This window comes from Lissotriton vulgaris, chromosome 12, assembly GCF_964263255.1.
Source record: "Lissotriton vulgaris chromosome 12, aLisVul1.2, whole genome shotgun sequence".
Taxonomy (NCBI): Eukaryota; Metazoa; Chordata; class Amphibia; order Caudata; family Salamandridae; genus Lissotriton; species Lissotriton vulgaris.
The window spans coordinates 445,371,907-445,483,531 of record NC_141700.1 but is presented as its reverse complement, the minus strand read 5'-3'; the positions used below and the strand labels follow the sequence as shown (position 1 = coordinate 445,483,531).

The following is a 111,625-nucleotide window of genomic DNA, read 5'->3' as shown; positions in this document are numbered from 1 at the left end:
CATCTCTTTTGTATTGTAATTATTTTAAAGTCATATTAGTTTCTTCATGTTGATATTATATATTTATAACTTCATGGTAAACCTCTGAAATTAAGCTTTCCAAATCTCCCGGGTTAACTATCATTAGCACTTCTTCATATGCTGGACCTCCAGGAATTTGGGCAAAATGGCCTGTTAGCTCAGATGGTTAGAGCGTGGTGTTAATAACACCAAGGTCACAGGTTCTATCCCTGTACAGGCCAAGTTTATTTGTTTGTAAAAATTTTAATTTTTCTTTTGTCTCATTTTTGACTGTTTATCACCTTGGATGAAACGCTGCTTGAAGGATTGGATGAATACATTTGATATAGTTGTAGAATTAATTATTATTCTGAAAGCTCCTGGAATATCTATTAATGGTTTTAAGTTCTAACGCCAAGTAACTTAAACTCTTATTTATTGCAATTTATTGAGGTCATTTTTGTTTTGTCTTGTTGATGAAATATAAAGATAGTATGAATGTAAACAGCTGAATATAAGCTTTCCAACTATCCCGGGTTAACAATCGATAGCACTTCATCATCTGCTATTTCTTCAATGGTATGCTATATATTTATTGAGCCTATTAGTTTAGTCTTTAGAGCAAAAAGTTAAAAATGCCAAAAACATATTTTCAATCAGTCTCCAAGCCAATACTTGATGCTCCTTTAATGTTGAAAATAGATGTATTTTCTTCTGTATCATGTGTATCTCTATATTTCCTTTGAGGGGAAGCTGATAGAATGATTAAATGAATCAATTGCATATAGGTGATGAATTGTTATTTATTGCTAAAACACATGGAAAAAACATTAATGGTTCTAAGTTCTAACACTAAGTATGAACATCTCTTTTGTATTGTAATTTTTTTAAAGTCATATTAGTTTCTTCATGTTGATATTATATATTTATAACTTCATGGTAAACCTCTGAAATTAAGCTTTCCAAATCTCCCAGGTTAACTATCATTAGCACTTCTTCATATGCTGGACTTCCAGGAAATTGTGCAAAACGGCCTGTTAGCTCAGATGGTTAGAGCGTGGTGCTAATAACGCCAAGATCACAGGTTCGATCCCCGTACAGGCCAAGTTTAATTGTTTGAAAAAAGATGAATTTTTCTTGTGTCTCATTTTTGACTGTTTATCACCTAGGATCAAACACTGCTTGAAGGATTGGATAAATACATTTGATATAGTTGTAGAATTAATTATTATTCTGAAAGCTCCTGGAATATCTATTAATGGTTCTAAGTTCTAACGCCAAGTAACTTAAACTCTTATTTATTGCAATTTATTGAGGTCATTTTTGTTTTGTCTTGTAGATGAAATATAAAGATAGTATGAATGTAAACAGCTGAATATAAGCTTTCCAACTATCCCGGGTTAACAATCGATAGAACTTCATCATCTGCTATTTCTTCAATGGTATGCTATATATTTATTGAGCCTATTAGTTTAGTCTTTAGAGCATAAAGTTAAAAATAGCAAGGACATATTTTCAATCAGTCTCCAAGCCAATACTTGATGCTCCTTTAATGTTGAAAATAGATGTATTTTCTTCTGTATCATGTGTATCTCTATATTTCCTTTGAGGGGAAGCTGATAGAATGATTAAATGAATCAATTGCATATAGGTGATGAATTGTTATTTATTGCTAAAACACATGGAAAAAACATTAATGGTTCTAAGTTCTAACACTAAGTATGAACATCTCTTTTGTATTGTAATTTTTTTAAAGTCATATTAGTTTCTTCATGTTGATATTATATATTTATAACTTCATGGTAAACCTCTGAAATTAAGCTTTCCAAATCTCCCGGGTTAACTATCATTAGCACTTGTTCATATGCTGGACTTCCAGGAAATTGTGCAAAATGGCCTGTTAGCTCAGATGGTTAGAGCGTGGTGCTAATAACGCCAAGGTCACAGGTTCGATCCCTGTACAGGCCAAGTTTAATTGTTTGAAAAAAGATTAATTTTTCTTGTGTCTCATTTTTGACTGTTTGTCACCTTGGATCAAACACTGCTTGAAGGATTGGATAAATACATTTGATATAGTTGTAGAATTAATTATTATTCTGAAAGCTCCTGGAATATCTATTAATGGTTCTAAGTTCTAACGCCAAGTAACTTAATCTCTTATTTATTGCAATTTATTGAGGTCATTTTTGTTTTGTCTTGTTGATGAAATATAAAGATAGTATGAATGTAAACAGCTGAATATAAGCTTTCCAATTATCCCGGGTTAACAATCAGTAGCACTTCATCATCTGCTATTTCTTCAATAGTATGCTATATATTTAGTGAGCCTATTAGTTTAGTCTTTAGAGCATAAAGGTAAAAATGCCAAGGACATACTTTCAATCAGTCTCCAAGCCAATACTTGATGCTCCTTTAATGTTGAAAATAGATGTATTTTCTTCTGTATCATGTGTATCTCTATATTTCCTTTGAGGGGAAGCTGATAGAATGATTAAATGAATCAATTGCATATAGGTGATGAATTGTTATTTATTGCTAAAACACATGGAAAAAACATTAATGGTTCTAAGTTCTAACACTAAGTATGAAAATCTCTTTTGTATTGTAATTTTTTTAAAGTCATATTAGTTTCTTCATGTTGATAATATATATTTATAAGTTCATGGTAAACCTCTGAAATTAAGCTTTCCAAATCTCCCGGGTTAACTATCATTAGCACTTCTTCATATGCTGGACTTCCAGGAGTTTATGCAAAATGGCCTGTTAGCTCAGATGGTTAGAGCATGGTGCTAATAACGCCAAGGTCACAGGTTCGATCCCTGTACAGGCCAAGTTTAATTGTTTGAAAAAAGATTAATTTTTCTTTTGTCTCATTTTTGACTGTTTATCACCTTGGATCAAACGCTGCTTGGAGGATTGGATGAATACATTTGATATAGTTGTAGAATTAATTATTATTCTGAAAGCTCCTGAAATATCTATTAATGGTTCTAAGTTCTAACGCCAAGTAACTAAATCTCTTATTTATTGCAATTTATTGAGGTCATTTTTGTTTTGTCTTGTTGATGAAATATAAAGATAGTATGAATGTAAACAGCTGAATATAAGCTTTCCAACTATCCCGGATTAACAATCGGTAGCACTTCATCATCTGCTATTTCTTCAATAGTATGCTATATATTTAGTGAGCCTATTAGTTTAGTCTTTAGAGCATAAAGTTAAAAATGCCAAGGACATACTTTCAATCAATCTCCTAGCCAATACTTGATGCTCCTTTAATGTTGAAAATAGATGTATTTTCTTCTGTATCATGTGTATCTCTATATTTTCTTTGAGGGGAAGCTGATAGAATGATTAAATGAATCAATTGCATATAGGTGATGAATTGTTATTTATTGCTAAAACACATGGAAAAAACATTAATGGTTTTAAGTTCTAACACTAAGTATGAAAATCTCTTTTGTATTGTAATTTTTTTAAAGTCATATTAGTTTCTTCATGTTGATATTATATATTTATAATTTTATGGTAAACCTCTGAAATTAAGCTTTCCAAATCTCCCGGGTTAACTATCATTAGCACTTCTTCACATGCTGGACTTCCAGGAATTTGTGCAAAATGGCCTGTTAGCTCAGATGGTTAGAGCGTGGTGCTAATAACGCCAAGGTCACAGGTTCGATCCCTGTACAGGCCAAGTTTAATTGTTTGAAAATAGATTAATTTTTCTTGCGTCTCATTTTTGACTGTTTATCACCTTGGATCCAACACTGCTTGAAGGATTGGATAAAAACATTTGATATAGTTGTAGAATTAATTATTATTCTGAAAGCTCCTGGAATATCTATTAATGGTTCTAAGTTCTAACGCCAAGTAACTTAATCTCTTATTCATTGCAATTTATTGAGGTCATTTTTGTTTTGTCTTGTTGATGAAATATAAAGATAGTATGAATGTAAACAGCTGAATATAAGCTTTCCAACTATCCCGGGTTAACAATCGATAGCACTTCATCATCTGCTATTTCTTCAATGGTATGCTATATATTTATTGAGCCTATTAGTTTAGTCTTTAGAGCATAAAGTTAAAAATGCCAAGGACATACCTCCAATCAGTCTCCAAGCCAATACTTGATGCTCTTTTAATGTTGAAAATAGATGTATTTTCTTCTGTATCATGTGTATGTCTATATTTCCTTTGAGGGGAAGCTGATAGAAGGATTAGATGAATCAATTGCATATAGGTGATGAATTGTTATTTATTGCTAAAACACATGGAAAAAACATTAATGGTTCTAAGTTCTAACACTAAGTATGAAAATCTCTTTTGTATTGTAATTTTTTTAAAGTCATATTAGTTTCTTCATGTTGAAAATATATATTTATAAGTTCATGGTAAACCTCTGAAATTAAGCTTTCCAAATCTCCCGGGTTAACTATCATTAGGACTTCTTCATATGCTGGACTTCCAGGGGTGTATGCAAAATGGCCTGTTAGCTCAGATGGATAGAGCGTGGTGCTAATAACGCCAAGGTCACAGGTTCGATCCCTGTACAGGCCAAGTTTAATTGTTTGAAAAAAGATTAATTTTTCTTGTGTCTCATTTTTGACTGTTTATCACCTTGGATCAAACGCTGCTTGGCGGATTGGATGAATACATTTGATATAGTTGTAGAATTAATTATTATTCTGAAAGCTCCTGAAATATCTATTAATGGTTCTAAGTTCTAACGCCAAGTAACTAAATCTCTTATTTATTGCAATTTATTGAGGTCATTTTTGTTTTGTCTTGTTGATGAAATATAAAGATAGTATGAATGTAAACAGCTGAATATAAGCTTTCCAACTATCCCGGGTTAACAATCGGTAGCACTTCATCATCTGCTATTTCTTCAATAGTATGCTATATATTTAGTGAGCCTATTAGTTTAGTCTTTAGAGCATAAAGTTAAAAATCCAAGGACATACTTTCAATCAATCTCCTAGCCAATACTTGATGCTCCTTTAATGTTGAAAATAGATGTATTTTCTTCTGTATCATGTGTATCTCTATATTTTCTTTTAGGGGAAGCTGATAGAATGATTAAGTGAATCAATTGCATATAGGTGATGAATTGTTATTTATTGCTAAAACACATGGAAAAAACATTAATGGTTCTAAGTTCTAACACTAAGTATGAACATCTCTTTTGTATTGTAATTTTTTTGAAGCCATATTAGTTTCTTCATGTTGATATTATATATTTATAACTTCATGGTAAACCTCTGAAATTAAGCTTTCCAAATCTCCCAGGTTAACTATCATTAGCACTTCTTCATATGCTGGACTTCCAGGAAATTGTGCAAAATGGCCTGTTAGCTCAGATGGTTAGAGCGTGGTGCTAATAACGCCAAGGTCACAGGTTCGATCCCTGTACAGGCCAAGTTTAATTGTTTGAAAAAGATTAATTTTTCTTGTGTCTCATTTTTGACTGTTTATCACCTTGGATCAAACACTGCTTGAAGGATTGGATAAATACATTTGATATAGTTGTAGAATTAATTATTATTCTGAAAGCTCCTGGAATATCTATTAATGGTTTTAAGTTCTAACGCCAAGTAACTTAAACTCTTATTTATTGCAATTTATTGAGGTCATTTTTGTTTTGTCTTGTTGATGAAATATAAAGATAGTATGAATGTAAACAGCTGAATATAAGCTTTCCAACTATCCCGGGTTAACAATCGATAGCACTTCATCATCTGCTATTTCTTCAATGGTATGCTATATATTTATTGAGCCTATTAGTTTAGTCTTTAGAGCATAAAGTTAAAAATGCCAAGGACATACCTTCAATCAGTCTCCAAGCCAATACTTGATGCTCCTTTAATGTTGAAAATAGATGTATTTTCTTCTGTATCATGTGTATCTCTATATTTCCTTTGAGGGGAAGCTGATAGAATGATTAAATGAATCAATTGCATATAGGTGATGAATTGTTATTTATTGCTAAAACATATGGAAAAAACATTAATGGTTCTAAGTTCTAACACTAAGTATGAACATCTCTTTTGTATTGTAATTTTTTTAAAGTCATATTAGTTTCTTCATGTTGATATTATATATTTATAACTTCATGGTAAACCTCTGAAATTAAGCTTTCCAAATCTCCCAGGTTAACTATCATTAGCACTTCTTCATATGCTGGACTTCCAGGAAATTGTGCAAAACGGCCTGTTAGCTCAGATGGTTAGAGCGTGGTGCTAATAACGCCAAGGTCACAGGTTCGATCCCTGTACAGGCCAAGTTTAATTGTTTGAAAAAAGATTAATTTTTCTTGTGTTGCATTTTTGACTGTTTATCACCTTGGATCAAACACTGCTTGAAGGATTGGATAAATACATTTGATATAGTTGTAGAATTAATTATTATTCTGAAAGCTCCTGGAATATCTATTAATGGTTCTAAGTTCTAACGCCAAGTAACTTAAACTCTTATTTATTGCAATTTATTGAGGTCATTTTTGTTTTGTCTTGTTGATGAAATATAAAGATAGTATGAATGTAAACAGCTGAATATAAGCTTTCCAACTATCCCGGGTTAACAATCGGTAGCACTTCATCATCTGCTATTTCTTCAATAGTATGCTATATATTTAGTGAGCCTATTAGTTTAGTCTTTAGAGCATAAAGTTAAAAATGCCAAGGACATACTTTCAATCAATCTCCAAGCCAATACTTGATGCTCCTTTAATGTTGAAAATAGATGTATTTTCTTCTGTATCATGTGTATCTCTATATTTTCTTTGAGGGGAAGCTGATAGAATGATTAAATGAATCAATTGCATATAGGTGATGAATTGTTATTTATTGCTAAAACACATGGAAAAAACATTAATGGTTCTAAGTTCTAACACTAAGTATGAAAATCTCTTTTGTATTGTAATTTTTTTAAAGTCATATTAGTTTCTTCATGTTGATATTATATATTTATAATTTTATGGTAAACCTCTGAAATTAAGCTTTCCAAATCTCCCGGGTTAACTATCATTAGCACTTCTTCACATGCTGGACTTCCAGGAATTTGTGCAAAATGGCCTGTTAGCTCAGATGGTTAGAGCGTGGTGCTAATAACGCCAAGGTCACAGGTTCGATCCCTGTACATGCCAAGTTTAATTGTTTGAAAAAAGATTAATTTTTCTTGCGTCTCATTTTTGACTGTTTATCACCTTGGATCAAACACTGCTTGAAGGATTGGATAAAAACATTTGATATAGTTGTAGAATTAATTATTATTCTGAAAGCTCCTGGAATATCTATTAATGGTTCTAAGTTCTAACGCCAAGTAACTTAATCTCTTATTCATTGCAATTTATTGAGGTCATTTTTGTTTTGTCTTGTTGATGAAATATAAAGATAGTCGGAATGTAAACATCTGAATATAAGCTTTCCAACTATCCTGGGTTAACAATCCGTAGCACTTCATCATCTGCTATTTCTTCAATAGTATGCTATATATTTAGTGAGCCTATTAGTTTAGTCTTTAGAGCAAAAAGTTAAAAAAGCCAAGGACATATTTTCAATCAGTCTCCAAGCCAATACTTGATGCTCCTTTAATGTTGAAAATAGATGTATTTTCTTCTGTATCATGTGTATCTCTATATTTCCTTTGAGGGGAAGCTGATAGAATGATTAAATGAATCTATTGCATATAGGTGATGAATTGTTATTTATTGCTAAAACACATGGAAAAAACATTAATGGTTCTAAGTTCTAACACTAAGTATGAACATCTCTTTTGTATTGTAATTTTTTTAAAGTCATATTAGTTTCTTCATGTTGATATTATATATTTATAACTTCATGGTAAACCTCTGAAATTAAGCTTTCCAAATATCATGGGTTAACTATCATTAGCACTTCTTCATATGCTGGACTTCCAGGAAATTGTGCAAAATGGCCTGTTAGCTCAGATGGTTAGAGCGTGGTGCTAATAACGCCAAGGTCACAGGTTCGATCCCTGTACAGGCCAAGTTTAATTGTTTGAAAAAAGATTAATTTTTCTTGTGTCGCATTTTTGACTGTTTATCACCTTGGATCAAACACTGCTTGAAGGATTGGATAAATACATTTGATATAGTTGTAGAATTAATTATTATTCTGAAAGCTCCTGGAATATCTATTAATGGTTCTAAGTTCTAACGCCAAGTAACTTAAACTCTTATTTATTGCAATTTATTGAGGTCATTTTTGTTTTGTCTTGTTGATGAAATATAAAGATAGTATGAATGTAAACAGCTGAATATAAGCTTTCCAACTATCCCGGGTTAACAATCGATAGCACTTCATCATCTGCTATTTCTTCAATGGTATGCTATATATTTATTGAGCCTATTAGTTTAGTCTTTAGAGCATAAAGTTAAAAATAAAGTTAAAAATGCCAAGGACATACCTCCAATTAGTCTCCAAGCCAATACTTGATGCTCTTTTAATGTTGAAAATAGATGTATTTTCTTCTGTATCATGTGTATGTCTATATTTCCTTTGAGGGGAAGCTGATAGAATGATTAGATGAATCAATTGCATATAGGTGATGAATTGTTATTTATTGCTAAAACACATGGAAAAAACATTAATGGTTCTAAGTTCTAACACTAAGTATGAAAATCTCTTTTGTATTGTAATTTTTTTAAAGTCATATTAGTTTCTTCATGTTGAAAATATATATTTATAAGTTCATGGTAAACCTCTGAAATTAAGCTTTCCAAATCTCCCGGGTTAACTATCATTAGGACTTCTTCATATGCTGGACTTCCAGGAGTGTATGCAAAATGGCCTGTTAGCTCAGATGGATAGAGCGTGGTGCTAATAACGCCAAGGTCACAGGTTCGATCCCTGTACAGGCCAAGTTTAATTGTTTGAAAAAAGATTAATTTTTCTTGTGTCTCATTTTTGACTGTTTATCACCTTGGATCAAACGCTGCTTGGAGGATTGGATGAATACATTTGATATAGTTGTAGAATTAATTATTATTCTGAAAGCTCCTGAAATATCTATTAATGGTTCTAAGTTCTAACGCCAAGTAACTAAATCTCTTATTTATTGCAATTTATTGAGGTCATTTTTGTTTTGTCTTGTTGATGAAATATAAAGATAGTATGAATGTAAACAGCTGAATATAAGCTTTCCAACTATCCCGGGTTAACAATCGGTAGCACTTCATCATCTGCTATTTCTTCAATAGTATGCTATATATTTAGTGAGCCTATTAGTTTAGTCTTTAGAGCATAAAGTTAAAAATCCAAGGACATACTTTCAATCAATCTCCTAGCCAATACTTGATGCTCCTTTAATGTTGAAAATAGATGTATTTTCTTCTGTATCATGTGTATCTCTATATTTCCTTTGAGGGGAAGCTGATAGAATGATTAGATGAATCAATTGCATATAGGTGATGAATTGTTATTTATTGCTAAAATACATGGAAAAAACATTAATGGTTCTAAGTTCTAACACTAAGTATGAACATCTCTTTTGTATTGTAATTTTTTAAAGTCATATTAGTTTCTTCATGTTGATATTATATATTTATAACTTCATGGTAAACCTCTGAAATTAAGCTTTCCAAATCTCCCAGGTTAACTATCATTAGCACTTCTTCATATGCTGGACTTCCAGGAAATTGTGCAAAATGGCCTGTTAGCTCAGATGGTTAGAGCGTGGTGCTAATAACGCCAAGGTCACAGGTTCGATCCCTGTACAGGCCAAGTTTAATTGTTTGAAAAAAGATTAATTTTTCTTGTGTCTCATTTTTGACTGTTTATCACCTTGGATGAAACACTGCTTGAAGGATTGGATAAATACATTTGATATAGTTGTAGAATTAATTATTATTCTGAAAGCTCCTGGAATATCTATTAATGGTTTTAAGTTCTAACGCCAAGTAACTTAAACTCTTATTTATTGCAATTTATTGAGGTCATCTTTGTTTTGTCTTGTTGATGAAATATAAAGATAGTATGAATGTAAACAGCTGAATATAAGCTTTCCAACTATCCCGGGTTAACAATCGATAGCACTTCATCATCTGCTATTTCTTCAATGGTATGCTATATATTTATTGAGCCTATTAGTTTAGTCTTTAGAGCATAAAGTTAAAAATGCCAAGGACATACCTTCAATCAGTCTCCAAGCCAATACTTGATGCTCCTTTAATGTTGAAAATAGATGTATTTTCTTCTGTATCATGTGTATGTCTATATTTCCTTTGAGGGGAAGCTGATAGAATGATTAGATGAATCAATTGCATATAGGTGATGAATTGTTATTTATTGCTAAAACACATGGAAAAAAACATTAATGGTTCTAAGTTCTAACACTGAGTATGAAAATCTCTTTTGTATTGTAATTTTTTTAAAGTCATATTAGTTTCTTCATGTTGATATTATATATTTATAATTTCATGGTAAACCTCTGAAATTAAGCTTTCCAAATCTCCCGGGTTAACTATCATTAGCACTTCTTCATATGCTGGACTTCCAGGAGTTTATGCAAAATGGCCTGTTAGCTCAGATGTTCAGAGCGTGGTTCTAATAACGACAAGGTCACAGGTTCGATCCCTGTACAGGCCAAGTTTAATTGTTTGAAAAAAGATTAATTTTTTCTTGCGTCTCATTCTTGACTGTTTATTACCTTGGATCAAACGCTGCTTGAAGGATTGGATAAATACATTTGATATAGTTGTAGAATTAATTATTATTCTAAAAGCTCCTGGAATATCTATTAATGGTTCTAAGTTCTAACGCCAAGTAACTAAATCTCTTATTTATTGCAATTCATTGAGGTCATTTTTGTTTTGTCTTGTTGATGAAATATAAAGATAGTATGAATGTAAACAGCTGAATATAAGCTTTCCAACTATCCCGGGTTAACAATCGGTAGCACTTCATTATCTGCTATTTCTTCAATAGTATGCTATATATTTAGTGAGCCTATTAGTTTAGTCTTTAGAGCAAAAAGTTAAAAATGCCAAGGACATATTTTCAATCAGTCTCCAAGCCAATACTTGATGCTCCTTTAATGTTGAAAATAGATGTATTTTCTTCTGTATCATGTGTATCTATATATTTCCTTTGAGGGGAAGCTGATAGAATGATTAAATGAATCAATTGCATATAGGTGATGAATTGTTATTTATTGCTAAAACACATGGAAAAAACATTAATGGTTCTAAGTTCTAACACTAAGTATGAACATCTCTTTTGTATTGTAATTTTTTTAAAGTCATATTAGTTTCTTCATGTTGATATTATATATTTATAACTTCATGGTAAACCTCTGAAATTAAGCTTTCCAAATCTCCCAGGTTAACTATCATTAGCACTTCTTCATATGCTGGACTTCCAGGAAATTGTGCAAGACGGCCTGATAGCTCAGATGGTTAGAGCATGGTGCTAATAACGCCAAGGTCACAGGTTCGATCCCTGTACAGGCCAAGTTTAATTGTTTGAAAAAAGATTAATTTTTCTTGTGTTGCATTTTTGACTGTTTATCACCTTGGATCAAACACTGCTTGAAGGATTGGATAAATACATTTGATATAGTTGTAGAATTAATTATTATTCTGAAAGCTCCTGGAATATCTATTAATGGTTCTAAGTTCTAACGCCAAGTAACTTAAACTCTTATTTATTGCAATTTATTGAGGTCATTTTTGTTTTGTCTTGTTGATGAAATATAAAGATAGTATGAATGTAAACAGCTGAATATAAGCTTTCCAACTATCCCGGGTTAACAATCGATAGCACTTCATCATCTGCTATTTCTTCAATGGTATGCTATATATTTATTGAGCCTATTAGTTTAGTCTTTAGAGCATAAAGTTAAAAATGCCAAGGACATACCTCCAATCAGTCTCCAAGCCAATACTTGATGCTCTTTTAATGTTGAAAATAGATGTATTTTCTTCTGTATCATGTGTATGTCTATATTTCCTTTGAGGGGAAGCTGATAGAACGATTAGTTGAATCAATTGCATATAGGTGATGAATTGTTATTTATTGCTAAAACACATAGAAAAAACATTAATGGTTCTAAGTTCTAACAATAAGTATGAAAATCTCTTTTGTATTGTAATTTTTTTAAAGTCATATTAGTTTCTTCATGTTGAAAATATATATTTATAAGTTCATGGTAAACCTCTGAAATTAAGCTTTCCAAATCTCCCGGGTTAACTATCATTAGCACTTCTTCATATGCTGGACTTCCAGGAGTTTATGCAAAATGGCCTGTTAGCTCAGATGGATAGAGCGTGGTGCTAATAACGCCAAGGTCACAGGTTCGATCCCTGTACAGGCCAAGTTTAATTGTTTGAAAAAAGATTAATTTTTCTTGTGTCTCATTTTTGACTGTTTATCACCTTGGATCAAACGCTGCTTGGAGGATTGGATGAATACATTTGATATAGTTGTAGAATTAATTATTATTCTGAAAGCTCCTGAAATATCTATTAATGGTTCTAAGTTCTAACGCCAAGTAACTAAATCTCTTATTTATTGCAATTTATTGAGGTCATTTTTGTTTTGTCTTGTTGATGAAATATAAAGATAGTATGAATGTAAACAGCTGAATATAAGCTTTCCAACTATCCCGGGTTAACAATCGGTAGCACTTCATCATCTGCTATTTCTTCAATAGTATGCTATATATTTAGTGAGCCTATTAGTTTAGTCTTTAGAGCATAAAGTTAAAAATGGCAAGGACATACTTTCAATCAATCTCCTAGCCAATACTTGATGCTCCTTTAATGTTGAAAATAGATGTATTTTCTTCTGTATCATGTGTATCTCTATATTTTCTTTGAGGGGAAGCTGATAGAATGATTAAATGAATCAATTGCATATAGGTGATGAATTGTTATTTATTGCTAAAACACATGGAAAAAAAAAACATTAATGGTTCTAAGTTCTAACACTAAGTATGAGCATCTCTTTTGTATTGTAATTATTTTAAAGTCATATTAGTTTCTTCATGTTGATATTATATATTTATAACTTCATGGTAAACCTCTGAAATTAAGCTTTCCAAATCTCCCGGGTTAACTATCATTAGCACTTCTTCATATGCTGGACCTCCAGGAATTTGTGCAAAACAGCCTGTTAGCTCAGATGGTTAGAGCGTGGTGCTAATAACACCAAGGTCACAGGTTCTATCCCTGTACAGGCCAAGTTTAATTGTTTGTAAAAAGATTAATTTTTCTTTTGTCTCATTTTTGACTGTTTATCACCCTGGATGAAATGCTGCTTGAAGGATTGGATGAATACATTTGATATAGTTGTAGAATTAATTATTATTCTGAAAGCTCCTGGAATATCTATTAATGGTTCTAAGTTCTAACGCCAAGTAACTAAATCTCTTATTTATTGCAATTCATTGAGGTCATTTTTGTTTTGTCTTGTTGATGAAATATAAAGATAGTATGAATGTAAACAGCTGAATATAAGCTTTCCAACTATCCCGGGCTAACAATCGGTAGCACTTCATCATCTGCTATTTCTTCAATAGTATGCTATATATTTAGTGAGCCTATTAGTGTAGTCTTTATAGCAAAAAGTTAAAAATGCCAAGGACATATTTTCAATCAGTCTCCAAGCCAATACTTGATGCTCCTTTAATGTTGAAAATAGATGTATTTTCTTCTGTATCATGTGTATCTCTATATTTCCTTTGAGGGGAAGCTGATAGAATGATAAATGAATCAATTGCATATAGGTGATGAATTGTTATTTATTGCTAAAACACATGGAAAAACATTAATGGTTCTAAGTTCTAACACTAAGTATGAACATCTCTTTTGTATTGTAATTTTTTTAAAGTCATATTAGTTTCTTCATGTTGATATTATATATTTATAACTTCATGGTAAACCTCTGAAATTAAGCTTTCCAAATCTCCCGGGTTAACTATCATTAGCACTTCTTCATATGCTGGACTTCCAGGAAATTGTGCAAAACGGCCTGTTAGCTCAGATGGTTAGAGCGTGGTGCTAATAATGCCAAGGTCACAGGTTCGATCCCTTACAGGCCAAGTTTAATTGTTTGAAAAAAGATTCATTTTTCTTGTGTCTCATTTTTGACTGTTTATCACCTTGGATCAAACACTGCTTGAAGGATTGGATAAATACATTTGATATAGTTGTAGAATTAATTATTATTCTGAAAGCTCCTGGAATATCTATTAATGGTTCTAAGTTCTAACGCCAAGTAACTTAAACTCTTATTTATTGCAATTTATTGAGGTCATTTTTGTTTTGTCTTGTTGATGAAATATAAAGATAGTATGAATGTAAACAGCTGAATATAAGCTTTCCAACTATCCCGGGTTAACAATCGATAGCACTTCATCATCTGCTATTTCTTCAATGGTATGCTATATATTTATTGAGCCTATTAGTTTAGTCTTTAGAGCATAAAGTTAAAAATGCCAAGGACATACCTCCAATCAGTCTCCAAGCCAATACTTGATGCTCTTTTAATGTTGAAAATAGATGTATTTTCTTCTGTATCATGTGTATGTCTATATTTCCTTTGAGGGGAAGCTGATAGAACGATTAGTTGAATCAATTGCATATAGGTGATGAATTGTTATTTATTGCTAAAACACATGGAAAAACATTAATGGTTCTAAGTTCTAACACTAAGTATGAACATCTCTTTTGTATTGTAATTTTTTTAAAGTCATATTAGTTTCTTCATGTTGATATTATATATTTATAACTTCATGGTAAACCTCTGAAATTAAGCTTTCCAAATCTCCCGGGTTAACTATCATTAGCACTTCTTCATATGCTGGACTTCCAGGAAATTGTGCAAAACGGCCTGTTAGCTCAGATGGTTAGAGCGTGGTGCTAATAATGCCAAGGTCACAGGTTCGATCCCTGTACAGGCCAAGTTTAATTGTTTGAAAAAAGATTCATTTTTCTTGTGTCTCATTTTTGACTGTTTATCACCTTGGATCAAACACTGCTTGAAGGATTGGATGAATACATTTGATATAGTTGTAGAATTAATTATTATTCTGAAAGCTCCTGGAATGTCTATTAATGGTTCTAAGTTCTAACTCCAAGTAACTAAATCTCTTCTTTATTGCAATTCATTGAGGTCATTTTTGTTTTGTCTTGTTGATGAAATATAAAGATAGTATGAATGTAAACAGCTGAATATAAGCTTTCCAACTATCCCGGGTTAACAATCAGTAGCACTTCATCATCTGCTATTTCTTCAATAGTATGCTATATATTTAGTGAGTCTATTAGTTTAGTCTTTAGAGCAAAAAGTTAAAAATAGCAAGGACATATTTTCAATCAGTCTCCAAGCCAATACTTGATGCTCCTTTAATGTTGAAAATAGATGTATTTTCTTCTGTATCATGTGTATCTCTATATTTCCTTTGAGGGGAAGCTGATAGAATGATTAAATGAATCAATTGCATATAGGTGATGAATTGTTATTTATTGCTAAAACACATGGAAAAAACATTAATGGTTCTAAGTTCTAACACTAAGTATGAACATCTCTTTTGTATTGTAATTTTTTTAAAGTCATATTAGTTTCTTCATGTTGATATTATATATTTATAACTTCATGGTAAACCTCTGAAATTAAGCTTTCCAAATCTCCCGGGTTAACTATCATTAGCACTTCTTCATATGCTGGACTTCCAGGAAATTGTGCAAAACGGCCTGTTAGCTCAGATGGTTAGAGCGTGGTGCTAATAATGCCAAGGTCACAGGTTCGATCCCTGTACAGGCCAAGTTTAATTGTTTGAAAAAAGATTCATTTTTCTTGTGTCTCATTTTTGACTGTTTATCACCTTGGATCAAACACTGCTTGAAGGATTGGATGAATACATTTGATATAGTTGTAGAATTAATTATTATTCTGAAAGCTCCTGGAATGTCTATTAATGGTTCTAAGTTCTAACTCCAAGTAACTAAATCTCTTCTTTATTGCAATTCATTGAGGTCATTTTTGTTTTGTCTTGTTGATGAAATATAAAGATAGTATGAATGTAAACAGCTGAATATAAGCTTTCCAACTATCCCGGGTTAACAATCAGTAGCACTTCATCATCTGCTATTTCTTCAATAGTATGCTATATATTTAGTGAGTCTATTAGTTTAGTCTTTAGAGCAAAAAGTTAAAAATAGCAAGGACATATTTTCAATCAGTCTCCAAGCCAATACTTGATGCTCCTTTAATGTTGAAAATAGATGTATTTTCTTCTGTATCATGTGTATCTCTATATTTCCTTTGAGGGGAAGCTGATAGAATGATTAAATGAATCAATTGCATATAGGTGATGAATTGTTATTTATTGCTAAAACACATGGAAAAAACATTAATGGTTCTAAGTTCTAACACTAAGTATGAACATCTCTTTTGTATTGTAATTTTTTTAAAGTCATATTAGTTTCTTCATGTTGATATTATATATTTATAACTTCATGGTAAACCTCTGAAATTAAGCTTTCCAAATCTCCCGGGTTAACTATCATTAGCACTTCTTCATATGCTGGACTTCCAGGAAATTGTGCAAAATGGCCTGTTAGCTCAGATGGTTAGAGCGTGGTGCTAATAACGCCAAGGTCACAGGTTCGATCCCTGTACAGGCCAAGTTTAATTGTTTGAAAAAAGATTAATTTTTCTTGTGTCTCACTTTTGACTGTTTATCACCTTGGATCAAACACTGCTTGAAGGATTGGATAAATACATTTGATATAGTTGTAGAATTAATTATTATTCTGAAAGCTTCTGGAATATCTATTAATGGTTCTAAGTTCTAACGCCAAGTAACTTAATCTCTTATTTATTGCAATTTATTGAGGTCATTTTTGTTTTGTCTTGTTGATTAAATATAAAGATAGTATGAATGTAAACAGCTGAATATAAGCTTTCCAACTATTCCGGGTTAACAATCGGTAGCACTTCATCATCTGCTATTTCTTCAATAGTATGCTATATATTTATTGAGCCTATTAGTTTAGTCTTTAGAGCATAAAGTTAAAAATGCCAAGGACATACTTTCAATCAGTCTCCAAGCCAATACTTGATGCTCCTTTAATGTTGAAAATAGATGTATTTTCTTCTGTATCATGTGTATCTCTATATTTCCTTTGAGGGGAAGCTGATAGAATGATTAAATGAATCAATTGCATATAGGTGATGAATTGTTATTTATTGCTAAAACACATGGAAAAAACATTAATGGCTCTAAGATCTAACACTAAGTATGAACATCTCTTTTGTATTGTAATTATTTTAAAGTCATATTAGTTTCTTCATGTTGATATTATATATTTATAACTTCATGGTAAACCTCTGAAATTAAGCTTTCCAAATCTCCCGGGTTCACTATCATTAGCACTTCTTCATATGCTGGACCTCCAGGAATTTGGGCAAAATGGCCTGTTAGCTCAGATGGTTAGAGCGTGGTGTTAATAACACCAAGGTCACAGGTTCTATCCCTGTACAGGCCAAGTTTATTTGTTTGTAAAAAGATTAATTTTTCTTTTGTCTCATTTTTGACTGTTTATCACCTTGGATGAAACGCTGCTTGAAGGATTGGATGAATACATTTGATATAGTTGTAGAATTAATTATTATTCTGAAAGCTCCTGGAATATCTATTAATGGTTCTAAGTTCTAACGCCAAGTAACTAAATCTTTTCTTTATTGCAATTCATTGAGGTCATTTTTGTTTTGTCTTGTTGATGAAATATAAAGATAGTATGAATGTAAACAGCTGAATATAAGCTTTCCAACTATCCTGGTTTAACAATCCGTAGCACTTCATCATCTGCTATTTCTTCAATAGTATGCTATATATTTAGTGAGCCTATTAGTTTAGTCTTTAGAGCAAAAAGTTAAAAATGCCAAGGACATATTTTCAATCAGTCTCCAAGCCAATACTTGATGCTCCTTTAATGTTGAAAATAGATGTATTTTCTTCTGTATCATGTGTATCTCTATATTTCCTTTGAGGGGAAGCTGATAGAATGATTAAATGAATCTATTGCATATAGGTGATGAATTGTTATTTATTGCTAAAACACATGGAAAAAACATTAATGGTTCTAAGTTCTAACACTAAGTATGAACATCTCTTTTGTATTGTAATTTTTTTAAAGTCATATTAGTTTCTTCATGTTGATATTATATATTTATAACTTCATGGTAAACCTCTGAAATTAAGCTTTCCAAATCTCATGGGTTAACTATCATTAGCACTTCTTCATATGCTGGACTTCCAGGAAATTGTGCAAAATGGCCTGTTAGCTCAGATGGTTAGAGCGTGGTGCTAATAACGCCAAGGTCACAGGATCGATCCCTGTACAGGCCAAGTTTAATTGTTTGAAAAAAGATTAATTTTTCTTGTGTCGCATTTTTGACTGTTTATCACCTTGGATCAAACACTGCTTGAAGGATTGGATAAATACATTTGATATAGTTGTAGAATTAATTATTATTCTGAAAGCTCCCGGAATATCTATTAATGGTTCTAAGTTCTAACGCCAAGTAACTTAAACTCTTATTTATTGCAATTTATTGAGGTCATTTTTGTTTTGTCTTGTTGATGAAATATAAAGATAGTATGAATGTAAACAGCTGAATATAAGCTTTCCAACTATCCCGGGTTAACAATCGATAGCACTTCATCATCTGCTATTTCTTCAATGGTATGCTATATATTTATTGAGCCTATTAGTTTAGTCTTTAGAGCATAAAGTTAAAAATGCCAAGGACATACCTCCAATCAGTCTCCAAGCCAATACTTGATGCTCTTTTAATGTTGAAAATAGATGTATTTTCTTCTGTATCATGTGTATGTCTATATTTCCTTTGAGGGGAAGCTGATAGAATGATTAGATGAATCAATTGCATATAGGTGATGAATTGTTATTTATTGCTAAAACACATGGAAAAAACATTAATGGTTCTAAGTTCTAACACTAAGTATGAAAATCTCTTTTGTATTGTAATTTTTTTAAAGTCATATTAGTTTCTTCATGTTGAAAATATATATTTATAAGTTCATGGTAAACCTCTGAAATTAAGCTTTCCAAATCTCCCGGGTTAACTATCATTAGCACTTCTTCATATGCTGGACTTCCAGGAAATTGTGCAAAACCGCCTGTTAGCTCAGATGGATAGAGCGTGGTGCTAATAACGCCAAGGTCACAGGTTCGATCCCTGTACAGGCCAAGTTTAATTGTTTGAAAAAAGATTAATTTTTCTTGCGTCTCATTTTTGACTGTTTATCACCTTGGATCAAACACTGCTTGAAGGATTGGATAAAAACATTTGATATAGTTGTAGAATTAATTATTATTCTGAAAGCTCCTGGAATATCTATTAATGGTTCTAAGTTCTAACGCCAAGTAACTTAATCTCTTATTCATTGCAATTTATCGAGGTCATTTTTGTTTTGTCTTGTTGATGAAATATAAAGATAGTCGGAATATAAACAGCTGAATATAAGCTTTCCAACTATCCTGGGTTAACAATCCGTAGCACTTCATCATCTGCTATTTCTTCAATAGTATGCTATATATTTAGTGAGCCTATTAGTTTAGTCTTTAGAGCAAAAAGTTAAAAATGCCAAGGACATATTTTCAATCAGTCTCCAAGCCAATACTTGATGCTCCTTTAATGTTGAAAATAGATGTATTTTCTTCTGTATCATGTGTATCTCTATATTTCCTTTGAGGGGAAGCTGATAGAATGATTAAATGAATCTATTGCATATAGGTGATGAATTGTTATTTATTGCTAAAACACATGGAAAAAACATTAATGGTTCTAAGTTCTAACACTAAGTATGAACATCTCTTTTGTATTGTAATTTTTTTAAAGTCATATTAGTTTCTTCATGTTGATATTATATATTTATAACTTCATGGTAAACCTCTGAAATTAAGCTTTCCAAATCTCATGGGTTAACTATCATTAGCACTTCTTCATATGCTGGACTTCCAGGAAATTGTGCAAAATGGCCTGTTAGCTCAGATGGTTAGAGCGTGGTGCTAATAACACCAAGGTCACAGGTTCGATCCCTGTACAGGCCAAGTTTAGTTGTTTGAAAAAAGATTAATTTTTCTTGTGTCGCATTTTTGACTGTTTATCACCTTGGATCAAACACTGCTTGAAGGATTGGATAAATACATTTGATATAGTTGTAGAATTAATTATTATTCTGAAAGCTCCTGGAATATCTATTAATGGTTCTAAGTTCTAACGCCAAGTAACTTAAACTCTTATTTATTGCAATTTATTGAGGTCATTTTTGTTTTGTCTTGTTGATGAAATATAAAGATAGTATGAATGTAAACAGCTGAATATAAGCTTTCCAACTATCCCGGGTTAACAATCGATAGCACTTCATCATCTGCTATTTCTTCAATGGTATGCTATATATTTATTGAGCCTATTAGTTTAGTCTTTAGAGCATAAAGTTAAAAATGCCAAGGACATACCTCCAATCAGTCTCCAAGCCAATACTTGATGCTCTTTTAATGTTGAAAATAGATGTATTTTCTTCTGTATCATGTGTATGTCTATATTTCCTTTGAGGGGAAGCTGATAGAATGATTAGATGAATCAATTGCATATAGGTGATGAATTGTTATTTATTGCTAAAACACATGGAAAAAACATTAATGGTTCTAAGTTCTAACACTAAGTATGAAAATCTCTTTTGTATTGTAATTTTTTTAAAGTCATATTAGTTTCTTCATGTTGAAAATATATAATTATAAGTTCATGGTAAACCTCTGAAATTAAGCTTTCCAAATCTCCCGGGTTAACTATCATTAGGACTTCTTCATATGCTGGACTTCCAGGAGTGTATGCAAAATGGCCTGTTAGCTCAGATGGATAGAGCGTGGTGCTAATAACGCCAAGGTCACAGGTTCGATCCCTGTACAGGCCAAGTGTAATTGTTTGAAAAAAGATAAATTTTTCTTGTGTCTCATTTTTGACTGTTTATCACCTTGGATCAAACGCTGCTTGGAGGATTGGATGAATACATTTGATATAGTTGTAGAATTAATTATTATTCTGAAAGCTCCTGAAATATCTATTAATGGTTCTAAGTTCTAACGCCAAGTAACTAAATCTCTTATTTATTGCAATTTATTGAGGTCATTTTTGTTTTGTCTTGTTGATGAAATATAAAGATAGTATGAATGTAAACAGCTGAATATAAGCTTTCCAACTATCCCGGGTTAACAATCGGTAGCACTTCATCATCTGCTATTTCTTCAATAGTATGCTATATATTTAGTGAGCCTATTAGTTTGGTCTTTAGAGCATAAAGTTAAAAATCCAAGGACATACTTTCAATCAATCTCCTAGCCAATACTTGATGCTCCTTTAATGTTGAAAATAGATGTATTTTCTTCTGTATCTTGTGTATCTCTATATTTTCTTTGAGGGGAAGCTGATAGAATGATTAAATGAATCAATTGCATATAGGTGATGAATTGTTATTTATTGCTAAAACACATGGAAAAAACATTAATGGTTCTAAGTTCTAACACTAAGTATGAACATCTCTTTTGTATTGTAATTTTTTTAAAGTCATATTAGTTTCTTCATGTTGATATTATATATTTATAACTTCATGGTAAACCTCTGAAATTAAGCTTTCCAAATCTCCCGGGTTAACTATCATTAGCACTTCTTCATATGCTGGACTTCCAGGAAATTGTGCAAAACGGCCAGTTAGCTCAGATGGTTAGAGCGTGGTGCTAATAACGCCAAGGTCACAGGTTCGATCCCTGTACAGGCCAAGTTTAATTGTTTGAAAAAAGATTAATTTTTCTTGTGTCTCATTTTTGACTGTTTATCACCTTGGATCAAACACTGCTTGAAGGATTGGATAAATACATTTGATATAGTTGTAGAATTAATTATTATTCTAAAAGCTCCTGGAATATCTATTAATGGTTCTAAGTTCTAACGCCAAGTAACTAAATCTCTTATTTATTGCAATTCATTGAGGTCATTTTTGTTTTGTCTTGTTGATGAAATATAAAGATAGTATGAATGTAAACAGCTGAATATAAGCTTTCCAACTATCCCGGGTTAACAATCGGTAGCACTTCATCATCTGCTATTTCTTCAATAGTATGCTATATATTTAGTGAGCCTATTAGTTTAGTCTTTAGAGCAAAAAGTTAAAAATGCCAAGGACATATTTTCAATCAGTCTCCAAGCCAATACTTGATGCTCCTTTAATGTTGAAAATAGATGTATTTTCTTCTGTATCATGTGTATCTCTATATTTCCTTTGAGGGGAAGCTGATAGAATGATTAAATGAATCAATTGTATATAGGTGATGAATTGTTATTTATTGCTAAAACACATGGAAAAAACATTAATGGTTCTAAGTTCTAACACTAAGTATGAACATCTCTTTTGTATTGTAATTTTTTTAAAGTCATATTAGTTTCTTCATGTTGATATTATATATTTATAACTTCATGGTAAACCTCTGAAATTAAGCTTTCCAAATCTCCCAGGTTAACTATCATTAGCACTTCTTCATATGCTGGACTTCCAGGAAATTGTGCAAAACGGCCTGTTAGCTCAGATGGTTAGAGCGTGGTGCTAATAACGCCAAGGTCACAGGTTCGATCCCTGTACAGGCCAAGTTTAATTGTTTGAAAAAAGATTAATTTTTCTTGTGTTGCATTTTTGACTGTTTATCACCTTGGATCAAACACTGCTTGAAGGATTGGATAAATACATTTGATATAGTTGTAGAATTAATTATTATTCTGAAAGCTCCTGGAATATCTATTAATGGTTCTAAGTTCTAACGCCAAGTAACTTAAACTCTTATTTATTGCAATTTATTGAGGTCATTTTTGTTTTGTCTTGTTGATGAAATATAAAGATAGTATGAATGTAAACAGCTGAATATAAGCTTTCCAACTATCCCGGGTTAACAATCGATAGCACTTCATCATCTGCTATTTCTTCAATGGTATGCTATATATTTATTGAGCCTATTAGTTTAGTCTTTAGAGCATAAAGTTAAAAATGCCAAGGACATACCTCCAATCAGTCTCCAAGCCAATACTTGATGCTCTTTTAATGTTGAAAATAGATGTATTTTCTTCTGTATCATGTGTATCTCTATATTTTCTTTGAGGGGAAGCTGATAGAATGATTAGTTGAATCAATTGCATATAGGTGATGAATTGTTATTTATTGCTAAAACACATGGAAAAAACATTAATGGTTCTAAGTTCTAACAATAAGTATGAAAATCTCTTTTGTATTGTAATTTTTTTAAAGTCATATTAGTTTCTTCATGTTGAAAATATATATTTATAAGTTCATGGTAAACCTCTGAAATTAAGCTTTCCAAATCTCCCGGGTTAACTATCATTAGCACTTCTTCATATGCTGGACTTCCAGGAGTTTATGCAAAATGGCCTGTTAGCTCAGATGGATAGAGCGTGGTGCTAATAACGCCAAGGTCACAGGTTCGATCCCTGTACAGGCCAAGTTTAATTGTTTGAAAAAAGATTAATTTTTCTTGTGTCTCATTTTTGACTGTTTATCACCTTGGATCAAACGCTGCTTGGAGGATTGGATAAATACATTTGATATAGTTGTAGAATTAATTATTATTCTGAAAGCTCCTGAAATATCTATTAATGGTTCTAAGTTCTAACGCCAAGTAACTAAATCTCTTATTTATTGCAATTTATTGAGGTCATTTTTGTTTTGTCTTGTTGATGAAATATAAAGATAGTATGAATGTAAACAGCTGAATATAAGCTTTCCAACTATCCCGGGTTAACAATCGGTAGCACTTCATCATCTGCTATTTCTTCAATAGTATGTTATATATTTAGTGAGCCTATTAGTTTAGTCTTTAGAGCATAAAGTTAAAAATGGCAAGGACATACTTTCAGTCAATCTCCTAGCCAATACTTGATGCTCCTTTATTGTTGAAAATAGATGTATTTTCTTCTGTATCATGTGTATCTCTATATTTTCTTTGAGGGGAAGCTGATAGAATGATTAAATGAATCAATTGCATATAGGTGATGAATTGTTATTTATTGCTAAAACACATGGAAAAAACATTAATGGTTCTAAGTTCTAACACTAAGTATGAACATCTCTTTTGTATTGTAATTATTTTAAAGTCATATTAGTTTCTTCATGTTGATATTATATATTTATAACTTCATGGTAAACCTCTGAAATTAAGCTTTCCAAATCTCCCGGGTTAACTATCATTAGCACTTCTTCATATGCTGGACCTCCAGGAATTTGTGCAAAACAGCCTGTTAGCTCAGATGGTTAGAGCGTGGTGCTAATAACACCAAGGTCACAGGTTCTATCCCTGTACAGGCCAAGTTTAATTGTTTGTAAAAAGATTAATTTTTCTTTTGTCTCATTTTTGACTGTTTATCACCCTGGATGAAATGCTGCTTGAAGGATTGGATGAATACATTTGATATAGTTGTAGAATTAATTATTATTCTGAAAGCTCCTGGAATATCTATTAATGGTTCTAAGTTCTAACGACAAGTAACTAAATCTCTTATTTATTGCAATTCATTGAGGTCATTTTTGTTTTGTCTTGTTGATGAAATATAAAGATAGTATGAATGTAAACAGCTGAATATAAGCTTTCCAACTATCCCGGGCTAACAATCGGTAGCACTTCATCATCTTCTATTTCTTCAATAGTATGCTATATATTTAGTGAGCCTATTAGTGTAGTCTTTAGAGCAAAAAGTTAAAAATGCCAAGGACATATTTTCAATCAGTCTCCAAGCCAATACTTGATGCTCCTTTAATGTTGAAAATAGATGTATTTTCTTCTGTATCATGTGTATCTCTATATTTCCTTTGAGGGGAAGCTGATAGAATGATAAATGAATCAATTGCATATAGGTGATGAATTGTTATTTATTGCTAAAACACATGGAAAAACATTAATGGTTCTAAGTTCTAACACTAAGTATGAACATCTCTTTTGTATTGTAATTTTTTTAAAGTCATATTAGTTTCTTCATGTTGATATTATATATTTATAACTTCATGGTAAACCTCTGAAATTAAGCTTTCCAAATCTCCCGGGTTAACTATCATTAGCACTTCTTCATATGCTGGACTTCCAGGAAATTGTGCAAAACGGCCTGTTAGCTCAGATGGTTAGAGCGTGGTGCTAATAATGCCAAGGTCACAGGTTCGATCCCTGTACAGGCCAAGTTTAATTGTTTGAAAAAAGATTAATTTTTCTTGTGTCTCATTTTTGACTGTTTATCACCTTGGATCAAACACTGCTTGAAGGATTGGATGAATACATTTGATATAGTTGTAGAATTAATTATTATTCTGAAAGCTCCTGGAATATCTATTAATGGTTCTAAGTTCTAACTCCAAGTAACTAAATCTCTTCTTTATTGCAATTCATTGAGGTCATTTTTGTTTTGTCTTGTTGATGAAATATAAAGATAGTATGAATGTAAACAGCTGAATATAAGCTTTCCAACTATCCCGGGTTAACAATCAGTAGCACTTCATCATCTGCTATTTCTTCAATAGTATGCTATATATTTAGTGAGTCTATTAGTTTAGTCTTTAGAGCAAAAAGTTAAAAATAGCAAGGACATATTTTCAATCAGTCTCCAAGCCAATACTTGATGCTCCTTTAATGTTGAAAATAGATGTATTTTCTTCTGTATCATGTGTATCTCTATATTTCCTTTGAGGGGAAGCTGATAGAATGATTAAATGAATCAATTGCATATAGGTGATGAATTGTTATTTATTGCTAAAACACATGGAAAAAACATTAATGGTTCTAAGTTCTAACACTAAGTATGAACATCTCTTTTGTTTTGTAATTTTTTTAAAGTCATATTAGTTTCTTCATGTTGATATTATATATTTATAACTTCATGGTAAACCTCTGAAATTAAGCTTTCCAAATCTCCCGGGTTAACTATCATTAGCACTTCTTCATATGCTGGACTTCCAGGAAATTGTGCAAAATGGCCTGTTAGCTCAGATGGTTAGAGCGTGGTGCTAATAACGCCAAGGTCACAGGTTCGATCCCTGTACAGGCCAAGTTTAATTGTTTGAAAAAAGATTAATTTTTCTTGTGTCTCACTTTTGACTGTTTATCACCTTGGATCAAACACTGCTTGAAGGATTGGATAAATACATTTGATATAGTTGTAGAATTAATTATTATTCTGAAAGCTTCTGGAATATCTATTAATGGTTCTAAGTTCTAACGCCAAGTAACTTAATCTCTTATTTATTGCAATTTATTGAGGTCATTTTTGTTTTGTCTTGTTGATTAAATATAAAGATAGTATGAATGTAAACAGCTGAATATAAGCTTTCCAACTATTCCGGGTTAACAATCGGTAGCACTTCATCATCTGCTATTTCTTCAATAGTATGCTATATATTTATTGAGCCTATTAGTTTAGTCTTTAGAGCATAAAGTTAAAAATGCCAAGGACATACTTTCAATCAGTCTCCAAGCCAATACTTGATGCTCCTTTAATGTTGAAAATAGATGTATTTTCTTCTGTATCATGTGTATCTCTATATTTCCTTTGAGGGGAAGCTGATAGAATGATTAAATGAATCAATTGCATATAGGTGATGAATTGTTATTTATTGCTAAAACACATGGAAAAAACATTAATGGTTCTAAGTTCTAACACTAAGTATGAACATCTCTTTTGTATTGTAATTATTTTAAAGTCATATTAGTTTCTTCATGTTGATATTATATATTTATAACTTCATGGTAAACCTCTGAAATTAAGCTTTCCAAATCTCCCGGGTTAACTATCATTAGCACTTCTTCATATGCTGGACCTCCAGGTATTTGGGCAAAATGGCCTGTTAGCTCAGATGGTTAGAGCGTGGTGATAATAACACCAAGGTCACAGGTTCTATCCCTGTACAGGCCAAGTTTATTTGTTTGTAAAAAGATTAATTTTTCTTTTGTCTCATTTTTGACTGTTTATCACCTTGGATGAAACGCTGCTTGAAGGATTGGATGAATACATTTGATATAGTTGTAGAATTAATTATTATTCTGAAAGCTCCTGGAATATCTATTAATGGTTCTAAGTTCTAACGCCAAGTAACTAAATCTTTTATTTATTGCAATTCATTGAGGTCATTTTTGTTTTGTCTTGTTGATGAAATATAAAGATAGTATGAATGTAAACAGCTGAATATAAGCTTTCCAACTATCCCGGGTTAACAATCGGTAGCACTTCATCATCTGCTATTTCTTCAATAGTATGCTATATATTTAGTGAGCCTATTAGTGTAGTCTTTAGAGCAAAAAGTTAAAAATGCCAAGGACATATTTTCAATCAGTCTCCAAGCCAATACTTGATGCTCCTTTAATGTTGAAAATAGATGTATTTTCTTCTGTATCATGTGTATCTCTATATTTCCTTTGAGGGGAAGCTGATAGAATGATTAAATGAATCAATTGCATATAGGTGATGAATTGTTATTTATTGCTAAAACACATGGAAAAAACATTAATGGTTCTAAGTTCTAACACTAAGTATGAACATCTCTTTTGTATTGTAATTTTTTTAAAGTCATATTAGTTTCTTCATGTTGATATTATATATTTATAACTTCATGGTAAACCTCTGAAATTAAGCTTTCCAAATCTCCCAGGTTAACTATCATTAGCACTTCTTCATATGCTGGACTTCCAGGAAATTGTGCAAAATGGCCTGTTAGCTCAGATGGTTAGAGCGTGGTGCTAATAACGCCAAGGTCACAGGTTCGATCCCTGTACAGGCCAAGTTTAATTGTTTGAAAAAAGATTAATTTTTCTTGTGTCTCATTTTTGACTGTTTATCACCTTGGATCAAACACTGTTTGAAGGATTGGATAAATACATTTGATATAGTTGTAGAATTAATTATTATTCTGAAAGCTCCTGGAATATCTATTAATGGTTTTAAGTTCTAACGCCAAGTAACTTAAACTCTTATTTATTGCAATTTATTGAGGTCATCTTTGTTTTGTCTTGTTGATGAAATATAAAGATAGTATGAATGTAAACAGCTGAATATAAGCTTTCCAACTATCCCGGGTTAACAATCGATAGCACTTCATCATCTGCTATTTCTTCAATGGTATGCTATATATTTATTGAGCCTATTAGTTTAGTCTTTAGAGCATAAAGTTAAAAATGCCAAGGACATACCTTCAATCAGTCTCCAAGCCAATACTTGATGCTCCTTTAATGTTGAAAATAGATGTATTTTCTTCTGTATCATGTGTATCTCTATATTTCCTTTGAGGGGAAGCTGATAGAATGATTAAATGAATCAATTGCATATAGGTGATGAATTGGTATTTATTGCTAAAACACATGGAAAAAACATTAATGGTTCTAAGTTCTAACACTAAGTATGAACATCTCTTTTGTATTGTAATTTTTTTAAAGTCATATTAGTTTCTTCATGTTGATATTATATATTTATACCTTCATGGTAAACCTCTGAAATTAAGCTTTCCAAATCTCCCGGGTTAACTATCATTAGCACTTGTTCATATGCTGGACTTCCAGGAAATTGTGCAAAATGGCCTGTTAGCTCAGATGGTTAGAGCGTGGTGCTAATAACGCCAAGGTCACAGGTTCGATCCCTGTACAGGCCAAGTTTAATTGTTTGAAAAAAGATTAATTTTTCTTGTGTCTCATTTTTGACTGTTTGTCACCTTGGATCAAACACAGCTTGAAGGATTGGATAAATACATTTGATATAGTTGTAGAATTAATTATTATTCTGAAAGCTCCTGGAATATCTATTAATGGTTCTAAGTTCTAACGCCAAGTAACTTAATCTCTTATTTATTGCAATTTATTGAGGTCATTTTTGTTTTGTCTTGTTGATGAAATATAAAGATAGTATGAATGTAAACAGCTGAATATAAGCTTTCCAACTATCCCGGGTTAACAATCGATAGCACTTCATCATCTGCTATTTCTTCAATGGTATGCTATATATTTATTGAGCCTATTAGTTTAGTCTTTAGAGCATAAAGTTAAAAATGCCAAGGACATACCTTCAATCAGTCTCCAAGCCAATACTTGATGCTCCTTTAATGTTGAAAATAGATGTATTTTCTTCTGTATCATGTGTATGTCTATATTTCCTTTGAGGGGGAGCTGATAGAATGATTAGATGAATCAATTGCATATAGGTGATGAATTGTTATTTATTGCTAAAACACATGGAAAAAAACATTAATGGTTCTAAGTTCTAACACTGAGTATGAAAATCTCTTTTGTATTGTAATTTTTTTAAAGTCATATTAGTTTCTTCATGTTGATATTATATATTTATAATTTCATGGTAAACCTCTGAAATTAAGCTTTCCAAATCTCCCGGGTTAACTATCATTAGCACTTCTTCATATGCTGGACTTCCAGGAGTTTATGCAAAATGGCCTGTTAGCTCAGATGTTCAGAGCGTGGTTCTAATAACGACAAGGTCACAGGTTCGATCCCTGTACAGGCCAAGTTTAATTGTTTGAAAAAAGATTAATTTTTTCTTGCGTCTCATTCTTGACTGTTTATTACCTTGGATCAAACGCTGCTTGAAGGATTGGATAAATACATTTGATATAGTTGTAGAATTAATTATTATTCTAAAAGCTCCTGGAATATCTATTAATGGTTCTAAGTTCTAACGCCAAGTAACTTAATCTCTTATTTATTGCAATTTATTGAGGTCATTTTTGTTTTGTCTTGTTGATGAAATATAAAGATAGTATGAATGTAAACAGCTGAATATAATCTTTCCAACTATCCCGGGTTAACAATCGATAGAACTTCATCATCTGCTATTTCTTCAATGGTATGCTATATATTTATTGAGCCTATTAGTTTAGTCTTTAGAGCATAAAGTTAAAAATGGCAAGGACATACTTTCAATCAATCTCCTAGCCAATACTTGATGCTCCTTTAATGTTGAAAATAGATGTATTTTCTTCTGTATCATGTGTATGTCTATATTTCCTTTGAGGGGAAGCTGATAGAACGATTAGTTGAATCAATTGCATATAGGTGATGAATTGTTATTTATTGCTAAAACACATGGAAAAACATTAATGGTTCTAAGTTCTAACACTAAGTATGAACATCTCTTTTGTATTGTAATTATTTTAAAGTCATATTAGTTTCTTCATGTTGATATTATATATTTATAACTTCATGGTAAACCTCTGAAATTAAGCTTTCCAAATCTCCCGGGTTAACTATCATTAGCACTTCTTCATATGCTGGACCTCCAGGAATTTGTGCAAAACAGCCTGTTAGCTCAGATGGTTAGAGCGTGGTGCTAATAACACCAAGGTCACAGGTTCTATCCCTGTACAGGCCAAGTTTAATTGTTTGTAAAAAGATTAGTTTTTCTTTTGTCTCATTTTTGACTGTTTATCACCCTGGATGAAATGCTGCTTGAAGGATTGGATGAATACATTTGATATAGTTGTAGAATTAATTATTATTCTGAAAGCTCCTGGAATATCTATTAATGGTTCTAAGTTCTAACGCCAAGTAACTAAATCTCTTATTTATTGCAATTCATTGAGGTCATTTTTGTTTTGTCTTGTTGATGAAATATAAAGATAGTATGAATGTAAACAGCTGAATATAAGCTTTCCAACTATCCCGGGCTAACAATCGGTAGCACTTCATCATCTGCTATTTCTTCAATAGTATGCTATATATTTAGTGAGCCTATTAGTGTAGTCTTTAGAGCAAAAAGTTAAAAATGCCAAGGACATATTTTCAATCAGTCTCCAAGCCAATACTTGATGCTCCTTTAATGTTGAAAATAGATGTATTTTCTTCTGTATCATGTGTATCTCTATATTTCCTTTGAGGGGAAGCTGATAGAATGATTAAATGAATCAATTGCATATAGGTGATGAATTGTTATTTATTGCTAAAACACATGGAAAAAACATTAATGGTTCTAAGTTCTAACACTAAGTATGAACATCTCTTTTGTATTGTAATTTTTTTAAAGTCATATTAGTTTCTTCATGTTGATATTATATATTTATAACTTCATGGTAAACCTCTGAAATTAAGCTTTCCAAATCTCCCTGGTTAACTATCATTAGCACTTCTTCATATGCTGGACTTCCAGGAAATTGTGCAAAACGGCCTGTTAGCTCAGATGGTTAGAGCGTGGTGCTAATAACGCCAAGGTCACAGGTTCGATCCCTGTACAGGCCGAGTTTAATTGTTTGAAAAAAGATTAATTTTTCTTGTGTTTCATTCTTGACTGTTTTTCACCTTGGATCAAACGCTGCTTGAAGGATTGGATGAATACATTTGATATAGTTGTAGAATTAATTATTATTCTGAAAGCTCCTGGAATATCTATTAATGGTTCTAAGTTCAAACGCCAAGTAACTAAATCTTCTATTTATTGCAATTTATTGAGGTCATTTTTGTTTTGTCTTGTTGATGAAATATAAAGATAGTATGAATGTAAACAGCTGAATATAAGCTTTCCAACTATCCCGGGTTAACAATCGATAGCACTTCATCATCTGCTATTTCTTCAACGGTATGCTATATATTTATTGAGCCTATTAGTTTAGTCTTTAGAGCATAAAGTTAAAAATGCCAAGGACATACCTTCAATCAGTCTCCAAGCCAATACTTGATGCTCCTTTAATGTTGAAAATAGATGTATTTTCTTCTGTATCATGTGTATCTCTATATTTCCTTTGAGGGGAAGCTGATAGAATGATTAAATGAATCAATTGCATATAGGTGATGAATTGTTATTTATTGCTAAAACACATGGAAAAAACATTAATGGTTCTAAGTTTTAACACTAAGTATGAACATCTCTTTTGTATTGTAATTTTTTTAAAGTCATATTAGTTTCTTCATGTTGATATTATATATTTATAACTTCATGGTAAACCTCTGAAATTAAGCTTTCCAAATCTCCCGGGTTAACTATCATTAGCACTTCTTCATATGCTGGACTTCCAGGAAATTGTGCAAAACGGCCTGTTAGCTCAGATGGTTAGAGCGTGGTGCTAATAACGCCAAGGTCACAGGTTCGATCCCTGTACAGGCCAAGTTTAATTGCTTGAAAAAAGATTAATTTTTCTTGTGTCTCATTTTTGACTGTTTATCACCTTGGATCAAACACTGCTTGAAGGATTGGATAAATACATTTGATATAGTTGTAGAATTAATTATTATTCTGAAAGCTCCTGGAATATCTATTAATGGTTCTAAGTTCTAACGCTAAGTAACTTAATCTCTTATTTATTGCAATTTATTGAGGTAAATTTTGTTTTGTCTTGTTGATGAAATATAAAGATAGTATGAATGTAAACAGCTGAATATAAGCTTTCCAACTATCCTGGGTTAACAATCGGTAGCACTTCATCATCTGCTATTTCTTCAATAGTATGCTATATATTTAGTGAGCCTATTAGTTTAGTCTTTAGAGCAAAAAGTTAAAAATGCCAAGGACATATTTTCAATCAGTCTCCAAGCCAATACTTGATGCTCCTTTAATGTTGAAAATAGATGTATTTTCTTCTGTATCATGTGTATCTCTATATTTCCTTTGAAGGGAAGCTGATAGAATGATTAAATGAATCAATTGCATATAGGTGATGAATTGTTATTTATTGCTAAAACACATGGAAAAAACATTAATGGTTCTAAGTTCTAACACTAAGTATGAACATCTCTTTTGTATTGTAATTTTTTTAAAGTCATATTAGTTTCTTCATGTTGATATTATATATTTATAACTTCATGGTAAACCTCTGAAATTAAGCTTTCCAAATCTCCCGGGTTAACTATCATTAGCACTCCTTCATATGCTGGACTTCCAGGAAATTGTGCAAAACGGCCTGTTAGCTCAGATGGTTAGAGCTTGGTGCTAATAACGCCAAGGTCACAGGTTCGATCCCTGTACAGGCCAAGTTTAATTGTTTGAAAAAAGATTAATTTTTCTTGTGTCTCATTTTTGACTGTTTATCACCTTGGATCAAACGCTGCTTGGAGGATTGGATGAATACATTTGATATAGTTGTAGAAATAATTATTATTCTGAAAGCTCCTGAAGTATCTATTAATGGTTCTAAGTTTTAACGCCAAGTAACTAAATCTCTTATTTATTGCAATATATTGAGGTCATTTTTGTTTTGTCTTGTTGATGAAATATAAAGATAGTATGAATGTAAACAGCTGAATATAAGCTTTCCAACTATCCCGGGTTAACAATCGGTAGCACTTCATCATCTGCTATTTCTTCAATAGTATGCTATATATTTAGTGAGCCTATTAGTTTAGTCTTTAAAGCATAAAGTTAAAAATGCCAAGGACACCTTTCAATCAATCTCCTAGCCAATACTTGATGCTCCTTTAATGTTGAAAATAGATGTATTTTCTTCTGTATCATGTGTATCTTTATATTTTCTTTGAGGGGAAGCTGATAGAATGATTAAATGAATCAATTGCATATAGGTGATGAATTGTTATTTATTGCTAAAACACATGGAAAAAACATTAATGGTTCTAAGTTCTAACACTAAGTATGAACATCTCTTTTGTATTGTAATTATTTTAAAGTCATATTAGTTTCTTCATGTTGATATTATATATTTATAACTTCATGGTAAACCTCTGAAATTAAGCTTTCCAAATCTCCCGGGTTAACTATCATTAGCACTTCTTCATATGCTGGACCTCCAGGAATTTGTGCAAAACGGCCTGTTAGCTCAGATGGTTAGAGCGTGGTGCTAATAACACCAAGGTCACAGGTTCTATCCCTGTACAGGCCAAGTTTAATTGTTTGTAAAAAGATTAATTTTTCTTTTGCCTCATTTTTGACTGTTTATCACCTTGGATGAAACGCTGCTTGAAGGATTGGATGAATACATTTGATATAGTTGTAGAATTAATTATTATTATGAAAGCTCCTGGAATATCTATTAATGGTTCTAAGTTCTAACTCCAAGTAACTAAATCTCTTATTTATTGCAATTCATTGAGGTCATTTTTGTTTTGTCTTGTTGATGAAATATAAAGATAGTATGAATGTAAACAGCTGAATATAAGCTTTCCAACTATCCCGGGTTAACAATCGGTAGCACTTCATCATCTGCTATTTCTTCAATAGTATGCTATATATTTAGTGAGCCTATTAGTGTAGTCTTTAGAGCAAAAAGTTAAAAATGCCAAGGACGTATTTTCAATCAGTCTCCAAGCCAATACTTGATGCTCCTTTAATGTTGAAAATAGATGTATTTTCTTCTGTATCATGTGTATCTCTATATTTCCTTTGAGGGGAAGCTGATAGAATGATTAAATGAATCAAATGCATATAGGTGATGAATTGTTATTTATTGCTAAAACACATGGAAAAAACATTAATGGTTCTAAGTTCTAACACTAAGTATGAACATCTCTTTTGTATTGTAATTTTTTTAAAGTCATATTAGTTTCTTCATGTTGATATTATATATTTATAACTTCATGGTAAACCTCTGAAATTAAACTTTCCAAATCTCCCAGGTTAACTATCATTAGCACTTCTTCATATGCTGGACTTCCAGGAAATTGTGCAAAACGGCCTGTTAGCTCAGATGGTTAGAGCGTGGTGCTAATAACGCCAAGGTCACAGGTTCGATCCCTGTACATGCCAAGTTTAATTGTTTGAAAAAAGATTAATTTTTCTTGTGTCTCATTTTTGACTGTTTATCACCTTGGATCAAACACTGCTTGAAGGATTGGATAAATACATTTGATATAGTTGTAGAATTAATTATTATTCTGAAAGCTCCTGGAATATCTATTAATGGTTCTAAGTTCTAACGCCAAGTAACTTAAACTCTTATTTATTGCAATTTATTGAGGTCATTTTTGTTTTGTCTTGTTGATAAAATATAAAGATAGTATGAATGTAAACAGCTGAATATAAGCTTTCCAACTATCCCGGGTTAACAATCAATAGCACTTCATCATCTGCTATTTCTTCAATGGTATGCTATATATTTATTGAGCCTATTAGTTTAGTCTTTAGAGCATAAAGTTAAAAATGCCAAGGACATACCTTCAATCAGTCTCCAAGCCAATACTTGATGCTCCTTTAATGTTGAAAATAGATGTATTTTCTTCTGTATCATGTGTATGTCTATATTTCCTTTCAGGGGAAGCTGATAGAACGATTAGATGAATCAATTGCATATAGGTGATGAATTGTTATTTATTGCTAAAACACATGGAAAAAAGTTTAATGGTTTTAAGTTCTAACACTAAGTATGAAAATCTCTTTTGTATTGTAATTTTTTTAAAGTCATATTAGTTTCTTCATGTTGATATTATATATTTATAATTTCATGGTAAACCTCTGAAATTCAGCTATCCAAATCTCCCGGGTTAACTATCATTAGCAGTTCTTCACATGCTGGACTTCCAGGAATTTGGGCAAAACGGCTTGTTAGCTCAGATGTTTAGAGCGTGGTGCTAATAACGCCAAGGTCACAGGTTCGATCCCTGTACAGGCCAAGTTTAATTGTTTGAAAAAAGATTAATTTTTCTTGTGTTTCATTCTTGACTGTTTATCACCTTGGATCAAACGCTGCTTGAAGGATTGGATGAATACATTTGATATAGTTGTAGAATTAATTATTATTCTGAAAGCTCCTGGAATATCTATTAATGGTTCTAAGTTCAAACGCCAAGTAACTAAATCTTCTATTTATTGCAATTTATTGAGGTCATTTTTGTTTTGTCTTGTTGATGAAATATAAAGATAGTATGAATGTAAACAGCTGAATATAAGCTTTCCAACTATCCCGGGTTAACAATCGATAGCACTTCATCATCTGCTATTTCTTCAACGGTATGCTATATATTTTTTGAGCCTATTAGTTTAGTCTTTAAAGCATAAAGTTAAAAATGCCAAGGACATACCTTCAATCAGTCTCCAAGCCAATACTTGATGCTCCTTTAATGTTGAAAATAGATGTATTTTCTTCTGTATCATGTGTATGTCTATATTTCCTTTCAGGGGAAGCTGATAGAACGATTAGATGAATCAATTGCATATAGGTGATGAATTGTTATTTATTGCTAAAACACATGGAAAAAAGTTTAATGGTTTTAAGTTCTAACACTAAGTATGAAAATCTCTTTTGTATTGTAATTTTTTTAAAGTCATATTAGTTTCTTCATGTTGATATTATATATTTATAACTTCATGGTAAACCTCTGAAATTAAGCTTTCCAAATCTCCCGGGTTAACTATCATTAGCACTTCTTCATATGCTGGACCTCCAGGAATTTGTGCAAAACGGCCTGTTAGCTCAGATGGTTAGAGCGTGGTGCTAATAACACCAAGGTCACAGGTTCTATCCCTGTACAGGCCAAGTTTAATTGTTTGTAAAAAGATTAATTTTTCTTTTGTCTCATTTTTGACTGTTTATCACCTTGGATGAAACGCTGCTTGAAGGATTGGATGAATACATTTGATATAGTTGTAGAATTAATTATTATTCTGAAAGCTCCTGCAATATCTATTAATGGTTCTAAGTTCTAACGTCAAGTAACTAAATCTCTTATTTATTGCAATTCATTGAGGTCATTTTTGTTTTGTCTTGTTGATGAAATATAAAGATAGTATGAATGTAAACAGCTGAATATAAGCTTTCCAACTATCCCGGGTTAACAATCGGTAGCACTTCATCATCTGCTATTTCTTCAATAGTATGCTATATATTTAGTGAGCCTATTAGTGTAGTCTTTAGAGCAAAAAGTTAAAAATGCCAAGGACATATTTTCAATCAGTCTCCAAGCCAATACTTGATGCTCCTTTAATGTTGAAAATTGATGTATTTTCTTCTGTATCATGTGTATCTCTATATTTCCTTTGAGGGGAAGCTGATAGAATGATTAAATGAATCAATTGCATATAGGTGATGAATTGTTATTTATTGCTAAAACACATGGAAAAAACATTAATGGTTCTAAGTTCTAACACTAAGTATGAAAATCTCTTTTGTATTGTAATTTTTTTAAAGTCATATTAGTTTCTTCATGTTGATATTATATATTTATAACTTCATGGTAAACCTCTGAAATTAAGCTTTCCAAATCTCCCGGGTTAACTATCATTAGCACTTCATTATATGCTGGACTTCAAGCAATTCATGCAAAACGGCCTGTTAGCTCAGATGGTTAGAGTGTGGTGCTAATAACGCCAAGGTCACAGGTTCGATCCCTGTACAGGCCAAGTTTAATTGTTTGTAAAAATATACATTTTTCTTGTGTCTCATTTTTGACTGTTTATCACCTTGGATCAAACGGAGCTTGAAGGATTGGATGAATATATTTCATATAGTTGTAGAATTAATTATTATTCTGAAAGCTCCTGGAATATCTAATAATGAGTCTAAGTTCTAACGCCAAGTAACTAAATCTCTTATTTATTGCAATTCATTGAGGTCATTTTTGTTTTGTCTTGTTGATGAAATATAAAGATAGTATGAATGTAAACAGCTGAATATAAGCTTTCCAACTATCCCGGGTTAACAATCAGTAGCACTTCATCATCTGCTATTTCTTCAATAGTATGCTATATATTTAGTGAGCCTATTAGTTTAGTCTTTAGAGCATAAAGTTAAACATGCCAAGGACATACTTTCAATCAGTCTCCAAGCCAATACTTGATGCTCCTTTAATGTTGAAAATAGATGTATTTTCTTCTGTATCCGGTGTATGTCTATATTTCCTTTGAGGGGAAGCTGATAGAATGATTAGATGAATCAATTGCATGTAGGTGATGAATTATTATTTATTGCTAAAACACATGGAAAAAACATTAATGGTTCTAAGTTCTAACACTAAGTATGAACATCTCTTTTGTATTGTAATTTTTTTAAAGTCATATTAGTTTCTTCATGTTGATATTATATATTTATAACTTCATGGTAAACCTCTGAAATTAAGCTTTCCAAATCTCCCAGGTTAACTATCATTAGCACTTCTTCATATGCTGGACTTCCAGGAAATTGTGCAAAACGGCCTGTTAGCTCAGATGGTTAGAGCGTGGTGCTAATAACGCCAAGGTCACAGGTTCGATCCCTGTACAGGCCAAGTTTAATTGTTTGAAAAAAGATTAATTTTTCTTGTGTTGCATTTTTGACTGTTTATCACCTTGGATCAAACACTGCTTGAAGGATTGGATAAATACATTTGATATAGTTGTAGAATTAATTATTATTCTGAAAGCTCCTGGAATATCTATTAATGGTTCTAAGTTCTAACGCCAAGTAACTTAAACTCTTATTTATTGCAATTTATTGAGGTCATTTTTGTTTTGTCTTGTTGATGAAATATAAAGATAGTATGAATGTAAACAGCTGAATATAAGCTTTACAACTATCCCGGGTTAACAATCGATAGCACTTCATCATCTGCTATTTCTTCAATGGTATGCTATATATTTATTGAGCCTATTAGTTTAGTCTTTAGAGCATAAAGTTAAAAATGCCAAGGACATACCTCCAATCAGTCTCCAAGCCAATACTTGATGCTCTTTTAATGTTGAAAATAGATGTATTTTCTTCTGTATCATGTGTATGTCTATATTTCCTTTGAGGGGAAGCTGATAGAACGATTAGTTGAATCAATTGCATATAGGTGATGAATTGTTATTTATTGCTAAAACACATGGAAAAAACATTAATGGTTCTAAGTTCTAACAATAAGTATGAAAATCTCTTTTGTATTGTAATTTTTTTAAAGTCATATTAGTTTCTTCATGTTGAAAATATATATTTATAAGTTCATGGTAAACCTCTGAAATTAAGCTTTCCAAATCTCCCGGGTTAACTATCATTAGCACTTCTTCATATGCTGGACTTCCAGGAGTTTATGCAAAATGGCCTGTTAGCTCAGATGGATAGAGCGTGGTGCTAATAACGCCAAGGTCACAGGTTCGATCCCTGTACAGGCCAAGTTTAATTGTTTGAAAAAAGATTAATTTTTCTTGTGTCTCATTTTTGACTGTTTATCACCTTGGATCAAACGCTGCTTGGAGGATTGGATGAATACATTTGATATAATTGTAGAATTAATTATTATTCTGAAAGCTCCTGAAATATCTATTAATGGTTCTAAGTTCTTACGCCAAGTAACTAAATCTCTTATTTATTGCAATTTATTGAGGTCATTTTTGTTTTGTCTTGTTGATGAAATATAAAGATAGTATGAATGTAAACAGCTGAATATAAGCTTTCCAACTATCCCGGGTTAACAATCGGTAGCACTTCATCATCTGCTATTTCTTCAATAGTATGCTATATATTTAGTGAGCCTATTAGTTTAGTCTTTAGAGCATAAAGTTAAAAATGGCAAGGACATACTTTCAATCAATCTCCTAGCCAATACTTGATGCTCCTTTAATGTTGAAAATAGATGTATTTTCTTCTGTATCATGTGTATCTTTATATTTTCTTTGAGGGGAAGCTGATAGAATGATTAAATAAATCAATTGCATATAGGTGATGAATTGTTATTTATTGCTAAAACACATGGAAAAAACATTAATGGTTCTAAGTTCTAACACTAAGTATGAACATCTCTTTTGTATTGTAATTATTTTAAAGTCATATTAGTTTCTTCATGTTGATATTATATATTTATAACTTCATGGTAAACCTCTGAAATTAAGCTTTCCAAATCAAATTAGCTCAGATGGTTAGAGCGTGGTGCTAATAACGCCAAGGTCACAGGTTCGATCCCTGTACAGGCCAAGTTTAATTGTTTGAAAAAAGATTAATTTTTCTTGTGTCTCATTTTTGACTGTTTATCACCTTGGATCAAACACTGCTTGAAGGATTGGATAAATACATTTGATATAGTTGTAGAATTAATTATTATTCTGAAAGCTCCTGGAATATCTATTAATGGTTCTAAGTTCTAACGCTAAGTAACTTAATCTCTTATTAATTGCAATTTATTGAGGTAATTTTTGTTTTGTCTTGTTGATGAAATATAAAGATAGTATGAATGTAAACAGCTGAATATAAGCTTTCCAACTATCCTGGGTTAACAATCGGTAGCACTTCATCATCTGCTATTTCTTCAATAGTATGCTATATATTTAGTGAGCCTATTAGTTTAGTCTTTAGAGCAAAAAGTTAAAAATGGCAAGGACATATTTTCAATCAGTCTCCAAGCCAATACTTGATGCTCCTTTAATGTTGAAAATAGATGTATTTTCTTCTGTATCATGTGTATCTCTATATTTCCTTTGAGGGGAAGCTGATAGAATGATTAAATGAATCAATTGCATATAGGTGATGAATTGTTATTTATTGCTAAAACACATGGAAAAAACATTAATGGTTCTAAGTTCTAACACTAAGTATGAACATCTCTTTTGTATTGTAATTTTTTTTAAGTCATATTAGTTTCTTCATGTTGATATTATATATTTATAACTTCATGGTAAACCTCTGAAATTAAGCTTTCCAAATCTCCCGGGTTAACTATCATTAGCACTCCTTCATATGCTGGACTTCCAGGAAATTGTGCAAAACGGCCTGTTAGCTCAGATGGTTAGAGCTTGGTGCTAATAACGCCAAGGTCACAGGTTCGATCCCTGTACAGGCCAAGTTTAATTGTTTGAAAAAAGATTAATTTTTCTTGTGTCGCATTTTTGACTGTTTATCACCTTGGATCAAACACTGCTTGAAGGATTGGATAAATACATTTGATATAGTTGTAGAATTAATTATTATTCTGAAAGCTCCTGGAATATCTATTAATGGTTCTAAGTTCTAACGCCAAGTAACTTAAACTCTTATTTATTGCAAATTATTGAGGACATTTTTGTTTTGTCTTGTTGATGAAATATAAAGATAGTATGAATGTAAACAGCTGAATTTAAGCTTTCCAACTATCCCGGGTTAACAATCGATAGCACTTCATCATCTGCTATTTCTTCAATGGTATGCTATATATTTATTGAGCCTATTAGTTTAGTCTTTAGAGCATAAAGTTAAAAATGCCAAGGACATACCTCCAATCAGTCTCCAAGCCCATACTTGATGCTCTTTTAATGTTGAAAATAGATGTATTTTCTTCTGTATCATGTGTATGTCTATATTTCCTTTGAGGGGAAGCTGATAGAACGATTAGTTGAATCAATTGCATATAGGTGATGAATTGTTATTTATTGCTAAAACACATGGAAAAAACATTAATGGTTCTAATTTCTAACACTAAGTATGAAAATCTCTTTTGTATTGTAATTTTTTTAAAGTCATATTAGTTTCTTCATGTTGAAAATATATATTTATAAGTTCATGGTAAACCTCTGAAATTAAGCTTTCCAAATCTCCCGGGTTAACTATCATTAGCACTTCTTCATATGCTGGACTTCCAGGAGTTTGTGCAAAATGGCCTGTTAGCTCAGATGGATAGAGCGTGGTGCTAATAACGCCAAGGTCACAGGTTCGATCCCTGTACAGGCCAAGTTTAATTGTTTGAAAAAAGATTAATTTTTCTTGTGTCTCATTTTTGACTGTTTATCACCTTGGATCAAACGCTGCTTGGAGGATTGGATGAATACATTCGATATAGTTGTAGAATTAATTATTATTCTGAAAGCTCCTGAAATATCTATTAATGGTTCTAAGTTCTAACGCCAAGTAACTAAATCTCTTATTTATTGCAATATATTGAGGTCATTTTTGTTTTGTCTTGTTGATGAAATATAAAGATAGTATGAATGTAAACAGCTGAATATAAGCTTTCCAACTATCCCGGGTTAACAATCGGTAGCACTTCATCATCTGCTATTTCTTCAATAGTATGCTATATATTTAGTGAGCCTATTAGTTTAGTCTTTAGAGCATAAAGTTAAAAATGCCAAGGACACCTTTCAAACAATCTCCTAGCCAATACTTGATGCTCCTTTAATGTTGAAAATAGATGTATTTTCTTCTGTATCATGTGTATCTTTATATTTTCTTTGAGGGGAAGCTGATAGAATGATTAAATGAATCAATTGCATATAGGTGATGAATTGTTATTTATTGCTAAAACACATGGAAAAAACATTAATGGTTCTAAGTTCTAACACTAAGTATGAACATCTCTTTTGTATTGTAATTATTTTAAAGTCATATTAGTTTCTTCATGTTGATATTATATATTTATAACTTCATGGTAAACCTCTGAAATTAAGCTTTCCAAATCTCCCGGGTTAACTATCATTAGCACTTCTTCATATGCTGGACCTCCAGGAATTTGTGCAAAACGGCCTGTTAGCTCAGATGGTTAGAGCGTGGTGCTAATAACACCAAGGTCACAGGTTCTATCCCTGTACAGGCCAAGTTTAATTGTTTGTAAAAAGATTAATTTTTCTTTTGCCTCATTTTTGACTGTTTATCACCTTGGATGAAACGCTGCTTGAAGGATTGGATGAATACATTTGATATAGTTGTAGAATTAATTATTATTCTGAAAGCTCCTGGAATATCTATTAATGGTTCTAAGTTCTAACTCCAAGTAACTAAATCTCTTATTTATTGCAATTCATTGAGGTCATTTTTGTTTTGTCTTGTTGATGAAATATAAAGATAGTATGAATGTAAACAGCTGAATATAAGCTTTCCAACTATCCCGGGTTAACAATCGGTAGCACTTCATCATCTGCTATTTCTTCAATAGTATGCTATATATTTAGTGAGCCTATTAGTGTAGTCTTTAGAGCAAAAAGTTAAAAATGCCAAGGACATATTTTCAATCAGTCTCCAAGCCAATACTTGATGCTCCTTTAATGTTGAAAATAGATGTATTTTCTTCTGTATCATGTGTATCTCTATATTTCCTTTGAGGGGAAGCTGATAGAATGATTAAATGAATCAATTGCATATAGGTGATGAATTGTTATTTATTGCTAAAACACATGGAAAAAACATTAATGGTTCTAAGTTCTAACACTAAGTATGAACATCTCTTTTGTATTGTAATTTTTTTAAAGTCATATTAGTTTCTTCATGTTGATATTATATATTTATAACTTCATGGTAAACCTCTGAAATTAAACTTTCCAAATCTCCCAGGTTAACTATCATTAGCACTTCTTCATATGCTGGACTTCCAGGAAATTGTGCAAAACGGCCTGTTAGCTCAGATGGTTAGAGCGTGGTGCTAATAACGCCAAGGTCACAGGTTCGATCCCTGTACATGCCAAGTTTAATTGTTTGAAAAAAGATTAATTTTTCTTGTGTCTCATTTTTGACTGTTTATCACCTTGGATCAAACACTGCTTGAAGGATTGGATAAATACATTTGATATAGTTGTAGAATTAATTATTATTCTGAAAGCTCCTGGAATATCTATTAATGGTTCTAAGTTCTAACGCCAAGTAACTTAAACTCTTATTTATTGCAATTTATTGAGGTCATTTTTGTTTTGTCTTGTTGATAAAATATAAAGATAGTATGAATGTAAACAGCTGAATATAAGCTTTCCATCTATCCCGGGTTAACAATCAATAGCACTTCATCATCTGCTATTTCTTCAATGGTATGCTATATATTTATTGAGCCTATTAGTTTAGTCTTTAGAGCATAAAGTTAAAAATGCCAAGGACATACCTTCAATCAGTCTCCAAGCCAATACTTGATGCTCTTTTAATGTTGAAAATAGATGTATTTTCTTCTGTATCATGTCTATGTCTATATTTCCTTTCAGGGGAAGCTGATAGAACGATTAGATGAATCAATTGCATATAGGTGATGAATTGTTATTTATTGCTAAAACACATGGAAAAAAGTTTAATGGTTCTAAGTTCTAACACTAAGTATGAAAATCTCTTTTGTATTGTAATTTTTTTAAAGTCATATTAGTTTCTTCATGTTGATATTATATATTTATAATTTCATGGTAAACCTCTGAAATTCAGCTATCCAAATCTCCCGGGTTAACTATCATTAGCAGTTCTTCACATGCTGGACTTCCAGGAACTTGGGCAAAACGGCTTGTTAGCTCAGATGTTTAGAGCGTGGTGCTAATAACACCAAGGTCACAGGTTCGATCCCTGTACAGGCCAAGTTTAATTGTTTGAAAAAAGATTAATTTTTCTTGTGTTTCATTCTTGACTGTTTATCACCTTGGATCAAACGCTGCTTGAAGGATTGGATGAATACATTTGATATAGTTGTAGAATTAATTATTATTCTGAAAGCTCCTGGAATATCTATTAATGGTTCTAAGTTCAAACGCCAAGTAACTAAATCTTCTATTTATTGCAATTTATTGAGGTCATTTTTGTTTTGTCTTGTTGATGAAATATAAAGATAGTATGAATGTAAACAGCTGAATATAAGCTTTCCAACTATCCCGGGTTAACAATCGATAGCACTTCATCATCTGCTATTTCTTCAACGGTATGCTATATATTTATTGAGCCTATTAGTTTAGTCTTTAAAGCATAAAGTTAAAAATGCCAAGGACATACCTTCAATCAGTCTCCAAGCCAATACTTGATGCTCCTTTAATGTTGAAAATAGATGTATTTTCTTCTGTATCATGTGTATGTCTATATTTCCTTTGAGGGGAAGCTGATAGAATGATTAGATGAATCAATTGCATATAGGTGATGAATTGTTATTTATTGCTAAAACACATGGAAAAAAACATTAATGGTTCTAAGTTCTAACACTGAGTATGAAAATCTCTTTTGTATTGTAATTTTTTTAAAGTCATATTAGTTTCTTCATGTTGATATTATATATTTATAATTTCATGGTAAACCTCTGAAATTCAGCTATCCAAATCTCCCGGGTTAACTATCATTAGCAGTTCTTCACATGCTGGACTTCCAGGAGTTTATGCAAAATGGCCTGTTAGCTCAGATGGATAGAGCGTGGTGCTAATAACGCCGAGGTCACAGGTTCGATCCCTGTACAGGCCAAGTTTAATTGTTTGAAAAAAGATTAATTTTTCTTGAGTCTCATTTTTGACTGTTTATCACCTTGGATCAAATGCTGCTTGGAGGATTGGATGAATACATTTGATATAGTTGTAGAAATAATTATTATTCTGAAAGCTCCTGAAATATCTATTAATGGTTCTAAGTTCTAACGCCAAGTAACTAAATCTCTTATTTATTGCAATTTATTGAGGTCATTTTGTTTTGTCTTGTTGATGAAATATAAAGATAGTATGAATGTAAACAGCTGAATATAAGCTTTCCAACTATCCCGGGTTAACAATCGGTAGCACTTCATCATCTGCTATTTCTTCAATAGTATGCTATATATTTAGTGAGCCTATTAGTTTAGTCTTTAGAGCAAAAAGTTAAAAATGCCAAGGACATATTTTCATCAGTCTCCAAGCCAATACTTGATGCTTTAATGTTGAAAATAGATGTATTTTCTTCTGTATCATGTGTATCTCTATATTTCCTTTGAGGGGAAGCTGATAGAATGATTAAATGAATCAATTGCATATAGGTGATGAATTGTTATTTATTGCTAAAACACATGGAAAAAACATTAATGGTTCTAAGTTTTAACACTAAGTATGAACATCTCTTTTGTATTGTAATTTTTTTAAAGTCATATTAGTTTCTTCATGTTGATATTATATATTTATAACTTCATGGTAAACCTCTGAAATTAAGCTTTCCAAATCTCCCGGGTTAACTATCATTAGCACTTCTTCATATGCTGGACTTCCAGGAAATTGTGCAAAACGGCCTGTTAGCTCAGATGGTTAGAGTGTGGTGCTAATAACGCCAAGGTCACAGGTTCGATCCCTGTACAGGCCAAGTTTAATTGTTTGAAAAAAGATTAATTTTTCTTTTGTCTCATTTTTGACTGTTTATCACCTTGGATCAAACACTGCTTGAAGGATTGGATAAATACATTTGATATAGTTGTAGAATTAATTATTATTCTGAAAGCTCCTGGAATATCTTTTAATGGTTCTAAGTTCTAACGCCAAGTAACTTAAACTCTTATTTATTGCAATATATTGAGGTCATTTTTGTTTTGTCTTGTTGATGAAATATAAAGATAGTATGAATGTAAACAGCTGAATATAAGCTTTCCAACTATCCCGGGTTAACAATCAATAGCACTTCATCATCTGCTATTTCTTCAATGGTATGCTATATATTTATTGAGCCTATTAGTTTAGTCTTTAGAGCATAAAGTTAAAAATGCCAAGGACATACCTTCAATCAGTCTCCAAGCCAATACTTGATGCTCCTTTAATGTTGAAAATAGATGTATTTTCTTCTGTATCATGTGTATGTCTATATTTCCTTTGAGGGGAAGCTGATAGAACGATTAGATGAATCAATTGCATATAGGTGATGAATTGTTATTTATTGCTAAAACACATGGAAAAAACATTAATGGTTCTAAGTACTAACACTAAATATGAAAATCTCTTTTGTATTGTAATTTTTTTAAAGTCATATTAGTTTCTTCATGTTGATATTATATATTTATAATTTCATGGTAAACCTCTGAAATTCAGCTATCCAAATCTCCCGGGTTAACTATCATTAGCAGTTCTTCACATGCTGGACTTCCAGGAATTTGGGCAAAATGGCTTGTTAGCTCAGATTGTTAGAGCTTGGTGCTAATAACGCCAAGGTCACAGGTTAGATCCCTGTACAGGCCAAGTTTAATTGTTTGAAAATAGATTAATTTTTCTTGTGTCTCCTTTTTGACTGTTTATCACCGTGGATCAAACACTGCTTGAAGGATTGGATGAATACATTTGATATAGTTGTAGAATTAATTATTATTCTGAAAGCTCCTGGAATATCTATTAATGGTTCTAAGTTCTAACTCCAAGTAACTAAATCTCTTATTTATTGCAATTCATTGAGGTCATTTTTGTTTTGTCTTGTTGATGAAATATAAAGATAGTATGAATGTAAACAGCTGAATATAAGCTTTCCAACTATCCCGGGTTAACAATCGGTAGCACTTCATCATCTGCTATTTCTTCAATAGTATGCTATATATTTAGTGAGCCTATTAGTTTAGTCTTTAGAGCAAAAAGTTAAAAATGCCAAGGACATATTTTCAATCAGTCTCCAAGCCAATACTTGATGCTCCTTTAATGTTGAAAATAGATGTATTTTCTTCTGTATCATGTGTATCTCTATATTTCCTTTGAGGGGAAGCTGATAGAATGATTAAATGAATCAATTGGATATAGGTGATGAATTGTTATTTATTGCTAAAACACATGGAAAAAACATTAATGGTTCTAAGTTCTAACACTAAGTATGAACATCTCTTTTGTATTGTAATTTTTTTAAAGTCATTTTAGTTTCTTGATGTTGATATTATATATTTATAACTTCATGGTAAACCTCTGAAATTAAGCTTTCCAAATCTCCCAGGTTAACTATCATTAGCACTTCTTCATATGCTGGACTTCCAGGAAATTGTGCAAAACGGCCTGTTAGCTCAGATGGTTAGAGCGTGGAGCTAATAACGCCAAGGTCACAGGTTCGATCCCTGTACAGGCCAAGTTTAATTGTTTGAAAAAAGATTAATTTTTCTTGTGTCTCATTTTTGACTGTTTATCACCTTGGATCAAACACTGCTTGAAGGATTGGATAAATACATTTGATATAGTTGTAGAATTAATTATTATTCTGAAAGCTCCTGGAATATCTATTAATGGTTCTAAGTTCTAACGCCAAGTAACTTAAACTCTTATTTATTGCAATTTATTGAGGTCATTTTTGTTTTGTCTTGTTGATGAAATATAAAGATAGTATGAATGTAAACAGCTGAATATAAGCTTTCCAATTATCCCGGGTTAACAATCAGTAGCACTTCATCATCTGCTATTTCTTCAATGGTATGCTATATATTTTTTGAGCCTATTAGTTTAGTCTTTAGAGCATACAGTTAAAAATGCCAAGGACATACCTTCAATCAGTCTCCAAGCCAATACTTGATGCTCCTTTAATGTTGAAAATAGATGTATTTTCTTCTGTATCATGTGTATGTCTATATTTCCTTTGAGGGGAAGCTGATAGAACGATTAGTTGAATCAATTGCATTTAGGTGATGAATTGTTATTTATTGCTAAAACACATGGAAAAAACATTAATGGTTCTAAGTTCTAACACTAAGTATGAAAATCTCTTTTGTATCGTAATTTTTTTAAAGTCATATTAGTTTCTTCATGTTGATATTATATATTTATAATTCCATGGTAAACCTCTGAAATTAAGCTTTCCAAATCTCCCGGGTTAACTATCATTAGCACTTCTTCACATGCTGGACTTCCAGGGATTTGTGCAAAATGGCTTGTTAGCTCAGATGGTTAGAGCGTGGTGCTAATAACACCAAGGTCACAGGTTCGATCCCTGTACAGGCCAAGTATAATTGTTTGAAAAAAGAGTAGTTTATATTTTGTCTCATTTTTGACTGTTTATCACCTTGGATCAAACACTGCTTGAAGGATTGGATGAATACATTTGATATAGTTGTAGAATTAATTATTATTCTGAAAGCTCCTGGAATATCTATTAATGGTTCTAAGTTCTAACTCCAAGTAACTAAATCTCTTATTTATTGCAATTTATTGAGGTCATTTTTGTTTTGTCTTGTTGATGAAATATAAAGATAGTATGAATGTAAACAGCTGAATATAAGCTTTCCAACTATCCCGGGCTAACAATCGGTAGCACTTCATCATCTGCTATTTCTTCAATAGTATGCTATATATTTAGTGAGCCTATTAGTGTAGTCTTTAGAGCAAAAAGTTAAAAATGCCAAGGACATATTTTCAATCAGTCTCCAAGCCAATACTTGATGCTCCTTTAATGTTGAAAATAGATGTATTTTCTTCTGTATCATGTGTATCTCTATATTTCCTTTGAGGGGAAGCTGATAGAATGATTAAATGAATCAATTGCATATAGGTGATGAATTGTTATTTATTGCTAAAACACATGGAAAAAACATTAATGGTTCTAAGTTCTAACACTAAGTATGAACATCTCTTTTGTATTGTAATTTTTTTAAAGTCATATTAGTTTCTTCATGTTGATATTATATATTTATAACTTCATGGTAAACCTCTGAAATTAAGCTTTCCAAATCTCCCTGGTTAACTATCATTAGCACTTCTTCATATGCTGGACTTCCAGGAAATTGTGCAAAACGGCCTGTTAGCTCAGATGGTTAGAGCGTGGTGCTAATAACGCCAAGGTCACAGGTTCGATCCCTGTACAGGCCGAGTTTAATTGTTTGAAAAAAGATAAATTTTTCTTGTGTTTCATTCTTGACTGTTTTTCACCTTGGATCAAACGCTGCTTGAAGGATTGGATGAATACATTTGATATAGTTGTAGAATTAATTATTATTCTGAAAGCTCCTGGAATATCTATTAATGGTTCTAAGTTCAAACGCCAAGTAACTAAATCTTCTATTTATTGCAATTTATTGAGGTCATTTTTGTTTTGTCTTGTTGATGAAATATAAAGATAGTATGAATGTAAACAGCTGAATATAAGCTTTCCAACTATCCCGGGTTAACAATCGATAGCACTTCATCATCTGCTATTTCTTCAACGGTATGCTATATATTTATTGAGCCTATTAGTTTAGTCTTTAGAGCATAAAGTTAAAAATGCCAAGGACATACCTTCAATCAGTCTCCAAGCCAATACTTGATGATCCTTTAATGTTGAAAATAGATGTATTTTCTTCTGTATCATGTGTATGTCTATATTTCCTTTGAGGGGAAGCTGATAGAATGATTAGATGAATCAATTGCATATAGGTGATGAATTGTTATTTATTGCTAAAACACATGGAAAAAAACATTAATGGTTCTAAGTTCTAACACTGAGTATGAAAATCTCTTTTGTATTGTAATTTTTTTAAAGTCATATTAGTTTCTTCATGTTGATATTATATATTTATAATTTCATGGTAAACCTCTGAAATTAAGCTTTCCAAATCTCCCGGGTTAACTATCATTAGCACTTCTTCACATGCTGGACTTCCAGGAATTTGTGCAAAATGGCCTGTTAGCTCAGATGGTTAGAGCGTGGTGCTAATAACGCCAAGGTCACAGGTTCGTTCCCTGTACAGGCCAAGTTTAATTGTTTGAAAAAAGAGTAATTTTTCTTGTGTCTCATTTTTGACTGTTTATCACCTTGGATCAAACACTGCTTGAAGGATTGGATGAATACATTTGATATAGTTGTAGAATTAATTATTATTCTGAAAGCTCCTGGAATATCTATTAATGGTTCTAAGTTCTAACTCCAAGTAACTAAATCTCTTATTTATTGCAATTCATTGAGGTCATTTTTGTTTTATCTTGTTGATGAAATATAAAGATAGTATGAATGTAAACAGCTGAATATAAGCTTTCCAACTATCCCGGGTTAACAATAAGTAGCACTTCATCATCTGCTATTTCTTCAATAGTATGCTATATATTTAGTGAGCCTATTAGTTTAGTCTTTAGAGCAAAAAGTTAAAAATGCCAAGGACATATTTTCATCAGTCTCCAAGCCAATACTTGATGCTTTAATGTTGAAAATAGATGTATTTTCTTCTGTATCATGTGTATCTCTATATTTCCTTTGAGGGGAAGCTGATAGAATGATTAAATGAATCAATTGCATATAGGTGATGAATTGTTATTTATTGCTAAAACACATGGAAAAAACATTAATGGTTCTAAGTTTTAACACTAAGTATGAACATCTCTTTTGTATTGTAATTTTTTTAAAGTCATATTAGTTTCTTCATGTTGATATTATATATTTATAACTTCATGGTAAACCTCTGAAATTAAGCTTTCCAAATCTCCCGGGTTAACTATCATTAGCACTTCTTCATATGCTGGACTTCCAGGAAATTGTGCAAAACCGCCTGTTAGCTCAGATGGATAGAGCGTGGTGCCAAAAACGCCAAGGTCACAGGTTCGATCCCTGTACAGGCCAAGTTTAATTGTTTGAAAAAAGATTAATTTTTCTTGTGTCTCATTTTTGACTGTTTATCACCTTGGATCAAACGCTGCTTGGAGGATTGGATGAATACATTTGATATAGTTGTAGAATTAATTATTATTCTGAAAGCTCCTGAAATATCTATTAATGGTTCTAAGTTCTAACGCCAAGTAACTAAATCTCTTATTTATTGCAATTTATTGAGGTCATTTTTGTTTTGTCTTGTTGATGAAATATAAAGATAGTATGAATGTAAACAGCTGAATATAAGCTTTCCAACTATCCGGGGTTAACAATCGGTAGCACTTCATCATCTGCTATTTCTTCAATAGTATGCTATATATTTAGTGAGCCTATTAGTTTAGTCTTTAGAGCATAAAGGTAAAAATGCCAAGGACACCTTTCAATCAATCTCCTAGCCAATACTTGATGCTCCTTTAATGTTGAAAATAGATGTATTTTCTTCGGTATCATGCGTATCTCTATATTTTCTTTGAGGGGAAGCTGATAGAATGATTAAATGAATCAATTGCATATAGGTGATGAATTGTTATTTATTGCTAAAACACATGGAAAAAACATTAATGGTTCTAAGTTCTAACACTAAGTATGAACATCTCTTTTGTATTGTAATTATTTTAAAGTCATATTAGTTTCTTCATGTTGATATTATATATTTATAACTTCATGGTAAACCTCTGAAATTAAGCTTTCCAAATCTCCCGGGTTAACTATCATTAGCACTTCTTCATATGCTGGACCTCCAGGAATTTGTGCAAAAAGGCCTGTTAGCTCAGATGGTTAGAGCGTGGTGCTAATAACACCAAGGTCACAGGTTCTATCCCTGTACAGGCCAAGTTTAATTGTTTGTAAAAAGATTAATTTTTCTTTTGTCTCATTTTTGACTGTTTATCACCTTGGATGAAACGCTGCTTGAAGGATTGGATGAATACATTTGATGTAGTTGTAGAATTAATTATTATTCTGAAAGCTCCTGGAATATCTATTAATGGTTCTAAGTTCTAACTCCAAGTAACTAAATCTCTTATTTATTGCAATTCATTGAGGTCATTTTTGTTTTGTCTTGTTGATGAAATATAAAGATAGTATGAATGTAAACAGCTGAATATAAGCTTTCCAACTATCCCGGGTTAACAATCAGTAGCACTTCATCATCTGCTATTTCTTCAATAGTATGCTATATATTTAGTGAGCCTATTAGTGTAGTCTTTAGAGCAAAAAGTTAAAAATGCCAAGGACATATTTTCAATCAGTCTCCAAGCCAATACTTGATGCTCCTTTAATGTTGAGAATAGATGTATTTTCTTCTGTATCATGTGTATCTCTATATTTCCTTTGAGGGGAAGCTGATAGAATGATTAAATGAATCAATTGCATATAGGTGATGAATTGTTATTTATTGCTAAAACACATGGAAAAAACATTAATGGTTCTAAGTTCTAACACTAAGTATGAACATCTCTTTTGTATTGTAATTTTTTTAAAGTCATATTAGTTTCTTCATGTTGATATTATATATTTATAACTTCATGGTATACCTCTGAAATTAAACTTTCCAAATCTCCCAGGTTAACTATCATTAGCACTTCTTCATATGCTGGACTTCCAGGAAATTGTGCAAAACGGCCTGTTAGCTCAGATGGTTAGAGCGTGGTGCTAATAACGTCAAGGTCACAGGTTCGATCCCTGTACAGGCCAAGTTTAATTGTTTGAAAAAAGATTAATTTTTCTTGTGTCTCATTTTTGACTGTTTATCACCTTGGATCAAACACTGCTTGAAGGATTGGATAAATACATTTGATATAGTTGTAGAATTAATTATTATTCTGAAAGCTCCTGGAATATCTATTAATGGTTCTAAGTTCTAACGCCAAGTAACTTAAACTCTTATTTATTGCAATTTATTGAGGTCATTTTTGTTTTGTCTTGTTGATAAAATATAAAGATAGTATGAATGTAAACAGCTGAATATAAGCTTTCCAACTGTCCCGGGTTAACAATCAATAGCACTTCATCATCTGCTATTTCTTCAATGGTATGCTATATATTTATTGAGCCTATTAGTTTAGTCTTTAGAGCATAAAGTTAAAAATGCCAAGGACATACCTTCAATCAGTCTCCAAGCCAATACTTGATGCTCCTTTAATGTTGAAAATAGATGTATTTTCTTCTGTATCATGTGTATGTCTATATTTCCTTTGAGGGGAAGCTGATAGAACGATTAGATGAATCAATTGCATATAGGTGATGAATTGTTATTTATTGCTAAAACACATGGAAAAAAGATTAATGGTTCTAAGTTCTAACACTAAGTAAGAAAATCTCTTTTGTATTGTAATTTTTTTAAAGTCATATTAGTTTCTTTATGTTGATATTATATATTTATAATTTCATGGTAAACCTCTGAAATTCAGCTATCCAAATCTCCCGGGTAACTATCATTAGCAGTTCTTCACATGCTGGACTTCCAGGAATTTGGGCAAAACGGCTTGTTAGCTCAGATGTTTAGAGCGTGGTGCTAATAACGCCAAGGTCACAGGTTCGATCCCTGTACAGGCCAAGTTTAATTGTTTGAAAAAAGATTAATTTTTCTTGTGTTTCATTCTTGACTGTTTATCACCTTGGATCAAACGCTGCTTGAAGGATTGGATGAATACATTTGATATAGTTGTAGAATTAATTATTATTCTGAAAGCTCCTGGAATATCTATTAATGGTTCTAAGTTCAAACGCCAAGTAACTAAATCTTCTATTTATTGCAATTTATTGAGGTCATTTTTGTTTTGTCTTGTTGATGAAATATAAAGATAGTATGAATGTAAACAGCTGAATATAAGCTTTCCAATTATCCCGGGTTAACAATCAGTAGCACTTCATCATCTGCTATTTCTTCAATGGTATGCTATATATTTTTTGAGCCTATTAGTTTAGTCTTTAGAGCATACAGTTAAAAATGCCAAGGACATACCTTCAATCAGTCTCCAAGCCAATACTTGATGCTCCTTTAATGTTGAAAATAGATGTATTTTCTTCTGTATCATGTGTATGTCTATATTTCCTTTGAGGGGAAGCTGATAGAACGATTAGTTGAATCAATTGCATATAGGTGATGAATTGTTATTTATTGCTAAAACACATGGAAAAAACATTAATGGTTCTAAGTTCTAACACTAAGTATGAAAATCTCTTTTGTATCATAATTTTTTTAAAGTCATATTAGTTTCTTCATGTTGATATTATATATTTATAATTCCATGGTAAACCTCTGAAATTAAGCTTTCCAAATCTCCCGGGTTAACTATCATTAGCACTTCTTCACATGCTGGACTTCCAGGAATTTGTGCAAAATGGCTTGTTAGCTCAGATGGTTAGAGCGTGGTGCTAATAACACCAAGGTCACAGGTTCGATCCCTGTACAGGCCAAGTATAATTGTTTGAAAAAAGAGTAGTTTATATTTTGTCTCATTTTTGACTGTTTATCACCTTGGATCAAACACTGCTTGAAGGATTGGATGAATACATTTGATATAGTTGTAGAATTAATTATTATTCTGAAAGCTCCTGGAATATCTATTAATGGTTCTAAGTTCTAACTCCAAGTAACTAAATCTCTTATTTATTGCAATTTATTGAGGTCATTTTTGTTTTGTCTTGTTGATGAAATATAAAGATAGTATGAATGTAAACAGCTGAATATAAGCTTTCCAACTATCCCGGGCTAACAATCGGTAGCACTTCATCATCTGCTATTTCTTCAATAGTATGCTATATATTTAGTGAGCCTATTAGTGTAGTCTTTAGAGCAAAAAGTTAAAAATGCCAAGGACATATTTTCAATCAGTCTCCAAGCCAATACTTGATGCTCCTTTAATGTTGAAAATAGATGTATTTTCTTCTGTATCATGTGTATCTCTATATTTCCTTTGAGGGGAAGCTGATAGAATGATTAAATGAATCAATTGCATATAGGTGATGAATTGTTATTTATTGCTAAAACACATGGAAAAAACATTAATGGTTCTAAGTTCTAACACTAAGTATGAACATCTCTTTTGTATTGTAATTTTTTTAAAGTCATATTAGTTTCTTCATGTTGATATTATATATTTATAACTTCATGGTAAACCTCTGAAATTAAGCTTTCCAAATCTCCCTGGTTAACTATCATTAGCACTTCTTCATATGCTGGACTTCCAGGAAATTGTGCAAAACGGCCTGTTAGCTCAGATGGTTAGAGCGTGGTGCTAATAACGCCAAGGTCACAGGTTCGATCCCTGTACAGGCCGAGTTTAATTGTTTGAAAAAAGATAAATTTTTCTTGTGTTTCATTCTTGACTGTTTTTCACCTTGGATCAAACGCTGCTTGAAGGATTGGATGAATACATTTGATATAGTTGTAGAATTAATTATTATTCTGAAAGCTCCTGGAATATCTATTAATGGTTCTAAGTTCAAACGCCAAGTAACTAAATCTTCTATTTATTGCAATTTATTGAGGTCATTTTTGTTTTGTCTTGTTGATGAAATATAAAGATAGTATGAATGTAAACAGCTGAATATAAGCTTTCCAATTATCCCGGGTTAACAATCAGTAGCACTTCATCATCTGCTATTTCTTCAATGGTATGCTATATATTTTTTGAGCCTATTAGTTTAGTCTTTAGAGCATACAGTTAAAAATGCCAAGGACATACCTTCAATCAGTCTCCAAGCCAATACTTGATGCTCCTTTAATGTTGAAAATAGATGTATTTTCTTCTGTATCATGTGTATGTCTATATTTCCTTTGAGGGGAAGCTGATAGAACGATTAGTTGAATCAATTGCATATAGGTGATGAATTGTTATTTATTGCTAAAACACATGGAAAAAACATTAATGGTTCTAAGTTCTAACACTAAGTATGAAAATCTCTTTTGTATCGTAATTTTTTTAAAGTCATATTAGTTTCTTCATGTTGATATTATATATTTATAATTCCATGGTAAACCTCTGAAATTAAGCTTTCCAAATCTCCCGGGTTAACTATCATTAGCACTTCTTCACATGCTGGACTTCCAGGAATTTGTGCAAAATGGCTTGTTAGCTCAGATGGTTAGAGCGTGGTGCTAATAACACCAAGGTCACAGGTTCGATCCCTGTACAGGCCAAGTATAATTGTTTGAAAAAAGAGTAGTTTATATTTTGTCTCATTTTTGACTGTTTATCACCTTGGATCAAACACTGCTTGAAGGATTGGATGAATACATTTGATATAGTTGTAGAATTAATTATTATTCTGAAAGCTCCTGGAATATCTATTAATGGTTCTAAGTTCTAACTCCAAGTAACTAAATCTCTTATTTATTGCAATTTATTGAGGTCATTTTTGTTTTGTCTTGTTGATGAAATATAAAGATAGTATGAATGTAAACAGCTGAATATAAGCTTTCCAACTATCCCGGGCTAACAATCGGTAGCACTTCATCATCTGCTATTTCTTCAATAGTATGCTATATATTTAGTGAGCCTATTAGTGTAGTCTTTAGAGCAAAAAGTTAAAAATGCCAAGGACATATTTTCAATCAGTCTCCAAGCCAATACTTGATGCTCCTTTAATGTTGAAAATAGATGTATTTTCTTCTGTATCATGTGTATCTCTATATTTCCTTTGAGGGGAAGCTGATAGAATGATTAAATGAATCAATTGCATATAGGTGATGAATTGTTATTTATTGCTAAAACACATGGAAAAAACATTAATGGTTCTAAGTTCTAACACTAAGTATGAACATCTCTTTTGTATTGTAATTTTTTTAAAGTCATATTAGTTTCTTCATGTTGATATTATATATTTATAACTTCATGGTAAACCTCTGAAATTAAGCTTTCCAAATCTCCCTGGTTAACTATCATTAGCACTTCTTCATATGCTGGACTTCCAGGAAATTGTGCAAAACGGCCTGTTAGCTCAGATGGTTAGAGCGTGGTGCTAATAACGCCAAGGTCACAGGTTCGATCCCTGTACAGGCCGAGTTTAATTGTTTGAAAAAAGATAAATTTTTCTTGTGTTTCATTCTTGACTGTTTTTCACCTTGGATCAAACGCTGCTTGAAGGATTGGATGAATACATTTGATATAGTTGTAGAATTAATTATTATTCTGAAAGCTCCTGGAATATCTATTAATGGTTCTAAGTTCAAACGCCAAGTAACTAAATCTTCTATTTATTGCAATTTATTGAGGTCATTTTTGTTTTGTCTTGTTGATGAAATATAAAGATAGTATGAATGTAAACAGCTGAATATAAGCTTTCCAACTATCCCGGGTTAACAATCGATAGCACTTCATCATCTGCTATTTCTTCAACGGTATGCTATATATTTATTGAGCCTATTAGTTTAGTCTTTAGAGCATAAAGTTAAAAATGCCAAGGACATACCTTCAATCAGTCTCCAAGCCAATACTTGATGATCCTTTAATGTTGAAAATAGATGTATTTTCTTCTGTATCATGTGTATGTCTATATTTCCTTTGAGGGGAAGCTGATAGAATGATTAGATGAATCAATTGCATATAGGTGATGAATTGTTATTTATTGCTAAAACACATGGAAAAAAACATTAATGGTTCTAAGTTCTAACACTGAGTATGAAAATCTCTTTTGTATTGTAATTTTTTTAAAGTCATATTAGTTTCTTCATGTTGATATTATATATTTATAATTTCATGGTAAACCTCTGAAATTAAGCTTTCCAAATCTCCCGGGTTAACTATCATTAGCACTTCTTCACATGCTGGACTTCCAGGAATTTGTGCAAAATGGCCTGTTAGCTCAGATGGTTAGAGCGTGGTGCTAATAACGCCAAGGTCACAGGTTCGATCCCTGTACAGGCCAAGTTTAATTGTTTGAAAAAAGAGTAATTTTTCTTGTGTCTCATTTTTGACTGGTTATCACCTTGGATCAAACACTGCTTGAAGGATTGGATGAATACATTTGATATAGTTGTAGAATTAATTATTATTCTGAAAGCTCCTGGAATATCTATTAATGGTTCTAAGTTCTAACTCCAAGTAACTAAATCTCTTATTTATTGCAATTCATTGAGGTCATTTTTGTTTTATCTTGTTGATGAAATATAAAGATAGTATGAATGTAAACAGCTGAATATAAGCTTTCCAACTATCCCGGGTTAACAATAAGTAGCACTTCATCATCTGCTATTTCTTCAATAGTATGCTATATATTTAGTGAGCCTATTAGTTTAGTCTTTAGAGCAAAAAGTTAAAAATGCCAAGGACATATTTTCATCAGTCTCCAAGCCAATACTTGATGCTTTAATGTTGAAAATAGATGTATTTTCTTCTGTATCATGTGTATCTCTATATTTCCTTTGAGGGGAAGCTGATAGAATGATTAAATGAATCAATTGCATATAGGTGATGAATTGTTATTTATTGCTAAAACACATGGAAAAAACATTAATGGTTCTAAGTTTTAACACTAAGTATGAACATCTCTTTTGTATTGTAATTTTTTTAAAGTCATATTAGTTTCTTCATGTTGATATTATATATTTATAACTTCATGGTAAACCTCTGAAATTAAGCTTTCCAAATCTCCCGGGTTAACTATCATTAGCACTTCTTCATATGCTGGACTTCCAGGAAATTGTGCAAAACCGCCTGTTAGCTCAGATGGATAGAGCGTGGTGCTAATAACGCCAAGGTCACAGGTTCGATCCCTGTACAGGCCAAGTTTAATTGTTTGAAAAAAGATTAATTTTTCTTGTGTCTCATTTTTGACTGTTTATCACCTTGGATCAAACGCTGCTTGGAGGATTGGATGAATACATTTGATATAGTTGTAGAATTAATTATTATTCTGAAAGCTCCTGAAATATCTATTAATGGTTCTAAGTTCTAACGCCAAGTAACTAAATCTCTTATTTATTGCAATTTATTGAGGTCATTTTTGTTTTGTCTTGTTGATGAAATATAAAGATAGTATGAATGTAAACAGCTGAATATAAGCTTTCCAACTATCCGGGGTTAACAATCGGTAGCACTTCATCATCTGCTATTTCTTCAATAGTATGCTATATATTTAGTGAGCCTATTAGTTTAGTCTTTAGAGCATAAAGGTAAAAATGCCAAGGACACCTTTCAATCAATCTCCTAGCCAATACTTGATGCTCCTTTAATGTTGAAAATAGATGTATTTTCTTCTGTATCATGCGTATCTCTATATTTTCTTTGAGGGGAAGCTGATAGAATGATTAAATGAATCAATTGCATATAGGTGATGAATTGTTATTTATTGCTAAAACACATGGAAAAAACATTAATGGTTCTAAGTTCTAACACTAAGTATGAAAATCTCTTTTGTATTGTAATTTTTTTAAAGTCATATTAGTTTCATCATGTTGAAAATATATATTTATAAGTTCATGGTAAGCCTCTGAAATTAAGCTTTCCAAATCTCCCGGGTTAACTATCATTAGCACTTCTTCACATGCTGGACTTCCAGGAGTTTGTGCAAAATGGCCTGTTAGCTCAGATGGATAGAGGGTGGTGCTAATAATGCCAAGGTCACAGGTTCGATCCCTGTACAGGTCAAGTTTAATTGTTTGAAAAAAGATTAATTTTTCTTGTGTCTCATTTTTGACTGTTTATCACCTTGGATCAAACGCTGCTTGGAGGATTGGATGAATACATTTGATATAGTTGTAGAATTAATTATTATTCTGAAAGCTCCTGAAATATCTATTAATGGTTCTAAGTTCTAACGCCAAGTAACTAAATCTCTTATTTATTGCAATTTATTGAGGTCATTTTTGTTTTGTCTTGTTGATGAAATATAAAGATAGTATGAATGTAAACAGCTGAATATAAGCTTTCCAACTATCCCGGGTTAACAATCGGTAGCACTTCATCATCTGCTATTTCTTCAATAGTATGCTATATATTTAGTGAGCCTATTAGTTTAGTCTTTAGAGCATAAAGTTAAAAATGCCAAGGACATACTTTCAATCAATCTCCTAGCCAATACTTGATGCTCCTTTAATGTTGAAAATAGATGTATTTTCTTCTGTATCATGTGTATCTCTATATTTTCTTTGAGGGGAAGCTGATAGAATGATTAAATGAATCAATTTCATATAGGTGATGAATTGTTATTTATTGCTAAAACACATGGAAAAAACATTAATGGTTCTAAGTTCTAACACTAAGTATGAAAATCTCTTTTGTATTGTAATTTTTTTAAAGTCATATTAGTTTCTTCATGTTGATATTATATATTTATAACTTCATGGTAAACCTCTGAAATTAAGCTTTCCAAATCTCCCGGGTTAACTATCATTAGCACTTCATTATATGCTGGACTTCCAGCAATTCATGCAAAACGGCCTGTTAGCTCAGATGGTTAGAGTGTGGTGCTAATAACGCCAAGGTCACAGGTTCGATCCCTGTACAGGCCAAGTTTAATAGTTTGTAAAATGATACATTTTTCTTGTGTCTCATTTTTGACTGTTTATCACCTTGGATCAAACGGAGCTTGAAGGATTGGATGAATATATTTCATATAGTTGTAGAATTAATTATTATTCTGAAAGCTCCTGGAATATCTATTAATGAGTCTAAGTTCTAACGCCAAGTAACTAAATCTCTTATTTATTGCAATTCATTGAGGTCATTTTTGTTGTGTCTTGTTGATGAAATATAAAGATAGTATGAATGTAAACAGCTGAATATAAGCTTTCCAACTATCCCGGGTTAACAATCAGTAGCACTTCATCGTCTGCTATTTCTTCAATAGTATGCTATATATTTAGTGAGCCTATTAGTTTAGTCTTTAGAGCATAAAGTTAAAAATGCCAAGGACATACTTTCAATCAGTCTCCAAGCCAATACTTGATGCTCCTTTAATGTTGAAAATAGATGTATTTTCTTCTGTATCATGTGTATGTCTATATTTCCTTTGAGGGGAAGCTGATAGAATGATTAGATGAATCAATTGCATATAGGTGATGAATTATTATTTATTGCTAAAACACATGGAAAAAACATTAATGGTTCTAAGTTCTAACACTAAGTATGAACATCTCTTTTGTATTGTAATTTTTTTAGAGTCATATTAGTTTCTTCATGTTGATATTATATAAGTATAACTTCATGGTAAACCTCTGAAATTAAGCTTTCCAAATCTCCCTGGTTAACTATCATTAGCACTTCTTCATATGCTGGACTTCCAGGAGTTTATGCAAAATGGCCTGTTAGCTCAGATGGTTAGAGCGTGGTTCTAATAGCGACAAGGTCACAGGTTCGATCCCTATACAGGCCAAGTTTAATTGTTTGAAAAAAGATTAATTTTTTCTTGCGTCTCATTCTTGACTGTTTATTACCTTGGATCAAACGCTGCTTGAAGGATTGGATAAATACATTTGATATAGTTGTAGAATTAATTATTATTCTGAAAGCTCCTGGAATATCTATTAATGGTTCTAAGTTCTAACGCCAAGTAACTAAATCTCTTATTTATTGCAATTCATTGAGGTCATTTTTGTTTTGTCTTGTTGATGAAATATAAAGATAGTATGAATGTAAACAGCTGAATATAAGCTTTCCAACTATCCCGGGTTAACAATCGATAGCACTTCATCATCTGCTATTTCTTCAACGGTATGCTATATATTTATTGAGCCTATTAGTTTAGTCTTTAGAGCATAAAGTTAAAAATGCCAAGGACATACCTTCAATCAGTCTCCAAGCCAATACTTGATGCTCCTTTAATGTTGAAAATAGATGTATTTTCTTCTGTATCATGTGTATGTCTATATTTCCTTTGAGGGGAAGCTGATAGAATGATTAGATGAATCAATTGCATATAGGTGATGAATTGTTATTTATTGCTAAAACACATGGAAAAAAACATTAATGGTTCTAAGTTCTAACACTGAGTATGAAAATCTCTTTTGTCTTGTAATTTTTTTAAAGTCATATTAGTTTCTTCATGTTGATATTATATATTTATAATTTCATGGTAAACCTCTGAAATTCAGCTATCCAAATCTCCCGGGTTAACTATCATTAGCAGTTCTTCACATGCTGGACTTCCAGGAGTTTATGCAAAATGGACAGTTAGCTCAAATGGATAGAGCGTGGTGCTAATAACGCCAAGGTCACAGGTTCGATCCCTGTACAGGCCAAGTTTAATTGTTTGAAAAAAGATTAATTTTTCTTGTGTCTCATTTTTGACTGTTTATCACCTTGGATCAAACGTTGCTTGGAGGATTGGATGAATACATTTGATATAGTTGTAGAAATAATTATTATTCTGAAAGCTCCTGAAATATCTATTAATGGTTCTAAGTTCTAACGCCAAGTAACTAAATCTCTTATTTATTGCAATTTATTGAGGTCATTTTGTTTTGTCTTGTTGAAGAAATATAAAGATAGTATGAATGTAAACAGCTGAATATAAGCTTTCCAACTATCCCGGGTTAACAATCGGTAGCACTTCATCATCTGCTATTTCTTCAATAGTATGCTATATATTTAGTGAGCCTATTAGTTTAGTCTTTAGAGCATAAAGTTAAAAATGCCAAGGACATACTTTCAATCAATCTCCTAGCCAATACTTGATGCTCCTTTAATGTTGAAAATAGATGTATTTTCTTCTGTATCATGTGTATCTCTATATTTTCTTTGAGGGGAAGCTGATAGAATGATTAAATGAATCAATTTCATATAGGTGATGAATTGTTATTTATTGCTAAAACACATGGAAAAAACATTAATGGTTCTAAGTTCTAACACTAAGTATGAAAATCTCTTTTGTATTGTAATTTTTTTAAAGTCATATTAGTTTCTTCATGTTGATATTATATATTTATAACTTCATGGTAAACCTCTGAAATTAAGCTTTCCAAATCTCCCGGGTTAACTATCATTAGCACTTCATTATATGCTGGACTTCCAGCAATTCATGCAAAACGGCCTGTTAGCTCAGATGGTTAGAGTATGGTGCTAATAACGCCAAGGTCACAGGTTCGATCCCTGTACAGGCCAAGTTTAATTGTTTGTAAAAAGATACATTTTTCTTGTGTCTCATTTTTGACTGTTTATCACCTTGGATCAAACGGAGCTTGAAGGATTGGATGAATATATTTCATATAGTTGTAGAATTAATTATTATTCTGAAAGCTCCTGGAATATCTATTAATGAGTCTAAGTTCTAACGCCAAGTAACTAAATCTCTTATTTATTGCAATTCATTGAGGTCATTTTTGTTTTGTCTTGTTGATGAAATATAAAGATAGTATGAATGTAAACAGCTGAATATAAGCTTTCCAACTATCCCGGATTAACAATCAGTAGCACTTCATCATCTGCTATTTCTTCAATAGTATGCTATATATTTAGTGAGCCTATTAGTTTAGTCTTTAGAGCATAAAGTTAAAAATGCCAAGGACATACTTTCAATCAGTCTCCAAGCCAATACTTGATGCTCCTTTAATGTTGAAAATAGATGTATTTTCTTCTGTATCATGTGTATGTCTATATTTCCTTTGAGGGGAAGCTGATAGAATGATTAGATGAATCAATTGCATATAGGTGATGAATTATTATTTATTGCTAAAACACATGGAAAAAACATTAATGGTTCTAAGTTCTAACACTAAGTATGAACATCTCTTTTGTATTGTAATTTTTTTAGAGTCATATTAGTTTCTTCATGTTGATATTATATAAGTATAACTTCATGGTAAACCTCTGAAATTAAGCTTTCCAAATCTCCCTGGTTAACTATCATTAGCACTTCTTCATATGCTGGACTTCCAGGAAATTGTGCAAAACGGCCTGTTAGCTCAGATGGTTAGAGCGTGGTGCTAATAACGCCAAGGTCACAGGTTCGATCCCTGTACAGGCCAAGTTTAATTGTTTGAAAAAAGATTAATTTTTCTTGTGTTTCATTCTTGACTGTTTATCACCTTGGATCAAACGCTGCTTGAAGGATTGGATGAATACATTTGATATAGTTGTAGAATTAATTATTATTCTGAAAGCTCCTGGAATATCTATTAATGGTTCTAAGTTCAAACGCCAAGTAACTAAATCTTCTATTTATTGCAATTTATTGAGGTCATTTTTGTTTTGTCTTGTTGATGAAATATAAAGATAGTATGAATGTAAACAGCTGAATATAAGCTTTCCAACTATCCCGGGTTAACAATCGATAGCACTTCATCATCTGCTATTTCTTCAACGGTATGCTATATATTTATTGAGCCTATTAGTTTAGTCTTTAGAGCATAAAGTTAAAAATGCCAAGGACATACTTTCAATCAGTCTCCAAGCCAATACTTGATGCTCCTTTAATGTTGAAAATAGATGTATTTTCTTCTGTATCATGTGTATGTCTATATTTCCTTTGAGGGGAAGCTGATAGAATGATTAGATGAATCAATTGCATATAGGTGATGAATTGTTATTTATTGCTAAAACACATGGAAAAAAACATTAATGGTTCTAAGTTCTAACACTGAGTATGAAAATCTCTTTTGTCTTGTAATTTTTTTAAAGTCATATTAGTTTCTTCATGTTGATATTATATATTTATAATTTCATGGTAAACCTCTGAAATTCAGCTATCCAAATCTCCCGGGTTAACTATCATTAGCAGTTCTTCACATGCTGGACTTCCAGAAGTTTATGCAAAATGGCCTGTTAGCTCAGATGGATAGAGCGTGGTGCTAATAACGCCAAGGTCACAGGTTCGATCCCTGTACAGGCCAAGTTTAATTGTTTGAAAAAAGATTAATTTTTCTTGTGTCTCATTTTTGACTGTTTATCACCTTGGATCAAACGCTGCTTGGAGGATTGGATGAATACATTTGATATAGTTGTAGAAATAATTATTATTCTGAAAGCTCCTGAAATATCTATTAATGGTTCTAAGTTCTAACGCCAAGTAACTAAATCTCTTATTTATTGCAATTTATTGAGGTCATTTTGTTTTGTCTTGTTGAAGAAATATAAAGATAGTATGAATGTAAACAGCTGAATATAAGCTTTCCAACTATCCCGGGTTAACAATCGGTAGCACTTCATCATCTGCTATTTCTTCAATAGTATGCTATATATTTAGTGAGCCTATTAGTTTAGTCTTTAGAGCATAAAGTTAAAAATGCCAAGGACATACTTTCAATCAATCTCCTAGCCAATACTTGATGCTCCTTTAATGTTGAAAATAGATGTATTTTCTTCTGTATCATGTGTATCTCTATATTTTCTTTGAGGGGAAGCTGATAGAATGATTAAATGAATCAATTTCATATAGGTGATGAATTGTTATTTATTGCTAAAACACATGGAAAAAACATTAATGGTTCTAAGTTCTAACACTAAGTATGAAAATCTCTTTTGTATTGTAATTTTTTTAAAGTCATATTAGTTTCTTCATGTTGATATTATATATTTATAACTTCATGGTAAACCTCTGAATTTAAGCTTTCCAAATCTCCCGGGTTAACTATCATTAGCACTTCTTCATATGCTGGACTTCCAGGAGTTTATGCAAAATGGCCTGTTAGCTCAGATGGTTAGAGCGTGGTTCTAATAGCGACAAGGTCACAGGTTCGATCCCTATACAGGCCAAGTTTAATTGTTTGAAAAAAGATTAATTTTTTCTTGCGTCTCATTCTTGACTGTTTATCACCTTGGATCAAACGCTGCTTGGAGGATTGGATGAATACATTTGATATAGTTGTAGAAATAATTATTATTCTGAAAGCTCCTGAAATATCTATTAATGGTTCTAAGTTCTAACGCCAAGTAACTAAATCTCTTATTTATTGCAATTTATTGAGGTCATTTTGTTTTGTCTTGTTGAAGAAATATAAAGATAGTATGAATGTAAACAGCTGAATATAAGCTTTCCATCTATCCCGGGTTAACAATCGGTAGCACTTCATCATCTGCTATTTCTTCAATAGTATGCTATATATTTAGTGAGCCTATTAGTTTAGTCTTTAGAGCATAAAGTTAAAAATGCCAAGGACATACTTTCAATCAATCTCCTAGCCAATACTTGATGCTCCTTTAATGTTGAAAATAGATGTATTTTCTTCTGTATCATGTGTATCTCTATATTTTCTTTGAGGGGAAGCTGATAGAATGATTAAATGAATCAATTTCATATAGGTGATGAATTGTTATTTATTGCTAAAACACATGGAAAAAACATTAATGGTTCTAAGTTCTAACACTAAGTATGAAAATCTCTTTTGTATTGTAATTTTTTTAAAGTCATATTAGTTTCTTCATGTTGATATTATATATTTATAACTTCATGGTAAACCTCTGAAATTAAGCTTTCCAAATCTCCCGGGTTAACTATCATTAGCACTTCATTATATGCTGGACTTCCAGCAATTCATGCAAAACGGCCAGTTAGCTCAGATGGTTAGAGTGTGGTGCTAATAACGCCAAGGTCACAGGTTCGATCCCTGTACAGGCCAAGTTTAATTGTTTGTAAAAAGATACATTTTTCTTGTGTCTCATTTTTGACTGTTTATCACCTTGGATCAAACGGAGCTTGAAGGATTGGATGAATATATTTCATATAGTTGTAGAATTAATTATTATTCTGAAAGCTCCTGGAATATCTATTAATGAGTCTAAGTTCTAACGCCAAGTAACTAAATCTCTTATTTATTGCAATTCATTGAGGTCATTTTTGTTGTGTCTTGTTGATGAAATATAAAGATAGTATGAATGTAAACAGCTGAATATAAGCTTTCCAACTATCCCGGGTTAACAATCAGTAGCACTTCATCATCTGCTATTTCTTCAATAGTATGCTATATATTTAGTGAGCCTATTAGTTTAGTCTTTAGAGCATAAAGTTAAAAATGCCAAGGACATACTTTCAATCAGTCTCCAAGCCAATACTTGATGCTCCTTTAATGTTGAAAATAGATGTATTTTCTTCTGTATAATGTGTATGTCTATATTTCCTTTGAGGGGAAGCTGATAGAATGATTAGATGAATCAATTGCATATAGGTGATGAATTATTATTTATTGCTAAAACACATGGAAAAAACATTAATGGTTCTAAGTTCTAACACTAAGTATGAACATCTCTTTTGTATTGTAATTTTTTTAGAGTCATATTAGTTTCTTCATGTTGATATTATATAAGTATAACTTCATGGTAAACCTCTGAAATTAAGCTTTCCAAATCTCCCTGGTTAACTATCATTAGCACTTCTTCATATGCTGGACTTCCAGGAGTTTATGCAAAATGGCCTGTTAGCTCAGATGGTTAGAGCGTGGTTCTAATAGCGACAAGGTCACAGGTTCGATCCCTATACAGGCCAAGTTTAATTGTTTGAAAAAAGATTAATTTTTTCTTGCGTCTCATTCTTGACTGTTTATTACCTTGGATCAAACGCTGCTTGAAGGATTGGATAAATACATTTGATATAGTTGTAGAATTAATTATTATTCTGAAAGCTCCTGGAATATCTATTAATGGTTCTAAGTTCTAACGCCAAGTAACTAAATCTCTTATTTATTGCAATTCATTGAGGTCATTTTTGTTTTGTCTTGTTGATGAAATATAAAGATAGTATGAATGTAAACAGCTGAATATAAGCTTTCCAACTATTCCGGGTTAACAATCGATAGCACTTCATCATCTGCTATTTCTTCAATGGTATGCTATATATTTATTGAGCCTATTAGTTTAGTCTTTAGAGCATAAAGTTAAAAATGCCAAGGACATACCTTCAATCAGTCTCCAAGCCAATACTTGATGCTCCTTTAATGTTGAAAATAGATGTATTTTCTTCTGTATCATGTGTATGTCTATATTTCCTTTGAGGGGAAGCTGATAGAATGATTAGATGAATCAATTGCATATAGGTGATGAATTGTTATTTATTGCTAAAACACATGGAAAAAAACATTAATGGTTCTAAGTTCTAACACGGAGTATGAAAATCTCTTTTGTCTTGTAATTTTTTTAAAGTCATATTAGTTTCTTCATGTTGATATTATATATTTATAATTTCATGGTAAACCTCTGAAATTCAGCTATCCAAATCTCCCGGGTTAACTATCATTAGCAGTTCTTCACACGCTGGACTTCCAGGAGTTTATGCAAAATGGCCAGTTAGCTCAGATGGATATAGCGTGGTGCTAATAACGCCAAGGTCACAGGTTCGATCCCTGTACAGGCCAAGTTTAATTGTTTGAAAAAAGATTAATTTTTCTTGTGTCTCATTTTTGACTGTTTATCACCTTGGATCAAACGCTGCTTGGAGGATTGGATGAATACATTTGATATAGTTGTAGAAATAATTATTATTCTGAAAGCTCCTGAAATATCTATTAATGGTTCTAAGTTCTAACGCCAAGTAACTAAATCTCTTATTTATTGCAATTTATTGAGGTCATTTTGTTTTGTCTTGTTGAAGAAATATAAAGATAGTATGAATGTAAACAGCTGAATATAAGCTTTCCAACTATCCCGGGTTAACAATCGGTAGCACTTCATCATCTGCTATTTCTTCAATAGTATGCTATATATTTAGTGAGCCTATTAGTTTAGTCTTTAGAGCATAAAGTTAAAAATGCCAAGGACATACTTTCAATCAATCTCCTAGCCAATACTTGATGCTCCTTTAATGTTGAAAATAGATGTATTTTCTTCTGTATCATGTGTATCTCTATATTTTCTTTGAGGGGAAGCTGATAGAATGATTAAATGAATCAATTTCATATAGGTGATGAATTGTTATTTATTGCTAAAACACATGGAAAAAACATTAATGGTTCTAAGTTCTAACACTAAGTATGAAAATCTCTTTTGTATTGTAATTTTTTTAAAGTCATATTAGTTTCTTCATGTTGATATTATATATTTATAACTTCATGGTAAACCTCTGAAATTAAGCTTTCCAAATCTCCCGGGTTAACTATCATTAGCACTTCATTATATGCTGGACTTCCAGCAATTCATGCAAAACGGCCTGTTAGCTCAGATGGTTAGAGTATGGTGCTAATAACGCCAAGGTCACAGGTTCGATCCCTGTACAGGCCAAGTTTAATTGTTTGTAAAAAGATACATTTTTCTTGTGTCTCATTTTTGACTGTTTATCACCTTGGATCAAACGGAGCTTGAAGGATTGGATGAATATATTTCATATAGTTGTAGAATTAATTATTATTCTGAAAGCTCCTGGAATATCTATTAATGAGTCTAAGTTCTAACGCCAAGTAACTAAATCTCTTATTTATTGCAATTCATTGAGGTCATTTTTGTTTTGTCTTGTTGATGAAATATAAAGATAGTATGAATGTAAACAGCTGAATATAAGCTTTCCAACTATCCCGGGTTAACAATCAGTAGCACTTCATCATCTGCTATTTCTTCAATAGTATGCTATATATTTAGTGAGCCTATTAGTTTAGTCTTTAGAGCATAAAGTTAAAAATGCCAAGGACATACTTTCAATCAGTCTCCAAGCCAATACTTGATGCTCCTTTAATGTTGAAAATAGATGTATTTTCTTCTGTATCATGTGTATGTCTATATTTCCTTTGAGGGGAAGCTGATAGAATGATTAGATGAATCAATTGCATATAGGTGATGAATTATTATTTATTGCTAAAACACATGGAAAAAACATTAATGGTTCTAAGTTCTAACACTAAGTATGAACATCTCTTTTGTATTGTAATTTTTTTAGAGTCATATTAGTTTCTTCATGTTGATATTATATAAGTATAACTTCATGGTAAACCTCTGAAATTAAGCTTTCCAAATCTCCCTGGTTAACTATCATTAGCACTTCTTCATATGCTGGACTTCCAGGAGTTTATGCAAAATGGCCTGTTAGCTCAGATGGTTAGAGCGTGGTTCTAATAGCGACAAGGTCACAAGTTCGATCCCTATACAGGCCAAGTTTAATTGTTTGAAAAAAGATTAATTTTTTCTTGCGTCTCATTCTTGACTGTTTATTACCTTGGATCAAATGCTGCTTGAAGGATTGGATAAATACATTTGATATAGTTGTAGAATAATTATTATTCTGAAAGCTCCTGGAATATCTATTAATGGTTCTAAGTTCTAACGCCAAGTAACTAAATCTCTTATTTATTGCAATTCATTGAGGTCATTTTTGTTTTGTCTTGTTGATGAAATATAAAGATAGTATGAATGTAAACAGCTTAATATAAGCTTTCCAACTATCCCGGGTTAACAATCGGTAGCACTTCATCATCTGCTATTTCTTCAATGGTATGCTATATATTTAGTGAGCCTATTAGTTTAGTCTTTAGAGCATAAAGTTAAAAATGCCAAGGACATACTTTCAATCAATCTCCTAGCCAATACTTGATGCTCCTTTAATGTTGAAAATAGATGTATTTTCTTCTGTATCATGTGTATCTCTATATTTTCTTTGAGGGGAAGCTGATAGAATGATTAAATGAATCAATTGCATATAAGTGATGAATTGTTATTTATTGCTAAAACACATGGAAAAAACATTAATGGTTCTAAGTTCTAACACTAAGTATGAAAATCTCTTTTGTATTGTAATTGTTTTAAAGTCATATTAGTTTCTTCATGTTGATATTATATATTTATAACTTCATGGTAAACCTCTGAAATTAAGCTTTCCAAATCTCCCGGGTTAACTATCATTAGCACTTCTTCATATGCTGGACTTCCAGCAATTCATGCAAAACGGCCTGTTAGCTCAGATGGTTAGAGTGTGGTGCTAATAACGCCAAGGTCACAGGTTCGATCCCTGTACAGGCCAAGTTTAATTGTTTGTAAAAAGATACATTTTTCTTGTGTCTAATTTTTGACTGTTTATCACCTTGGATCAAACGGAGCTTGAAGGATTGGATGAATATATTTCATATAGTTGTAGAATTAATTATTATTCTGAAAGCTCCTGGAATATCTAATAATGAGTCTAAGTTCTAACGCCAAGTAACTAAATCTCTTATTTATTGCAATTCATTGAGGTCATTTTTGTTTTGTCTTGTTGATGAAATATAAAGATAGTATGAATGTAAACAGCTGAATATAAGCTTTCCAACTATCCCGGGTTAACAATCGGTAGCACTTCATCATCTGCTATTTCTTCAATAGTATGCTATATATTTAGTGAGCCTATTAGTTTCGTCTTTAGAGCAAAAAGTTAAAAATGCCAAGGACATATTTTCAATCAGTCTCCAAGCCTATACTTGATGCTCCTTTAATGTTGAAAATAGATGTATTTTCTTCTGTATCATGTGTATCTCTATATTTCCTTTGAGGGGAAGCTGATAGAATGATTAAATGAATCAATTGCATATAGGTGATGAATTGTTATTTATTGCTAAAACACATGGAAAAAACATTAATGGTTCTAAGTTCTAACACTAAGTATGAACATCTCTTTTGTATTGTAATTTTTTTAAAGTCATATTAGTTTCTTCATGTTGATATTATATATTTATAACTTCATGGTAAACCTCTGAAATTAAGCTTTCCAAATCTCCCAGGTTAACTATCATTAGCACTTCTTCATATGCTGGACTTCCAGGAAATTGTGCAAAACGACCTGTTAGCTCAGATGGTTAGAGCGTGGTGCTAATAACGCCAAGGTCACAGGTTCGATCCCTGTACAGGCCAAGTTTAATCGTTTGAAAAAAGATTAATTTTTCTTTTGTCTCATTTTTGACTGTTTATCACCTTGGATCAAACACTGCTTGAAGGATTGGATAAATACATTTGATATAGTTGTAGAATTAATTATTATTCTGAAAGCTCCTGGAATATCTATTAATGGTTCTAAGTTCTAACGCCAAGTAACTTAAACTCTTATTTATTGCAATTTATTGAGGTCATTTTTGTTTTGTCTTGTTGATGAAATATAAAGATAGTATGAATGTAAACAGCTGAATATAAGCTTTCCAACTATCCCGGGTTAACAATCAATAGCACTTCATCATCTGCTATTTCTTCAATGGTATGCTATATATTTATTGAGCCTATTAGTTTAGTCTTTAGAGCATAAAGTTAAAAATGCCAAGGACATACCTTCAATCAGTCTCCAAGCCAATACTTGATGCTCCTTTAATGTTGAAAATAGATGTATTTTCTTCTGTATCATGTGTATGTCTATATTTCCTTTGAGGGGAAGCTGATAGAACAATTAGATGAATCAATTGCATATAGGTGATGAATTGTTATTTATTGCTAAAACACATGGAAAAAACATTAATGGTTCTAAGTACTAACACTAAATATGAAAATCTCTTTTGTATTGTAATTTTTTTAAAGTCATATTAGTTTCTTCATGTTGATATTATATATTTATAATTTCATGGTAAACCTCTGAAATTCAGCTATCCAAATCTCCCGGGTTAACTATCATTAGCAGTTCTTCACATGCTGGACTTCCAGGAATTTGGGCAAAATGGCTTGTTAGCTCAGATTGTTAGAGCTTGGTGCTAATAACGCCAAGGTCACAGGATAGATCCCTGTACAGGCTAAGTTTAATTGTTTGAAAAAAGATTAATTTTTCTTGTGTCTCCTTTTTGACTGTTTATCACCGTGGATCAAACACTGCTTGAAGGATTGGATGAATACATTTGATATAGTTGTAGAATTAATTATTATTCTGAAAGCTCCTGGAATATCTATTAATGGTTCTAAGTTCTAACTCCAAGTAACTAAATCTCTTATTTATTGCAATTCATTGAGGTCATTTTTGTTTTGTCTTGTTGATGAAATATAAAGATAGTATGAATGTAAACAGCTGAATATAAGCTTTCCAACTATCCCGGGTTAACAATCAGTAGCACTTCATCATCTGCTATTTCTTCAGTAGTATGCTATATATTTAGTGAGCCTATTAGTTTAGTCTTTAGAGCAAAACGTTACAAATGCCAAGGACATACTTTCAATCAGTCTCCAAGCCAATACTTGATGCTCCTTTAATGTTGAAAATAGATGTATTTTCTTCTGTATCATGTGTATCTCTATATTTCCTTTGAGGGGGAGCTGATAGAATGATTAAATGAATCAATTGCATATAGGTGATGAATTGTTATTTATTGCTAAAACACATGGAAAAAACATTAATGGTTCTAAGTTCTAACACTAAGTATGAAAATCTCTTTTGTATTGTAATTTTTTTAAAGTCATATTAGTTTCTTCATGTTGATATTATATATTTATAACTTCATGGTAAACCTCTGAATTTAAGCTTTCCAAATCTCCAGGGTTAACTATCATTAGCACTTCTTCATATGCTGGACTTCCAGGAGTTTATGCAAAATGGCCTGTTAGCTCAGATGGTTAGAGCATGGTTCTAATAGCGACAAGGTCACAGGTTCGATCCCCATACAGGCCAAGTTTAATTGTTTGAAAAAAGATTAATTTTTTCTTGCGTCTCATTCTTGACTGTTTATTACCTTGGATCAAACGCTGCTTGAAGGATTGGATAAATACATTTGATATAGTTGTAGAATTAATTATTATTCTGAAAGCTCCTGGAATATCTATTAATGGTTCTAAGTTCTAACGCCAAGTAACTAAATCTCTTATTTATTGCAATTCATTGAGGTCATTTTTGTTTTGTCTTGTTGATGAAATATAAAGATAGTATGAATGTAAACAGCTGAATATAAGCTTTCCAACTATCCCGGGTTAACAATCGGTAGCACTTCATCATCTGCTATTTCTTCAATAGTATGCTATATATTTAGTGAGCCTATTAGTTTAGTCTTTAGAGCAAAAAGTTAAAAATGCCAAGGACATATTTTCAATCAGTCTCCAAGCCAATACTTGATGCTCCTTTAATGTTGAAAATAGATGTATTTTCTTCTGTATCATGTGTATCTCTATATTTCCTTTGAGGGGGAGCTGATAGAATGATTAAATGAATCAATTGCATATAGGTGATGAATTGTTATTTATTGCTAAAACACATGGAAAAAACATTAATGGTTCTAAGTTCTAACACTAAGTATGAAAATCTCTTTTGTATTGTAATTTTTTTAAAGTCATATTAGTTTCTTCATGTTGATATTATATATTTATAATTTCATGGTAAACCTCTGAAATTAAGCTTTCCAAATCTCCCGGGTTAACTATCATTAGCACTTCTTCAAATGCTGGTCTTCCAGGAATTTGTGCAAAATGGCTTGTTAGCTCAGATGGTTAGAGCGTGGTGCTAAAAACACCAAGGTCACAGGTTCGATCCCTGTACAGGCCAAGTATAATTGTTTGAAAAAAGAGTAGTTTATATTGTGTCTCATTTTTGACTGTTTATCACCTTGGATCAAACACTGCTTGAAGGATTGGATGAATACATTTGATATAGTTGTAGAATTAATTATTATTCTGAAAGCTCCTGGAATATCTATTAATGGTTCTAAGTTCTAACTCCAAGTAACTAAATCTCTTATTTATTGCACTTCATTGAGGTCATTTTTGTTTTGTCTTGTTGATGAAATATAAAGATAGTATGAATGTAAACAGCTGAATATAAGCTTTCCAACTATCCCGGGTTAACAATCAGTAGCACTTCATCATCTGCTATTTCTTCAATAGTATGCTATATATTTAGTGAGCCTATTAGTTTAGTCTTTAGAGCAAAAAGTTAAAAATGCCAAGGACATATTTTCATCAGTCTCCAAGCCAATACTTGATGCTCCTTTAATGTTGAAAATAGATGTATTTTCTTCTGTATCATGTGTATCTCTATATTTCCTTTGAGGGGAAGCTGATAGAATGATTAAATGAATCAATTGCATATAGGTGATGAATTGTTATTTATTGCTAAAACACATGGAAAAAACATTAATGGTTCTAAGTTTTAACACTAAGTATGAACATCTCTTTTGTATTGTAACTTTTTTAAAGTCATATTAGTTTCTTCATGTTGATATTATATATTTATAACTTCATGGTAAACCTCTGAAATTAAGCTTTCCAAATCTCCCGGGTTAACTATCATTAGCACTTCTTCATATGCAGGACTTCCAGGAAATTGTGCAAAACGGCCTGTTAGCTCAGATGGTTAGAGCGTGGTGCTAATAACGCCAAGGTCACAGGTTCGATCCCTGTACAGGCCAAGTTTAATTGTTTGAAAAAAGATTAATTTTTCTTGTGTCTCATTTTTGACTGTTTATCACCTTGGATCAAACACTGCTTGAAGGATTGGATAAATACATTTGATATAGTTGTAGAATTAATTATTATTCTGAAAGCTCCTGAAATATCTATTAATGGTTCTAAGTTCTAACGCCAAGTAACTTAATCTCTTATTTATTGCAATTTATTGAGGTCATTTTTGTTTTGTCTTGTTGATGAAATATAAAGATAGTATGAATGTAAACAGCTGAATATAAGCTTTCCAACTATCCCGGGTTAACAATCGGTAGCACTTCATCATCTGCTATTTCTTCAATAGTATGCTATATATTTAGTGAGCCTATTAGTTTAGTCTTTAGAGCAAAAAGTTAAAAATGCCAAGGACATATTTTCAATCAGTCTCCAAGACAATACTTGATGCTCCTTTAATGTTGAAAATAGATGTATTTTCTTCTGTATCATGTGTATCTCTATATTTCCTTTGAGGGGAAGCTGATAGAATGATTAAATGAATCAATTGCATATAGGTGATGAATTGTTATTTATTGCTAAAACACATGGAAAAAACATTAATGGTTCTAAGTTTTAACACTAAGTATGAACATCTCTTTTGTATTGTAACTTTTTTAAAGTCATATTAGTTTCTTCATGTTGATATTATATATTTATAACTTCATGGTAAACCTCTGAAATTAAGCTTTCCAAATCTCCCGGGTTAACTATCATTAGCACTTCTTCATATGCTGGACTTCCAGGAAATTGTGCAAAACGGCCTGTTAGCTCAGATGGTTAGAGCGTGGTGCTAATAACGCCAAGGTCACAGGTTCGATTCCTGTACAGGCCAAGTTTAATTGTTTGAAAAAAGATTATTTTTTCTTGTGTCTCATTTTTGACTGTTTATCACCTTGGATCAAACACTGCTTGAAGGATTGGATAAATACATTTGATATAGTTGTAGAATTAATTATTATTCTGAAAGCTCCTGAAATATCTATTAATGGTTCTAAGTTCTAACGCCAAGTAACTTAATCTCTTATTTATTGCAATTTATTGAGGTCATTTTTGTTTTGTCTTGTTGATGAAATATAAAGATAGTATGAATGTAAACAGCTGAATATAAGCTTTCCAACTATCCCGGGTTAACAATCAGTAGCACTTCATCATCTGCTATTTCTTCAATAGTATGCTATATATTTAGTGAGCCTATTAGTTTAGTCTTTAGAGCAAAAAGTTAAAAATGCCAAGGACATATTTTCATCAGTCTCCAAGCCAATACTTGATGCTCCTTTAATGTTGAAAATAGATGTATTTTCTTCTGTATCATGTGTATCTCTATATTTCCTTTGAGGGGAAGCTGATAGAATGATTAAATGAATCAATTGCATATAGGTGATGAATTGTTATTTATTGCTAAAACACATGGAAAAAACATTAATGGTTCTAAGTTTTAACACTAAGTATGAACATCTCTTTTGTATTGTAACTTTTTTAAAGTCATATTAGTTTCTTCATGTTGATATTTTATATTTATAACTTCATGGTAAACCTCTGAAATTAAGCTTTCCAAATCTCCCGGGTTAACTATCATTAGCACTTCTTCATATGCAGGACTTCCAGGAAATTGTGCAAAACGGCCTGTTAGCTCAGATGGTTAGAGCGTGGTGCTAATAACGCCAAGGTCACAGGTTCGATCCCTGTACAGGCCAAGTTTAATTGTTTGAAAAAAGATTAATTTTTCTTGTGTCTCATTTTTGACTGTTTATCACCTTGGATCAAACACTACTTGAAGGATTGGATAAATACATTTGATATAGTTGTAGAATTAATTATTATTCTGAAAGCTCCTGAAATATCTATTAATGGTTCTAAGTTCTAACGCCAAGTAACTTAATCTCTTATTTATTACAATTTATTGAGGTCATTTTTGTTTTGTCTTGTTGATGAAATATAAAGATAGTATGAATGTAAACAGCTGAATATAAGCTTTCCAACTATCCCGGGTTAACAATCGGTAGCACTTCATCATCTGCTATTTCTTCAATAGTATGCTATATATTTAGTGAGCCTATTAGTTTAGTCTTTAGAGCAAAAAGTTAAAAATGCCAAGGACATATTTTCAATCAGTCTCCAAGACAATACTTGATGCTCCTTTAATGTTGAAAATAGATGTATTTTCTTCTGTATCATGTGTATCTCTATATTTCCTTTGAGGGGAAGCTGATAGAATGATTAAATGAATCAATTGCATATAGGTGATGAATTGTTATTTATTGCTAAAACACATGGAAAAAACATTAATGGTTCTAAGTTTTAACACTAAGTATGAACATCTCTTTTGTATTGTAACTTTTTTAAAGTCATATTAGTTTCTTCATGTTGATATTATATATTTATAACTTCATGGTAAACCTCTGAAATTAAGCTTTCCAAATCTCCCGGGTTAACTATCATTAGCACTTCTTCATATGCTGGACTTCCAGGAAATTGTGCAAAACGGCCTGTTAGCTCCGATGGTTAGAGCGTGGTGCTAATAACGCCAAGGTCACAGGTTCGATCCCTGTACAGGCCAAGTTTAATTGTTTGAAAAAAGATTAATTTTTCTTGTGTCTCATTTTTGACTGTTTATCACCTTGGATCAAACACTGCTTGAAGGATTGGATAAATACATTTGATATAGTTGTAGAATTAATTATTATTCTGAAAGCTCCTGAAATATCTATTAATGGTTCTAAGTTCTAACGCCAAGTAACTTAATCTCTTATTTATTGCAATTTATTGACGTCATTTTTGTTTTGTCTTGTTGATGAAATATAAAGATAGTATGAATGTAAACAGCTGAATATAAGCTTTCCAACTATCCCGGGTTAACAATCGGTTGCACTTCATCATCTGCTATTTCTTCAATAGTATGCTATATATTTAGTGAGCCTATTAGTTTAGTCTTTAGAGCAAAAAGTTAAAAATGCCAAGGACATATTTTCAATCAGTCTCCAAGCCAATACTTGATGCTCCTTTAATGTTGAAAATAGATGTATTTTCTTCTGTATCATGTGTATCTCTATATTTCCTTTGAGGGGAAGCTGATAGAATGATTAAATGAATCAATTGCATATAGGTGATGAATTGTTATTTATTGCTAAAACACATGGAAAAAACATTAATGGTTCTAAGTTCTAACACTAAGTATGAACATCTCTTTTGTATTGTAATTTTTTTAAAGTCATATTAGTTTCTTCATGTTGATATTATATATTTATAACTTCATGGTAAACCTCTGAAATTAAGCTTTCCAAATCTCCCGGGTTAACTAACATTAGCACTTCTTCATATGCTGGACTTCCAGGAAATTGTGCAAAACGGCCTGTTAGCTCAGATGGTTAGGGCGTGGTGCTAATAACGGCAAATGTCACAGGTTCGATCCCTGTACAGGCCAAGTTTAATTGTTTGAAAAAAGATTCATTTTTCTTGTGTCTCATTTTTGACTGTTTATCACCTTGGATCAAACACTGCCTGAAGGATTGGATAAATACATTTGATATAGTTGTAGAATTAATTATTATTCTGAAGGCTCCTGGAATATCTATTAATGGTTCTAAGTTCTAACGCCAAGTAACTTAAACTCTTATTTATTGCAATTTATTGAGGTCATTTTTGTTTTGTCTTGTTGATGAAATATAAAGATAGTATGAATGTAAACAGCTGAATATAAGCTTTCCAACTATCCCGGGTTAACAATCGATAGCACTTCATCATCTGCTATTTCTTCAATGGTATGCTATATATTTATTGCGCCTATTAGTTTAGTCTTTAGAGCATAAAGTTAAAAATGCCAAGGACATACCTTCAATCAGTCTCCAAGCCAATACTTGATGCTCCTTTAATGTTGAAAATAGATGTATTTTCTTCTGTATCATGTGTATGTCTATATTTCCTTTGAGGGGAAGCTGATAGAACGATTAGATGAATCAATTGCATATAGGTGATGAATTGTTATTTATTGCTAAAACACATGGAAAAAACATTAATGGTTCTAAGTTCTAACACTAAGTATGAAAATCTCTTTTGTATTGTAATTTTTTTAAAGTCATATTAGTTTCTTCATGTTGATATTATATATTTATAATTTCATGGTAAACCTCTGAAATTCAGCTATCCAAATCTCCCAGGTTAACTATCATTAGCAGTTCTTCACATGCTGGACTTCCAGGAATTTGGGCAAAATGGCTTGTTAGCTCAGATGGTTAGAGCGTGGTGCTAATAACGCCAAGGTCACAGGTTTGATCCCTGTACAGGCCAAGTTTAATTGTTTGAAAAAAGAGTAATTTTTCTTGTGTCTCATTTTTGACTGTTTATCACCTTGGATCAAACACTGGTTGAAGGATTGGATGAATACATTTGATATAGTTGTAGAATTCATTATTATTCTGAAAGCTCCTGGAATATCTATTAATGGTTCTAAGTTCTTACTCCAAGTAACTAAATCTCTTCTTTATTGCAATTCATTGAGGTCATTTTTGTTTTGTCTTGTTGATGAAATATAAAGATAGTATGAATGTAAACAGCTGAATATAAGCTTTCCAACTATCCCGGGTTAACAATCGGTAGCACTTCATCATCTGCTATTTCTTCAATAGTATGCTATATATTTAGTGAGCCTATTAGTGTAGTCTTTAGAGCAAAAAGTTAAAAATGCCAAGGACATATTTTCAATCAGTCTCCAAGCCAATACTTGATGCTCCTTTAATGTTGAAAATAGATGTATTTTCTTCTGTATCATGTGTATCTCTATATTTCCTTTGAGGGGAAGCTGATAGAATTATTAAATGAATCAATTGCATATAGGTGATGAATTGTTATTTATTGCTAAAACATATGGAAAAAACATTAATGGTTCTAAGTTCTAACACTAAGTATGAACATCTCTTTGTATTGTAATTTTTTTAAAGTCATATTAGTTTCTTCATGTTGATATTATATATTTATAACTTCATGGTAAACCTCTGAAATTAAACTTTCCAAATCTCCCAGGTTAATTATCATTAGCACTTCTTCATATGCTGGACTTCCAGGAAATTGTGCAAAACGGCCTGTTAGCTCAGATGGTTAGAGCGTGGTGCTAATAACGCCAAGGTCACAGGTTCGATCCCTGTACAGGCCAAGTTTAATTGTTTGAAAAAAGATTAATTTTTCTTGTGTCTCATTTTTGACTGTTTATCACCTTGGATCAAACACTGCTTGAAGGATTGGATAAATACATTTGATATAGTTGTAGAATTAATTATTATTCTGAAAGCTCCTGGAATATCTATTAATGGTTCTAAGTTCTAACGCCAAGTAACTTAAACTCTTATTTATTGCAATTTATTGAGGTCATTTTTGTTTTGTCTTGTTGATAAAATATAAAGATAGTATGAATGTAAACAGCTGAATATAAGCTTTCCAACTATCCCGGGTTAACAATCAATAGCACTTCATCATCTGCTATTTCTTCAATGGTATGCTATATATTTATTGAGCCTATTAGTTTAGTCTTTAGAGCATAAAGTTAAAAATGCCAAGGACATACCTTCAATCAGTCTCCAAGCCAATACTTGATGCTCCTTTAATGTTGAAAATAGATGTATTTTCTTCTGTATCATGTGTATGTCTATATTTCCTTTGAGGGGAAACTGATAGAACGATTAGATGAATTAATTGCATATAGGTGATGAATTGTTATTTATTGCTAAAACACATGGAAAAAAGATTAATGGTTCTAAGTTCTAACACTAAGTATGAAAATCTCTTTTGTATTGTAATTTTTTTAAAGTCATATTAGTTTCTTCATGTTGATATTATATATTTATAATTTCATGGTAAACCTCTGAAATTCAGCTATCCAAATCTCCCGGGTTAACTATCATTAGCAGTTCTTCACATGCTGGACTTCCAGGAATTTGGGCAAAACGGCTTGTTAGCTCAGATGCTTAGAGCGTGGTGCTAATAACGCCAAGGTCACAGGTTCGATCCCTGTACAGGCCAAGTTTAATTGTTTGAAAAAAGATTAATTTTTCTTGTGTTTCATTCTTGACTGTTTATCACCTTGGATCAAACGCTGCTTGAAGGATTGGATGAATACATTTGATATAGTTGTAGAATTAATTATTATTCTGAAAGCTCCTGGAATATCTATTAATGGTTCTAAGTTCAAACGCCAAGTAACTAAATCTTCTATTTATTGCAATTTATTGAGGTCATTTTTGTTTTGTCTTGTTGATGAAATATAAAGATAGTATGAATGTAAACAGCTGAATATAAGCTTTCCAACTATCCCGGGTTAACAATCGATAGCACTTCATCATCTGCTATTTCTTCAACGGTATGCTATATATTTATTGAGCCTATTAGTTTAGTCTTTAGAGCATAAAGTTAAAAATGCCAAGGACATACTTTCAATCAATCTCCTAGCCAATACTTGATGCTCCTTTAATGTTGAAAATAGATGTATTTTCTTCTGTATCATGTGTATCTCTATATTTTCTTTGAGGGGAAGCTGATAGAATGATTAAATGAATCAATTTCATATAGGTGATGAATTGTTATTTATTGCTAAAACACATGGAAAAAACATTAATGGTTCTAAGTTCTAACACTAAGTATGAAAATCTCTTTTGTATTGTAATTTTTTTAAAGTCATATTAGTTTCTTCATGTTGATATTATATATTTATAACTTCATGGTAAACCTCTGAAATTAAGCTTTCCAAATCTCCCGGGTTAACTATCATTAGCACTTCATTATATGCTGGACTTCCAGCAATTCATGCAAAACGGCCTGTTAGCTCAGATGGTTAGAGTGTGGTGCTAATAACGCCAAGGTCACAGGTTCGATCCCTGTACAGGCCAAGTTTAATTGTTTGTAAAAAGATACATTTTTCTTGTGTCTCATTTTTGACTGTTTTTCACCTTGGATCAAACGGAGCTTGAAGGATTGGATGAATATATTTCATATAGTTGTAGAATTAATTATTATTCTGAAAGCTCCTGGAATATCTATTAATGAGTCTAAGTTCCAACGCCAAGTAACTAAATCTCTTATTTATTGCAATTCATTGAGGTCATTTTTGTTTTGTCTTGTTGATGAAATATAAAGATAGTATGAATGCAAACAGCTGAATATAAGCTTTCCAACTATCCCGGGTTAACAATCAGTAGCACTTCATCATCTGCTATTTCTTCAATAGTATGCTATATATTTAGTGAGCCTATTAGTTTAGTCTTTAGAGCATAAAGTTAAAAATGCCAAGGACATACTTTCAATCAGTCTCCAAGCCAATACTTGATGCTCCTTTAATGTTGAAAATAGATGTATTTTCTTCTGTATCATGTGTATGTCTATATTTCCTTTGAGGGGAAGCTGATAGAATGATTAGATGAATCAATTGCATATAGGTGATGAATTATTATTTATTGCTAAAACACATGGAAAAAACATTAATGGTTCTAAGTTCTAACACTAAGTATGAACATCTCTTTTGTATTGTAATTTTTTTAGAGTCATATTAGTTTCTTCATGTTGATATTATATAAGTATAACTTCATGGTAAACCTCTGAAATTAAGCTTTCCAAATCTCCCTGGTTAACTATCATTAGCACTTCTTCATATGCTGGACTTCCAGGAGTTTATGCAAAATGGCCTGTTAGCTCAGATGGTTAGAGCGTGGTTCTAATAGCGACAAGGTCACAGGTTCGATCCCTATACAGGCCAAGTTTAATTGTTTGAAAAAAGATTAATTTTTTCTTGCGTCTCATTCTTGACTGTTTATTACCTTGGATCAAACGCTGCTTGAAGGATTGGATAAATACATTTGATATAGTTGTAGAATTAATTATTATTCTGAAAGCTCCTGGAATATCTATTAATGGTTCTAAGTTCTAACGCCAAGTAACTAAATCTCTTATTTATTGCAATTCATTGAGGTCATTTTTGTTTTGTCTTGTTGATGAAATATAAAGATAGTATGAATGTAAACAGCTTAATATAAGCTTTCCAACTATCCCGGGTTAACAATCGGTAGCACTTCATCATCTGCTATTTCTTCAATGGTATGCTATATATTTAGTGAGCCTATTAGTTTAGTCTTTAGAGCATAAAGTTAAAAATGCCAAGGACATACTTTCAATCAATCTCCTAGCCAATACTTGATGCTCCTTTAATGTTGAAAATAGATGTATTTTCTTCTGTATCATGTGTATCTCTATATTTTCTTTGAGGGGAAGCTGATAGAATGATTAAATGAATCAATTGCATATAAGTGATGAATTGTTATTTATTGCTAAAACACATGGAAAAAACATTAATGGTTCTAAGTTCTAACACTAAGTATGAAAATCTCTTTTGTATTGTAATTGTTTTAAAGTCATATTAGTTTCTTCATGTTGATATTATATATTTATAACTTCATGGTAAACCTCTGAAATTAAGCTTTCCAAATCTCCCGGGTTAACTATCATTAGCACTTCTTCATATGCTGGACTTCCAGCAATTCATGCAAAACGGCCTGTTAGCTCAGATGGTTAGAGTGTGGTGCTAATAACGCCAAGGTCACAGGTTCGATCCCTGTACAGGCCAAGTTTAATTGTTTGTAAAAAGATACATTTTTCTTGTGTCTAATTTTTGACTGTTTATCACCTTGGATCAAACGGAGCTTGAAGGATTGGATGAATATATTTCATATAGTTGTAGAATTAATTATTATTCTGAAAGCTCCTGGAATATCTATTAATGAGTCTAAGTTCTAACGCCAAGTAACTAAATCTCTTATTTATTGCAATTCATTGAGGTCATTTTTGTTGTGTCTTGTTGATGAAATATAAAGATAGTATGAATGTAAACAGCTGAATATAAGCTTTCCAACTATCCCGGGTTAACAATCAGTAGCACTTCATCATCTGCTATTTCTTCAATAGTATGCTATATATTTAGTGAGCCTATTAGTTTAGTCTTTAGAGCATAAAGTTAAAAATGCCAAGGACATATTTTCAATCAGTCTCCAAGCCAATACTTGATGCTCCTTTAATGTTGAAAATAGATGTATTTTCTTCTGTATCATGTGTATCTCTATATTTCCTTTGAGGGGAAGCTGATAGAATGATTAAATGAATCAATTGCATATAGGTGATGAATTGTTATTTATTGCTAAAACACATGGAAAAAACATTAATGGTTCTAAGTTCTAACACTAAGTATGAACATCTCTTTTGTATTGTAATTTTTTTAAAGTCATATTAGTTTCTTCATGTTGATATTATATATTTATAACTTCATGGTAAACCTCTGAAATTAAGCTTTCCAAATCTCCCAGGTTAACTATCATTAGTACTTCTTCATATGCTGGACTTCCAGGAAATTGTGCAAAACGACCTGTTAGCTCAGATGGTTAGAGCGTGGTGCTAATAACGCCAAGGTCACAGGTTCGATCCCTGTACAGGCCAAGTTTAATCGTTTGAAAAAAGATTAATTTTTCTTTTGTCTCATTTTTGACTGTTTATCACCTTGGATCAAACACTGCTTGAAGGATTGGATAAATACATTTGATATAGTTGTAGAATTAATTATTATTCTGAAAGCTCCTGGAATATCTATTAATGGTTCTAAGTTCTAACGCCAAGTAACTTAAACTCTTATTTATTGCAATTTATTGAGGTCATTTTTGTTTTGTTTTGTTGATGAAATATAAAGATAGTATGAATGTAAACAGCTGAATATAAGCTTTCCAACTATCCCGGGTTAACAATCAATAGCACTTCATCATCTGCTATTTCTTCAATGGTATGCTATATATTTATTGAGCCTATTAGTTTAGTCTTTAGAGCATAAAGTTAAAAATGCCAAGGACATACCTTCAATCAGTCTCCAAGCCAATACTTGATGCTCCTTTAATGTTTTAGATGTATTTTCTTCTGTATCATGTGTATGTCTATATTTCCTTTGAGGGGAAGCTGATGAAACGATTAGATGAATCAATTGCATATAGGTGATGAATTGTTATTTATTGCTAAAACACATGGAAAAAACATTAATGGTTCTAAGTACTAACACTAAATATGAAAATCTCTTTTGTATTGTAATTTTTTTAAAGTCATATTAGTTTCTTCATGTTGATATTATATATTTATAATTTCATGGTAAACCTCTGAAATTCAGCTATCCAAATCTCCCGGGTTAACTATCATTAGCAGTTCTTCACATGCTGGACTTCCAGGAATTTGGGCAAAATGGCTTGTTAGCTCAGATTGTTAGAGCTTGGTGCTAATAACGCCAAGGTCACAGGATAGATCCCTGTACAGGCTAAGTTTAATTGTTTGAAAAAAGATTAATTTTTCTTGTGTCTCCTTTTTGACTGTTTATCACCGTGGATCAAACACTGCTTGAAGGATTGGATGAATACATTTGATATAGTTGTAGAATTAATTATTATTCTGAAAGCTCCTGGAATATCTATTAATGGTTCTAAGTTCTAACTCGAAGTAACTAAATCTCTTATTTATTGCAATTCATTGAGGTCATTTTTGTTTTGTCTTGTTGATGAAATATAAAGATAGTATGAATGTAAACAGCTGAATATAAGCTTTCCAACTATCCCGGGTTAACAATCAGTAGCACTTCATCATCTGCTATTTCTTCAATAGTATGCTATATTTTTAGTGAGCCTATTAGTTTAGTCTTTAGAGCAAAAAGTTACAAATGCCAAGGACATACTTTCAATCAGTCTCCAAGCCAATACTTGATGCTCCTTTAATGTTGAAAATAGATGTATTTTCTTCTGTATCATGTGTATCTCTATATTTCCTTTGAGGGGGAGCTGATAGAATGATTAAATGAATCAATTGCATATAGGTGATGAATTGTTATTTATTGCTAAAACACATGGAAAAAACATTAATGGTTCTAAGTTCTAACACTAAGTATGAAAATCTCTTTTGTATTGTAATTTTTTTAAAGTCATATTAGTTTCTTCATGTTGATATTATATATTTATAACTTCATGGTAAACCTCTGAATTTAAGCTTTCCAAATCTCCCGGGTTAACTATCATTAGCACTTCTTCATATGCTGGACTTCCAGGAGTTTATGCAAAATGGCCTGTTAGCTCAGATGGTTAGAGCGTGGTTCTAATAGCGACAAGGTCACAGGTTCGATCCCTATACAGGCCAAGTTTAATTGTTTGAAAAAAGAATAATTTTTTCTTGCGTCTCATTCTTGACTGTTTATTACCTTGGATCAAACGCTGCTTGAAGGATTGGATAAATACATTTGATATAGTTGTAGAATTAATTATTATTCTGAAAGCTCCTGGAATATCTATTAATGGTTCTAAGTTCTAACGCCAAGTAACTAAATTTCTTATTTATTGCAATTCATTGAGGTCATTTTTGTTTTGTCTTGTTGATGAAATATAAAGATAGTATGAATGTAAACAGCTGAATATAAGCTTTCCAACTATCCCGGGTTAACAATCGGTAGCACTTCATCATCTGCTATTTCTTCAATAGTATGCTATATATTTAGTGAGCCTATTAGTTTAGTCTTTAGAGCAAAAAGTTAAAAATGCCAAGGACATATTTTCAATCAGTCTCCAAGCCAATACTTGATGCTCCTTTAATGTTGAAAATAGATGTATTTTCTTCTGTATCATGTGTATCTCTATATTTCCTTTGAGGGGAAGCTGATAGAATGATTAAATGAATCAATTGCATATAGGTGATGAATTGTTATTTATTGCTAAAACACATGGAAAAAACATTAATGGTTCTAAGTTCTAACACTAAGTATGAACATATCTTTTGTATTGTAATTTTTTTAAAGTCATATTAGTTTCTTCATGTTGATATTATATATTTATAACTTCATGGTAAACCTCTGAAATTAAGCTTTCCAAATCTCCCAGGTTAACTATCATTAGCACTTCTTAATATGCTGGACTTCCAGGAAATTGTGCAAAACGGCCTGTTAGCTCAGATGGTTAGAGCGTGGAGCTAATAACGCCAAGGTCACAGGTTCGATCCCTGTACAGGCCAAGTTTAATTGTTTGAAAAAAGATTAATTTTTCTTGTGTCTCATTTTTGACTGTTTATCACCTTGGATCAAACACTGCTTGAAGGATTGGATAAATACATTTGATATAGTTGTAGAATTAATTATTATTCTGAAAGCTCCTGGAATATCTATTAATGGTTCTAAGTTCTAACGCCAAGTAACTTAAACTCTTATTTATTGCAATTTATTGAGGTCATTTTTGTTTTGTCTTGTTGATGAAATATAAAGATAGTATGAATGTAAACAGCTGAAAATAGATGTATTTTCTTCTGTATCATGTGTATCTATATATTTCCTTTGAGGGGAAGCTGATAGAATGATTAAATGAATCAATTGCATATAGGTGATGAATTGTTATTTATTGCTAAAACACATGGAAAAAACATTAATGGTTCTAAGTTCTAACACTAAGTATGAACATATCTTTTGTATTGTAATTTTTTTAAAGTCATATTAGTTTCTTCATGTTGATATTATATATTTATAACTTCATGGTAAACCTCTGAAATTAAGCTTTCCAAATCTCCCAGGTTAACTATCATTAGCACTTCTTCATATGCTGGACTTCCAGGAAATTGTGCAAAACGGCCTGTTAGCTCAGATGGTTAGAGCGTGGAGCTAATAACGCCAAGGTCACAGGTTCGATCCCTGTACAGGCCAAGTTTAATTGTTTGAAAAAAGATTAATTTTTCTTGTGTCTCATTTTTGACTGTTTATCACCTTGGATCAAACACTGCTTGAAGGATTGGATAAATACATTTGATATAATTGTAGAATTAATTATTATTCTGAAAGCTCCTGGAATATCTAATAATGGTTCTAAGTTCTAACGCCAAGTAACTTAATCTCTTATTTATTGCAATTTATTGAGGTCATTTTTGTTTTGTCTTGTTGATGAAATATAAAGATAGTATGAATGTAAACAGCTGAATATAAGCTTTCTAATTATCCCGGGTTAACAATCAGTAGCACTTCATCATCTGCTATTTCTTCAATAGTATGCTATATATTTAGTGAGCCTATTAGTTTAGTCTTTAGAGCATAAAGGTAAAAATGCCAAGGACATACTTTCAATCAGTCTCCAAGCCAATACTTGATGCTCCTTTAATGTTGAAAATAGATGTATTTTCTTCTGTATCATGTGTATCTCTATATTTCCTTTGAGGGGAAGCTGATAGAATGATTAAATGAATCAATTGCATATAGGTGATGAATTGTTATTTATTGCTAAAACACGTGGAAAAAACATTAATGGTTCTAAGTTCTAACACTAAGTATGAAAATCTCTTTTGTATTGTAATTTTTTTAAAGTCATATTAGTTTCTTCATGTTGATAATATATATTTATAAGTTCATGGTAAACCTCTGGAATTAAGCTTTCCAAATCTCCCGGGTTAACTATCATTAGCACTTCTTCATATGCTGGACTTCCAGGAGTTTATGCAAAATGGCCTGTTAGCTCAGATGGTTAGAGCGTGGTGCTAATAACGCCAAGGTCACAGGTTCGATCCCTGTACAGGCCAAGTTTAATTGTTTGAAAAAAGATTAATTTTTCTTGTGTCTCATTTTTGACTGTTTATCACCTTGGATCAAACGCTGCTTGGAGGATTGGATGAATACATTTGATATAGTTGTAGAATTAATTATTATTCGGAAAGCTCCTAAAATATCTATTAATGGTTCTAAGTTCTAACGCCAAGTAACTAAATCTCTTATTTATTGCAATTTATTGAGGTCATTTTTGTTTTGTCTTGTTGATGAAATATAAAGATAGTATGAATGTAAACAGCTGAATATAAGCTTTCCAACTATCCCGGGTTAACAATCGGTAGCACTTCATCATCTGCTATTTCTTCAATAGTATGCTATATATTTAGTGAGCCTATTAGTTTAGTCTTTAGAGCATAAAGTTAAAAATGCCAAGGATATACTTTCAATCAGTCTCCTAGCCAATACTTGATGCTCCTTTCATGTTGAAAATAGATGTATTTTCTTCTGTATCATGTGTATCTCTATATTTCCTTTGAGGGGAAGCTGATAGAATGATTAAATGAATCAATTGCATATAGGTGATGAATTGTTATTTATTGCTAAAACACATGGAAAAAACATTAATGGTTCGAAGTTCTAACACTAAGTATGAACATCTCTTTTGTATTGTAATTTTTTTAAAGTCATATTAGTTTCTTCATGTTGATATTATATATTTATAACTTCATGGTAAACCTCTGAAATTAAGCTTTCCAAATCTCCCGGGTTAACTATCATTAGCACTTCTTCATATGCTGGACTTCCAGGACATTGTGCAAAACGGCCTGTTAGCTCAGATGGTTAGAGCGTGGTGCTAATAACGCCAAGGTCACAGGTTCGATCCCTGTACAGGCCAAGTTTAATTGTTTGAAAAAAGATTACTTTTTCTTGTGTCTCATTTTTGACAGTTTATCACCTTGGATCAAACGCTGCTTGGAGGATTGGATGAATACATTTGATATAGTTGTAGAATTAATTATTATTCTGAAAGCTCCTGGAATATCTATTAATGGTTCTAAGTTCAAACGCCAAGTAACTAAATCTTCTATTTATTGCAATTTATTGAGGTCATTTTTGTTTTGTCTTGTTGATGAAATATAAAGATAGTATGAATGTAAACAGCTGAATATAAGCTTTCCAACTATCCCGGGTTAACAATCGATAGCACTTCATCATCTGCTATTTCTTCAACGGTATGCTATATATTTATTGAGCCTATTAGTTTAGTCTTTAGAGCATAAAGTTAAAAATGCCAAGAACATACCTTCAATCAGTCTCCAAGCCAATACTTGATGCTCCTTTAATGTTGAAAATAGATGTATTTTCTTCTGTATCATGTGTATGTCTATATTTCCTTTGAGGGGAAGCTGATAGAATGATTAGATGAATCAATTGCATATAGGTGATGAATTGTTATTTATTGCTAAAACACATGGAAAAAAACATTAATGGTTCTAAGTTCTAACACTGAGTATGAAAATCTCTTTTGTCTTGTAATTTTTTAAAAGTCATATTAGTTTCTTCATGTTGATATTATATATTTATAATTTCATGGTAAACCTCTGAAATTCAGCTATCCAAATCTCCCGGGTTAACTATCATTAGCAGTTCTTCACATGCTGGACTTCCAGGAGTTTATGCAAAATGGCCTGTTAGCTCAGATGGATAGAGTGTGGTGCTAATAACGCCAAGGTCACAGGTTCGATCCCTGTACAGGCCAAGTTTAATTGTTTGAAAAAAGATTAATTTTTCTTGTGTCTCATTTTTGACTGTTTATCACCTTGGATCAAACGCTGCTTGGAGGATTGGATGAATACATTTGATATAGTTGTAGAAATAATTATTATTCTGAAAGCTCCTGAAATATCTATTAATGGTTCTAAGTTCTAACGCCAAGTAACTAAATCTCTTATTTATTGCAATTTATTGAGGTCATTTTGTTTTGTCTTGTTGATGAAATATAAAGATAGTATGAATGTAAACAGCTGAATATAAGCTTTCCAACTATCCCGGGTTAACAATCGGTAGCACTTCATCATCTGCTATTTCTTCAATAGTATGCTATATATTTAGTGAGCCTATTAGTTTAGTCTTTAGAGCATAAAGTTAAAAATGCCAAAGACATACTTTCAATCAATCTCCTAGCCAATACTTGATGCTCCTTTAATGTTGAAAATAGATGTATTTTCTTCTGTATCATGTGTATCTCTATATTTTCTTTGAGGGGAAGCTGATAGAATGATTAAATGAATCAATTTCATATAGGTGATGAATTGTTATTTATTGCTAAAACACATGGAAAAAACATTAATGGTTCTAAGTTCTAACACTAAGTATGAAAATCTCTTTTGTATTGTAATTTTTTTAAAGTCATATTAGTTTCTTCATGTTGATATTATATATTTATAACTTCATGGTAAACCTCTGAAATTAAGCTTTCCAAATCTCCCGGGTTAACTATCATTAGCACTTCATTATATGCTGGACTTCCAGCAATTCATGCAAAACGGCCTGTTAGCTCAGATGGTTAGAGTGTGGTGCTAATAACGCCAAGGTCACAGGTTCGATCCCTGTACAGGCCAAGTTTAATTGTTTGTAAAAAGATACATTTTTCTTGTGTCTCATTTTTGACTGTTTATCACCTTGGATCAAACGGAGCTTGAAGGATTGGATGAATATATTTCATATAGTTGTAGAATTAATTATTATTCTGAAAGCTCCTGGAATATCTATTAATGAGTCTAAGTTCTAACGCCAAGTAACTAAATCTCTTATTTATTGCAATTCATTGAGGTCATTTTTGTTTTGTCTTGTTGATGAAATATAAAGATAGTATGAATGTAAACAGCTGAATATAAGCTTTCCAACTATCCCGGGTTAACAATCAGTAGCACTTCATCATCTGCTATTTCTTCAATAGTATGCTATATATTTAGTGAGCCTATTAGTTTAGTCTTTAGAGCATAAAGTTAAAAATGCCAAGGACATACTTTCAATCAGTCTCCAAGCCAATACTTGATGCTCCTTTAATGTTGAAAATAGATGTATTTTCTTCTGTATCATGTGTATGTCTATATTTCCTTTGAGGGGAAGCTGATAGAATGATTAGATGAATCAATTGCATATAGGTGATGAATTATTATTTATTGCTAAAACACATGGAAAAAACATTAATGGTTCTAAGTTCTAACACTAAGTATGAACATCTCTTTTGTATTGTAATTTTTTTAGAGTCATATTAGTTTCTTCATGTTGATATTATATAAGTATAACTTCATGGTAAACCTCTGAAATTAAGCTTTCCAAATCTCCCTGGTTAACTATCATTAGCACTTCTTCATATGCTGGACTTCCAGGAGTTTATGCAAAATGGCCTGTTAGCTCAGATGGTTAGAGCGTGGTTCTAATAGCTACAAGGTCACAGGTTCGATCCCTGTACAGGCCAAGTTTAATTGTTTGTAAAAAGATAAATTTTTCTTGTGTCTAATTTTTGACTGTTTATCACCTTGGATCAAACGGAGCTTGAAGGATTGGATGAATATATTTCATATAGTTGTAGAAATAATTATTATTCTGAAAGCTCCTGGAATATCTAATAATGAGTCTAAGTTCTAACGCCAAGTAACTAAATCTCTTATTTATTGCAATTCATTGAGGTCATTTTTGTTTTGTCTTGTTGATGAAATATAAAGATAGTATGAATGTAAACAGCTGAATATAAGCTTTCCAACTATCCCGGGTTAACAATCGGAAGCACTTCATCATCTGCTATTTCTTCAATAGTATGCTATATATTTAGTGAGCCTATTAGTTTAGTCTTTAGAGCAAAAAGTTAAAAATGCCAAGGACATATTTTCAATCAGTCTCCAAGCCAATACTTGATGCTCCTTTAATGTTGAAAATAGATGTATTTTCTTCTGTATCATGTGTATCTCTATATTTCCTTTGAGGGGAAGCTGATAGAATGATTAAATGAATTAATTGCATATAGGTGATGAATTGTTATTTATTGCTAAAACACATGGAAAAAACATTAATGGTTCTAAGTTCTAACACTAAGTATGAACATCTCTTTTGTATTGTAATTTTTTTAAAGTCATATTAGTTTCTTCATGTTGATATTATATATTTATAACTTCATGGTAAACCTCTGAAATTAAGCTTTCCAAATCTCCCAGGTTAACTATCATTAGCACTTCTTCATATGCTGGACTTCCAGGAAATTGTGCAAAACGACCTGTTAGCTCAGATGGTTAGAGCGTAGTGCTAATAACGCCAAGGTCACAGGTTTGATCCCTGTACAGGCCAAGTTTAATCGTTTGAAAAAAGATTAATTTTTCTTTTGTCTCATTTTTGACTGTTTATCACCTTGGATCAAACACTGCTTGAAGGATTGGATAAATACATTTGATATAGTTGTAGAATTAATTATTATTCTGAAAGCTCCTGGAATATCTATTAATGGTTCTAAGTTCTAACGCCAAGTAACTTAAACTCTTATTTATTGCAATTTATTGAGGTCATTTTTGTTTTGTCTTGTTGATGAAATATAAAGATAGTATGAATGTAAACAGCTGAATATAAGCTTTCCAACTATCCCGGGTTAACAATCAATAGCACTTCATCATCTGCTATTTCTTCAATAGTATGCTATATATTTAGTGAGCCTATTAGTTTAGTCTTTAGAGTATAAAATTAAAAATGCCAAGGACATACTTTCAATCAGTCTCCAAGCCAATACTTGATGCTCCTTTAATGTTGAAAATAGATGTATTTTCTTCTGTATCATGTGTATCTCTATATTTCCTTTGAGGGGAAGCTGATAGAATGATTAAATGAATCAATTGCATATAGGTGATGAATTGTTATTTATTGCTAAAACACATGGAAAAAACATTAATGGTTCTAAGTTTTAACACTAAGTATGAACATCTCTTTTGTATTGTAACTTTTTTAAAGTCATATTAGTTTCTTCATGTTGATATTATATATTTATAACTTCATGGTAAACCTCTGAAATTAAGCTTTCCAAATCTCCCGGGTTAACTATCATTAGCACTTCTTCATATGCTGGACTTCCAGGAAATTGTGCAAAACGGCCTGTTAGCTCAGATGGTTAGAGCGTGGTGCTAATAACGCCAAGGTCACAGGTTCGATTCCTGTACAGGCCAAGTTTAATTGTTTGAAAAAAGATTATTTTTTCTTGTGTCTCATTTTTGACTGTTTATCACCTTGGATCAAACACTGCTTGAAGGATTGGATAAATACATTTGATATAGTTGTAGAATTAATTATTATTCTGAAAGCTCCTGAAATATCTATTAATGGTTCTAAGTTCTAACGCCAAGTAACTTAATCTCTTATTTATTGCAATTTATTGAGGTCATTTTTGTTTTGTCTTGTTGATGAAATATAAAGATAGTATGAATGTAAACAGCTGAATATAAGCTTTCCAACTATCCCGGGTTAACAATCAGTAGCACTTCATCATCTGCTATTTCTTCAATAGTATGCTATATATTTAGTGAGCCTATTAGTTTAGTCTTTAGAGCAAAAAGTTAAAAATGCCAAGGACATATTTTCATCAGTCTCCAAGCCAATACTTGATGCTCCTTTAATGTTGAAAATAGATGTATTTTCTTCTGTATCATGTGTATCTCTATATTTCCTTTGAGGGGAAGCTGATAGAATGATTAAATGAATCAATTGCATATAGGTGATGAATTGTTATTTATTGCTAAAACACATGGAAAAAACATTAATGGTTCTAAGTTTTAACACTAAGTATGAACATCTCTTTTGTATTGTAACTTTTTTAAAGTCATATTAGTTTCTTCATGTTGATATTTTATATTTATAACTTCATGGTAAACCTCTGAAATTAAGCTTTCCAAATCTCCCGGGTTAACTATCATTAGCACTTCTTCATATGCAGGACTTCCAGGAAATTGTGCAAAACGGCCTGTTAGCTCAGATGGTTAGAGCGTGGTGCTAATAACGCCAAGGTCACAGGTTCGATCCCTGTACAGGCCAAGTTTAATTGTTTGAAAAAAGATTAATTTTTCTTGTGTCTCATTTTTGACTGTTTATCACCTTGGATCAAACACTACTTGAAGGATTGGATAAATACATTTGATATAGTTGTAGAATTAATTATTATTCTGAAAGCTCCTGAAATATCTATTAATGGTTCTAAGTTCTAACGCCAAGTAACTTAATCTCTTATTTATTACAATTTATTGAGGTCATTTTTGTTTTGTCTTGTTGATGAAATATAAAGATAGTATGAATGTAAACAGCTGAATATAAGCTTTCCAACTATCCCGGGTTAACAATCGGTAGCACTTCATCATCTGCTATTTCTTCAATAGTATGCTATATATTTAGTGAGCCTATTAGTTTAGTCTTTAGAGCAAAAAGTTAAAAATGCCAAGGACATATTTTCAATCAGTCTCCAAGACAATACTTGATGCTCCTTTAATGTTGAAAATAGATGTATTTTCTTCTGTATCATGTGTATCTCTATATTTCCTTTGAGGGGAAGCTGATAGAATGATTAAATGAATCAATTGCATATAGGTGATGAATTGTTATTTATTGCTAAAACACATGGAAAAAACATTAATGGTTCTAAGTTTTAACACTAAGTATGAACATCTCTTTTGTATTGTAACTTTTTTAAAGTCATATTAGTTTCTTCATGTTGATATTATATATTTATAACTTCATGGTAAACCTCTGAAATTAAGCTTTCCAAATCTCCCGGGTTAACTATCATTAGCACTTCTTCATATGCTGGACTTCCAGGAAATTGTGCAAAACGGCCTGTTAGCTCCGATGGTTAGAGCGTGGTGCTAATAACGCCAAGGTCACAGGTTCGATCCCTGTACAGGCCAAGTTTAATTGTTTGAAAAAAGATTAATTTTTCTTGTGTCTCATTTTTGACTGTTTATCACCTTGGATCAAACACTGCTTGAAGGATTGGATAAATACATTTGATATAGTTGTAGAATTAATTATTATTCTGAAAGCTCCTGAAATATCTATTAATGGTTCTAAGTTCTAACGCCAAGTAACTTAATCTCTTATTTATTGCAATTTATTGACGTCATTTTTGTTTTGTCTTGTTGATGAAATATAAAGATAGTATGAATGTAAACAGCTGAATATAAGCTTTCCAACTATCCCGGGTTAACAATCGGTTGCACTTCATCATCTGCTATTTCTTCAATAGTATGCTATATATTTAGTGAGCCTATTAGTTTAGTCTTTAGAGCAAAAAGTTAAAAATGCCAAGGACATATTTTCAATCAGTCTCCAAGCCAATACTTGATGCTCCTTTAATGTTGAAAATAGATGTATTTTCTTCTGTATCATGTGTATCTCTATATTTCCTTTGAGGGGAAGCTGATAGAATGATTAAATGAATCAATTGCATATAGGTGATGAATTGTTATTTATTGCTAAAACACATGGAAAAAACATTAATGGTTCTAAGTTCTAACACTAAGTATGAACATCTCTTTTGTATTGTAATTTTTTTAAAGTCATATTAGTTTCTTCATGTTGATATTATATATTTATAACTTCATGGTAAACCTCTGAAATTAAGCTTTCCAAATCTCCCGGGTTAACTAACATTAGCACTTCTTCATATGCTGGACTTCCAGGAAATTGTGCAAAACGGCCTGTTAGCTCAGATGGTTAGGGCGTGGTGCTAATAACGGCAAATGTCACAGGTTCGATCCCTGTACAGGCCAAGTTTAATTGTTTGAAAAAAGATTCATTTTTCTTGTGTCTCATTTTTGACTGTTTATCACCTTGGATCAAACACTGCCTGAAGGATTGGATAAATACATTTGATATAGTTGTAGAATTAATTATTATTCTGAAGGCTCCTGGAATATCTATTAATGGTTCTAAGTTCTAACGCCAAGTAACTTAAACTCTTATTTATTGCAATTTATTGAGGTCATTTTTGTTTTGTCTTGTTGATGAAATATAAAGATAGTATGAATGTAAACAGCTGAATATAAGCTTTCCAACTATCCCGGGTTAACAATCGATAGCACTTCATCATCTGCTATTTCTTCAATGGTATGCTATATATTTATTGCGCCTATTAGTTTAGTCTTTAGAGCATAAAGTTAAAAATGCCAAGGACATACCTTCAATCAGTCTCCAAGCCAATACTTGATGCTCCTTTAATGTTGAAAATAGATGTATTTTCTTCTGTATCATGTGTATGTCTATATTTCCTTTGAGGGGAAGCTGATAGAACGATTAGATGAATCAATTGCATATAGGTGATGAATTGTTATTTATTGCTAAAACACATGGAAAAAACATTAATGGTTCTAAGTTCTAACACTAAGTATGAAAATCTCTTTTGTATTGTAATTTTTTTAAAGTCATATTAGTTTCTTCATGTTGATATTATATATTTATAATTTCATGGTAAACCTCTGAAATTCAGCTATCCAAATCTCCCAGGTTAACTATCATTAGCAGTTCTTCACATGCTGGACTTCCAGGAATTTGGGCAAAATGGCTTGTTAGCTCAGATGGTTAGAGCGTGGTGCTAATAACGCCAAGGTCACAGGTTTGATCCCTGTACAGGCCAAGTTTAATTGTTTGAAAAAAGAGTAATTTTTCTTGTGTCTCATTTTTGACTGTTTATCACCTTGGATCAAACACTGGTTGAAGGATTGGATGAATACATTTGATATAGTTGTAGAATTCATTATTATTCTGAAAGCTCCTGGAATATCTATTAATGGTTCTAAGTTCTTACTCCAAGTAACTAAATCTCTTCTTTATTGCAATTCATTGAGGTCATTTTTGTTTTGTCTTGTTGATGAAATATAAAGATAGTATGAATGTAAACAGCTGAATATAAGCTTTCCAACTATCCCGGGTTAACAATCGGTAGCACTTCATCATCTGCTATTTCTTCAATAGTATGCTATATATTTAGTGAGCCTATTAGTGTAGTCTTTAGAGCAAAAAGTTAAAAATGCCAAGGACATATTTTCAATCAGTCTCCAAGCCAATACTTGATGCTCCTTTAATGTTGAAAATAGATGTATTTTCTTCTGTATCATGTGTATCTCTATATTTCCTTTGAGGGGAAGCTGATAGAATTATTAAATGAATCAATTGCATATAGGTGATGAATTGTTATTTATTGCTAAAACATATGGAAAAAACATTAATGGTTCTAAGTTCTAACACTAAGTATGAACATCTCTTTGTATTGTAATTTTTTTAAAGTCATATTAGTTTCTTCATGTTGATATTATATATTTATAACTTCATGGTAAACCTCTGAAATTAAACTTTCCAAATCTCCCAGGTTAATTATCATTAGCACTTCTTCATATGCTGGACTTCCAGGAAATTGTGCAAAACGGCCTGTTAGCTCAGATGGTTAGAGCGTGGTGCTAATAACGCCAAGGTCACAGGTTCGATCCCTGTACAGGCCAAGTTTAATTGTTTGAAAAAAGATTAATTTTTCTTGTGTCTCATTTTTGACTGTTTATCACCTTGGATCAAACACTGCTTGAAGGATTGGATAAATACATTTGATATAGTTGTAGAATTAATTATTATTCTGAAAGCTCCTGGAATATCTATTAATGGTTCTAAGTTCTAACGCCAAGTAACTTAAACTCTTATTTATTGCAATTTATTGAGGTCATTTTTGTTTTGTCTTGTTGATAAAATATAAAGATAGTATGAATGTAAACAGCTGAATATAAGCTTTCCAACTATCCCGGGTTAACAATCAATAGCACTTCATCATCTGCTATTTCTTCAATGGTATGCTATATATTTATTGAGCCTATTAGTTTAGTCTTTAGAGCATAAAGTTAAAAATGCCAAGGACATACCTTCAATCAGTCTCCAAGCCAATACTTGATGCTCCTTTAATGTTGAAAATAGATGTATTTTCTTCTGTATCATGTGTATGTCTATATTTCCTTTGAGGGGAAACTGATAGAACGATTAGATGAATTAATTGCATATAGGTGATGAATTGTTATTTATTGCTAAAACACATGGAAAAAAGATTAATGGTTCTAAGTTCTAACACTAAGTATGAAAATCTCTTTTGTATTGTAATTTTTTTAAAGTCATATTAGTTTCTTCATGTTGATATTATATATTTATAATTTCATGGTAAACCTCTGAAATTCAGCTATCCAAATCTCCCGGGTTAACTATCATTAGCAGTTCTTCACATGCTGGACTTCCAGGAATTTGGGCAAAACGGCTTGTTAGCTCAGATGCTTAGAGCGTGGTGCTAATAACGCCAAGGTCACAGGTTCGATCCCTGTACAGGCCAAGTTTAATTGTTTGAAAAAAGATTAATTTTTCTTGTGTTTCATTCTTGACTGTTTATCACCTTGGATCAAACGCTGCTTGAAGGATTGGATGAATACATTTGATATAGTTGTAGAATTAATTATTATTCTGAAAGCTCCTGGAATATCTATTAATGGTTCTAAGTTCAAACGCCAAGTAACTAAATCTTCTATTTATTGCAATTTATTGAGGTCATTTTTGTTTTGTCTTGTTGATGAAATATAAAGATAGTATGAATGTAAACAGCTGAATATAAGCTTTCCAACTATCCCGGGTTAACAATCGATAGCACTTCATCATCTGCTATTTCTTCAACGGTATGCTATATATTTATTGAGCCTATTAGTTTAGTCTTTAGAGCATAAAGTTAAAAATGCCAAGGACATACTTTCAATCAATCTCCTAGCCAATACTTGATGCTCCTTTAATGTTGAAAATAGATGTATTTTCTTCTGTATCATGTGTATCTCTATATTTTCTTTGAGGGGAAGCTGATAGAATGATTAAATGAATCAATTTCATATAGGTGATGAATTGTTATTTATTGCTAAAACACATGGAAAAAACATTAATGGTTCTAAGTTCTAACACTAAGTATGAAAATCTCTTTTGTATTGTAATTTTTTTAAAGTCATATTAGTTTCTTCATGTTGATATTATATATTTATAACTTCATGGTAAACCTCTGAAATTAAGCTTTCCAAATCTCCCGGGTTAACTATCATTAGCACTTCATTATATGCTGGACTTCCAGCAATTCATGCAAAACGGCCTGTTAGCTCAGATGGTTAGAGTGTGGTGCTAATAACGCCAAGGTCACAGGTTCGATCCCTGTACAGGCCAAGTTTAATTGTTTGTAAAAAGATACATTTTTCTTGTGTCTCATTTTTGACTGTTTTTCACCTTGGATCAAACGGAGCTTGAAGGATTGGATGAATATATTTCATATAGTTGTAGAATTAATTATTATTCTGAAAGCTCCTGGAATATCTATTAATGAGTCTAAGTTCCAACGCCAAGTAACTAAATCTCTTATTTATTGCAATTCATTGAGGTCATTTTTGTTTTGTCTTGTTGATGAAATATAAAGATAGTATGAATGCAAACAGCTGAATATAAGCTTTCCAACTATCCCGGGTTAACAATCAGTAGCACTTCATCATCTGCTATTTCTTCAATAGTATGCTATATATTTAGTGAGCCTATTAGTTTAGTCTTTAGAGCATAAAGTTAAAAATGCCAAGGACATACTTTCAATCAGTCTCCAAGCCAATACTTGATGCTCCTTTAATGTTGAAAATAGATGTATTTTCTTCTGTATCATGTGTATGTCTATATTTCCTTTGAGGGGAAGCTGATAGAATGATTAGATGAATCAATTGCATATAGGTGATGAATTATTATTTATTGCTAAAACACATGGAAAAAACATTAATGGTTCTAAGTTCTAACACTAAGTATGAACATCTCTTTTGTATTGTAATTTTTTTAGAGTCATATTAGTTTCTTCATGTTGATATTATATAAGTATAACTTCATGGTAAACCTCTGAAATTAAGCTTTCCAAATCTCCCTGGTTAACTATCATTAGCACTTCTTCATATGCTGGACTTCCAGGAGTTTATGCAAAATGGCCTGTTAGCTCAGATGGTTAGAGCGTGGTTCTAATAGCGACAAGGTCACAGGTTCGATCCCTATACAGGCCAAGTTTAATTGTTTGAAAAAAGATTAATTTTTTCTTGCGTCTCATTCTTGACTGTTTATTACCTTGGATCAAACGCTGCTTGAAGGATTGGATAAATACATTTGATATAGTTGTAGAATTAATTATTATTCTGAAAGCTCCTGGAATATCTATTAATGGTTCTAAGTTCTAACGCCAAGTAACTAAATCTCTTATTTATTGCAATTCATTGAGGTCATTTTTGTTTTGTCTTGTTGATGAAATATAAAGATAGTATGAATGTAAACAGCTTAATATAAGCTTTCCAACTATCCCGGGTTAACAATCGGTAGCACTTCATCATCTGCTATTTCTTCAATGGTATGCTATATATTTAGTGAGCCTATTAGTTTAGTCTTTAGAGCATAAAGTTAAAAATGCCAAGGACATACTTTCAATCAATCTCCTAGCCAATACTTGATGCTCCTTTAATGTTGAAAATAGATGTATTTTCTTCTGTATCATGTGTATCTCTATATTTTCTTTGAGGGGAAGCTGATAGAATGATTAAATGAATCAATTGCATATAAGTGATGAATTGTTATTTATTGCTAAAACACATGGAAAAAACATTAATGGTTCTAAGTTCTAACACTAAGTATGAAAATCTCTTTTGTATTGTAATTGTTTTAAAGTCATATTAGTTTCTTCATGTTGATATTATATATTTATAACTTCATGGTAAACCTCTGAAATTAAGCTTTCCAAATCTCCCGGGTTAACTATCATTAGCACTTCTTCATATGCTGGACTTCCAGCAATTCATGCAAAACGGCCTGTTAGCTCAGATGGTTAGAGTGTGGTGCTAATAACGCCAAGGTCACAGGTTCGATCCCTGTACAGGCCAAGTTTAATTGTTTGTAAAAAGATACATTTTTCTTGTGTCTAATTTTTGACTGTTTATCACCTTGGATCAAACGGAGCTTGAAGGATTGGATGAATATATTTCATATAGTTGTAGAATTAATTATTATTCTGAAAGCTCCTGGAATATCTATTAATGAGTCTAAGTTCTAACGCCAAGTAACTAAATCTCTTATTTATTGCAATTCATTGAGGTCATTTTTGTTGTGTCTTGTTGATGAAATATAAAGATAGTATGAATGTAAACAGCTGAATATAAGCTTTCCAACTATCCCGGGTTAACAATCAGTAGCACTTCATCATCTGCTATTTCTTCAATAGTATGCTATATATTTAGTGAGCCTATTAGTTTAGTCTTTAGAGCATAAAGTTAAAAATGCCAAGGACATATTTTCAATCAGTCTCCAAGCCAATACTTGATGCTCCTTTAATGTTGAAAATAGATGTATTTTCTTCTGTATCATGTGTATCTCTATATTTCCTTTGAGGGGAAGCTGATAGAATGATTAAATGAATCAATTGCATATAGGTGATGAATTGTTATTTATTGCTAAAACACATGGAAAAAACATTAATGGTTCTAAGTTCTAACACTAAGTATGAACATCTCTTTTGTATTGTAATTTTTTTAAAGTCATATTAGTTTCTTCATGTTGATATTATATATTTATAACTTCATGGTAAACCTCTGAAATTAAGCTTTCCAAATCTCCCAGGTTAACTATCATTAGTACTTCTTCATATGCTGGACTTCCAGGAAATTGTGCAAAACGACCTGTTAGCTCAGATGGTTAGAGCGTGGTGCTAATAACGCCAAGGTCACAGGTTCGATCCCTGTACAGGCCAAGTTTAATCGTTTGAAAAAAGATTAATTTTTCTTTTGTCTCATTTTTGACTGTTTATCACCTTGGATCAAACACTGCTTGAAGGATTGGATAAATACATTTGATATAGTTGTAGAATTAATTATTATTCTGAAAGCTCCTGGAATATCTATTAATGGTTCTAAGTTCTAACGCCAAGTAACTTAAACTCTTATTTATTGCAATTTATTGAGGTCATTTTTGTTTTGTTTTGTTGATGAAATATAAAGATAGTATGAATGTAAACAGCTGAATATAAGCTTTCCAACTATCCCGGGTTAACAATCAATAGCACTTCATCATCTGCTATTTCTTCAATGGTATGCTATATATTTATTGAGCCTATTAGTTTAGTCTTTAGAGCATAAAGTTAAAAATGCCAAGGACATACCTTCAATCAGTCTCCAAGCCAATACTTGATGCTCCTTTAATGTTTTAGATGTATTTTCTTCTGTATCATGTGTATGTCTATATTTCCTTTGAGGGGAAGCTGATGAAACGATTAGATGAATCAATTGCATATAGGTGATGAATTGTTATTTATTGCTAAAACACATGGAAAAAACATTAATGGTTCTAAGTACTAACACTAAATATGAAAATCTCTTTTGTATTGTAATTTTTTTAAAGTCATATTAGTTTCTTCATGTTGATATTATATATTTATAATTTCATGGTAAACCTCTGAAATTCAGCTATCCAAATCTCCCGGGTTAACTATCATTAGCAGTTCTTCACATGCTGGACTTCCAGGAATTTGGGCAAAATGGCTTGTTAGCTCAGATTGTTAGAGCTTGGTGCTAATAACGCCAAGGTCACAGGATAGATCCCTGTACAGGCTAAGTTTAATTGTTTGAAAAAAGATTAATTTTTCTTGTGTCTCCTTTTTGACTGTTTATCACCGTGGATCAAACACTGCTTGAAGGATTGGATGAATACATTTGATATAGTTGTAGAATTAATTATTATTCTGAAAGCTCCTGGAATATCTATTAATGGTTCTAAGTTCTAACTCGAAGTAACTAAATCTCTTATTTATTGCAATTCATTGAGGTCATTTTTGTTTTGTCTTGTTGATGAAATATAAAGATAGTATGAATGTAAACAGCTGAATATAAGCTTTCCAACTATCCCGGGTTAACAATCAGTAGCACTTCATCATCTGCTATTTCTTCAATAGTATGCTATATTTTTAGTGAGCCTATTAGTTTAGTCTTTAGAGCAAAAAGTTACAAATGCCAAGGACATACTTTCAATCAGTCTCCAAGCCAATACTTGATGCTCCTTTAATGTTGAAAATAGATGTATTTTCTTCTGTATCATGTGTATCTCTATATTTCCTTTGAGGGGGAGCTGATAGAATGATTAAATGAATCAATTGCATATAGGTGATGAATTGTTATTTATTGCTAAAACACATGGAAAAAACATTAATGGTTCTAAGTTCTAACACTAAGTATGAAAATCTCTTTTGTATTGTAATTTTTTTAAAGTCATATTAGTTTCTTCATGTTGATATTATATATTTATAACTTCATGGTAAACCTCTGAATTTAAGCTTTCCAAATCTCCCGGGTTAACTATCATTAGCACTTCTTCATATGCTGGACTTCCAGGAGTTTATGCAAAATGGCCTGTTAGCTCAGATGGTTAGAGCGTGGTTCTAATAGCGACAAGGTCACAGGTTCGATCCCTATACAGGCCAAGTTTAATTGTTTGAAAAAAGAATAATTTTTTCTTGCGTCTCATTCTTGACTGTTTATTACCTTGGATCAAACGCTGCTTGAAGGATTGGATAAATACATTTGATATAGTTGTAGAATTAATTATTATTCTGAAAGCTCCTGGAATATCTATTAATGGTTCTAAGTTCTAACGCCAAGTAACTAAATTTCTTATTTATTGCAATTCATTGAGGTCATTTTTGTTTTGTCTTGTTGATGAAATATAAAGATAGTATGAATGTAAACAGCTGAATATAAGCTTTCCAACTATCCCGGGTTAACAATCGGTAGCACTTCATCATCTGCTATTTCTTCAATAGTATGCTATATATTTAGTGAGCCTATTAGTTTAGTCTTTAGAGCAAAAAGTTAAAAATGCCAAGGACATATTTTCAATCAGTCTCCAAGCCAATACTTGATGCTCCTTTAATGTTGAAAATAGATGTATTTTCTTCTGTATCATGTGTATCTCTATATTTCCTTTGAGGGGAAGCTGATAGAATGATTAAATGAATCAATTGCATATAGGTGATGAATTGTTATTTATTGCTAAAACACATGGAAAAAACATTAATGGTTCTAAGTTCTAACACTAAGTATGAACATATCTTTTGTATTGTAATTTTTTTAAAGTCATATTAGTTTCTTCATGTTGATATTATATATTTATAACTTCATGGTAAACCTCTGAAATTAAGCTTTCCAAATCTCCCAGGTTAACTATCATTAGCACTTCTTAATATGCTGGACTTCCAGGAAATTGTGCAAAACGGCCTGTTAGCTCAGATGGTTAGAGCGTGGAGCTAATAACGCCAAGGTCACAGGTTCGATCCCTGTACAGGCCAAGTTTAATTGTTTGAAAAAAGATTAATTTTTCTTGTGTCTCATTTTTGACTGTTTATCACCTTGGATCAAACACTGCTTGAAGGATTGGATAAATACATTTGATATAGTTGTAGAATTAATTATTATTCTGAAAGCTCCTGGAATATCTATTAATGGTTCTAAGTTCTAACGCCAAGTAACTTAAACTCTTATTTATTGCAATTTATTGAGGTCATTTTTGTTTTGTCTTGTTGATGAAATATAAAGATAGTATGAATGTAAACAGCTGAAAATAGATGTATTTTCTTCTGTATCATGTGTATCTATATATTTCCTTTGAGGGGAAGCTGATAGAATGATTAAATGAATCAATTGCATATAGGTGATGAATTGTTATTTATTGCTAAAACACATGGAAAAAACATTAATGGTTCTAAGTTCTAACACTAAGTATGAACATATCTTTTGTATTGTAATTTTTTTAAAGTCATATTAGTTTCTTCATGTTGATATTATATATTTATAACTTCATGGTAAACCTCTGAAATTAAGCTTTCCAAATCTCCCAGGTTAACTATCATTAGCACTTCTTCATATGCTGGACTTCCAGGAAATTGTGCAAAACGGCCTGTTAGCTCAGATGGTTAGAGCGTGGAGCTAATAACGCCAAGGTCACAGGTTCGATCCCTGTACAGGCCAAGTTTAATTGTTTGAAAAAAGATTAATTTTTCTTGTGTCTCATTTTTGACTGTTTATCACCTTGGATCAAACACTGCTTGAAGGATTGGATAAATACATTTGATATAATTGTAGAATTAATTATTATTCTGAAAGCTCCTGGAATATCTAATAATGGTTCTAAGTTCTAACGCCAAGTAACTTAATCTCTTATTTATTGCAATTTATTGAGGTCATTTTTGTTTTGTCTTGTTGATGAAATATAAAGATAGTATGAATGTAAACAGCTGAATATAAGCTTTCTAATTATCCCGGGTTAACAATCAGTAGCACTTCATCATCTGCTATTTCTTCAATAGTATGCTATATATTTAGTGAGCCTATTAGTTTAGTCTTTAGAGCATAAAGGTAAAAATGCCAAGGACATACTTTCAATCAGTCTCCAAGCCAATACTTGATGCTCCTTTAATGTTGAAAATAGATGTATTTTCTTCTGTATCATGTGTATCTCTATATTTCCTTTGAGGGGAAGCTGATAGAATGATTAAATGAATCAATTGCATATAGGTGATGAATTGTTATTTATTGCTAAAACACGTGGAAAAAACATTAATGGTTCTAAGTTCTAACACTAAGTATGAAAATCTCTTTTGTATTGTAATTTTTTTAAAGTCATATTAGTTTCTTCATGTTGATAATATATATTTATAAGTTCATGGTAAACCTCTGGAATTAAGCTTTCCAAATCTCCCGGGTTAACTATCATTAGCACTTCTTCATATGCTGGACTTCCAGGAGTTTATGCAAAATGGCCTGTTAGCTCAGATGGTTAGAGCGTGGTGCTAATAACGCCAAGGTCACAGGTTCGATCCCTGTACAGGCCAAGTTTAATTGTTTGAAAAAAGATTAATTTTTCTTGTGTCTCATTTTTGACTGTTTATCACCTTGGATCAAACGCTGCTTGGAGGATTGGATGAATACATTTGATATAGTTGTAGAATTAATTATTATTCGGAAAGCTCCTAAAATATCTATTAATGGTTCTAAGTTCTAACGCCAAGTAACTAAATCTCTTATTTATTGCAATTTATTGAGGTCATTTTTGTTTTGTCTTGTTGATGAAATATAAAGATAGTATGAATGTAAACAGCTGAATATAAGCTTTCCAACTATCCCGGGTTAACAATCGGTAGCACTTCATCATCTGCTATTTCATCAATAGTATGCTATATATTTAGTGAGCCTATTAGTTTAGTCTTTAGAGCATAAAGTTAAAAATGCCAAGGATATACTTTCAATCAGTCTCCTAGCCAATACTTGATGCTCCTTTCATGTTGAAAATAGATGTATTTTCTTCTGTATCATGTGTATCTCTATATTTCCTTTGAGGGGAAGCTGATAGAATGATTAAATGAATCAATTGCATATAGGTGATGAATTGTTATTTATTGCTAAAACACATGGAAAAAACATTAATGGTTCGAAGTTCTAACACTAAGTATGAACATCTCTTTTGTATTGTAATTTTTTTAAAGTCATATTAGTTTCTTCATGTTGATATTATATATTTATAACTTCATGGTAAACCTCTGAAATTAAGCTTTCCAAATCTCCCGGGTTAACTATCATTAGCACTTCTTCATATGCTGGACTTCCAGGACATTGTGCAAAACGGCCTGTTAGCTCAGATGGTTAGAGCGTGGTGCTAATAACGCCAAGGTCACAGGTTCGATCCCTGTACAGGCCAAGTTTAATTGTTTGAAAAAAGATTACTTTTTCTTGTGTCTCATTTTTGACAGTTTATCACCTTGGATCAAACGCTGCTTGGAGGATTGGATGAATACATTTGATATAGTTGTAGAATTAATTATTATTCTGAAAGCTCCTGGAATATCTATTAATGGTTCTAAGTTCAAACGCCAAGTAACTAAATCTTCTATTTATTGCAATTTATTGAGGTCATTTTTGTTTTGTCTTGTTGATGAAATATAAAGATAGTATGAATGTAAACAGCTGAATATAAGCTTTCCAACTATCCCGGGTTAACAATCGATAGCACTTCATCATCTGCTATTTCTTCAACGGTATGCTATATATTTATTGAGCCTATTAGTTTAGTCTTTAGAGCATAAAGTTAAAAATGCCAAGAACATACCTTCAATCAGTCTCCAAGCCAATACTTGATGCTCCTTTAATGTTGAAAATAGATGTATTTTCTTCTGTATCATGTGTATGTCTATATTTCCTTTGAGGGGAAGCTGATAGAATGATTAGATGAATCAATTGCATATAGGTGATGAATTGTTATTTATTGCTAAAACACATGGAAAAAAACATTAATGGTTCTAAGTTCTAACACTGAGTATGAAAATCTCTTTTGTCTTGTAATTTTTTAAAAGTCATATTAGTTTCTTCATGTTGATATTATATATTTATAATTTCATGGTAAACCTCTGAAATTCAGCTATCCAAATCTCCCGGGTTAACTATCATTAGCAGTTCTTCACATGCTGGACTTCCAGGAGTTTATGCAAAATGGCCTGTTAGCTCAGATGGATAGAGTGTGGTGCTAATAACGCCAAGGTCACAGGTTCGATCCCTGTACAGGCCAAGTTTAATTGTTTGAAAAAAGATTAATTTTTCTTGTGTCTCATTTTTGACTGTTTATCACCTTGGATCAAACGCTGCTTGGAGGATTGGATGAATACATTTGATATAGTTGTAGAAATAATTATTATTCTGAAAGCTCCTGAAATATCTATTAATGGTTCTAAGTTCTAACGCCAAGTAACTAAATCTCTTATTTATTGCAATTTATTGAGGTCATTTTGTTTTGTCTTGTTGATGAAATATAAAGATAGTATGAATGTAAACAGCTGAATATAAGCTTTCCAACTATCCCGGGTTAACAATCGGTAGCACTTCATCATCTGCTATTTCTTCAATAGTATGCTATATATTTAGTGAGCCTATTAGTTTAGTCTTTAGAGCATAAAGTTAAAAATGCCAAAGACATACTTTCAATCAATCTCCTAGCCAATACTTGATGCTCCTTTAATGTTGAAAATAGATGTATTTTCTTCTGTATCATGTGTATCTCTATATTTTCTTTGAGGGGAAGCTGATAGAATGATTAAATGAATCAATTTCATATAGGTGATGAATTGTTATTTATTGCTAAAACACATGGAAAAAACATTAATGGTTCTAAGTTCTAACACTAAGTATGAAAATCTCTTTTGTATTGTAATTTTTTTAAAGTCATATTAGTTTCTTCATGTTGATATTATATATTTATAACTTCATGGTAAACCTCTGAAATTAAGCTTTCCAAATCTCCCGGGTTAACTATCATTAGCACTTCATTATATGCTGGACTTCCAGCAATTCATGCAAAACGGCCTGTTAGCTCAGATGGTTAGAGTGTGGTGCTAATAACGCCAAGGTCACAGGTTCGATCCCTGTACAGGCCAAGTTTAATTGTTTGTAAAAAGATACATTTTTCTTGTGTCTCATTTTTGACTGTTTATCACCTTGGATCAAACGGAGCTTGAAGGATTGGATGAATATATTTCATATAGTTGTAGAATTAATTATTATTCTGAAAGCTCCTGGAATATCTATTAATGAGTCTAAGTTCTAACGCCAAGTAACTAAATCTCTTATTTATTGCAATTCATTGAGGTCATTTTTGTTTTGTCTTGTTGATGAAATATAAAGATAGTATGAATGTAAACAGCTGAATATAAGCTTTCCAACTATCCCGGGTTAACAATCAGTAGCACTTCATCATCTGCTATTTCTTCAATAGTATGCTATATATTTAGTGAGCCTATTAGTTTAGTCTTTAGAGCATAAAGTTAAAAATGCCAAGGACATACTTTCAATCAGTCTCCAAGCCAATACTTGATGCTCCTTTAATGTTGAAAATAGATGTATTTTCTTCTGTATCATGTGTATGTCTATATTTCCTTTGAGGGGAAGCTGATAGAATGATTAGATGAATCAATTGCATATAGGTGATGAATTATTATTTATTGCTAAAACACATGGAAAAAACATTAATGGTTCTAAGTTCTAACACTAAGTATGAACATCTCTTTTGTATTGTAATTTTTTTAGAGTCATATTAGTTTCTTCATGTTGATATTATATAAGTATAACTTCATGGTAAACCTCTGAAATTAAGCTTTCCAAATCTCCCTGGTTAACTATCATTAGCACTTCTTCATATGCTGGACTTCCAGGAGTTTATGCAAAATGGCCTGTTAGCTCAGATGGTTAGAGCGTGGTTCTAATAGCTACAAGGTCACAGGTTCGATCCCTGTACAGGCCAAGTTTAATTGTTTGTAAAAAGATAAATTTTTCTTGTGTCTAATTTTTGACTGTTTATCACCTTGGATCAAACGGAGCTTGAAGGATTGGATGAATATATTTCATATAGTTGTAGAAATAATTATTATTCTGAAAGCTCCTGGAATATCTAATAATGAGTCTAAGTTCTAACGCCAAGTAACTAAATCTCTTATTTATTGCAATTCATTGAGGTCATTTTTGTTTTGTCTTGTTGATGAAATATAAAGATAGTATGAATGTAAACAGCTGAATATAAGCTTTCCAACTATCCCGGGTTAACAATCGGAAGCACTTCATCATCTGCTATTTCTTCAATAGTATGCTATATATTTAGTGAGCCTATTAGTTTAGTCTTTAGAGCAAAAAGTTAAAAATGCCAAGGACATATTTTCAATCAGTCTCCAAGCCAATACTTGATGCTCCTTTAATGTTGAAAATAGATGTATTTTCTTCTGTATCATGTGTATCTCTATATTTCCTTTGAGGGGAAGCTGATAGAATGATTAAATGAATTAATTGCATATAGGTGATGAATTGTTATTTATTGCTAAAACACATGGAAAAAACATTAATGGTTCTAAGTTCTAACACTAAGTATGAACATCTCTTTTGTATTGTAATTTTTTTAAAGTCATATTAGTTTCTTCATGTTGATATTATATATTTATAACTTCATGGTAAACCTCTGAAATTAAGCTTTCCAAATCTCCCAGGTTAACTATCATTAGCACTTCTTCATATGCTGGACTTCCAGGAAATTGTGCAAAACGACCTGTTAGCTCAGATGGTTAGAGCGTAGTGCTAATAACGCCAAGGTCACAGGTTTGATCCCTGTACAGGCCAAGTTTAATCGTTTGAAAAAAGATTAATTTTTCTTTTGTCTCATTTTTGACTGTTTATCACCTTGGATCAAACACTGCTTGAAGGATTGGATAAATACATTTGATATAGTTGTAGAATTAATTATTATTCTGAAAGCTCCTGGAATATCTATTAATGGTTCTAAGTTCTAACGCCAAGTAACTTAAACTCTTATTTATTGCAATTTATTGAGGTCATTTTTGTTTTGTCTTGTTGATGAAATATAAAGATAGTATGAATGTAAACAGCTGAATATAAGCTTTCCAACTATCCCGGGTTAACAATCAATAGCACTTCATCATCTGCTATTTCTTCAATAGTATGCTATATATTTAGTGAGCCTATTAGTTTAGTCTTTAGAGTATAAAATTAAAAATGCCAAGGACATACTTTCAATCAGTCTCCAAGCCAATACTTGATGCTCCTTTAATGTTGAAAATAGATGTATTTTCTTCTGTATCATGTGTATGTCTATATTTCCT

The 111,625-nt window shown here is 31.8% G+C and overlaps 33 non-coding genes across 33 annotated transcripts; all 33 read left to right on the top strand.

The window, feature by feature from the left end:
• The first annotated feature begins 1,894 nt into the window (after positions 1-1,894).
• On the top strand, positions 1,895-1,968 carry TRNAI-AAU (transfer RNA isoleucine (anticodon AAU)). Its single transcript has one exon. It is a non-coding gene; the product is annotated as a tRNA-Ile (tRNA).
• Positions 1,969-2,757: 789 nt separating this feature from the next.
• Positions 2,758-2,831, top strand: TRNAI-AAU (transfer RNA isoleucine (anticodon AAU)). The gene has a single exon. It is a non-coding gene; the product is annotated as a tRNA-Ile (tRNA).
• A 789-nt stretch (positions 2,832-3,620) lies between these two features.
• TRNAI-AAU (transfer RNA isoleucine (anticodon AAU)) lies at positions 3,621-3,694 on the top strand. The gene has a single exon. It is a non-coding gene; the product is annotated as a tRNA-Ile (tRNA).
• A 1,651-nt stretch (positions 3,695-5,345) lies between these two features.
• TRNAI-AAU (transfer RNA isoleucine (anticodon AAU)) lies at positions 5,346-5,419 on the top strand. Its single transcript has one exon. It is a non-coding gene; the product is annotated as a tRNA-Ile (tRNA).
• A 788-nt stretch (positions 5,420-6,207) lies between these two features.
• On the top strand, positions 6,208-6,281 carry TRNAI-AAU (transfer RNA isoleucine (anticodon AAU)). The gene has a single exon. It is a non-coding gene; the product is annotated as a tRNA-Ile (tRNA).
• Positions 6,282-7,933: 1,652 nt separating this feature from the next.
• On the top strand, positions 7,934-8,007 carry TRNAI-AAU (transfer RNA isoleucine (anticodon AAU)). Its single transcript has one exon. It is a non-coding gene; the product is annotated as a tRNA-Ile (tRNA).
• Positions 8,008-9,669: 1,662 nt separating this feature from the next.
• TRNAI-AAU (transfer RNA isoleucine (anticodon AAU)) lies at positions 9,670-9,743 on the top strand. The gene has a single exon. It is a non-coding gene; the product is annotated as a tRNA-Ile (tRNA).
• Positions 9,744-16,575: 6,832 nt separating this feature from the next.
• On the top strand, positions 16,576-16,649 carry TRNAI-AAU (transfer RNA isoleucine (anticodon AAU)). The gene has a single exon. It is a non-coding gene; the product is annotated as a tRNA-Ile (tRNA).
• Positions 16,650-22,615: 5,966 nt separating this feature from the next.
• On the top strand, positions 22,616-22,689 carry TRNAI-AAU (transfer RNA isoleucine (anticodon AAU)). Its single transcript has one exon. It is a non-coding gene; the product is annotated as a tRNA-Ile (tRNA).
• Positions 22,690-26,065: 3,376 nt separating this feature from the next.
• On the top strand, positions 26,066-26,139 carry TRNAI-AAU (transfer RNA isoleucine (anticodon AAU)). Its single transcript has one exon. It is a non-coding gene; the product is annotated as a tRNA-Ile (tRNA).
• Positions 26,140-27,791: 1,652 nt separating this feature from the next.
• On the top strand, positions 27,792-27,865 carry TRNAI-AAU (transfer RNA isoleucine (anticodon AAU)). Its single transcript has one exon. It is a non-coding gene; the product is annotated as a tRNA-Ile (tRNA).
• A 789-nt stretch (positions 27,866-28,654) lies between these two features.
• TRNAI-AAU (transfer RNA isoleucine (anticodon AAU)) lies at positions 28,655-28,728 on the top strand. The gene has a single exon. It is a non-coding gene; the product is annotated as a tRNA-Ile (tRNA).
• Positions 28,729-31,244: 2,516 nt separating this feature from the next.
• TRNAI-AAU (transfer RNA isoleucine (anticodon AAU)) lies at positions 31,245-31,318 on the top strand. The gene has a single exon. It is a non-coding gene; the product is annotated as a tRNA-Ile (tRNA).
• A 789-nt stretch (positions 31,319-32,107) lies between these two features.
• Positions 32,108-32,181, top strand: TRNAI-AAU (transfer RNA isoleucine (anticodon AAU)). Its single transcript has one exon. It is a non-coding gene; the product is annotated as a tRNA-Ile (tRNA).
• Positions 32,182-38,147: 5,966 nt separating this feature from the next.
• On the top strand, positions 38,148-38,221 carry TRNAI-AAU (transfer RNA isoleucine (anticodon AAU)). Its single transcript has one exon. It is a non-coding gene; the product is annotated as a tRNA-Ile (tRNA).
• An 11,075-nt stretch (positions 38,222-49,296) lies between these two features.
• On the top strand, positions 49,297-49,370 carry TRNAI-AAU (transfer RNA isoleucine (anticodon AAU)). Its single transcript has one exon. It is a non-coding gene; the product is annotated as a tRNA-Ile (tRNA).
• A 1,649-nt stretch (positions 49,371-51,019) lies between these two features.
• TRNAF-AAA (transfer RNA phenylalanine (anticodon AAA)) lies at positions 51,020-51,093 on the top strand. The gene has a single exon. It is a non-coding gene; the product is annotated as a tRNA-Phe (tRNA).
• A 4,239-nt stretch (positions 51,094-55,332) lies between these two features.
• TRNAI-AAU (transfer RNA isoleucine (anticodon AAU)) lies at positions 55,333-55,406 on the top strand. Its single transcript has one exon. It is a non-coding gene; the product is annotated as a tRNA-Ile (tRNA).
• Positions 55,407-57,058: 1,652 nt separating this feature from the next.
• Positions 57,059-57,132, top strand: TRNAI-AAU (transfer RNA isoleucine (anticodon AAU)). The gene has a single exon. It is a non-coding gene; the product is annotated as a tRNA-Ile (tRNA).
• Positions 57,133-57,922: 790 nt separating this feature from the next.
• Positions 57,923-57,996, top strand: TRNAI-AAU (transfer RNA isoleucine (anticodon AAU)). The gene has a single exon. It is a non-coding gene; the product is annotated as a tRNA-Ile (tRNA).
• Positions 57,997-63,959: 5,963 nt separating this feature from the next.
• TRNAI-AAU (transfer RNA isoleucine (anticodon AAU)) lies at positions 63,960-64,033 on the top strand. Its single transcript has one exon. It is a non-coding gene; the product is annotated as a tRNA-Ile (tRNA).
• A 10,284-nt stretch (positions 64,034-74,317) lies between these two features.
• On the top strand, positions 74,318-74,391 carry TRNAF-AAA (transfer RNA phenylalanine (anticodon AAA)). The gene has a single exon. It is a non-coding gene; the product is annotated as a tRNA-Phe (tRNA).
• A 788-nt stretch (positions 74,392-75,179) lies between these two features.
• Positions 75,180-75,253, top strand: TRNAI-AAU (transfer RNA isoleucine (anticodon AAU)). Its single transcript has one exon. It is a non-coding gene; the product is annotated as a tRNA-Ile (tRNA).
• Positions 75,254-76,042: 789 nt separating this feature from the next.
• On the top strand, positions 76,043-76,116 carry TRNAI-AAU (transfer RNA isoleucine (anticodon AAU)). Its single transcript has one exon. It is a non-coding gene; the product is annotated as a tRNA-Ile (tRNA).
• Positions 76,117-76,904: 788 nt separating this feature from the next.
• Positions 76,905-76,978, top strand: TRNAI-AAU (transfer RNA isoleucine (anticodon AAU)). The gene has a single exon. It is a non-coding gene; the product is annotated as a tRNA-Ile (tRNA).
• Positions 76,979-80,356: 3,378 nt separating this feature from the next.
• Positions 80,357-80,430, top strand: TRNAI-AAU (transfer RNA isoleucine (anticodon AAU)). Its single transcript has one exon. It is a non-coding gene; the product is annotated as a tRNA-Ile (tRNA).
• An 8,370-nt stretch (positions 80,431-88,800) lies between these two features.
• On the top strand, positions 88,801-88,874 carry TRNAI-AAU (transfer RNA isoleucine (anticodon AAU)). The gene has a single exon. It is a non-coding gene; the product is annotated as a tRNA-Ile (tRNA).
• A 789-nt stretch (positions 88,875-89,663) lies between these two features.
• TRNAI-AAU (transfer RNA isoleucine (anticodon AAU)) lies at positions 89,664-89,737 on the top strand. The gene has a single exon. It is a non-coding gene; the product is annotated as a tRNA-Ile (tRNA).
• Positions 89,738-93,978: 4,241 nt separating this feature from the next.
• TRNAI-AAU (transfer RNA isoleucine (anticodon AAU)) lies at positions 93,979-94,052 on the top strand. Its single transcript has one exon. It is a non-coding gene; the product is annotated as a tRNA-Ile (tRNA).
• Positions 94,053-94,840: 788 nt separating this feature from the next.
• Positions 94,841-94,914, top strand: TRNAI-AAU (transfer RNA isoleucine (anticodon AAU)). The gene has a single exon. It is a non-coding gene; the product is annotated as a tRNA-Ile (tRNA).
• Positions 94,915-98,292: 3,378 nt separating this feature from the next.
• On the top strand, positions 98,293-98,366 carry TRNAI-AAU (transfer RNA isoleucine (anticodon AAU)). Its single transcript has one exon. It is a non-coding gene; the product is annotated as a tRNA-Ile (tRNA).
• Positions 98,367-106,736: 8,370 nt separating this feature from the next.
• On the top strand, positions 106,737-106,810 carry TRNAI-AAU (transfer RNA isoleucine (anticodon AAU)). The gene has a single exon. It is a non-coding gene; the product is annotated as a tRNA-Ile (tRNA).
• Positions 106,811-107,599: 789 nt separating this feature from the next.
• TRNAI-AAU (transfer RNA isoleucine (anticodon AAU)) lies at positions 107,600-107,673 on the top strand. Its single transcript has one exon. It is a non-coding gene; the product is annotated as a tRNA-Ile (tRNA).
• Positions 107,674-111,625: the final 3,952 nt, after the last annotated feature.